Source organism: Nomascus leucogenys, chromosome 17, assembly GCF_006542625.1.
Source record: "Nomascus leucogenys isolate Asia chromosome 17, Asia_NLE_v1, whole genome shotgun sequence".
NCBI classification, from domain to species: domain Eukaryota; kingdom Metazoa; phylum Chordata; class Mammalia; order Primates; family Hylobatidae; genus Nomascus; species Nomascus leucogenys.
In genome coordinates this window covers 38,511,200-38,635,488 of record NC_044397.1, presented here as the reverse complement: position 1 = coordinate 38,635,488, position 124,289 = coordinate 38,511,200, and the positions used below count along the sequence as shown (strand labels likewise).

At 47.6% G+C, this 124,289-nt stretch overlaps 2 protein-coding genes across 6 annotated transcripts; one reads left to right on the top strand and one right to left on the bottom strand.

Moving 5' to 3' along the window:
- Nucleotides 1-7,503: 7,503 nt before the first annotated feature.
- LOC100591419 (general transcription factor II-I repeat domain-containing protein 2B) lies at nt 7,504-89,444 on the bottom strand. 4 transcript variants are annotated; one of them, XM_030797492.1, is made up of 16 exons: nt 71,306-71,512; nt 53,996-54,099; nt 49,587-49,725; nt 40,760-40,879; nt 38,448-38,631; nt 38,252-38,280; nt 35,788-35,842; nt 35,371-35,414; nt 29,548-29,625; nt 27,696-27,752; nt 25,626-25,691; nt 23,450-23,527; nt 21,586-21,669; nt 19,810-19,993; nt 18,516-18,544; nt 7,504-9,277 (listed from the first exon to the last, which is right to left on the bottom strand). In XM_030797492.1, the coding sequence occupies exons 2-16, from the start codon at nt 54,092-54,094 to the stop codon at nt 7,674-7,676; spliced, it is 2,850 nt and encodes a 949-aa protein (XP_030653352.1). In that variant the 5' UTR covers nt 54,095-54,099; nt 71,306-71,512; the 3' UTR covers nt 7,504-7,673. The 4 variants fall into 4 exon arrangements, with proteins under 4 accessions (XP_030653352.1, XP_030653353.1, XP_030653351.1 ...); XM_030797493.1 differs by lacking the exon at nt 71,306-71,512 and adding an exon at nt 89,350-89,444 and having other exon boundaries at nt 7,536-9,277; XM_030797491.1 differs by lacking the exon at nt 71,306-71,512 and adding an exon at nt 69,062-70,242 and having other exon boundaries at nt 7,536-9,277.
- Nucleotides 89,373-123,075, top strand: RCC1L (RCC1 like). Of its 2 annotated transcripts, XM_030797495.1 has the most exons (11): nt 89,373-89,843; nt 92,591-92,720; nt 96,784-96,912; nt 98,871-98,937; nt 100,205-100,256; nt 102,263-102,347; nt 104,833-105,014; nt 107,993-108,080; nt 109,512-109,685; nt 112,690-112,775; nt 122,144-123,075. In XM_030797495.1, exons 1-11 carry the CDS (start codon nt 89,511-89,513, stop codon nt 122,219-122,221), a joined length of 1,404 nt encoding a protein of 467 aa, XP_030653355.1. In that variant the 5' UTR covers nt 89,373-89,510; the 3' UTR covers nt 122,222-123,075. The 2 variants fall into 2 exon arrangements, with proteins under 2 accessions (XP_030653355.1, XP_030653356.1); XM_030797496.1 differs by lacking the exon at nt 109,512-109,685.
- Nucleotides 123,076-124,289: the final 1,214 nt, after the last annotated feature.

Genomic DNA, 124,289 nt, shown 5'->3' with positions numbered 1-124,289 from the left:
TGAGCTCAGGAGTTCGAGACCAGCCTGGCCAACATGGTGAAACCCTGAATCTACCAAAAATACAAAAATTAGCTGGGCGTGGTGGCACACGCCCATAATCCCAGCTACTGGGGAGGCTGAGGCATGAGAATCGCTTGAACCCGGGAGGCAGAGGTTGCAGTGAGCCGAGATGGTGCCACTGCACTCCAGCCTGGACTACAGAGCAAGACTCTATCTCAAAAAAAAAAAAAAAAAGTAACTTAGGTACAGGGTGTCCTCTGTTATTCAGAGACCGTGCCCTGGTTATGAGGTTGTACCAGAAAGCAAATATTCACTATGCACACAACCTCACTGCTCACCCTAGCATTGCTGCCAGCCTGTAGCCTGAAAGCTTTTGCTTTGAGAGCAGGTCTTTCCCCAAAATGCAGACACGAAGGTGCAAAGTGAAGCTGCCAGTCTTGCAAAAGATGTAACTTGTCACGAAGGCCACGAGTGGCAGGGAGAGCTGTCCCACATATGCGGAAGTGGCTATGTGAGGATGGGGGAGGCGGGTCCCTTAGAGATAAGGGACAATCATAAGGGGAGATATAAGAGAAAATCATAAGGGGAAGAGATGCTTGTCAAAAGAATAGGCTGACCATCGAAGGACTGACAGAAGCTTTCGGAAAACCACTGGATGGCTGGGCACAGTGGCTCAGGCCTGTAATCCCAGCACTTTGGGAGGCTGATGTGGGTGAATCACTTGAGGTCAGGAGTTCGAGACCAGCCTGGCCAACATGGTGAAACCCCATCTCTACAGAAAATATAAAAATTAGCCAGGCGTGGTGGCACAAGCCTAGAATCCCAGCTACTTGGGAGGCTAAGGCAGGAGAATGGCTTGAACCAGGGAGTCAGAGGCTGCAGTGAGTCGAGATTGTTCCACTGCACTCCAGCCTGGGTGACAGTGCAAGACTCCTTCTAAAAAAAAAAAAGAAAAAAAAGAAAACCACTGCAGCTCTAAACTAGTTCTGCATTTTTGCAGACCCTGGTTTGCTGGAAAAGCCCAGCACCAAAGGCTGTCATACAAAGCTGTGGGAAATTGAATCACCAACGCTCACCCCTTCTGCTTGTTCAGTTGCAGTTATAACCCTTTTATTAAATACAGTATAAAATACCACGCCTCTAATCCCAGTGCTTTGGGAGGCCAAGGTGGGAGGATTGCTTGGGACCAGGAGTTCAAGACCAGCCTAGGCCACACAGTGAGACCTGTCTAGACAAACATTTTAAAAAATTAGACAGGTGAGGTAGTGTGCACCTGTAGTCCCAGGCTGGGTGGGAGGATCGCTTGAGCCCAGGAGTTTGAGGCTGCAGTAAGCTGTGATCGTGCCACTGTACTTCAGCCTGGGTGACAGAGCAAGACCCTGTCTCTAAAAAAAAAACAAATTAAAGGCCAGGCTCAATGTTTCACACCTGTAATCCCAGCACTTTGGGAGGCCGAGGCGGGAGGATGACTTGAGGCCAGGAGTTCGAGACCAGCTTGGCCAACATGGCGAAACCCTGTCTCTACTAAAAATACAACAACAAAAAAATTAGCCGGGTGTGGTGGTACACGTCTGTAATCCCAGGTACTCAGGAGGCTGAGGCGGAAGAATCTCTTGAACCCGGGAGGCAGAGGTTACAGTGAGCCAAGATCGCGCCACCGCACTCCAGCCTGGGCGACAGAGCATGACTCTGTCTCAAAAATAAATAAATAGGCCGGGTGCGGTGGCTCACGCTTGTAATCCCAGCACTTTGGGAGGCCGAGGCGGGCGGATCACGAGGTCAGGAGATCGAGACCACGGTGAAACCCCGTCTCTACTAAAAATACAAAAAAATTAGCCAGGCGTGGTGGCGGGTGCCTGTAGTCCCAGCTACTCGGAGAGGCTGAGGCAGGAGAATGACGTGAACCCGGCAGGCGGAGCTTGCAGTGAGCCGAGATTGTGCCACTGCACTCCAGCCTGGGCGACAGAGCGAGACTCCATCTCAAAGAATAAATAAATAAATAAATAAATAAAAATAAAAAATATACATACATATAAAAAAGAAGAGAAAATACTTATTTTCATGATTGTTTCATTTTTTTTCCAAGCTGAGGTCCTGACCAAATGTTTCCCAGTGGTTTTTGTATATTTCCGATCCCCTCAAAGTGGCCTTGCAGGTGCTGGGGAGGAGGGCTCTCGGTGGGTAGGTGATTGGGAAGCCACGCCCACAGGGAAGGGAGAAAAAAACTAAAGTTGCCTGCTCTAAGGGCTGCACCTCTGTTTAGCCAACAATTTTCTTGAGGCCAGTCATAGTGCTGGGCTCATTCCATCATCTGCAGTTCTGAGATCAACACTGTCTGGTAGGTGTTTTATGGATGAGGAAACCAAAACTCATAAAATTAATTACGTGGTTTGCTTATGAAATAATGCAAGAAAGTGACAGTGCTGGGAGGTGGAACCAGGTTTTTCTTTTCTTCTTTTTTTTTTTTTTTTTTGACGGAGTTTTGCTCTTGTCACCCAGGTGGAGTACAATGGAGCGACCTCAGCTCACTGCAACCACTGCCTCCCGGGTTCAAGCGATTCTCCTGCCTCAGCCTCCAGGACAGCTGGGATTACAGGTGCCCACCACCCTGCCTGGCTAATTTTTTCTATTTTTAGTAGAGATGGGGTTTCACCATGTTGGCCAGACTGGTCTCGAACTCCTGACCTCAGGTGATCTGCCTGCCTTGGCCTTCCAAAGTGGTCGAATTACAGGCATGAGCCACTGCGGCTGGCCCAGGCTTTTCTTTTTGATTCTAAAGGCCTTCTAGATCCAGTACTTTATCCTGACCCTGCAGAGCTCAGGATCTGTGGTTCAGGCCTGTGGCTCAGAGGAGGGAATGTGGCACACAGGTACGTGCCAGGCCAAGTGTGAGGGGGTCTGGCTTCCAGGGCCCTCTATAGACCCTTGGGGTCCCAGGGCCTGTGTTGGAGGAGAGATTGGCTCTTTCCTCTGCCCATCCTGGGATGAGAAGTCGGGGACTTGGGATAGATGCAGTGCAACACATGCCCCTGAAAACTGACAAAGATCCACCAAATCCAGCTCCTACTCCTAGGCTGGGCCCCTGCCCATCTCCCTGGACCACACGACTCTCAAGGGCTGTCGTTTGCAGACACCCCATTGCCCTACTAAAAACCTCTCCTGGCCAGGCTCGGTGGCTCACGCCTGTAATCCCAGCCCTTTGGGAGGCTGAGTTGGGTGGATCACCTGAGGTCAGGAGTTCCAGACCAGCCTGGCCAACATGCTGAAATCCTGTCTCTACTAAAAATACAAAAATTAGCTGGGTGTGGTGGGGGGCGCCGGTAATCCCAGCTACTCGGGTGGCTGAGGCAGGAGAATTGCTTGAACTCGGGAGGCAGAGGTTACAGTGAGCTGAGATCGTGCCACTGCACTCCAGCCTGGGCAACCGAGAAAGACTCCGTCTCAAAAAAAAAAACAAACGAAAAAACTTTCCCAGCCATTCAGTCATTCTTACAGTCTCAGCTCAGTCCCATGAGTGACAGTGCATATCAGTGGCCATCATATCTCAAGCCATCCTGGTCCCAACACACATTCCTGGGGCCTTGGGAATTGATTCAAAGCAGAAAGCTTCATGAATGGTCCGGCCAACAGAAGGCAGCCTAGGCTGAGCCCTACCGTCCCCTCCCTATCATCTGATTGGTGGACCATCAGGGAGCCACACACACGACAGATGATGAGGGCAGAGGCTGCATGACAGATACCTGCTAGGTCTCCGTGTCAGGCACAGTGGCTGCTTAGTAATGAAGCACATGGGCCGGGTGTCGTGGCTCACGCCTGTAATCCCAGCACTTTGGGAGGCCGAGGCGGGCGGATCACTTGAGGTCAGGGGTTCAAGACCAGCCTGGCCAACATGGTGAAACCCCGTCTCTACTAAAAAATACAAAAGTTAGTTGGGCGTGGTGGTGCATGCCTGTAGTCCCAGCTACTCAGGAGCCTGAGGCACGAGAATCACTAGAACCTGAGAGGCGGAGGTTGCACTGGGCCGAGATCACACCACTGCACTCCAGCCTGGGCGACAGAGCGACACTCCATCTCAAAAACAAAAAGTGAAGCACATGGACTTTGGAGTCACATGGACCCTGGTTTGAATCCTGACAACTCCTATAATGGCTGTGTGACCTGGAGCGAGCCACTTAGCCACTCCGAGCTTCAGCTTCCTGTCTATGAAAGAGGGGGCTGCTCTGGTCCTGCTGCACAGCCACACCTCTGATATGTGGTGTCAACAAGTGCTCACTTCCATCAAGACCTGGACTTCCCTTCAACTCCCATTATAAACCAGCCCATCTGGGATTCCTTCTCCAAAAGAGCGCTGAGCTTGCCAGACCCAGCTGTACCTGAAGTCAACGACAGGAACCGCCTGGAGGGGGGTCATTTCCCTATGTCTAAGGATAGGCACCTGGGCTCCAACTGGGCTCCTGGCATGGGGGTTGCTCTCTCCCTCCTGCACGCCCTGTCATTTTTATCAAAGTCCTTTTCTCCATTGCTTCCTGAGTGGGTCATTAGGTGGAGATCCACAGCCTTCCTCCATCCTGGTCACATGAATTCCCCTGATCTGGAAAGTATTCACAATTTTGTGTCACTAATTCCAGTGACTAATAGAGATTACACACACACACACACACACACACACGCGTGCCTTCAAATGACAACCTGCCAGGAGAAAAATGCTATTAAGGGGAAGATATCACTTTGGGAAGCCGAGGCTGGTAGATTGCTTGAGCCCGGAAGTTTGAGACTAGCCTGGGCAACAAAGGGAGACGCCGTCTCTACAAAAAAAAACGGAAACAAAAAAACCCCACAAAAATTAGCTGGGCATGGTAGCATGCACCTGTAGTCCCAGCTACTTGGAAGGCTGAGGTGGGAGGATCACTTGAACCCAGGAAGCAGAGGTTGCAGTGAGCCAAGGTCGCACCACTGCACTCCAGCCTGGGCGACAGAGCAAGACCATTTCCTTGTTTCCAAAAATAAAAAGCGAAACGATATTATTGGGTCAACAGAGAAAACTAGAGTATGAACAGTAAACTGGATAAAATAATTGCAACAATGTTCAATTTACTGAAGTTGGTAAAGGAAACGTGATTGTGTAAGAGAATATCCCTGTTCTCAGAAAATACTCACTGAAGTATTTAGGGGTAAATGATGTATGTAACTTTCCCTTGAACGGTCCAGGAAAAAAATGCACATCCATTTATACACGTATCATAGATACTCATAGACATTTGCTTATACACACTTACCATAGGCACTGATTATAGATACACATACACACATATGAGAGGGAGAGGGAGGGAAGCGGGGAGGGAGACAAAGTGATGGAATAGTGAAACAACTGTAAAATGTTAACAATTGAGAGTCTGGCTAAAGGGCATGTGAGTATTTTCCATACTATTTTTATTTTTGCAACTTTTCTTTTTTTTTTTTTTTGAGACAAAGTCTCACTCTGTCGCCCAGGCTGGAGTGCAATGGCACAATCTCGGCTCACTGCAACCTCCATCTCCTGGGTTCAAGTGATTCTCCTGCCTCAGCCTCCTGAGTAGCTGGGATTACAGGCGCATGCCACCATACCCGGCAAATTTTTGTGTTTTTAGTAGAGACAGGGTTTCGCCATGTTACCCAGGCTGGTCTCGAACTCCTGACCTCAAGTGATCCACCCACCTTGGCCTCCCAAAGTGCTGGGATTACAGGTGTGAGCCACGTGCTTGGTTGGCCACAACTTTTCTGTAACTATTCATAGTAAAAAAAAAAAAAAAAAAACCTCTAAACCTTAACTTACTTTGTCTAACTTTTATAGACAAAGCCTATGTTATTTGCTCTGGGGTTTTCCATTTTAAACCTAACCTTTCTGGCTCTGGGGTTTCCCATTTTAAACCTGACTTTTCTGGTTCCAGGTGAAGGCAGAGAGAGATAACATAGGATTATAGTATGTCAGTATGTTTTCAACTATTTCTCCAGAAACTTGGAAACATATTAGACCATGTGGGATACCATGCAGATGGGAACGGGGGATAAATGTGTGTTCATATATACTCCTCCACAAATATACATGTCTCGGGCTGGGCGCGGTGGCTCACACCTGTAATTCCAGCACTTTGGGAGGCCGAGGCGGGCAGATCACTTGAGGTCAGGAGTTTGTGACCAGCCTGGCCAACATGGTAAAACCCTATCTCTACTAAAAATACCAAAATGAGCTGGGCGTGGTGGTGGGCACCTGTAACCCCGGCTACTTGGGAGGCTGAGGCAGGGGAATCACTTGAACCCGGGAGGCAGAGGCTGCAGTGAGCCCAGATCGCCCCACTGCACTCCAGCCTGGGTAACAGAGTAAGACTCCGTCTCAAAAATAAAAAAAACCCAAAAACCAAAAAGCAAATATACACGTCTCTCTCCCTATTTCTCTGTTGACTGATTTAAACTTCAAGATGCCAACTACAGTGCCTGTCAGGGTGGCAGGCAGATAATGTGAATGAATGAAACAGGCCAGGCATAAGAAAAGTCAACTACCAATAATACAATAAAACTTTCTTGATTTTTACTGAATAGTGAGGCACACAATGTCATATAAACAAGTATGATACTGCAGATTATATTTCTGATTCAAAGTGGAAAAAAACTGAAATAAACAAATGTTTAAGAATTCATTTTGTCGCTGGGCGCGGTGGCTCACGCCTGTAATCCCAGCACTTTGGGAGGCCGAGGCGGGAGGATCACGAGGTCAGGAGATCAAGACCATCCTGGCTAACACGGTGAAACCCCGTCTCTGCTAAAAATACAAAAAATTAGCCGGGCGAGGTGGCGGGCGCTTGTAATCCCAGCTATGCGGGAGGCTGAGGCAGGAGAATGGCGTGAACCCCAGGGGGCGGAGCCTGCAGTGAGCCGAGATGGCGCCACTGCACTCCAGCCTGGGCGACAGTGAGACCCCGTCTCAAAAAAAAAAAAAGAATTCATTTTGTCGGCTGGGCACAGTGGTTCATGCCTGTAATCCCAGAACTTTGTGAGGTCGAGGCGGGCAGATCACCTGAGGTCAGGAGTTTGAGACCAGCCTGGACAACATGGTGAAACCCCGTCTCTACTAATAGAAAAATTAGCCAGGAATGGCCGGGCGTGGTGGCTCACGCCTGTAATCCCAGCATTTGGGAGGCCGAGGTGGGTGGATCATGAGGTCACGAGATCGAGACCATGGTGAAACCTCGTCTCTACTAAAAATACAAAAAATTAGCCGGGCACGGTGGCGGGCGCCTGTAGTCCCAGCTACTCAGGAGGCTGAGGCAGGATAATGGCATGAATCTGGGAGGCGGAGCTTGCAGTGAGCCAAGATTGCGCCACTGCATTACAGCCTGGGCGACAGAGCAAGACTCTGTCTCAAAAAAAAAAAAAAAAAGAAAGAAAAATTAGCCAGGAATGGTGGTGCACGCCTGTAGTCCCAGCTGCTCGGGAGACTGAGGCAGGAGAATCGTTCGAACCCAGGAACTGGAGGTTGCAGTAAGCCGAGATCGCGCCACTGCACTCCAATCTGGGCAACAGAGCAAGACTCCATCTCAAAAAAGAAAAAAAAAATCATTTTGTCATCTCCCAATCCCTTGGGACTAGAAGACACCAGCCTTTCCCACCATAGGGCCCTGCCAGGAGTTTTCTCTCCATCATGTTGCAATGTGGAGTACAGAATCCCACTGGGAATCCTTTAACTGGGAGCAGTATTTTGTTTTGCTCAGTTTCATAATGGAGAACAGCTGTTCGCAGATGTAGGTGCTCCCGAACATGGAGAGAATCTTTGCGCAATGGCGCTTGTATTTTGGGTAGCTGCCCCAGAGGTACTTGTAGAATTCTGGTATTCCCACCTTGTCGTATTTCGTCTTCAGGACCGTGTTGCATTGCAGGTCGATAACCTCCATCTGGAGCTCCTCGTGCACACTGTCGATCTTCGTGGAGAATGGGGAGCTGAACAGAGTCAGTTCGCTTTCGTAGAGTTTGAAATCAGACAGCCTTTTCTGGAATTCGGTCTTGAGTTCTGCGATTTTGGGAATGTAGTTCAGGCCATCGCTTTCATTTCTGGAAACCGATTTCAGGGTGGGAAAGTGGGCCAGATTATTCCTCGCCAAATGAGTCTCCCAGAGGCACAGTTTTGCTAGGAACGCCCGGATCAGGTCATACATCTGCGTGACGATTTGGGAGTGTCCTTGGAGAGAGATGTTCAAAGTGTTCAGATGCATCGTCATGTCAACCAAGAAGGCCAGGTCTCGGATCCAATCTATGGAGCTCAGTTGAGGCAGGGGTTTTCCTCTGGATGACATGAAGGAGTCGATTTCTTCCAACGATTCGAAAAATCTCTTTAGCACCAGCCCGCGACTGAGCCACTTAATCTCTGTGTAGTACAGGAGGCTACCATATTGGCTGTCCAGCTCATAGAGCAAGGTTGTGAACTCGCTGTGGTTCAGTCCCCGGGAGCATATCCAGTTCACGGACTTCACTACCACGTCCATGACATGGTCCATCTTTAACTTCTGAGCACAGAGTGATTCCGGATGAATTATACAACAAATGGACTTCAGTTCCGCACCCTTGCAGAACGTCGCCACCCTGGACTTCAGTTTTGTGACAAGCCCGTTATTGGCATCCACCATCGCTGGGGTGCCAGTAGAGGCCACGCTTATTAATTTCGACCAGTCGATACAGAACTTTTTCAGGCTCTTCTCAACACGCGAAAAGATCTCATTTCCAGATTTTGTACCCGTCATGGGCACCGTGTCCAGAAGTTCTTCGGACACATCGAAGTTCTCATCGACGCCACGGATGAATATGGCCAACTGGGTGGTATTATTTATATCCGTGATCTCATCGATTGCGATAGAATATGCCACAAAAGACCTGATTTTTTCACGTAATTTCTCCCATAAGTTCCCAGCCAGGTCCTCTACAGGCTGCACGGGGGATTTCTGGGTTGGACCTGGGTTTGCAAACACTTGTTTTTGCTCAGGACACTCGGTGTCCGACGAGCCTAAGAGATACTTCCTGAGCCCTTTTTTCAGCTCGTGAAGCTTCTCGTCACGCATTCTTTCCGTATATTGGTCATAGTGCTTGCTGTGGTTGGTTTGATAGTGGCGTCTTAGGTTATATTCTTTGGACACAGACATGCTTTGTTTGCATATGAGACATGTTGGAATATTCTGTACTTCCACGAAGAAATACGCTCTCTCCCACTTTTCTTGAAACACACGGCCCTCCTGGTCTATCTTTCGTTTTCCCACTTTTGACAGAGACAGGGAGACAAAGATATTTCACTTTTCTCTTATCACTACTATGAGGAAAACAACAGCAAATGCTTGATGACGCACAAGAGGGAGGAAGCGGGCGGGGCAGGGAGTGGTTAACAGGAGGGTGACCCACCCTGCAGAGAAGGAGGGCTGACCCTCAACTCCAGCAAACCATTGCCAGGACGCCAGCTGTGGCCAGATCTTCAGGTTTTCTTTAGAAAACCTGAAGACTGAATTTTTGTTGTCATTGTTGTTGAGACGGAGTTTTGCTCTGTCGCCCAGGCCGCAGTGCAGTGGCACAATCTCGGCTCACTGCAACTTCTGCCTCCTGGGTTCAAGCGATTCTTCTGCCTCAGCCTCCTGAGTAGCTGGGATGACAGGCGCCCGCCACCACGCCCAGCTAATTTTTGTATTTTTAGTAGAGATGAGATTTCACCATGTTGTCCAGGCTGGTCTCAAACTCCTGAACTCAGCTGATCCACCCACCTCAGCCTCCCAAAGTTCTGGGATTACAGGCGTGAGCCACTGCACCCAGCCAGATCTTCAGGTTTTTAAAGAAAACCTGAAGATTGACTTTTATGAAAGAGTGCCTGGTTTGTGGTGTGATAATGGCTCACTGAAGCCTGGAACTCCCTGGGCTCAGGTGATCCTCCCACTTCAGCTCCCCAGTTGCTGGGACTACAGGCATGCACCACCACACTGAGCTATTTTTTCTTTCTTTCTTTTTTTTTTTTTTTTTGTAGAGCTGCTGGAGTCTTACCATGTTGCCCAGGCTGGTCTGAAACCCCCGGGCTCAAGCTATCCACCTGCCTTGGCCTCCCAAAGTGCTAGGATTACAGGAGCCACCGTGCCCGGCCTCATCCTTATTTTTAAAAGTACATGAGCAAAACAAAAGACACCTTTAATGAGGTTCAGCACGCAGCTGTGCTTGTTATGTCCCGTTTAAACAGGAATTATTTGATAATATGTTTGCATTTTCTTTTTAGAGACAGGGTCTTGTTCTGTCACCCAGGCTGGAGTGTAGTATTGCAATTATGGCTCTTGTCAGGCCTCTGAGCCCAAGCCAAGCCATCACATCCCCTGTGACTTGCACGTATACATCCAGATGACCTGAAGTAACTGAAGATCCACAAAAGTAAAAATAGCCTTAACTGATGACATTCCACCATTGTGATTTGTTTCTGCCCCACCCTAACTGATCAATGTACTTTGTAATCTCCCCCACCCTTAAGAAGGTTCTTTGTAATTCTCCCTACCCCTGAGAATGTACTTTGCGAGATCCACCCCCTGCCCCCAAAACATTGCTCCTAACTCCACCGACTATCCCAAAACCTATAAGGACTAATGATAATCCACCACCCTTTGCTGACTCTCTTTTCAGACTCAGCCCACCTGCACCCAGGTGAAATAAACAGCCATTTTGCTCACACAAAGCCTGTTTGGTGGTCTCTTCACAGGACGCGCATGAAATTTGGTGCCATGACTCGGATCAGGGGACCTCCCTTGGGAGATCAATCCCCTGTCCTCCTGCTCTTTGCTCCATGAGAAAGATCCACCTACAACCTCAGGTCCTCAGACCGAGCAGCCCAAGAAACATCTTTTTACTCTCTTCTCCAACCTCCCTCACTATCCCTCCAACTCTTTCTCCTTTCAATCTTGGCGCCACACTGCAATCTCTCCCTTCTCTTAATTTCAATTCCTTTCCTTTTCTGGTAGAGACAAAGGAGACACGTTTTATCCATGGACCCAAAACTCCGGCGCCAGTCACGGACTGGAGAGGCAGTCTTCCCTTGGTGTTTAATCATTGCAGGGACGCCTCTCTGATTATTCACCCACGTTTCAAAGGTGTCAGACCACGCAGGGATGCCTGCCTTGGTCCTTCACCCTTAGCGGCAAGTCCCGCTTTTCTAGGGGGCAAGAACCCCCAATTGCTTATTTCCGCACCCCGACCTCTTATCTCTGCGCCCCGATCCCTTATTTCCACGGCCCAACCTCTTATATCTCTGCGCCCCAATCCCTTATTTTCGTACCCTGACCCCTCTGTGCCCCAAATCCCTTATTTCCGTGCCTCAACCCCTTCTCTGCTTTTCTGGAAGGCAGGAACCCCCCACCCCTTCTCTGTGTCTCTACTCTTTTCTCTGGGCTTGCCTCCTTCACTATGGGCAAGCTTCCACCTTCCATTCCTCCTTCTTCTCCCTTAGCCTGTGTTCTTAAGAACTTAAAACCTTTTCAACTCTCACCTGACCTAAAATCTAAGGGTCTTATTTTCTTCTGCAATGCTGCTTGACCCCAATACAAACTTGACAGTAGTTCCAAATAGCTGGAAAACGGCACTTTCAATTTTTCCATCCTACAAGATCTAAATAATCCTTGTTGTAAAATAGGCAAATGGTCTGAGGTGCCTGACGTCCAGGCATTCTTTTACACATCAGTCCCTTCCTAGTCTCATCCCAAATCTTCCTTCTTTCCCTCCTGCCTGTCCCCTCAGTCCCAACCCCAAGCATTGCTGAGTCTTTCTAATCTTCCTTTTCTACAGACCCATCTGACCTCTCCCCTCCTCTCCAGGCCAAGCTAGGTCCCAATTCTTCCTCAGCCTCTGCTCCCCCACCCTATAATCCTTTTATCACCTCCCCTCCTCACACCCGGTCTGGCTTACAGTTTCGTTCCACGACTAGCACTCCCCCACCTGCCCAGCAATTTATTCTTAAAAAGGTGGCTGGAGCTAAAGGCATAGTCAAGGTTAATGCTCCTTTTTCTTTATCCCAAACCAGATAGCGTTTAGGCTCTTTTTCAAATATAAAAATCCAGCCCAGTTCATGGCTCGTTTGGCAGCAACCCTGAGACGCTTTACAGCCCTAGACTCTAAAAGGTCAAAAGGCCGTCTTATTCTCAATATACATTTTATTACCCAATCTGCTCCCGACATTAAATAAAACTCCAGAAATTAAATTCCGGCCCTCAAACCCCACAACAGGATTTAATTAACCTCACCTTCAAAGTGTACAATAATAGAAAGAAGTTGCAATTCCTTGCCTCCACTGTGAGACAAACCCCAGCCACATCTCCAGCACACAAGAACTTCCAAACGCCTGAACCGCAGCAGCCAGGTGTTCCTCCAGAACCTCCTCCCCCAGGAGCTTGCTACAAGTGCCAGAAATCTGACCACCAGGCCAAGGAATGCCTGCAGCCCAGGATTCCTCCTAAGCTGGGTCTCATCTGTGCAGGACCCCACTGGAAATCGGACTGTTCAACTCACCTGGCAGCCACTCCCAGAGCCCCTGGAACTCCGGCCCAAGGCTCTCTGACTGACTCCTTCTCGGCTTAGCAGCTGAAGACTGACGCTGCCTGATCGCCTCGGAAGCCCCGTAGACCATCACGGACGCCGAGCTTCAGGTAACTCTCACAGTGGAGGGTAAGTCCATCCCCTTCTTAATCAATACGGAGGCTACCCACTCCACATTACCTTCTTTTCAAAGGCCTGTTTCCCTTGCCTCCATAACTGTTGTGGGTATTGACAGCCAGGCTTCTAAACCTCTTAGAACTCCCCAACTCTGGTGCCAACTTAGACAATACTCTTTTAAGCACTCCTTTTAGTTATCCCCACCTGCCTAGTTCCCTTATTAGGCCGAGACACTTTAACTAAATTATCTGCTTCCCTGACTATTCCTGGATTACAGCTACATCTCATTGCTGCCCTTCTTCCCAATCCAAAGCCTCCTTTGCGTCCTCCTCTTGTATTCCCCCACCTTAACCCACAAGTATAAGATACCTCTACTCCCTCCTTGGCGACCGATCATGCACCCCTTACCATCTCATTAAAACCTAATCACCCTTACCCCGCTCAATGCCAATATCCCATCCCACAGCATGCTTTGAAAGGATTAAAGCCTGTTATCACTCGCCTGCTACAGCATGGCCTTTTAAAGCCTATAAACTCTCCTTACAATTCCCCCATTTTACCTGTCCTAAAACCAGACAAGCCTTACAAGTTAGTTCAGGATCTATGCCTTATCAACCAAATTGTCTTGCCTATCCACCCCATGGTGCCAAACCCATATACTCTCCTATCCTCAATACCTCCCTCCACAATCCATTGTTCTGTTCTGGATCTCAAACATGCTTTCTTTACTATTCCTTTGCACCCTTCATCCCAGCCTCTCTTTGCTTTCACTTAGACTGACCCTGACACCCATTAGGCTCAGCAAATTACCTGGGCTGTACTGCCGCAAAGCTTCACAGACAGCCCCCATTACTTCAGTCAAGCCCAAATTTCATCCTCATCTGTTACCTATCTCAGCATAATTCTCATAAAAACACACGTGCTCTCCCTGCTGATCGTGTCTGATTAATCTTCCAAACCTCAATCCCTTACAAAACAACAACTTTCCTTCCTAGGCATGGTTAGTGCGGTCAGAATTCTTACGCAAGAGCCAGGACCGCACCCTGTAGCCTTTCTGTGCAAACAACTTGACCTTACTGTTTTAGCCTAGCCCTCATGTCTGCGTGCAGCGGCTGCCACTGCTTTAATACTTTTAGAGGCTCTCAAAATCACAAACTATGCTCAACTCACTCTCTACATTTCTCATAACTTCCAAAATCTATTTTCTTCCTCACACCTGATGCATATACTTTCTGCTCCCTGGCTCCTTCAGCTGTACTCACTCTTTGTTAAGTCCCACAATTACCATTGTTCCTGGCCGGGACTTCAATCTGGCCTCCCACATTATTCCTGATACTACACCTGACCCCCATGACTGTATCTCTCTGATCCACCTGACGTTCACCCCATTTCCCCATATTTCCTTCTTTCCTGTTCCTCACCCTGATCATGCTTGATTTATTGATGGCAGTTCCACCAGGCCTAATCGCCACACACCAGCGAAGGCAGGCTATGCTATAGTACAAGCCACTAGCCCACCTCTTAGAACCTCTCATTTCCTTTCCATCGTGGAAATCTATCCTCAAGGAAATAACTTCTCAGTGTTCCATCTGCTATTCTACTACTCCTCAGGGACTATTCAGGCGCCCTCCCTTCCCTACACATCAAGCTTGAGGATTTGCCCCCACCCAGGACTGGCAAATTAGCTTTACTCAACATGCCCCGAGTCAGATAACTAAAATACTTCTTAGTCTAAGTAGACGCTTTCACTAGATAAGTAGAGGCCTTTCCTACAGGGTCTGAGAAAGCCACCGCAGTCATTTCTTCCCTTCTGTCAGACATAATTCCTCAGTTTAGCCTTCCCACCTCTACACAGTCTGATAACAGACCAGCAGTGAAACCTTTATATCCCTTACAGTCCTCCGTCTTCAGGAAAAGTAGAATGGACTAAAGATCTTTTAAAAACACACCTCACCAAGCTCAGCCACCAACTTAAAAAGGACTGGACAATACTTTTACCACTTTCGCTTCTCAGAATTCAAGACTGTCCTCGGAATGCTACAAGGTACAGCCCATTTGAGCTCCTTTTTATTAGGCCCCAGGCTCATTCCAGACACCGGACCAACTTAGACTGTGCCCCCAGAAAAACTTGTCATCCCTACTATCTTCTGTCTAGTCATACTCCTATTCACCGTTCTCAACTACTCAAACATGCCCTGCTCTTGTTTACACTGCCAGTTTACACTGTTTCTCCAAGCCATCACAGCTGATATCTCCTCGTGCTATCCCCAAACTGCCACTCTTAGCTCTTGAAGTAAATAAATAATCTTTGCTGGCAGGACTATGCTGAGTCTCCTCAGGCACTCTCTATCAGATGTCCTAGGTCCTCCCAATTCTTAGACCTTTTATACCTGTTTTCCTCCTTATCTTATTCCATTTAGTTTCTCAATTCATACAAAACCGTATCCAGGCCATCACCAATAATTCTACACGACAAATGTTTCTTCTAACAACCCCACAATCTCACCCCTTACCACAAAATCTCCCTTCAGCTTAATCTCTCCCACTCTAGGTTCCCACGCCACCCCTAATCCCGCTTGAAGCAGCCCTGAGAAACATCGCCCATTCTCTCTCCATACCACCCCCCAAAAATTTTTGCCGCCCCAAGACTTCAACATTATTTTGTTTTATTTTTCTTGTTAATATAAGAAGGCAGGAATGTCAGGCCTCTGAGCCCAAGCCAAGCCATCGCATCCCCTGTGACTTGCACGTATACATCCAGATGGCCTGAAGTAACTGAAGATCCACAAAAGAAGTAAAAATAGCCTTAACTGATGACATTCCACCACTGTGATTTGTTTCTGCCCCACCCTAACTGATCAATGTACTTTGTAATCTCCCCCACCCTTAAGAAAAAAAAAAAAAAAAAAAAAAAAAGGTACTTTGTAATCTCCCCCACCCTTAAGAAGGTTCTTTGTAATTCTCCCTACCCCTGAGAATGTACTTTGTGAGATCCACCCCCTGCCCCCAAAACATTGCTCCTAACTCCACTGCTTATCCCAAAACCTGTAAGAACTAATGATAATCCACCACCCTTTGCTGACTTTCTTTTTGGACTCAGCCCACCTGCACCCAGGTGAAATAAACAGCCATTTTGCTCACACAAAGCCTGTTCGGTGGTCTCTTCACACGGATGCGCATGAAAGCTCTCTGCTGTCTCAAACTCCTGAGTTTAAGTGATCTTCCTGCTTTAGCCTGCCAAGTAGCTGGGGCTACAGGCGTGAGCCACTGTGTCCAGCTGATTTTTAAATTTTCTGTAGAGATGGGGTCTTGCTATGTTGCCCAGGCTGGTCTCGAACTTCTGGCCTCAAGCAATCCTCTTGCCTTGGCCTCCAAAAGTCCTGGGATTATAGGCGTGAGCATTTTAACATATTTTCTCATTTGATTCCCAAGAAAACTTTGAAATAACAGAGATGGGAATGAGCACAGAAAGGCATATGATTTTTACCTACTGTGAGTCTCAAATGACAAGGGTGACGGCCACAGAACCACACAAAACTCATTCATATAAGTGTGTTCGAGTGTACAGGGGCTAGTGTTTTAGATTTAAAGAACCTGGCCACCCTGCAGGTAATCAAGGTATTTCCAGAGTACACACACATAAAAGTGCACCTTAAGAAAATGTAGGCCATGTACAGCAGCTCATGCCTGTAATCCCAGCACTTTGGGAGGCTGAGGCAGGAGGATCGCTTGAAGCCAGAAGCTCAAGGCCAGCCTGGGAAACATAGTGAGACCCTGTCTCTACAAAAAAAAAATTATCTGGGCATGGCAGTGCTGTCCCAGCTACTCAGGAGGTGGAGGTGGGAGAATCACCTGAGGGCAGGAGTTCCAGGCTGCAGTGAGCTATGATCACGCCCACTGCACTCCAGCCTGGGTGACAGAGTGAGACCTTGTCTCTAAAAAACCCCAATAATGATAAAATAAATAAATAAAGCTATTATAAAAGATCAAAAAATCATTTAGCAATCAGATATGTTTGGAAATAAGAATGGAGCATTTTAATAGGATACTTTGGTTTTCATTTTTTTTTTTTTTTTTTTTTGAGACAGTCTTGCTGTCGCCAAACTGGAGTGCAGTGGCACGATCTCGGCTCACTGCAACCTCCAATTCCCTGGTTCAAGTGATTTTCCTGCCTCAGCCTCCCGAGTAGCTGGGATTACAGGCACACACCACCATGCCTGGCTAATTTTTGTATTTCTAGTAGAGACCGGATTTCACCATGTTGTACAGAAGGGTCTCCGTCTCCTAACCTCGTGATCCGCCCACCTCGGCCTCCCAAAGTGCTGGGATTACAGGCTTGAGTCACCGCGCCCAGCCTACTTTGGTTTTCAAAGGTTACATTAGGAGGTTCCCTGGTGACTCATGCTTGTGAGAACACCTCTCTGTATTCTACTTGACAGGATACTGACTCACTTGCAAGGGCTCCAGGGAAGACATTAAGAATATTTAACAGGATGGGGGCGGGTAGGGGGAGGGAGAGCATCAAGAATAGTTCATGCATGCTGGGCTTAAAACCTAGATGACGGGTTGATAGGTGCAGCAGACCACCATGGCACACCTTTACCTATGTAACAAACCTGCACATCCTGCACATGGACCCTAGAATTTAAAATAAATGTTGAAGGCGAAAAAAAAGAGAATATTTAAGAAGCAGAGTGCCTGGGCATTGCTCAATCAAAACAGATGCTGAGCCAGGTGCAGTGGCTCACGCTGGTAATCCCAGCACTTTGGGAGGCCAAGGCAGGTGGATCACTTGAGGTCACGAGTTTGAGACCAGCTTGGCCAACATGGCTAAACCCTGTCTCTACTAAAAAATACAAAAAGTAGCCGGATGTGGCGGCACGCACCTGTAATCCCAGCTAATCGGAAGGCTGAGGCAGAGAATCGCTTGAACCCGGGAGGCGGAGGTTGCGGTGAGCCAAGATCTTGCCACTGCACTCCAGCCTGGGTGACAGAGCGAGACTCTGTCTCAAAAAAAGAAAAGAAAAGAAAAGAAAAAAGAACAGATTCTAGTCTCAGCACTGGAAGGGTTCTAGGGGTCACTGCTGTGCCAGGTGGAACCCCCTTTGCTTCAGCACTGTAGGGAGGTCAAGCCAAGGTCGGAGGGTACTAGAATGGGACTGGGTGGCCAGGCAGGCACTATTTACCAACTAACACAGAGGAGATCGGTACTGTGATCCTGAGTGCAGCCATGCGGGTGGCCTCATGGGAGCCCCCACCACAAAGCACACTTGAATAGTATGCCACATCAGCCATGCGTGGTGGCTCATGCCTGTGATCCCAGCACTTTGGGAGGTGGAGGCGGGCAGGTCCCTTGAGGTCAGAAGCCCCATCTCTACTAAAAATACAAAAATTAGCCAGGTGTGGTGGCACATGCCTATAGTCCCAGCTCCTCAGGAGGCTGAGGCAGGAGAATCACTTGAACCTGGGAGGCGGAGGTTGGGGCGAGCCGAGATTGTGCCATTGCACTCCAGCCTGGGTGACAGAGCGAGACTCCGTCTCCAGAAAAAAAAAAAAAAAAAAAGAGTGTGCCACATCACACATCACACTCATGGTGTGATATAGATCACGCTCCTTCAGACTGTTGTATGAGAAAAAAATGCCTGGTTAATCAAACTCAAGTAACAGAGTTATCTAACTTTATCACATGCAGGAAAAATAAAGCATGCATCGAAGGCTGCATACTTGGGTCCCAAGCTCATGGAAGCAAAAACCCCATGGTAAGCGCCCACTGAGACACTTCCCACTGCCCAACATTGCCGGAATGTTTTTCTCACCTGTAGAATACTCACCATTACTGAGCTCAAGCCCTGGAAGCGGCCTGAAGAGAAAGACACATTGATAAATGCGACAAGCTCACATTTCCTCTTTTGCCCACTTAGTTTTGTTTTATTTTTTAATTTTTACTTATTTATTTGTTTTGTTTTTGTTTTCTTTGAGACAGAGTCTCGCTGTGTCACCCAGGCTGGAGTGCAGTGGCGTGATCTTGGCTCACCGCAACCTCTGCCTCCCGGGTTCAAGCCATTCTCCTGCCTCAGCCTCCTGAGTAGCTGGGATTACAGGTGCCCGCCACCACGCCCAGCTAATTTTTTTGTATTTTTAGTTTCACCATGTTGGCCAGGCTAGTCTTGAACTCCTGACCTCAGAAGATCTACCCACCTTGGCCTCCCAAAGTGCTGGGATTACAAGCATGAGCCACTGCGTTGAGCTTTTTGTTTCTGTTTTTGTTTTTTTTGAGACGGAGTCTCACTCCATCACCCAGGCTGGAGTGCAGTGGTGTCATCTGGGCTCACTGCAACCTCCGCATTCCAGGTTCAAGTGATTCTCCTGAGTAGCTGGGATTACAGGCATGTACCACTATACCCTGCTAATATTTATTTTTAATAGCGATAGAGTTTCACCATGTTGGCCAGGCTGGTCTCGAACTCCTGACCTCAAATGATCCACCTGCCTCAGCCTCCTAAAATGCTGGGATTACAGGCCTGAGCCACCATGCCCGGCCTATTTATTTATGTTTTGAGATGGAGTCTCATTCTGCTGCCCAGAATGCACTGGAGTGCAGTGGTGCCATCTCAGGTCACTGCAACCTCCACCTCCCAAGTCAAGTGATTCTCATGCCTCAGCCTCCTGAGTAGCTGGTATTAGAGGTGCACACCACCACACCTGGCTAATGTTTGTATTTTTAGTAGCAACGGGGTTTCACCATGTTGGCCAGGCTCGCCTCAAACTCCTGACCTCAGGCGATCTGCCCAGCCTCAGCCTCCCAAAGTGCTGGGATTACAGGCGTGAGCCACCGCGCCGGGCCCTGCTTAGTTTTATTGGACAAACTTTTGCGGAGTGTTAACTCTATGCTAGGTGCTGTGTGAGCTAAAACTGGGATGGGCTGCCCATGATCACCGAGGAAGAGGGACATGGATACATCTCAAGGAAGCAGAAGATGATGAAGTCAGTGTCAGAGGCAGCATGGCCCAGCAGTCAACTGCGGGAACAAACCCCCAGCCCAAGTCATGGGACAGACATTCCTGGGCTGCCACATGCCCACCTCGGACAAGTCAGTGTCCAGATTCCTTCTCTTGACTCACTTACCTGATGACTGTGAATTTGATAAACTCAGCTGCCTCCAAGATCCTCCTCATGGAACTGATTTCCAGGTAGCCGGGGGCCTTGAATACCACCCCCGGGGGCATGCCGTCAATCACCACACAGCCAGGGTTGAATGTGATCTTCCTGTAGGGAACTTTCACAGGGAAATCCACGCCAATTGCTTCACCTGTGACGGGATAACCAGCATAAAACCAGCTGAGTTTGGCTGGGCGCAGTGGCTTACACCTGTAATCCCAGCCCTTTGGGAGACTGAGGCGGGTGAATCACTTGAGGCCAGGAGTTCGAGACCAGCCTGGCTAACATGGTGAAACCCTGTCTCTACTAAAAATACAAAAATTAGCTGGGCGTGGTGGCGCATGCCTGTAATCCCAGCTACACGGGAGGGATCCAGGAGGCAGAAGTTGCAGTGAGCCAAGATCACCCCACTGCACTCCAGCCTGGGATACAGAGCGAGACCCTGCCTCAAAACAAAACAACACAAAACAAAACAAGTTAAAAAAAAAATAACGCAAATAAAACTAGCTTAGTTTGTTCCTTACATTTCCTAAACCAGGATTTATCTTTAATGTCAGGATTTAGAAGCATCGAATGACAATACTTATGATCAGTCATTACTGCTTTATTTTCCAGTGGTACTATGATGTGTGAATATAATTTTAAAATTTTGAAACTGGCACGGGTAGTAGGCAAACTCAGTTTCTCCATCCATTACACACGGTTATCATGGCGCCTACCTGAAAAGTTTTATGTGAGGATTAAATGATCAAACACATGTTGAGCACAAAAAATAATACCCAAGGCAAGCACTCAGTAAAACAAAGATAGCTATTATTATTATTATTGTAATTAGTCAATGCTACCATGCAAAAGCTCTTCTGTAAAAAGACATATTGACTAATTTTTATCATAGCTCTTTCACAAAAAGATCAATTTCTTTTTTTTTTTTTTTTTTTTTTTTTTCTTGAGACGGAGTCTCGCTCTGTCCCCCAGGCTGGAGTGCAGTGGCGCAATCTCGGCTCACTGCAAGCTCTGCCCCCCGGGTTCACGCCATTCTCCTGCCTCAGCCTCTCCGAGTAGCTGGGACTACAGGCGCCCGCCACCACGCCCGGCTAATTTTTTGTATTTTTAGTAGAGACGGGGTTTCACCGTGGTCTCGATCTCCTGACCTCGTGATTCGCCCACCTCGGCCTCCCAAAGTGCTGGGATTACAAGCGTGAGCCACCGCGCCCGGCCTTTTTCTTTTTTTTTTTGAGACAGGGTCTCACTCTGTTGCCCAGGCTGGAGTGCAATAGCACGATCTAAGCTCACTGCAACCTCTGCCTCCCAGTTACAAGTGATTCTCGTGCCTCAGCCTCCTGAGTAGCTGGGACTACAGGTGCGCACCACCACACCCAGCTAATTTTTTGTATTTTTAGTAGAGATGGGGTTTCACCATGTTAGCCAGGCTGGACTCAAACTGGCCTCAAGTGATCCACCCACCTTGGCCTCCCAAAGTGCTGGGATTAAAAGCGTGAACCACTGCGCCCAGCCAAATCAATTTCTTATAAGATGAAGTTTTTTTTTTTTCTTTTGTAGACCTGGGGTGTCACTTTGCTGCCCAGGCTGGTCTCAAACTCCTGGGCTCAAGTGATTCTCTAGCCTTAGCCTCCTAAAATGCTGGGATTACAGGTATGAGCCAATGCACCTGGCCAAGTATTCTTTTAAAAAGAAGTATTTTAGGGATATGAATTCTGGATATAAAAAGATATAAAAACTTACCAAATTTTCGGCTAAAGAGGTCATTAACTTGTTCTCTCAGCTGCTTAATCTTTTCAATGCTTGATACTCTTTCCTTCTCATTATCTAAAAATAATTAAACAAATAAACAAACCAAGGTTATTCATGTATTTTCTCCCAAGAAAGCTGTTGGGAGAAATGCCTGTTAGCACCGGAGAAAGTGCTTTACCTGGATTGTTATTCAGTTTACTTTTAGCAATAATTAAGCATTTTGGAAATTTGGAAATGGAAGCCATTATAGACAATAGAGAATTTTCCAAATTATAACCCTATATAAACATACTACATACTACTTTTAAGAAATATTTTCAATATCATACAAGACAAGGATGTTTACTTTCACCACCACTTTTCAGCCTTAAAATGGAAATCTTAGCCAATGAAATATGACAAGTAAAAGGAATAAGAGATACTAGGATTAGAAGGTAAGGTATATTTTTATTTTCTTTCTTTTTTTCTTTTCTTTCTTTTGCTTGTTTTTTGTTTTTTTTGGGTTTTTTTTTTTGTTTTGAGGCTGAGTTTTGCTCTTGTTGCCCAGGCTGGAGTACAATGGTATGATCTTGGCTTACTGCAAACTCCTGGGTTCAAGCAATTCACTGCACCCCTACTGGGTTCAAGCAATTCTCCTGCCTCAGCCTCCCAAGTAGCTGGGATTACAGGCACCTGCCACCACACCCAGATAATTTTTGTATTTTTAGTAGAGATGGGGTTTCACCATGTTGGCCAGGCTGGTCTCAAACTCCTGACCTCAGGTAATCCACCTGCTTCAGCCTCCCAAAGTGCTGGGATTCCAGGTGTGAGCCACCACCCCCGGTCTGTTTTTCTTTTCTTTTTGTTTTTTAGAGACAGAGTCTCACTGTGCTGTGCAGGCTGATCTCAAACTCCTGGGCTCAAGTGATCCTCCTGCCTCAGCTTCCCAAAGTGCTGAGATTACAGGCACATGCCACCATGCCTGGTCCTTTTTTTTTGTTTTTATTTTTTAGATATTTTTCAACACTTTAAAACTTTATTTACTTTTGAATAACTAAAGCAATCACATGGCTCAACATTCAAGAGGAGTAATATACAGAAACATCTCAAATGTCTCTCTCCCATCCCTATCTCAGCGGCATCCCTATCTCAGTGGTCAGTTTCCTTCCCTGGAGGAACTATGTTATTAGATTCTCTTGTATCTTTCCAGATATATTTTACATACACATATTCAGAAAAGAAGATTATTATTATTATTATTTATTTTTTTGAGACAGAGTCTCGCTCTGTCGCCCAGGCTGGAGTGCAGTGGTGTGATCTTGGCTCACTGCAAGCTCCGCCTCCCAGGTTCACGCCATTCTCCAGCCTCAGCCTCCCGAGTAGCTGGAACTACAGGTGCCTGCCACCATGCCCAGCTAATTTTTTTGTATTTTTATTAGAGATGGGGTTTCATCATGTTAGCCAGGATGGTCTCGATCTCCTGACCTCGTGATCCGCCCGTCTCAGCCTCCCAAAGTGCTGGGATTACAGGCATGAGCCACCGCGCCCGGCCAGAAGACTATTAATCATGAGCAACAAAACATTTCACTGCTGTGGCCAATTCCAATTCAACCATAGCTGGTGCTCCGTGCTGCCTGCTCTGAGATGCGTTTTCCAGGTAATGCCCGGGCTTGGCCAGGAGAAGCAAAATATCTGATTAATAATGTCTGATATGAGCAAGACGCTTGGTGCGTAGCAACTTGCAGAATATTTTATATTCCTGAACTGTCATTTCTTAGTTGTCAGGGTGAACTAAGTGAAAAACGACAGGTCCAAGACACCACCCTATGTCAAAAAATAATTAAGACAAAAGGAAAACTGTAACATTAGTCCATACCTGGAACAGTCACTTGAACGATGTTAAGATCTTCAACACCTGCTGCAGAATTTGTAACACTGGATGAATTTGTGTTTCCTTAAAACAGAAGTTGAAGTTTAGAATTTACCAAGAATAAGACCAATTCTCCTTTAAATATGTCTAAGTGCTGCTTTGATCAGAAGCCCAGACTGAATTTTTTTTTTTTTTTTTTTTGAGACAGGTTCTTACTCTGTCATCCAAGCTGGAGTGCAGTGGTGTGATCCTAGCTCACTGCATCCTCGACCTCCCATGGTCAAGTGATCCTCCCACCTCAGCCTCGTGAGTAGCTGGGACCACAGACATGCACCATCATGCCCAGCTAATTTTTTTTTTCTTTTTTTTTTTTTTTTTTTTGAGACTGAATCTATCGACCAGGCTGGAGTGCAGTGGTGCGATCTCGGCTCACCGCAACCTCTGCCTCCCAGGTTCAAATGATTCTCGTGCCTCAGCCTCCTGAGTAGCTGGGATTACAGACGCCCACCACCACGCCCAGCTAATAATTGTATTTTTTTAGTAGAGACAGAGTTTCACCAGGTTGGTCATGCTGGTTGAGAACTCCTGACCTCAAGTGATTCACCTGCCTGGGCCTCCCAAAGTGCTGGGATTACAGGCGTGAGCCAACAGGCCTGGTTCTAATTTTTGTATTTTTAGTAGAGACAGTTTCGCCATGTTGGCCAGGCTGGTCTCAAACTCCTGGCCTCAAGGGATCCACCCACCTGGGTCTCCCAAAGTGCTGGGATTACAGGTGTGAGCCACCACGCCAGCCTTAAATCACACTTTCAACTTCACTTCTTTTAGATACTTGCACTTAAACTGAGTTCACTGGCTGCAGGCCTGAGCAGTTACTTTTGATATCTGTCTGTCCACTCCAGTAGGAAAGGGGCTATGTCTGAGTGAATCGTCCTTTTCCTTTCCATTCTCCCCCCTTACGTACCCTCGACTCTTCATTATTTCCTCACGTGAACACAGCACAGTTGAGGCCCAGTTGTGGGTCAGTGCTAATGTGCAAGACTTAAAAAAAATTTTTTTTCTTAATTTTTATTTTTAGAGATGGAGTCTTGCTCTGTTGACCATGCTGGAGTGCAGGGGCATAATCACAGCTCACTGCAGCCTCGAAATCCTGGGCTCAAGCGATCCCCCCACCTCAGCCTCCCAAGTAGCTGAGACTACAGGTGCGTGCCACCATGCCTGGCTAATATTTTTGTTAGTTTGTTTTGAGGCAGGATCTCACTCCCATCACCCAGGCTGGAGTATTGTGGCACGATTACAACTCACTGCAGCCTCAACTTCCCTGGGCTCAGGTGATTGGCCCACCTCAGTCTCCCGAATAGCTGGGACTACAGGTGTGTGCCACCATGCGCTGCTAATTTTTTGTATTTTTAGTAGAGACAAAGTTTCACTATGCCCAGGCTGGTCTCAAACTCCTGGGATCAAGTGATCTGCCCACTTTAGCCTCCCAAAATGCTGGGATTACAGGCGTGAGACACCGTGGCTTGCCTAATTTTTTTTAATGTTTATTTTTTACAGAGATAAGAGTCTCACTATGTTGCCCAATCTGATCTAGAACTCCAGGGTTTAAATGATCCTCTTGCCTTGGCCTCACAAAGTGCTGGGATTATAAGCATGCACCATCATGCCTGGTTATTATTTTTCTTTTCTTTCTAATTTTTTTGCACAGCTAATTATGTTGTCTACAACACCCCAAAGCATTGGGCCTTAATGGGAATATGGGCTGCTCTATTATATATACACACATTAGAGATTTCAATCTCTTCCCCAAAACTTTTTTTTTTTTTTTTTTTTTAGATGGAATCTCGCTCTGTCACCCAGGCTGGAGTGCCGTGGTGAGATCTCGGCTCATTGCAACCTCTGCCTCCCAGGTTCAAGTGATCCTCCTGCCTCAGCCTCCCAAGTAGCTGGGAATACAGACATGCACCACCACGCCTGGCTAATTTTGTATTTTTAGTAGAGATAGGGTTTCACCATGTTGCCCAGGCTGGTCTCAAACTCCTGGGCTCAAGCAATACACCTGTCTTGGCCTCCCAAGGTGCTGGGATTACAGGCTTGAGCCACTGAGCTCTGCCATCCTCCCCACAATTAATCCTGTTAGAAAGAATGAAAACCAGACTTGGCAATGGGGTTTTGGGCAACTAACCTTCGATTTTCACCTCGGCTTCAGGGTCCTCATTTGGTTCTTCCGAAGGAAACAGCGGAGTGGAATCTTGAAAAAAAAATGTCTAAAATGACATTCATTATTAAGTATTCTCCTCATATTCCAACACATTACTGCTCCTATACCAAAAAAGTAGCTTATCCTGGCATTTTAAATACATTTCGTATATAATAAATACAAACATAATTTTAATTTTATAAGCAATAATAATAGGATAATAAACAGTAATTGGGCCGGGCACGGTGGCTCACACCTGTAATCCCAGCACTTTTGGGAGGCCGAGGTGGGCGGATCACTTGAGGCCAGGAGTTGAAGACCAGCCAGGGCAACATGGCGAAACCCCACCTCTGCTAAAAATACAAAAATTATCCAGGCGTGGTGGCACATGCCTGTAATCCCAGCTACTCAGGAGGCTGAGGCAGGAGAATTGCTTCAACCTGGGAGGTGGAGGCTGCAGTAAGCCAAGGTCACAACACACTGCACTCCAGCCTGGGTGACAGAGTGAGATTCTGTCTCAAAAAAAAAAAAAAAAAAAGAATCATTTTGGTAGTCATGTGTCGCTATCTCTCTAAGGCAGATATACAACTAAAAGTAAGATCACATTGCCTATAAATGGACAAAGATGTCCCATGCCTCTAGGTTTGGAAAGGAAATCTTTATTATTACTATTATTGAGACAGTCTCACTCTGTCGCCCAGGCTGGAGTGGAATGGTGCAATTTTGGCTCACTGCAGCCTCCGCCTCCTAGTTTCAAGCAATTCTCGTGCCTCAGCCTCCCAAGTACTGGGATTACAGGTGCCTGCCACCATGCCTGGCTAATTTTTGTATTTTTAGTAGAGACAGGGTCTCACCATGTTGGCCGGGCTGGTCTTGAACTCTTGACCTCAGGTGATCCGCCCACCTCAGCCTCCCAAAGTGCTGGGATTACAGGCGTGAGCCACCATGCCTGGCCCTTTTTTTTAATTATTAATTTTATCTTGGACATACACAAACCACCTTAGGAATTTAGGCTTTATTCATATGATGCTCAAGATTTATATATGAATGGAGGGAAATATTATCAAATTTTACTTCTAATGCAAGAATTTCCTAAAATACTATTCGACTCTGTCCAAAAGAATTCTATCATGCCATGCAACAGACAAAGCAACAAACAGCACCACTGCAAAGTTAACTTCCATATTTTGGTGCTTTAAGTAGAATCACTCACAGATCAGAAGCACAAGAAGTGATAGAGCCCTTCATGTTATATCTTAGGGCAAGAGCTCAACTCTTCATAGTTTCTGAGAAGACAGGCATGCCAGAAAGTCACCTTCCTTATTTTCCAACTTACATGTATAAAAGAGTATGTTCTCTGTAAAATACTATAAACTTTCAGCTGGGCACGGTGGCTCACGCCTGTAATCCCAGCACTTTGGGAGGCAGAGACGGACGGATCACTTGAGTCAGGAGTTCGAGACCAGCCTGGCCAACATGGTGAAACCCCATCTCTACTAAAAATACAAAAATTAGCCGGGCCTGGTGGTGCGTGCCTGTAATCGCAGCTACTCAGGAGGCTGAGGCACATGAATCACTTGAACCCAGGAGGCAGAGGTTGTAGTGAGCCGAGATCGTGCCACTGCACTCCAGCCTGGGTGACAGAGCGAGATTCTATCTCAAAAAAAAAAAAAAAAAAGTATGTTCTTTGTAAAATACTATAAACTTTTTTAATTTTTTTATTATTATTTTTTTTGAGACGGAGTCTCGCTCTGTCGCCCAGGCTGGAGTGCAGTGGCGCAATCTCGGCTCACTGCAAGCTCTGCCTCCCGGGTTCATGCCATTCTCCTGCCTCAGCCTCTCCGAGTAGCTGGGACTACAGGCACCCGCCACCATGCCTGGCTAATTTTTTGTATTTTTAGTAGAGACGGGGTTTCACCATGGTCTCGATCTCCTGACCTCGTGATTTGCCTGCCTCGGCTTCCCAAAGTGCTGGGATTACAAGCGTGAGCCACCGCACCCGGCCTATAAACTTTTTTTAAAAGAGAGAGAGAAAAAATGCTGCATGTTTCTAACCTTCCATTGGTAATTCCATTTCTATTACTTCATTGCTTGTGGAAGAAGGGTGGCTTCCTGAAAGAAAAATAAATAATATATAACAAAGGGAGAAATACAAAAATGTAAAAAGAAATCACTGAATACAATGCAAACAAGTCAATACCCACACAGGAATACACCTGAAATACTTCTACCCCTTGAAATAAAACTGGCTGCGTGCAGTGGCTCACGCCTGTAATCTCAGCACTCTGGGAGGTGGAGGCGGGCAGATCACCTGAGGTCAGGAGTTCGAGACCAGCCTGGCCAACATGGTGAGACCCCTTCTCTGCAAAAAAATACAAAAATCAGCTGGGCTTGGTGGCACACGCCTGTAATCTCAGTTATTCGTGAGGCTGAGCCAGGAGAATCACCTGAACCTGGGAGGTGAAGGTTGCAGTGAGCCATGATCACGCCACTGCATTCCAGCCTGGGCGACAGAGTGAGACTCTGTCTGAAAAAAAAAAAGCAAAAAAAAACGTAAACCAATTAATTTCTCTGAGTTTCTCACATTCTGGATTTTATTGACTATATCCTTGTGGTGATGTTTTCATATGTGCCTGTATTCCATGCATCTCCTAAAAATTGCTGGTTAGATCTAAAGGCTGGATCAGACTTAGGTCTGATTGTTTTGTTTTGTTTTGTTTTTGTTGTTGTTATCGTTTTGAGACACAGTCTCACCTCAGCACCCAGGCTGGAGTGCAGTGGTGTGATCACAGCTCACTGCAGCCTTTACCTCCCAGACTCAAGCAATCTTCCCACCTCAGCTTCCCAAGTAGCTGGGGCTACAGGCGTGTGCCACCGTGCCAGGATACTTTTTGTATTTTTTGTGGAGATGGGGGTCTCACCATGTTGCCCAGGCTGGTTTTGAACTCCTGGGCTCAAGTGATACACCCGCCTTGGTCTCCCAAAGTGCTGGGATTATAGGTATGAGACACTACACCTGGCCAGGTTTGATTTTTTGTTTTGTTTTGGAAGAATCCTTGACAAAGGTGGTGTGGTGTACCTCCTGCTGGATCCCATCAGACCAGTGACCAGTCAGTTCAGGAACTGTCAGTCAGGTCTGCCCATGATAAAGTCCCCATCAGACTTTTATAAAATGGTTTTAATGGCCACCGACAATTATTGCCAAGATGCATCACTTCATTAGGTGGTGCAAAATCATGACAGTCGTGACAATTTATGACTTCTTTTTAAAAGTCTTATGGGCCAGGTGTGGCGGCTCATGCCTATAATCCCAGCAATTTGGGAGGCCAAGGTGAGTGGATCACCTGAGGTCAGGAGTTCGAGACCAGCCTGGCCAACATGGCGAAACCCCCTCTCTACTAATAATATAAAAAATTAGCCAGGCGTGGTGGCACACACCTGTAATCCCAGCTCCTCGGGAGGCTGAGCACAGGAATCATTTGAGCCCAGGAGGCAGAGGTTGCAGTTAAGCGGAAATAGCGCCACTGCACTCCAGCTTGGGCAACAGAGTGAGATTTTGTCTCAAAAAAAAAAGAGTATGTGGATTTAGCCCAGGCATGGTGGCTTATGCCTATAATCTCAGCACTTCTGGAGGCCAAGGCTGGAGGACTACTTGAGCCCAGGAGTTAGAGACCAGCCTGGGCAACAAGGTGAGACCTCATCTCTATAAAAAACAAACAAAAGAGTACATGGATTTAGGCTAAATAGAATCGATTTTATAACTGTAGGATTATTTACTCTAAATGGCAGTATGCTAGATCCTAGGTAAATATACATGGGTGTTCACCAGTTTTTCAGACAAGTAGTAATTAAAATCTTCCATCCCAAATAACTTTTGGGGAAGAAAATTATTATCAAACAGTATTACCTTGCATATTATATTGATAGTAATTAAGATCTTCTGATTCTTTCTTGACTGAGACAGCTTCTGCTTTCAGTGCAATGCCTTGGAATGCAATGGAAATTATAAAATTGTATGTTAGGTTAAGTTTGCCGACAGAGAAATACGACTAGCTAATATAAGTTGATTAATACAGCAATGTTACAATCAGCAAAAGAACTTGTAGCTCACTCACTATGAACAAATTTGACCTCTTGATACAAAAATAGAAATACTATAAATATAAAATAATATACATATAGAAAACATACACTTGTGTATTTATGTATATTTATATAAAAATAATATCAATTGTAAAATCAATAGAAAAGGAAAGAAGGAAGGAGGGGACCGGGCGCGGTGACTCACGCCTCCAATACCAGTACTTTGGGAGGCTGAGGCAGGCAGATCACTTGAGGTCAGGAGTTTGAGACCAGCCTGGCCAACATGGTGAAACCCTGCCTCTACTAAAACTACAAAAATTAGCTCGGAGTGGTGGCAGACGCCTGTAGCCCCAGCTACACAGAAGGCTGAGGCAGGAGAATTGCTTGAACCCAGGAGGTGGAGGTTGCAGTGAGCTGAGATTGAGCCACTGCACTCCAGCCTAGTTGACAAAGAAAGACTCCATCTCTAAAAAAAAAAAAAAAGGAAGGAAGGAGAGGAGGATGAAGGAAGGCATCATGAAGCTGGGAGAGCTTAATCCAGGATGGCTAATATCCACGTGCATTTACATGAAATGCTATGAAGATTCTTCTGTCATGGAGCCTGAACTGACATGTATAAACTTTTTTTTTTTTTTTTTTTTTTTTGAGACAGAGTCTCACTCTGTTGCCCAGGCTGGAGTGCAGTGGCATGATCTCGGCTTACTGCAACATCCACCTCCCAGGTTCAAGCGACCCGCCTGCCTCAGCCTCCCAAGTGGCCCGCGCCACCATGCCTGGCTAATTTTTGTATTTTCAGTAAAGACGGGGTTTCACCACGTTGGCCAGGCTGGTTTCAAACTCCTGACCTCAGGTAATCTCTCAAAGTGCTGGGATTACAGGTCTCTCAAAGTGTTGGGATTACGGGAGTGAGCCACCATGCCCGGCCAGGCATTTATAATCTTAACTTACCCACTATAATGGAATGGATTTCAAAACCTGGAGAAGCTATATCAGTAAAACCAAACGCCTTTATCAGAGAAAGGTGTGGTTGGCTGCAAAAATTAGCTCAAGACCTCTCCCATCCCAGGATGTACATCCCTTTGCAATGTGACTCTCTCACTCTCATGCTTCTTTTTTTTTTTTTTTTTTTTTTTTTTTTGAGACGGAGTCTCGCTCTGTCGCCCAGGCTGGAGTGCAGTGGCGCAATCTCGGCTCACTGCAAGCTCCGCCTCCCGGGTTCACGCCATTCTCCTACCTCAGCCTCTCCGAGTAGCTGGGACTACAGGCGCCCGCCACCATACCCAGCTAATTTTTTTTCGTTGTATTTTCAGTAGAGACGGGGTTTCACCATGGTCTCGATCTCCTGACCTCGTGATCCGCCCGCCTTGGCCTCCCAAAGTGCTGGGATTACAGGCTTGAGCCACTGCACCCGGCCTTATTCTCTGCCTTTTAAATCTGGCCCTGGCTGTCTGACTTGCTTTGGTCAATGGGACATCAGCAGATGGGATGCAAACAGAGGCTTGAGAAGAACTTGATAATCCATGGCTGCTGCTTCTAGAACCTCATCACCATGGGAGCCAGCCTGGGGTGCCTCCAAAGGGTATGAGGCCACAAGGAGAGAGACCCTGATGTCCCAGCCGGGGCCTCAGACACACAGCCATCCCGCCCTTGCTGAGCCAGTCCAGCCAAAACACAGAAATGTAGGAATGACTAAATATTCCATTCCATTCCATTGGAGCCCTTCCCCTTCCCTTTCCAGCCCAGGCTGGAGTGCAATGGCATGATCTTGGCTCACTGCAGCCTCCACCTCCCAGGTTCAAGTGATTCTCCTGCCTCAGCCTTCCAAGTAGCTGGGACTACGGATGCGCACCACTATGCCTGGCTAATTTTTGTATGTTTAGTGGTGACAAGGTTTCACCATGTTGGCCATGCTGGTCTCCAACTCCTGACCTCAGGTGATCCGCCCGCCTCGGCCTCCCAAAGTGCTGGGATTGCAGGCGTGAGCCACCACACCCAGCCTCATTTCAGGGGTACTTTTAAATACAGCAATAGATGACTGATACTAAAATGTACATGTAATTTAACCATGAATGTTTATAATAGCAAAACAAAAAAACTGTGGCACAGCTTGGGGTTCATTGTTTAACATAATTTATAAGTTCTGAGGGGTCATCTGAAAACCTTCAACAGCTCTGTTGGTATAAGGATAGTGAAGCTAAACATTTAAAAATCTGATTTTCAGCTGGGGATGGTGGCTCAGACCTGTAATCCCAGCACTTTGGGAGGCTAAGGTGGGCAGATCATTTAAGGCCAGGAGTTCGAGACCAGCCTGAACAGCAGGGTGAAACCCCGTCTCTATTAAAAATACAAAAACCAGCCAGGCATGGTGATGGGTGCCTGTAATCCCAGCTACTCGGAAGGCTGAGGCAGGAGAATCGCTTGAACCCGGGAGGCGGAAGTTGCAGTGAGCTGAGATCGCACCACTGCACTCCAGTCTGGGTGACAGCGAGACTCTGTCTCAAGAAAAGAAAAAAATTGGCCTGGTGAGGTGGCTCATGTCTGTAATCCTAGCACTTTGAGAGGCCGAGGCGGGTGGATTGCCTGAGTTCAGGAATTTGAGACCAGCCTGGGCAATACGGTGAAACCCCGTCTCTGCTAAAATACAAAAAATTAGCCAGGTGTGACAGCGTGTGCCTATGATTCCAGCTACTCAGGAGGCTGAAAGAGGAGAATCACTTGAACCTGGGAGGCGGAGGTTGCAGTGAGCTGAGATCATGCCACTGCGCTCTAGCTGCTGAGACTCTAAAAAAAAAAAAAAGAAAGGAAGGAAGAAGGAAGGAAGGAAGGAAGGGAGGGAGGGAGGAAGGAGAGAGAGAGAGAAAGAAAGAAAAAAGAAAGAAAGAAAGAAAGAAAGAAAGAAAGAAAGAAAGAGAAAGAAAGAAGAAAAGAAATTAAAACCAGGGAGATGTTTGTTCTATGTAGCAAATGCTATACACATATCACAAGAAATAAGGACCAATTGAGGACCAGCTCGCAGGAGCCTGCCGGCAGCTGGTAGCAATCCATATCACTTTATAAAGTCTACAGTAGGAAGTTTTGTGAATAAGGAAGCATATTTTTGTTCAAATGAAACCACATCTCCAACAAAGGCATGTGGGAACCACAGATCTAGCTCAACAGCTGGTGAGGAAGGAAACTCGGCCCCTGGGGACACTGATCACTTCTCACTGTCACCCCCTTCATCTTCCCAGGTTCTTCTTTCTTTTTTCTTTTTTTCTTTTCTTTTTGAGACAGAGTCTTGCTCTGTCACCCAGGCTGGAGTGCAGTGGTGCCATCTTGGCTCACTGCAACCTCCGCCTCCTGGGTTCAAGCAACTGTCCTGCCTCAGCCTCCCAAGTAGCTGGGATTACAGGCATGCGCCACCGCGCCCGGCTCATTTTTGTATTTTTAGTAGACATGAGGTTTCACCATGTTGGCCAGGCTGGTCTCGAACTCCTGACTTCAGGTGATCTGCCCACCTTGGCCTCCCAGATTGCTAGGACTATGGGCGTGAGCCACCGTGCCTGGCCTCATCTTCCCAGTTTGTATGTGGAGCCTGTGGCTTGGGGTATTTTTTTAATTCTCTGTGACCAGGTAAGACACAGGCAGAAGATATCTGAGCTCTGAAAACATCCACGGCTAAAATTGAGTGGGCAAGAGTTTGAGGCCTGTCATGTCAGAAACGAGACTAAGATTCCACAGCTGACCTGTGCTCACAGCTGAATTGTGCTGAGCTGAAATACTGCGCCCGTTTCTTTCCATTCAACTTGTCTTGGTTTGACCTAGAACCACTGCACAGGAGAAGCACCATTTTTTGTTCAGACTCTCATCTGAAGCTGGAGATTCTGCTAAGCACCTGTTTGCATGGGAATGGAGGGGACATGTGCACCCACAGTTGTGGCAAAAAGATCCTTGGGTGTGACAAAGGAGGAGCCAGGCCAAGGAGACCTATCCGCTGTGTCCCTGGACCCTCCCAAGTAATCCAAGGAACTGTGAAGCATGAACCACATCTTCACTGTCTTAGAGACGCTGCTGTCCTTCCTTCATTTTACTCATGCTAAAGGCTCTATTTTTCTTTTTTCTAGAACTTTCTTTCCTTTTTTCTGAGACAGAGTTTCACTCTGTCGCCCAGGCTGGAGTGCAATGGCGTAGTCTCGGCTCACAGCAAACTCTGCCTCCTGGGTTCAAGCGATTCTCCTGTCTCAGCCTCCCAAGTAGCTTGGGATTACAGGCGTGCGCCACCACGCGATCCCATTGAAGAGGGCATTTTTTTCCAGTATACACTGTCATAGTAATGTACCTATATTGTAAAACACTTAGAAATGACAGAAAAGTCCAAAAAAGCAGTAATATATGTCCAAAAATAAAAACACTGCTCTATTTGTGAGTCAAGTAATAATTCCAAATTTATACTCAAAATGTTTTACTCCTTTCAAATTCAGGTTCTAATTCAACTATAAATAATATTCTGTTCACAAATATGTGTATTTAATAACATCTTAGTCCCCAGTATGTACTGAATTAGAAGGCTCCCTCTCTCTCTCTTTTTTTTTTTTTTTTTTTGAGACAACGTCTCTCTCTGTCACCCAGGCTGGAGGGCAGTTGCACCATTACAGCTCACTGCAGCCTCGACCTCCTGGGCTTAAGCGATCCTCCCACCTCAGCCTCCTGAGTAGGTGGGATCACAAGCATGCACCACCATTTTTTATATGTTTTGCAGAGATAAAGTCTCGCCATGTTGCCCAGGCTGGTCTTGAACTCCGGGGTTCAAGCAATTTGCCTGCCTCGGCCTCCCAAGGTGTTGGAGTTACAGTCATGAGCCCCTGCACCCTGCCAAGCCTTGTTTTCTAGATATTTGAGTAAAATAATGGTTCTTCTGCAAATGAGGCTCCATTGAGGTTAATTCATGCCCTGCCCTTTATTTACTTATTTGATAAAACAAAAGAAAGGTGTCAAATGATAACCTGCTAGATACTTGGTTCTTTTTTTTGTTTTTTGGGTTTTTTTGTTTTTTTTTTTACACAGAATCTCACTCTGTAGCCCAAGGTGGAGTGCAGTAGTGCGATCTTGGCTCACTGCAACCTCCACCTCCCAGGCTCAAGCAATTCTCATGCCTCAGCCTCCCAAGTAGCTGGTACTACAGGCGCACACAACCATGCCCAGCTAATTTTTTGTATTTTAGTAGAGACAGGGTTTTACCACGTTGGCCAGGATGGTCTTGAACTCCTGAGCTCAGGCGATCTGCCTGCCTCAGCCTCCCAAAGTGCTGGGATTACAGGCGTGATCCACTGTGCTCAGCCTTGTTTGTTTTTTTGAGACAGGGTCTTGTTCTGTCACCCAGGCTGGAGTGCAGTGGTGCCATCTTAGCTCACTGCAGCCTCAACCTCCCAGGTCCAAGCAATTCTCCTGCCTCAGCCTCCCTGGTAGCTGGGATTACAGGTATGCACAGCCACGCCTGGCTAATTTTTGTATTTTTAGGAGAGACGGGGTTTCACCATGTTGGCCAGGCTGGTCTTGAACTCCTGACCTCAAGTGATCCACCTGCCTCGGCCTCCCAAAGTGCTGGGATTACAGGCGTGAGCTACTACGCTTGGCCAATACTTGATTCTAAAAGCATCTTGGTACCCACCAGAATCTTCCATGGGTTCAGTTTTCACATTGATGGGGCCGCAGCTGCAAGGAGAAGGGAACCCTGGTCAGGATGGGCAGGGTGACGACCAGGCACAGCTGCCTGGACACGCTGAGCTCCAATGCCCTGGATCTCCGCAGCACCAAATCCCCCTCCTCCCCTCAATCAAATGCAACAATGCCTCCACTTTAACATTAACATTCTTAATAAGTTATTCCCAAATTAAACGTGTCTACTGAAAATAGTCTTCTAATTCCAAAGGTCCTTTTGGACAAAGAATAGGATAGAAAATAAGGAAGAGAAGAAGCACGTTAACCCTTTACACTCCACTTAAATGCTGTAAGGAGGCCTTTCTGTCATCCAGAAACGAACACTGTGCATAGTGGTGGATTTTGGTTGCTGTGATTTATCTTTTACCTTTCACTTGGTGATACTGTGGATCTCTCAGCATCTGTTACCATCCCAGGGCCACCTGTGGAGGAATAAAAAAACACACACCAGCCCCTTTTAGCACCTTGGAAAATGACTAACATCCAAAGGCATAGAAATTGACAGCAAATACACAGAAAACGGAACTCCCAGATCGAAGCCAACGTGGAAAAGTCACTGAGAGAGAAACTGACTCAAAGCAGCCCCTGTGTTCCGGGGCCATTTGTGTGGGCAGGATGGGGGTTACCGAGGAGTGTTTTGGGGCCAGAGCACGGTCATGCAGCCGAGCCTCAGCTCACCAGCTGGGCTGCCTCCAGCAACTCACTAACCTTCCCTCTGCCTCCGCTTCCTAGTGAACACGGTGGTTGTGGGAGGATTCATGAATATACGCAAAATGACTAGAACAGTGCCTGCATGTTGTAAGCACTAAGTTACAGCTGCTATGACACGAGCTCCCCCTTGATCTGTGGTTTCGCGGTCCTCGGTTTGTTCCCCAAGGTCAACCAAGGTCTGCAAAGAGTAAACGGAAAATTCCAGAAATAAACAATTCAGAAGTTTGAAATCACACGTTGTTCTGAGCAGCGTGATGAAGTGTCGTGCCGTCCCGCCTGGGACGTGACTCATCCCTTTGTCCTGCAATCCACGCTGTCTACACTACTCGCCCACTAGTCACTGAGCAGCTGGCTCTGTTATCAGACTGACAGTCCTGGGAAGGCCAGGGTGTTTGTGCTCAAGTCACCTTTATTTGACTTCATAATAGCCTCAAAGTGCAAGAGTAGTAATGAGGGCATATTGTTACAATCGTTTTATTTTATCTTTAGTTATTGCTGTTAATCTCCTACTGTGCTTGATGTATTGATTTATTTATTGAGACAGATCTTGCTCTGTTGCCTGGGCTGGAGTGCAGTGGCATGATCTCAGCTCACTGCAACGTCTGCCTCCCGGGTTTAAGCAATTCTCCCGCCTCAGCCTCCCGAGTAGCTGGGATTACAGGCACGCACCACCACGCCCGGCTAATTTTTGTATTTTTAGTAGAGACAGGGTTTCACCATGTTGGCCAGGCTGGTCTCAAACTCCCAACCTCAGGTGATCCACCTGCCTCAGCCTCCCAAAATGTTGGGATTACAGGCGTGAGCCACCACATCTGGCCTGTGCTTGATTTATAAATTAAACTTTCTCATAGGTGTGTATGGATAGGGAAAAACATAGTATATGAAGGGTTCTCTACTACCCATGGGTCCAGGCATCCACTGGGGGTCTTGGAGCATATTCCCCGAAGGATAAGGGGGGACCACTGTATTATTGTTTTCCTATGATGATGATACAAGCCAGTTGGGACAACAGTCCATGGCCACCTGCCACCCTGCCCCTCTCATTTCTCCTTTAATGTGAGTTAGAGGATGACAGGAACTCACCATCCCTCCCAAAACAGACTTTCCACTGTGTTTAGTCCCCAGCTAAGAAGAACTGAAGCATGTCATACACCCAGCAGGTGCCTTGTGAACTGTGCCACCCCCCAACCCTGCCGTCTCCTTACTCCACCTAGGCAGTCTCAGCAAGACATCCTCTTTTATTCTTATTTATTTATTTATTTTTGAGACAGAGTCTCATTTTGTTACCCAGGCTGGAGTGCGGTGGCACGATCTCGGCTCACTGCAAACTCCACATGTCAGGTTCAAGCGATTCTCCTGCCTCAGCCTCCTGAGTAACTGGGATTACAGGCACCCGCCACCATGCCTGGCTAACTTTGGTATTTTTAGTAGGGATGGGGTTTCACCATGTTGACCAGGCTGGTCTCGAACTCCTGACCTCAAGCGATCTGCCCACCTCTGCCTCCCAAAGTGCTGGGATTACAGGTGTGAGCCACTGCGTCCGGCCTAAATTTTTTTTTTAATAGCTACAAATGTATTTTTCTTTTTTTAAATTTTCTTTATTTCTTCTTAAAAAAAAGGGGGGCAGGATACATGTGCAGAACATGCAGGTTTGTTACCTAGGCACATGTGTGCCATGGTGGCTTGCCGCACCTATTGACCCGTCCTCTAAGTTCCCTCCCCTCACCCAAATTCAAGTTTTGTTGTTTTTTTTTTTGGGGGGACGGAGTCTTGCTCAGTTACCCAGGCTGGAGTGCAGTGGCACGATCTCCACTCACTGCAAGCTCCACCTCCCGGGTTCACACCATTCTCCTGCCTCAGCCTCCCGAGTAGCTGGGACTACAGGCGCCTGCCACCATGCCCGGCTAATTTTTTTTTGTATTTTTAGTAGAGACTGGGTTTCACCATGTTAGCCAGGATGGTTTCGATCTCCTGACCCCGTGATCCGCCCGCCTCGGCCTCCCAAAGTGCTGGGATTACAGGTGTGAGCCATTGCGCCCGGCCCCCAATTCAAGTTTTAATGAAGAAGAAGTAGTTCAGCAGCTCAGAAGAGCCACCAAACCTGAGAAGCTGTCACTTACCCAGCTGACTCTCTGGTCCTAGGAAGGGTCTGCAAGAAAAGCAACACGGTTACACAGCACGGACAAATGAAAAAAGCATGACACATCTGAACAGTCCGCTCTGAAACGCAACAGGCGGAATGCACGAGTGAATTAAAATTAGGCTATCAGTTTCATCTTTAAATTAACTGAGGGGGTGGGGGGCAGAGTGTGTCACCTATTTATGATGAATGAAATCCCTGCTTTGTTCTCCAAAATCCATTTCAGGGTTGCAAGGTCGTAATTCTCAGGGTGTTGAAAGGCAACGCCTTCCGGAAGCCCCTGCACTACCACAGCCGACTGGTCTCGCAGCATCTTCTCATAGGGAACAGGCACCATCACCGTCGTCCCTAAGGCTTTACCTATAAGAAGACGCAAACGTCTTTAGAAGGTGTGAACCTAATGTTCTACCAGTTTTTTTTTTTTTTTTTTTTTTTTGGAGAGACGGAGTCTTGCTTAGCCACCCAGGCTGGAGTGCAATGGTGAGATCTCGGCTCGCTGCAACCTCCGCCTCCCGGGTTCAAACAATTCTCCTGCCTCAGCCTCCCGAGTAGCTGGGACTACAGGCACACACCGCCATGCCCAGCTAATTTCTTTTGTATTTTAGTAGAGATGAGGTTTCACCATGTTGCCCAGATTGGTCTCGAACTGCTGAGCTCAGGCAATCCACCCACCTTAGCCTGCCAAAGTGCAAGGATAACAGGCGTGAGCCACCAAGCCCAGCCTAGTTTTTTTGTTTGTTTGTTTTTAATTAAGAGACGGGGTTTTGACTGGGCTCACTGCAACCTCTGCCTCCTGGGTTCAAGCAATTCTCCTGCCTCTGCCTCCTGAGTAGCTGGGATTACTGCCACCATGCCCAACTAATTTTTGTATTTTTAGTAGAGACGGAGTTTCACTATGTTGGCCAGGCTGGTCTCGAACTCTTGATCTCAGGTGATCCACCCACCTCAGCCTCCCAAGTAGCTGGTGTGAGTCACCGTGCCCGGCCTGTTATCTAGCTTTTTAAAACACTGCAAAGGATTTTTGAAAATTATTTTTATTTTATTTTGTAGAGGCAGGGTCTTACTATGTTGCTCAGTCTGGTCTCAAACTCCTGGGCTCAAATGATCCTCCCACCTTAGCCTCCCAAGTAGCTGGGATTACAGGCTCAAGCCACCACATCCAGTGTATTTTTTTTTTTTTTTTTTTTTTTTGAACAGAGTCTTGCTCTGTCCCCCAGGCTGGAGTGCAGTGGTACGATCTCGGCTCACTGCAAGCTCCGCCTCCCGGGTTCACGCCATTCTCCTGCCTCAGCCTCCCGAGTAGCTGGGACTACAGGCGCCCGCCACCATGCCCGGCTAATTTTTTTGTATTTTTAGTAGAGATGGGGTTTCACCGTGTTAGCCAGGATGGTCTCGATCTCCTGACCTCGTGATCCGCCTGCCTCAGCCTCCCAAAGTGCTGGGATTACAGGCTTGAGCCACGGCGCCTGGCGTGTATTTTTTTTTTTTTTTTTTAATTCCCACCTTCATGCCTATGGAAAGACATGGGTAGGTGGAGCGACAACTGAGGGGTGAGGGAGGTGGCTGAGCCAACATTGACTGTCTTTAGCAATACACTGGCCTTGATGTGGGGGCTCTCTAAAACGGGATCAAGGAAGAAAGAGTGATCAATACAGAAGTTTCCACAGAGCAGAAGATCCAAGATCCACATCATCTTCTATAAGAACACTTAATCTGGTAATTAAGAACTGGTGGCCAGGTGTAGTGGCTCATGCCTGTAATCCCAGCATTTTGGGAGGCCGAGGCAGGAGGATCACCTGAGGTCAGGAGTTCGAGACCAACCTGGCCAACATGGTGAAACCCCGTCTCTACTAAAAATACAAAAATTAGCTGGGCATGGTGGTGGGCACCTGTAATCCCAGCTACTCAGGAGGCTGGGGTGGGAGAATCGCTTGAACCTAGGAGGCAGAGTTTGCGGTGAGCTGAGATTGCGCCATTGCACTCCAGCCTGAGTGACAGAGCAAGACTCCCTCTCAGAAAAAAAAAAAAAAAAAAGAACTAGCTCCTCGCTTGATAAGCATATGGGTTTTGAAATGTTCAAAACATTCTAAGTAGTCATAGCAATAAGACTGTCTGTGACACTGTCCTACTCCTGGGTGAACCACTTAGAGAATTCATGCTTGGCTGGGCACGGTGGCTCAGGCCTATAATCCCAGCACTTTGGGAGGCCACGGCGAGTGGATCACAAGGTGAGGAGTTCGAGACCAGCCTGGCCAACATGGTGAAATCCTATCTCTACTAAAAATACAAAAATTAGCCAGGTGTGCTGGTGGGCGCCTGTAATCCCAGCTACGTGGGAGGCTGAGGCAGGAGAATTGCTTGAACCCAGGAGGCGGAGGCTGCAGTGAGCTGAGATCGCGCCATTGCACTCCAGCCTCAGTGGCAGAGCAAGACTCCATCTAAAAAAAAAAAAAAAAAGAATAGAATTCATGCTTAAAGTGAATGTTACCATAACAAAAGCAGAAATAGTCCTCCACTGCCTTCCTGAGTATTTCCGTTTCGCCCGAGTGGACCTGCATCCCGTTCACAGGGCAGGGAGGTTTCACCTCATGCAGCCCCTCTGCAACGCCTGCAAATGGATGATTGGCATTAGGTCAGTATCTAAGCATTTGTGCTGTACACTTCCGTACTTTGTTTCTGGTATTGAAAGAAAAAAGGGGAAAAAGTGAATAAATATAAAACAAGATCTTTTAAAGAAAAACAAGAAAAAATGGTATTTATGATAAACAGGTTAAAGAACTATAAAAAAATCAACATATAAAGAAATAGTAGTAGTTTAAGGAAATTATTATTTTTAGAGTCAGGGTTTCACTCTGCTGCCCAGGCTGGAGTGCAGTGGGATGATTGAAGTTCCCTGCAGCCTCAAATTTCTGGGCTTAAGTGATCCTCCCACCTCAGCCTCCAGAGTGGCTAGGCTTACAGGAGTGCCCCATCACACCTGGCTAACTTTTAAATTTTTTTTAGAGATGGGATCTCACTATGTTGCCCAGGCTGGCCTCTAACTCCTGGCCTCAAGTGATCCTCCCATCTCAGCCTCCCAAAGTGTTGGGATTACAGGTGTGAGGCACTGCACCCAGCCAGAAATTATCTTTATAACAGAAATTTGATTTGCTATACAGTTGAAACATGACAATAATTGTATAGGAAGACTATACCCCTGAACCCATTCAAGACCAGCCCCGGAATCAATTGCTCCTCCAAAAGTTTTAAAATTGATTGTTTTCATCAGTCTAGTCAGAAGAGAGAAACCACATAGTAATTTGAACACAGAAAGGTTTTTTTTTTTTTTTTATAAATGTAAGGGGCACAAGTATAGTTTTCTTTTTTTTTTTTTTTTTTTTTTTTGAGACAGAGTCTAGTTGTGTCACCTAGGCTGGAGTGCAGTGGCGCAATCTCAGCTCACTGCAAGCTCCGCCTCCCGGGTTCACGCCATTCTCCTGCCTCAGCCTCCTGAGTAGCTGGGACTACAGGTGCCCGCCACCGCACCCAGCTAAATTTTTTGTATTTTTTAGTAGAGACGGGGTTTCACCGTGTTAGCCAGGATGGTCTCAATCTCCTGACCTCATGATCTGCCTGCCTCAGCCTCCCAAAGTGCTGGGATTACAGGTGTGAGCCACCGCACCCCACCAAGTATAGTTTTCTTGCATGGATATACGGTGCCGTTGGTGAAGTCTGGGGTTTTAGTGTACTCATCACCCAAATAATGTACATTGTACCCATGAAGTAATTTATCATCCCTTACCCACCTCCTGCCTCCCACCCCTCTGAGTCTCCAGTGTCTGTTATTTCACACTCTATGACCGTGTTTTTGTTTGTTTGTTTTGAGACAGAGTCTCACTCTGTCACCCAGGCTGGAGTGCAGTGGCACAATCTCAGCTCACAGTAACCTCTGCCTCCCGGGTTCAGGAGATTCTTATGCCTCAGCCTCCCTAGTAACTGGGATTACAGGCACCCACCACTACACCAGGCTCATTTTTGTATTTTTAGTAGAGACAGGGTTTCACCATGTTGGCCAGGCTGGTCTGGAACTCCTGGCCTCAAGTGATCTGCCCACCTCGGCCTCCCAAAGTGTCGAGATTATAGGCGTGAGCCACCGCACCTAGCCTCACATTCTATGTCCATGTGTACCTATTATTTAGCCCCTCTTGTAAGTAAGGACATGCAGCATTTGCCTTTTTAAGTCAAATGATAGACAATAGCCCCTAATTCCATTCATGTTGCTGCAAAAGACATCATTTCATTCTTTTTTTTTTTTTTTTTTTGAGAGAGTCTTACTCTGTCATCTAAGCTGGAGTGCAGTGGCGTGATCTCAGCTCACTGCAACCTCCGCCTCCCGGGTTCAAGCAATTCTTGTGTGCCTCAGCTACCCGAGTAGCTGGCATTACAGGCACACGCCACCAGGCCCGGCTAATTTTTGTATTTTTAGTAGAGACGAGGTTTTGCCATGTTGGCCAGGCTGGTCTAGAATTCCTGATCTCAAGTAATCCATTGCCTCGGCCTCCCAAAGTGCCTGGATTATAGGCATGAGCTACTGTGTCCCGCCATTTCATTCTTTTTTATGGCTGAGTAGTATCCCATAGTGTACATGCCACATTTTCTTTATCCAGTCATCTGGTGATGGATGCTTAGCTTGATTGCACATCTTTGCTATTGTGAATAGTGCTGTGATAAACGTTCAAGGCAGCTGTCTTTTTGATAGAATGATTTCTTTTCCTTTGGGTAGATGCCAAGTAGTGGGCTTGCTGGATCGAATGGGGGTTTATGTTTAGTTCTTTGAGAAATCTCCACACTGTTTTCCATAGAGCTTGTACTAATTTACACCAACAGGTGAAGTTTCCTAGAAGAGTCGTCAACTGGTATCATGGGATTAGCTGCTAGAGGGACTGAGGACTCTAAAGAGAACATAAGCAGCAGGTTGCAAGAGCATCTGTGACTGCTGGGCTAAGGCAGGGGACCCAGGAGGGAGCAAATCCAGGAATGGGGTGGCCCCCCAGGGCCGAGATCCAGGCCTCATTAAACAGGATTTGGCCACGGCCCACTGGATAGTGGGGAAGCCTGTGGGGGTGTCCATGTGGTGGCTGGTAAGCAGGGGCCTGCTTTCTGGGGGTGCTGGCGGAAATCACTAGACAGTTGCCCTGTGGGTGCCTGCAACACTTTCTGGGCATTATAAGGAAGATGGCCTCTAGTGTGCCAGTGGAACTCTCTGGAAGCTACCTGGAGAGTGATGCCAAGAGAATTTGCTGGGAAGCCATGCTCTGGGGAACTGGTGTAACTCCCAAGGAAACCGCCTGTGGGTATGGAGCCACTGAAATTCACTGCGAAACCTCCTTCTGGAATTTTTCTTTCTTCCTTTTTCCTTTCCTTTCCTTTTTTTTTTTTGGTCTTGCTCTGTCACCCAGGCTGGAGTGCAATGGCGCGATCTTGGCTCACTGCAACCTCCACCTCCTGGGTTCAAGTGATTCTCCTGCCTCAGCCTCCTGAGTAGCTGGGATTACAGGTGCATGCCACCACGTCCAGCTCATTTTTGTATTTTTAGTACAGATGGGGTTTTGCCATGTTGGCCAGGCTGGTCTCGAACTCCTGGCCTCAGGTGATCCACCAGCCTCAGCCTACCAGAGTGCTGGAATTACAGGTGTGAGCCACCGCACCCGGCTGATCTATATCTTTTAAAAATAATAATAAAAAAGAAAAAAGGCCAATGTAAAAATGTATATATATATGTATTTTGTAGAGACAGGGTCTTGCCATGTTGCCCAGGCAGGTCTCAAACTCCTGGGCTCCAGCGATCCTCCCACCTTGGCCTCCCAAATTGCTGGGATTACATACGTGAGCCACTGCGCCTGGCTCCTTCTGGAATTTTCTGGAACTTCGATGAGACTTGCTGGGAAGCCAGGTGGAGTATCAGTGGAAGTGACTGGGAAGCTGTGTGTGGTGGGGGTGTCACTAAAACTCACTGGAATGAGTGCCACACTGGGTATCCCAAATGCTGTTGGTCATCACAGGCAGGTGAGAGCACACTGCAACCTCCGCTTCCCGGGTTCAAGCGATTCTACTGCCTCTCCCTCCCGAGTAGCTAGGATTACAGGCTCCTGCCACCACACACCTGGCTAATTTTTGTATTTTTAGTAGAGACGGGGTTTTCTCATGTTGGCCAGGCTGGTATCGAACTCCCAACATCTAGTGATCTGCCCGCCTTGGCCTCCCAAAATGCTGGGATTACAGGCGTGCCTGGCCCCAAGTGGAATTTATTCCTCTAATACAAGGATGGTTCAACATATTTAAATCAATCAATGTAATGTACCACATTGAAAGAATAAAGGACAAAAGCCACATGATCATCTCAATTGCTGCAGAAAAAGCATTGGACAAGATTGAACATCCTTTCATGATAAAAGCACTCTACCAACTACAAGTGGAAGGAAATGACCAATGTAATAAAGGCCATTTATAAAAAGTCCACGGCTAATATCACTCAACAATGAAAGACTGATAGCTAAGATAGGAAATAGCAAAGATGGGCCAGGTGTGGTGGCTCACCCCTGTAATCTCAGCACTTTGGGAGGCTGAGGCAGGCAGATCACTTGAGGTCAGGAGTTCGAGACCATGCTGGCCAATGTGGTGAAACCCCATCTCTACTAAAAAAATACAAAAATTAGCCAGGTGTGGTGGCGTGCACCTGTAATCCCAGTTACTCAGGAGGCTGAGGCACGAGAATCACTTGAACCTGGGATCTGGAGGTTGCAGTGAGCAGAGACTGTGCCACTGCACTCCAGCCTGGGCAACAGAGCGAGACTCCATCTCAAAGAAAAAAAAGAAAAAGAAATGGCAAAGATGCCCTCTCTCCCCACTTTTGTTCAACACAGTATTGGAAGTCCTAGCTAGAGCAATTAAATTAGGTAAGAAAAAAAAGGCCTCCAAATTTGAAAGAAAGAAGTAAAATTATCTCTTTTCATAGATGATACATGATTTTGTATGTAGAAAACCCTAAAAATTCCACACAAAAATCTATTCGAACTCAAACAGATTCAGCAAAGTTGCAGGATACTACATCAACACACCAAATCAATTGCATTTCTACACAGTAACAATGAACAATCTGCAAAGGAAATAAAGAAAACAATTCTATTTACAATAGCATCCAAAAGAATAAAATCCTTACGGATAGACCTAATCAAGGAAGTGAAAATCTGTATGCTAAAACAATCAAACACTGCTGAAAAAAATTAAAGAAGACAGGCTGGGCGCAGTGGCTTATGCCTACAATGTTATAATACCAGCACTTTGGGAGGCCGAGGCAGGCAGATCACTTGAGGTTAGGAGTTCAAGATCAGCCTGGGAAACATGGCGAAACCCCGTCTCGTGGCCGGGCGCGGTGGCTCACGCCTGTAATCCCAGCACTTTGGGAGGCCGAGGCGGGCGGATCACGAGGTCAGGAGATCGAGACCATCCTGGCTAACATGGTGAAACCCCGTCTCCACTAAAAATACAAAAAATTAGCCGGGCGAGGTGGCGGGCGCCTGTAGTCCCAGCTACGCAGGAGGCTGAGGCAGGAGAATGGCGTGAACTCCGGGGGGCGGAGCCTGCAGTGAGCCAAGATCGCGCCACTGCACTCCAGCCTGGGTGAAAGGGCGAGACTCCGTCTCAAAAAAAAAAAAAAAAAAAAGAAACCCCATCTCTACTAAAAATACAAAAATTAGCTGGGTGTGGTGGTGCATGCCTGTAGTCCCAGCTACTTGGGAAGCTGAGGCAGTAGAATCGCTTGAACCTGGGAGGCAGAGATTGCAGTGATCCGAGATCAAGCCACTGCACTCCAGCCTGGGCAAGAGAGCAAGACTCTGTCTCTCAAAAAAAAAAAAAAAAAAAGAAAGAAGACACAAACAAATAGAAAGACATCTCATGTTCATGGATTGGCAGACTTAATATTGCTAAGATATCTGTACTACCAAAAGCCATCTACAGAATTATTGTAATCCCCATCAAAATCTCATGGGCATTTCTTGTACAAATTAAGAAATCCACTCTAAAATTCACATGGGGCTGGGCGCAGTGGCTCACCCTGTAATCCCAGCACTTTTGGGAGGCTGAGGAGGGTGGATCACGAGGTCAGGAATTCAAGACCATCCTGGCCAACATGGTGAAACCCTATCTCCACTCAAAATACAAAAAAAAAAAAAAAAAAAATTAGCTGGGCATGGTGGCATGTGCCTGTAATCCCAGCTACTCGGGAGGCTGAGGCAGGAGAATGGCTTGAACCAGGGAGGCGGAGGTTGTGGTCAGCTGAGATCTCTCCACTGCACTCCAGCCTGGGCGATAGAGCGAGATTCTGTCTCAAAAAAAAAAAATCATATGGAACACCAAAGGACTCTGAATAACAGAAACAATCTTGAAAAAGAGCAAATTTGGAGGTCTCATACTTCGTGATTTCAAAACATAAAGTAATCAAAACAGCATGATACTGGCATAAAGACAAATAAATCTACGGAATAGAGTAGGGAGTCCAGAAATAAACCCTTGACCAAATATTTAGCATGTATGCCAGGTGCAGATCTCAGCTACTTGGGAGGCCAAGATGGGAGGATCACTTGAGCCCAGGAATTTATGACCGGTAATATAGCAAAACCCTGTCTCAAAAAAAAAAAAAAAAAAAAAAAAAAAGGCTGGGCGTGGTGGCTCACACCTGTAATCCCAGCACTTTGGGAGCCAGAGGCGGGTGGATCACCTGAGGTCAGGAGTCTAAGACCAGCCTGGACAGCATGGCGAAACTCTGTCTCTACTAAAAAATAAAAAATTAGCTGGGTGTGGTGGCGAGTGCCTGTAATCTCAGCTATTTGGGAGGCTGAGGCAGGAGAATGGCTTGAACCCAGAAGGTGGAGGTTTCAGTGAGCCAAGATCATGCCATTGCACTCCAGCCTGGCCGAAAGGGCAAAACTGTCTCAAAAAACAAAAACAAAGACGAAAAACCTGCGGCCATAAAAAAGAAAGAAATCATATCCTTTGCAGCAATGTGGAGGCAGCTGGAGGCCATTATCCTATGTAAATTAATGCAGGAACAGAAAACCGAATACCACATGTTCTCACTTGTAAGTGGGAGCCAAACCTTGGGTACACGTGGACATAAAGATGGGGATGGGAACAATAGACACTGGAGGCTCCTAGAGGAAAGAGGGAAGTGGGGGCAAGGGTTGCAAAATGAACTATGGGGTACTATGCTCACTACTGTACCCCAAACCACAGCATCACACGATATACCCATGTAACAAATCTACACATGTGCCCCCCGAATCTAAACTAAAAGTTGATGTTATTAAAAGAAAAGAAAATATAAAAAGATTATCACACCAATTTCAGAAGTTTCATGACAAGATGAATACTAGAGAAAATATTTGCAACAACGAAATTAACATGCAACTATGAATCTTAAAAAAATCTACAAGTAAATTTCAATGATTAGAAATTCAACTGGCATCTGACATTAATGAATTGAGAATACCCTTCTTGTGTATCAATTACACACTGTATTATTTAAGATGGCTTTTTTTTTTTTTTTTTTTTTTTAATAGATGGCTTCAATTTTTTAATCTGTCTTTTTTTTTTTTTTTTTTTTTTTTTTAATCTGTCTTCTTGATAGTGGGGACCTTAATTTGGGATCTGGGAAGTAAATTTGAATCAATCTATCACTCAATTCTCCCCTCTCTCATCTCTCTCTCTATCCATTCATCTAATCTATCTATATATATATATAAAATTCCTGTCTCCCTTATCTATCCATCCATCCATCTAAGCTATCTACATACATATATATATATACGTAATTCCTCTCTCTTATCTGTCATCTATCCATTTAACTAATCTGTCTACATACATATGTATATAATTCCTGTCTCTTATTTATCTACCCATCTATCTAATCTATGTGTGTATACACACACACACACACTTTATATACCCCCTGCCAATCCATAGAGACCCCTCTCTCTCTGTACACACACACACACACACACACGCCCTTATACCCTCTGACAAACCTTTCTGATTTTTATCCTTTCATGGTTACAAGGAATATTAAATTGCTATGTCAATACTTGGTAAATAACCTACAGTGTTAGAGATTACCACCATAAAAGGTGTAGCTTTTTGTCTGGTTTTGTTTTGTCTTGAGACCAGGTCTCACTCTATGGCCCAGACTGGAGTGCAGTGGTGTGATCACGGCTCATTGCAGCCTTGACCTCCTGGGCTCAAGCGATCCTCCCACCTGAGCCTCCTGAGTAGCTAAGACAACAGGCGAGTGCCACCATGCCCATTTAATTTTTTTTTTTATTTTTTAGTAGAGATGGAGTCTTGCCATGTTGCCCAGCTTGGCCTCAAAATCCTGAGCTCAAGTGATCCACCTGCCTCGGCCTCCCAAAATTTTGGAATTACAGGAGTGAGCCACCGTGCCCGGCAAAAGGTGTAGTTTTTAACACTGTAGAGTAATTCCTTGACATATGGCCACATATGCTTACTCACACTGGATGCTTGCAGCACACCCTGGCATACTGAAGGCTCTGAAATTACCATACTAAGAAAAGCAAAAAATGGCCAGGCGCAGTGGCTCACACCTGTAATTCCAGCACTTTGGGAGGTAGAGGTGGGCAGATCACTTGAGGTCAGGAGTTCAAGACCAGCCTGGCCAACAGGGTGAAACCCCATCTCTACCAAAAATATAAAAATCAGCCGGGCATGGTGGAAGGTGCCTGTAATCCCAGCTACTCAGGAGGCTGAGACAGGAGAATCGCTTGAACCTGGGAGGCGGAGGTTGCAGTGAGCCAAGATTGCACCACTGCACTCCAGTGTGGGTGACACAGTGAGACTCTGTCTCAAAAAAGAAAAAAAAAAAAGAAAAGAAAAAAGGAGTAATTGCATAATGGCTATTAACAGGCATTAATACATAACAAGCTCTGGAAAAGTTTTTCCCCTTCCTTTGGAAAGGACTAAAGTAAGAGTATTTTGTAAAATGGTGTTTATTTTAGGAATTAAAGATAATTTGTTCTATGTCCTTGAAATTTATTCTAATAAACCTGAGTACTGCTGAGGACCTAGTACAAAATAAAATGACCATTTGTCTCGGACTCTGCAGTGTTCAGCAGTGTTTATTTGGGAAGCTGAATCCAAGAAGATGTGTTAGGATCGTTTCTAGGAGAATGCTTACGATATCTTAGAAGACAATACTATGGAAGTCTTGCCTGCAATCCTTTTGAGATTGGGAATACAAAGGATAAAATTACAACAACACCTACAGTATTTTGCAAAATCTTTCTGGAAATCCGTCCTGGCATTAACAAAAGCGCATCCTCTCTCGGTTCCGACGACAAACACATCTGTTTCGTACACTGCAATGCAGGCCACTTCTGCCTTGGACTTGGCCAGTTCTTTACACTGAAACAGAAACAAAAAGCGATGTATTATCTACAAGGGCAGATCCAAGTTCACAGGGCCTAGGAGGCCTGCTTTAAGAATACAAAATTAGGTAGCAAAAGGAATATTTATTTATTTTTGAGATGGAGTCTCGCTCTGTCACCCAGGCTGGAGTGCAGTGGCACGATCTTGGCTCACTGCAAGCTCCGCCTCAAGGTTCACGCCATTCTCCCGCCTCAGCCTCCTGAGTAGCTGGGACTACAGGCCCCCGCCACCATGCCTGGCTAATTTTTGTGTGTGTGTGTGTATTTTTAGTACAGACGGGGTTTCACCGTGTTAGCCAGGATGGTATGGATCTCCTGACCTCGTGATTCACCCACCTTGGCCTCCCCAAGTGCTGGGATTACAGGCATGAGCCACCGCGCCCAGCCGGGAATATTCATTTAGAATGAGAAAAATCACCGAGAAAGGAAACCAATAGAAATTTATCAAGCAAACACCATAAACATCATAAAACCCAAAGAACATATTTTTATTGACTGCCTGACATGGATCTCCAATATGCCTTTTCCCTACATTTTTGGCTGCAGACTTTCTGGTTACCTCTTCATATATACAGGCCCTTTTTTTTTTGAGACAGTCTCACTCTGTCACCCAGGCTGGAGGGCAGTGGTGCGATTTCGGCTCATTAAAACCTCCGCCTCAGCCTCCCAAGTTAGCTGGGATTAAAGGTGCCTGCCACCACACCCAGCTAATATATTTGTATTTTTAGTAAAGACGGGGTTTCACCAAGTTGACCAGGCTGATCTCAACTCCTGACCTCAGGTGATCCACCCTCCTCGGCCTCCCAAAGTGCTGGGATTACAGCCACCGCACCCGGCCTCCTCTTCTTCATATTTTATTGGTAAGAAACACACACAGGCCGGGCGCGGTGGCTTACGCCTGTAATCCCAGCACTTTGGGAGGCTGAGGCAGGCGAATCACAAGGTCAGGAGATCGCGACCATCCTGGCTAACACAGTGAAACCCCGTCTCTACTAAAAAAATACAAAAAAATTTGCCGGGCATGGTGGCGGGCACCTGTAGTCCCAGCTGCTCGGGAGGCTGAGGCAGGAGAATGGCATGAGCCCAAGAGGCGGAGCTTGCAGTGAGCAGAGATCGAGCCACTGCACTCCAGCCTGGGCGACTAAGTGAGACTCTGTCTCAAAAAAAAAATAAATAAATAAGAAAAAAAAAGAAACACACACATAGAATTTATTGGGGTTTTTTTGAAACAAGGTCTCACTGTCACCCAGTCTGGATTGCAGTGGTGTGATCACAGGTCACTGCAGCCTCGACCTCCTCGGCTCAGGTGATCCTCCCACCTCAGCCTACCAAGTAGCTAACACTACAGGCATGCGCCACCATGCCCAGCTAATTTTTGTATGTTTAGTAGAGACGGGGTTTCACCATGTTGGCCAGGCTGGTCCTGAACTCCTGGGCTCAAGCAATCTGTCCGCCTTGGCCTCTCAAAGTGCTGGGATTATAGGCGTGAGTCCCCACGCCCAGCCGAATTTGTTTATTGTTTGTCTCCCGAGTAGGATATAAGATCTCTGTGAGGGGGACCTTCTCAGGTCTTGTGACTCCAGTTCCTAGAAGAGGGCCTTGGCTTAGAAAGTGCTTCATGGATATTTGTCAAATGAAAGGAATGTGATCAGTTCTTAAACAATGTCCCTGGGGAAGATATTTCGAGTTTTCTTCAAAGAGATCCTAATGTTTTCTTTTATTATTATTATTATTTGAGAGAGGGTCTTGTTCTGTTACCCAGGCTGAAGTACAGTGGTGCAATCCTAGCCCACTGCAGCCTTGATCTCTTAGGCTGGAGTGATCCTCTTGCCTCAGCTTCTGCAGTAGCTGGGACTATAGGCATGTGTCACCATGCCCAGCTAATTTTTAAAATTTTTTATTTTTACTTTTTTTTTTTTTTTTTTTTTTTGAGATGGAGCCTCGCCCTGTTGCCCAGGCTGGAGTGCAATGGCGTGACCTTGACTCATTGCAACCTCTGCCTCCCAGGTTCAAGAGATTCTCCTGCCTCAGCCTCCCAAGTAGCTGGGATTACAGGCATGTGCCACCACGCCTGGCTAATTTTTTGTATCTTTAACAGAGACAAGGTTTCACCAAGTTAGCCAGGCTGGTCTCGAACTCCTGGCCTCGTGATCTGCCTGCCTCGGCCTCCCAAACTCCCAAAGTGCTGGGATTACAGGCATGAGCCACTGCACCCGGCCTAAAATTTTTTTTTAGTAGACACAAGGTCTTGCTATGTTACCCAGGCTGGTCTCAAAACTCCTGAGCTCAAGTGATCCTCTGGCCTTGGCCTCACAAAGTGGTGGGATTACAGGCGTGAGCCACCCTGCCTACCCCTAATGCTTTCTTTTAAAATTAATTCTGACCGGGCGCGTTGGCTCACGCCTGTAATCCCAGCACTTTGGGAGGCCGAGGCAGGCGGATCACAAGGTCAGATCGAGACCATCCTGGCTAACACCATGAAACCCCATCTCTACTAAAAATACAAAAAATTAGCCCGGTGTGGTGACGGGCGCCTGTAGTCCCAGCTACTCAGGAGGCTGAGGCAGGAGAATGGCACGAACCCGGGAAGCGGAGCTTTCAGTGAGTAGAAATCGTGCCACTGCACTCCAGCCTGGGGGACAGAGTGAGACTCCATCTCAAAATAATAATAAAAATAATTCCAACTTTTGTGGGTTTTTTTTTTAAGAGTCAGGGTCTTGTGTTGTGCAGGCTGGCGTGCAGTGTCATGATAGCTCATGACAGCTCATGATAACTCACTGCAGACTTGAACTCCTGGGCTCGAGCAATCCTTCCACCTCAGCACCCCAACTAGCTGGAACTATAGCACCATCCCCTCCAGCTAATTTTTTAAAAATAGTCTTGTAGAGACAAGGTCTCACTATGCTGCCCAGGCTGGTCTCCAACTCCTGGCCTGAAGCCATCCTCCCACCTTGACTCCAAAACCGCTGGGATTACAGGCAGACTATGCTAATTTTGATCACTTGAATGAGGTAGTGTCTGTCAGGTTTCTGCACTGTAAAGTTACTGATTTTCCATTTTTAATCAATAAATATCTTCCGATCAGATACTTTGGAGTTATGTAAATTTCTCATCAAATTTTCACATACCAGGTAAAGTTTACCTTTTGGGTGTAAATAGATATATATAAATAGGCTATTTACTTTTTTTTTCTTGAGACAGTCTCACTCTGTTGCCCAGGCTGGAGTGCAATGGCACAATCTCAGCTCACTACAACCTCCGCCTCCCGGGTTCAAGTGATTCTCATGTCTCAGCCTCCTGAGTAGCTGGGAATACAGGCGCCCACCACCACGCCCAGCTAATGTTTGTATTTTTAGTAGAAACGGGTTTCACCATGTTGGCCAGGCTGGTCTCCAACTCCGACCTCAGGTCATCCACACGCCTTGGCCTCCCAAAGTGCTGGGATTACAGGCGTGAGCCACTGCACCTGGCCTATTTACTTTCGAATTTAGGTTTTAAAAATATTCTCAAACATGGTAACAAAGGTTACCATTCATTACATTTCAGATCTGGGAAGCTTAAGTTTATATAATTGCATCCACAATGTAATATATAAATACATAAATAATCTGACAAGCCCATTAACCTCTATAAAGGATACCCTAATATAGATGTCAGGCAGAAGGCAAACATCAAAAGTGATACTGAAGCAGCCGGACACAGTGGCTCACGCCTGTAATCCCAGCACTCTGGGAGGCCGAGGTGGGCAGATCACCTCAGAGTAAGGAGTTTCAGACCAGCCTGGCCAACATGGTGAAACCCCGTCTCTATTAAAAATACAAAAAATCAGCCGGGCATAGTGGCGGACGCCTGTAATCCCAGCTACTTGGGAGGCTGAGGCAGGAGAATTGCTTGAACCGGGAGGCAGAGGTTGCAGTGAGCCGAGATCATGCCACTGCACTCCAGCCTGGGCAGCAGAGCAAGACTCCGTCTCAAAAAACGAAACAAAACAAAAATTAGCTGGACGTGGTAACGGGTGCCTATAATCCCAGCTACTCAGGAGGCTGAGGCAGGAGAATTGCTTGAACCCAGGAGGCAGAGGTTGCCATGAGCTGAGATTGCACCACTGCACTCCAGCCTGGGCGACAGAGTGAGACTCTGTCTTAAAAAAAAAAAAGAAAAGAAAAGGGATACTGAAGTGTTTCATGATTCTGTCATTTCAACAATGATCCATCTATGGAATGTCAGACAGTGTCAGGCTGTCTCACCATGGACTCGAGGGCAGACACGAGGAATGTCACCACCATCCTGCTCTCTGAGGAGGACTCTTCTTCAACAGGCAGGGTGGACACTGCTACCTGGGCCATGATCCCTGTGCAAGAGAAGCAATAAGAAAGTGGCAAAAATTCAGAGTCTGAAACCCACATTCAGAGCTGTCAGGGTGCTCACAAAGGATCTAGTTCAAACTTTCAAGTTGAAGAAACTGAAATTTAAAGGCATTTAGTGACTTGCCCATGAGCTCCTGAATAGTAATGCTAACTTATTTTATTTTATTTTGAGACAGGGTCTTGCTCTGTCTCCCAGGCTGGAGTGCAGTGGTGCAATCACAGCTTACTGTAACGTCTGCCCCTGGATTCAATCAATCCTCCCATCTCAGCCTCCCTAGTAGCTGGGACTACAGGTGAGCACCACCACGCCTGGCTAATTTTTGTATTTTTTGTAAAGACAGGGTTTTGCTATGTTACCTAGGCTGGTCTCAAACTCCTGAGCTCAAGCAATCTGCCTTCCTTGGCCTCCCAAAGTGCTGGGATTACAGGTGTGAGTCACCACACCCAACCCGCTAACTCTCTTTCTTTTTTTTCTTTTTTTGAGACTGAGTTTCACTCTTGTTGCCCAGGCTGGTGTAATGGCGCGATCTCAGCTCACTGCAACCTCCACCTCCTGGGTTCAAGTGATTCTCCTGCCTCAGTATCCCGAGCAGCTGGGATTACAGGTGCCCACCACCACGCCCAGCAAATTTTTGTATTTTTAGTAGAGACCGAGGTTTTGCCATGTTGGCCAGGCTGGTCTCGAACTCCTGACCTGAGGCAATCCGCCTGCCTTGGCCTCCCAAAGTGCTGGGATTACAGGCGTGAGCCACCGTGCCCAGTCAACTTTCTTTTTCAACCATTGTGGAAGTCAGTGTGGCGATTCCTCAGGGATCTAGAACTAGAAATACCATTTGACCCAGCCATCCCATTACTGGGTATATACCCAAAGGACTATAAATCATGCTGCTATAAAGACACATGCACACGTATGTTTATTGTGGCACTATTCACAATAGCAAAGAGTTGGAACCAACCCAAATGTCCAACAACGATAGACTGGATTAAGAAAATGTGGCACATATACACCATGGAATACTATGCAGCCATAAAAAATGATGAGTTCATGTCCTTTGTAGGGACATGGATGAAACTGGAAAACATCATTCTCAGTAAACTATCGCAAGGACAAAAAACCAAACACCGTATGTTCTCACTCATAGGTGGGAATTGAACAATGAGAACTCATGGACACAGGAAGGGGAACATCACACTCCGGGGACTGTTGTGGGGTTGGGGGAGGGGGGAGGGACAGCATTAGGAGATATATCTAATGCTAAATGACGAGTTAATGGGTGCAGGAAATCAACATGGCACATGGATACATATGTAACAAACCTGCACATTGTGCACATGTACCCTAAAACCTAAAGTATAATAATAATAATAAAAAAACTATTTATTTATTTAGACACAGGGTCTTGCTCTGTCACTCAGGCTGGAGTGCAGTGGGGCAATCTCATCTCACTGTAGGGTCCCAAGCAGCTGGGACTACAGGCACACACCATCAAACCTGGATTTTTTTTTTCTTTTTTTTTGTAGAAACAGGGTTTTGCCATGTTGCCCATACTGGTCTGAACTCCTGGTCTCAAGTGATCCTCCTGCCTTGGCTTCCCAAAGTGCTGGGATTATAGGCATGAGCCACCATGCTCAGCCTTTTTTTCTGGGACGGAGTCTTGCTCTGTCGCCCAGGCTGGAGTGCAATGGTGCGATCTCGGCTCACTGCAACCTCTGCTTCCCAGGTTCAAGCCATTCTCCTGCCTCAGCCTCCCAAGTAGCTGGGATTACAGGTTCCCACCACCACGCCTGGTTAATTTTTGTATTTTTAGTTGAGATGGGGTTTCACCATGTTGGACCAGGCCAGTCTCGAATTGCTAACCTCAAGTGATCCACTTGCCTAGGCCTCCCAAAGTGCTGTGATCACAGGAGTGAGCCACTGCACCCAGCCTTTTTTTTTTTTTTTTTTTTGAGACGGAGTCTCACTCTGTTGCCCAGGCTGGAGTGCAGTGGCGCGATCTCCGCTCACTGCAAGCTTCACCTCTCAGGTTCACGCCATTCTCCTGCCTCAGCCTCCCGAGTAGCTGGGACTACAAGCACCCGCCACCATGCCCGGCTAATTTTTTGTATTTTTGATAGAGACGGGGTTTCACCATGTTAGCCAGGATGGTCTCGATCTCCTGACCTCGTGATCCACCCACCTTGGCCTCCCAAAGTGCTGAGATTACAGACATGAGCCGCCGCGCCCGGCCCTCACCCAGCCTTTTAAATTTATTTTTATGCTAACTTTATATATTTTCCACTAAACCTACACATGGCCTCCCCATAAAACAAACTCAGGTATTATGTGAGAGGAGCATGCTGTTTCCCAGATGAGGAGAAGAGGATTTGTACCTTATTGATCCAATGATGTTTAGTCAGATTTCAGCAAGGCTGTGACAGCTATCACACTGTTTCACTTACACATAGAAAGGATATAATGGGTTTGTGTACTAAAGATAGGAAGAGAAAATTCCTTCTTTCCCTCTTCCCTTTGGACTTCTGTCTCCTAAAAGCTCACTCTAAATTTTGCTAAGTTTTTTTTTTGTTTTTTTTTTTGCTTTTTGTTTGTTTTGTTTTTAGAGACAGGATCTCACTTCTGTCACCCAGTCTGGAGTACAGTGGCACAATCATGGCTCACTGCATCCTCCAACTCTCAGGCTCAAGTGATCCTCCTGCCTCACCCTCCCGAGTAGCTGGGACTACAGGCATGTATCACCAGGCCCAGCTAATTTTTTAACATTTTTTTTTAAAGATGGGGTCTTGCTCTATCGCCGAGGCTGATCTCAAATTCTTGGGCTTAAGCCATCCTCCTGTGTCGGCCTCCTTAAGTGCTAGGATGACAGGCGTGATGAAGTTAGCTTTAAGAAATTTCTTTGAAAAAAATTCTCTGAAATCTTAAAAACAATTTTTTGAAATGGAACATGCAAATTAAGTACCTGTTAGCTACCATCATGTCCCTCCAATATTTGGCTTAATTCTATTTCTAAGCAAAAGATAAACAGATCAACATGAGTGTGCATGTGGAAGGAAGACAGAAGATTTTTCTTTTGAGTTTCACTCGTCGCCCAGGCTGGAGTGAAGTGGTGTGATCTCTGCTCACTGCAACCTCTGCCTCCCGGGTTCAAGCAATTCTCCTGCCTCAGCCTCCCAAGTAGCTGGGATTACAGGCAGCCGCCACCACGCCCGGCTAATTTTTGTATTTTTAGTAGAGACAGGGTTTCATCATTTTGGTCAGGCTGGCCTCAAACTCCTGACCTCAGGTGATCTGCCCGCCTCAGCCTCCCAAAGTGCTGGGATTACAGGTGTGAGCCACTGAGCCCGACCAAAACTGAAGATTTAAGGGAGCTAAGTGTGGAGGTCACATGGGGTTATTTGGAAATATTCACAAAGGTCTCTTTCAGATCATGTGGTTTGATTTCTTGCCCACTTGAATGTGGTGTGGCCACATGACTTTCGTGGACTGAGGATGTCAGGGAAGTAACTTCACTTTGCCACACTCTCTATTCCTCCTCGGTGGTCACTGGGAACTTTCCACATGGAACCACCACAGCAGCCTGGGTTCCAGATTGCAGACAACGTGAAACAGACTCACAGCCAACACATAACAGACTTTTAGTGCAAGGTCTTTGCTCCTTTAATCCTCCAAAGTCTGGTGTCATTTGCAACCACAGCACACCCTAGCCAGTCTGGACAGTTACAGAAGGTTGAAAAGAAATTCTAAAAATGCAACTATCTACCAAAATTCTTTGAAGACACTCGAGGATCCCTTAGAGTTATAATCTTTCTGAGAACATTAGCTATGCTGAACCAGTAGGATGCAAATTGATGCCGTTAAAAATTTTTATAAATCTCTATATCTCTATTATTATTAAACAGAATGGTAGGGGGAAGGGAGGGATAGGGAAAGATTTGGTTGTTTGTTTGTTTGTTTGTTTTTTGAGATGGAGTATCACTCTGTCACCCAGGCTGGAGTGCAGTGGCACAATCTCAGCTCATTGCAAACTCTGCCTCCTGGGTTCAAGCGATTCTCCTGCCTCAGCCTCCCAAGTAGTTGGGATTGCAGGCGTGAGCCACCACACCTGGCTAATTTTTGTACTTTTGGTGGAGACGGGGTTACACCATGTTGGCCAGGCTGGTCTCGAACTCTTGACCTCAAGTGATCCGCCCGCCTCGGCCTCCTAAAGTGCTGGGATTACAGGTGTGAGCCACCATATCTGGTCTGTTTTTTGTTTTGTTTTGTTTGTTCGTTTGTTTGTTTCTGAGACAGCATCTTGCTCTGTCACCCAGGTTGGAGTGTTATCACAGTTCAGTGTAGCCTCGACCTTCTGGGCTCAGTTGATCCTCCCATTTCAGCCCCCCGGGTGGCTGGGACTACAGGTGCATGCCACCACACCCGGCTAATTTTTGCATTTTAGTAGAGACGGGGTTTCACTATGTTGCCCAGGCTGGTCTCCAACTCCTGGGCTCAAGCGATCTTCCTGCTTCTGCCTCCCACAGTGCTGGGATTACAGGTGTGAGCCACCGCGCCGGCCAATATTGTTTTTCATAGCAAAGACTCTGTTCTGGCAATAGAGCTGGAGTCAGAAAAAGCAGCCCAATTGCCTCTCTGCTTTTTGGCTAAGATGAAGAGTAGAAAAAGTGGCATCCAGCCATGAGACACGTAGGTCCTAGAAAGTCTTTTCTTGAGCATTCTAGATTCCACTCACCAAGCAAATGCACATCAAAGAATATGTAACGGCAAAGACGTGTTATGTTCCCATTCACCAGAACACTCCCTTAGATCATGCTCCATCCTTATTCTTTTGGAAGCTCAGAGAATTTCCATTCATAATCTTTATTTTGTCTTTAGCATCCCCAGGAGAGAAAAGGGCATAGAAGTATTCTCATTTTACAACTTAGCGAGTTGTCCAAGCAAAGCTAGAACATACACCAGGACAATTTTTGCCTAGTGCTATTTCCACTTCTTCACACCTTCAATTGCCACTGATCTATGATGTCATCACACTCAATGTGTATTAAGAAATGGCGCCGGCGGGACACGTGAGGAGCGGGCGCAGCGCTGGGCCGCGTTCGCGGGGGTCGGGTGAGGGCCAGGCGGCGGGCCCTACCGGGATCCGCCCTCCTCGAGGCGGGTCTGCCCTTCGGGGAGGGCGTGTCGGTCTTAGCTTCTTGGGGCCTGCCTGGTGTGGAGGACTGGAGAAAGATTTCTTCTCCCACTGTATTCCTTCAGCGTCCTCACTTCTGCGGGGGCCTCTTTTGCCCCCACCTGATGCAACCCGGAAAATGGACTGCGAGTGCCTTGGGGCGGAGAATGTGTCCTGCTACGTGTAAATCACCTAGAACCCTGCCAGACTCAGGGGACACAGCATCCCGCCGTTTTCCTGCCTTCCCCCGCCCGCCACGCAGTAGGCGCTCCAGTGGCTCTGGGCATCTCCCAGGCAGGCCGCGCTGTCCTGTCCTGCCCTGCCGGGGCTGGAGTGGAGCAACCCTCCGGGGCCACCCACATCTGGGTAGCTTTTCCCCACTTTTTCCACCCCAGCCGCGCACAGTCACCAGAAAACTCTTTTAGGTATCTGACCTTCATTTGAACCTTTGTTCCCTCACTTGAACTTCTTTTTCCTCATTCATGAGATTCTAAAGGAAATATATGGGATTGGGACTGGTAGAACTACGGATAATGGGATCTCCCTCGGTAGAGACAGAGCCGACCTCACAAGAATGTGCGAACTTTAGACCTTGGACCCTTTAGAAGTTTTAATTTAACTTACCCAGCCAGCACAGTAGACCCTTTTTAAAATGTGTTGCAATTAAACTGGAAGAAAGTAGATAACTTTTTTTTTTTTTTTTTGAGCAGTGAATCTATTGTTTTTTAAAGTGAAATGACTTCAGGAAATAATAGGGGAAGAAACACCAAAATTCCCCTCAATGTCCTAGAACTGTCCAGATAAAGGTAAAGACTTAGATAAACGTGGAGAATGATTGAACCAGCAGTTTTCAGTAGCCCAACTGAAATTAACCTCCTAGATAGTCCAGGCAAAAATGATCATTGTACTCTGCCAATGTAGGAAATCAGTTTTATTTCCCATCTAAGGTAAAAAGTAGATCGAGGGACCTACGTCTTTTTTTTTTTTTTTTTTGAGATGGAGTCTCGCTCTGTCGCCCAGGCTGGAGTGCAGTGGCACGATCTCCGCTCACTGCAAGCTCCGCCTCCCAGGTTCAAGCCATTCTCCTGCCTCAGCCTCCCGAGTAGCTGGGACTACAGGCACCCGCCACCATGCCCAGCTAATTTTTTGTATTTTTAGTAGAGACGGGGTTTCACCATGTTAGCCAGGATGGTCTCGATCTCCTGACCTCGTGATCCGCCCGCCTCGGCCTCCCAAAGTGCTGGGATTACAGGCATGAGCCACCACACCCAGCTGGTCCTATGTCTTTATCATAACTTTCGGGGCATGCAGCGAGCCCTGCAGGATGGAAAGCACCCTGGGGACGGCAACCCACGGGCCTTCTCTGGGCTTCCTGCTTTCTGGAAATGGGTGCATCTGGGTCACACTGGAAGTTCACTGTTCTTTGCTCCTCCCAAGGTTCCTTCCTGGACGGTCTTTAGTTGAGACTATTCATGGAGCCTTCCCTGCACCCTTCACTTGGGGACAGCTCCCTCTCTTCTCTCCTCTTCCCAGAAAGAAACTGCCATCAGGAGGTGGCATTAACAATGAATGCCAGAGGAGGCATTGGGCCAGGCGGGTGATGCCAGCTTAGGAAGCACCTGATGCACTGGTCCCCACGGGACTACACGCCAAGAGAGCCGCGGGCTGTATTCAGGCATCTTGTCTATTGGAGAAAATACTAAATCAACTGTTTGTTTATTTATTTATATATATATTTTTTGAGACAAGGTCTTACTCTGTCACCCAGGCTGGAGTACAGTGGCACGATCTGCAACCTCTGCCTCCTGGGTTCAAGCAACTCTCTTGCCTCAGCCTCCCAAGTAGCTGGGATTATAGGCACCCGCCACCGGGCCCAGCTAAGTTTTGTATTTTTTAGTAGAGACGGGGTTTCACCATGTTGGCCAGGCTGGTCTTGAACTCCTAACCTCAGGTAATCCATACGCCTCAGCCTCCCAGAGTGCTGGGACTACAGGTGTGAGCTACCACGTCTAGCCTTATTTTTTTTTTATTTTTATTTTTTTGACATGGAGTTTCGCTCTGTCACCCAGGCTGGAGTGCAGTGGCATGATCTTGGCTCACTGCAACCGCTGCTTCTGGGGTTCAAGCAATTCTCCTGCCTCAGCCTCCCGAGTAGCTGGAATTACAGGCAGCTGCCACCATGCTCAGCTAATTTTTTGTGTTTTTAGTAGAGGTGGGGGTTTCATCATGTTGGCCAGGCTGGTCTTGAACTCCCGACCTCAAGTGATCTACCTGCCTTGGCCTCCCGAAGCCCTGGGATTACAGGCATGAGCCAATGAACCTGGTCAGCTTTTTTATTTCTAAGAGTCAGAGTCTCACAATGTCACCCAGGCTGGAGTGCAGTGGCTCGATCATGGCTCACTGCAGCCTCCAACTCCTGGACTCAAGCCATCCTTCCCCCTCAGCCACACTGGGATTACAGCTGTGAGCCACTGCACCTGGCTCAATCAACTACTTCCTATGAATGTTTCTTTCACTTCTGACCTTTTTTGAATCCCCTCAACTTAAAATCCAAAGGAGTCACATATTATGTAATTCCATTCATATTAAATTTCTAGAACAGGGAAATCTATAGGAACTGAGAGTAGATTAGTGGTTATTTGGGGTTGATAGCTAAAGGGTAAAAGGTTTCAGAGTGATGAAAATGTTCAAAAATTGACTGTGATGGCCGGGCACGGTGGCTCACGCCTGTAATCCCAGCACTTTGGGACGCCAAGGTGGACGGATCACGAGGTCAAAAGATCGAGACCATGCTGGCCAACATGGTGAAACCTTGTCTCTACTAAAAATACAAAAATTAGCCGGGCATGGTGGCACACGCCTGTAGTCCCAGCTACTCGGGAGGCTGAGGCAGGAGAATCTCTTGAACCCGGGAGGCGGAGGTTGCAGTGAGCCGAGATCCCACCACTGCACTCCAGCCTGGGCAACAGGGCGAGACTCCGTCTCACAAAAAAACAAAACAAAACAAAAATTGACTGTGATGATTGTTGTGCAACTCTGTGAATATATTTTAAGAAACCACTGAACAAGGCCGGGCGCGGTGGCTCACGCCTGTAATCCCAGCACTCTGGGAGGCCGAGGCGGGCGGATCACGAGGTCAGGAGATCGAGACCATCCTGGCTAACACAGTGAAACCCCGTCTCTACTAAAAATACAAAAAAATTAGCCGGGCGACGTGGCGAGCGCCTGTAGTCCCAGCTACTCCGGAGGCTGAGGCAGGAGAATGGCGGGAACCCCCGGGGGGCGGAGCCTGCAGTGAGCCGAGACCGCGCCACTGCACTCCAGCCTGGGAGACAGCGAGACTCCGTCTCAAAAAAAAAAAAAAAAAAAGAAACCACTGAACAGTACACTGTATTTTTTTAATTTTCTTTTTTTTTTTTGAGATGGGGTCTTGCTCTGTCTCCCAGGCTGGAGTGCAGTGGCACAATCATGGTTTACTGCAACCTCTGCCTTCTGGGTTCAAGCGATTCTCCTGCCTCAGCCTCCTAAGTAGCTAGGATTACAGGCGTACACCACCACGTCCAGCTAATTTTTTGTATTTGTAGTAGAGATGGGGTTTCACCATGTTGCCCAGGCTGCTCTTGAACTCCTGACCTCAGGTGATCCACCATCCTTGGCCTCCCAAAGTGCTGGGATTATAGGTGTGAGGCACCATGCCCACCCCTATTTTTTAAATTTTTCTTTATTTTTTCTGACAGGGTATCACTCTGTCACCCAGGCTGAAGTGCAGTGACATGATCATAGTTGGAGGGCAGTGGCGCAATCACTGGGCGACAGAGTGAGACTCCGTCTCAAAAAATAAAAAAAATAAAAAATAAATAAAAAAATAATTATACTTAAATATTAAAACATTTTTGGCTGACTCTGGGCACACTGCCTATGGGTCAGCCCTGCTTCTCAAGGTGCATAAAAAAAATTTAGTGACATAAACAAGTATTTCATCTTTATAAATAAATAAATGAAACATATCCTCATCTAGTCTAGTTTACATCAGGTAAAAGAATTTTTATTTAAAAACTTTTTCCTTTATGTCAGGCTGGGCGAGGTGGCTCATGCCTATAATCCCGGCACTTTGGGAGGTCAAGGTGGATAATTTGAGGTCAAGAGTTCAAGACCAACCTGGCCAACATGGTGAAACCCCGTCTCTACTAAAAACAGAAAAACTAGCTGGGCATTGTGGCAGCTGCCTGTAATCCCAGATAATCCAGAGACTGAGGCAGGAGAGTCGCTTGAACCAGGGAGGCAGAGGTTACAGTGAGCCAAGATCGTGCCACTGCACTCCAGCTTGGGCGACAGAGCAAGACTCTGTCTCAAAATAAATAAATAAATAAATAAATAAAAGAAACATAATCCTCATCTACTCTAGTTTACATCAGGTAAAAGAATTTTCAGCCAGGCGTGGTAGCTCATGCCTGTAATCCCAGCACTTTGGGAGGCCGAGGCAGGTGGATCACCTGAGGTCAGGGGTTCAAGACCAGCCTGACCAATATGGGGAAACCTTGTCTCTACTAAAAGTACAAAAATTAGCTGGGCATGCCAGGAGTGGTGGCTCACACCTGTAATCCCAGCACTTTGGGTGACCAAGGCGGGTGGATCATGAGGTCAGGAGATTAAGACCATCCTGGCTAACACGGTGAAACCCTGTCTCTACTAAAAATACAAAGAATTAGCTGGGCACGGTGGCACGTGCCTATAGTCCCAGCTACTCAGGAGGCTGAGGCAGGAGAATCGCTTGAACCCGGGAGGCGGAGGTTGCAGTGAGCCAAGATCAAGCCACTACACTCCAGCCTGGGCAGCAAGAGCAAAACTCTGTCTGAAAAAAAAAAAAAAGAATTTTCATTTAAAACTTTTTTTTTTTAATTTCACAGGAAATGGATTGCATGATTTTTTTTTTTTTTTTTTTTTTTTTTTTGAGACGGAGTCTCGCTCTGTCGCCCAGGCTGGAGTGCAGTGGCGCAATCTCGGCTCACTGCAAGCTCCGCCTCCCGGGTTCATGCCATTCTCCTGCCTCAGCCTCTCCGAGTAGCTGGGACTACAGGCACCCGCCACCATGCCCGGCTAATTTTTTGTATTTTTTAGTAGAGATGGGGTTTCACCGTGGTCTCAATCTCCTGACCTTGTGATCCACCCGCCTCGGCCTCCCAAAATGCTGGGATTACAAGCGTGAGCCACTGCACCCAGCCAGTATAATTTTTATATAGCAAAGTTCACCCTTTCCAATGTACAGTTCTATTATTTTTATTTATTTATTTTGAGATGGAGTTTCACTCTTTTTGCCCAGGCTGGAATGCAATGGCATGATCTTAGCTCACTACTACCTCCACCTCCCTGGTTCAAGCGATTCTTCTGCCTCAGCCTCCTGAGTAGTTGGGACTACAGGTGTGCACCACCACACCCAGCTAATTTTTGTATTTTTAGTACACACAGGGTTTTGCCACGTTGGCCAGGATGGTCTCGATCTCTTGACCTCGTGATCCACCCGCCTTGGCCTCCCAAAGTGCTGGGATGCTGGGATTACAGGCGTGAGCCACCGCGCCTGGCCGATTTTTTTTTTTTTCTTTTTTGAGACAGGGTCTCACTCTGTCACCCAGGCTGGAGTGCAGTGGTGCACTCTCAGCTCACTGCAACTTCCCCATCCCGGGCTCAAGCAATCCTCGTGCCTCAGCCTCCTGAGTAGCTGGGACCACAGGCGTGTGCCATCATGCCCAACTCATTTTCCTTTTTTTTTAAATAGGAGGTTTCACCATGTTGCCCAGGCTGGTCTCGAACTCCTGACCTCAGGTGATCTGCCGCCTTGGCCTCCCAAAGTGTTGGGATTACAGGTGTCAGTCACCTGCTTGGCCCCTGTGAATTTTGACATATATAAAGTTATATAGCTACTATAAAATTAAGGTATAAAACAGTTCTGTCATCCCCAGAATATTATACAACGGTAATCCCTAAACAAGCTCTGATGTCAAAAGTCTGCTTTTTTTTTTTTTTTTTTTGAGACGGAGCCTCGCTCTGTCTCCCAGGCTGGAGTGCAGTGGCACCATCTCGGCTCACTGCAAGCTCCGCCTCCCGGGTTCACGCCATTCTCCTGCCTCAGCCTCTCCGAGTAGCTGGGACTACAGGCGCCTGCCACCACGCCCGGCTAATTTTTTTTGTATTTTTAGTAGAGACGGGGTTTCACCGTGGTCTCCATCTCCTGACCTCGTGATCCGCCCGCCTCGGCCTCCCAAAGTGCTGGGATTACAAGTGTGAGCCACTGCGCCCGGCCCAAAAGTCTGCTTTTTAACAAAAAAGAAAATAAAAATAAAAACACAAACAAAAATAGAAATTAAAAAATTGAAAAAACCAAAGAATAAAATAATAGGCAGGATGATACCAGGTGGAATTCAAAAAAAGATACTATCAGTTGACATCAACTATGCTACCAGTAATCATTTAAAAAACAAGTGTTTCATAATAATTATCATCACTTTTTTGAGGCAGGGTCTCACTCCGTCACCCAGTCTGGAATGCAGTGGCGCAATCACAGCTCACTGCAGCCTCTGCCTCCCCGGGCTTGGGTGATCTTCCCACCTCAGCCTCCTGAGTAGCTGGAATCCCAGGCATGCACCACCATGTTCAGCTAATTTTTGTATTTTTTGTAGAGAGGGGGTTTCGCCATGTTGCCCAGGCTGGTCTCAAACTCCTGACCTAAGGTGATCTGCCCCACTCAGCCTCCCAAAACGCTGGGATTACAGGCATGAGCCACCATGCCTGGCCCTTTTTGCTCTTTTAAAACTGTAGATGTAAACTCCAAAAACTTCCAAATCTCATTTTGTCTTCCCAGCAATCCTGGAGGAGTTTCTGTCCTTCTAATGTGATATTTTACTAACGAAAAGCAAATACCTAGAACAATCTCCAGCCTACAGGTCAAATCCAGACCGCAGCCTATTTTTGTAAATTAAGCTTTGTGAGAACACAGTCACATTCACTTGTTACATCTTGTCTACAGCTGCTTTCCTGCAAAGGAAGGTTTGCATGCATGTGACAAAGACCCCATGTCCCCAAAGCCAAAAATATTTACTATTGTTACAAACAAAGTTTGCCCATCACTGATCTAGAATCTGTATCTGTCCCTTACAACCTTTCATCATTTGGAATGTCATCCACTCCCTTTATGAAAACTCTGAAATCTTGAAATAGAGGACTGGTTTATTTTTAAAAACTGTTTCTAGATTTTCCTTTCCAAAGATTAATTTTTCAGGTTTTAAAGGGCTTAGTTTTTTTGTTTTGTTTTGGTTTTGAGACAGAGTCTTGCTCTGTCCTCCAGATCGAAGTGCAGTGGTATCATCACAGCTTACCACGCGCCTGGCTAATTTTGATTTTTTTTTTTTTTTTTTTTTTTTTGTAGAGACAAAGTTTCACTATGTTGCCCAAGCTGGTCTTGAACTCCTAGGCTCAAGCGATTCTCCTGCCTCAGTCTCTCAAAATACTGGAATTATAGGAATGAGACACTGCGCCCAGACCCGGGACTTGTTTTCTGTTTTGTCTTGCTTTTTTCTTTTGAGATAGGGTCTTGCTCTATCACCCAGACTGGAGTGTAGTGGCATGATCATAGCTCCCTGCAGCCTGGGACTCCCAAGCTTAAGTGATCCTCCCACCTCAGCCTCCCAAGTAGCTGGGACCACAGGCACACACTACTGTACTCAGCTAATTTTTGCATTTTTTTTTTTGTAGAGACGGAGTTTTGCCATGTTGCCCAGGCCAATCTTGAACTCCTAGACTCAAGCAATCCTCCCACCTCAGCCTCCCAAGTAGCTGGGACCACAGGCACACACCACTGTACCCAGCTAATTTTTTTTTTTTTTGTAGAGATGGAGTTTTGCCACGTTGTCCAGGCCAGTCTTGAACCCCTAGACTCAAGCAATCCTCCCACCTCAGCCTACCAAAGTGCTGAGATTACAGGCGTGAGCCACCACACCGAGCCACAAGGCTTGGTTTTAATTAATAAATTCCACCTTCTTCACAGCTCAGCCTACAAGTACAAACTCAAGAGTACATGTTTCACCATTCAACAAAAATGTAATGAGCACCTGCGATGTAAAAATGTATACTAGTGGCCAGGTGAGGTGGCTCATACCTGTAATCCCAGCACTCTGGGAGGCTGAGGCAGGTGGATCACCTGAGGTCAGGAGTTCCATATCAGCATGGCCAACATGGTGAAACCCTGGCCAACATGGAGAGACTGAGGACAGGCGTGGTGGTGGGCGCCTATAATCCCAGCTACTCGGGAGGCAGAGGTTGCAGTGCACCAAGATCGTGCCATTGCACTCCAGCCTGGGCAACAAGAACGAAACTCCATCCCCCCAAAAAAAAAAAAAAATTATCTGGGCATGGTGGCATGCACCTGTAATCCCAGCTACTCAGGAGGCTGAGGCAGGAGAATCTCTTGAACTCGGGAGGCGGAGGTTGCAGTGGGACGTGATCGTGCCACTGCACTTTAGCCTCAGTGACAGAGCAAGACTCCATCCCCTCCCTCCCAAAAAAAACGTATACTGATGGCAAGGAGTGGAGGGGAATCATAAGCAATACAGTAAAAGGAGCCAGACACCCATGAAATGGCCTCAGGGCATGTAGGAACGCAAAAGAATCCACTGGGCGGACAAGATAAATGAAGGGCCAGGACTGTCCCCCTTATCTTCGGCAGACTCATTCCAAGACCCTCAGTGGATGCCTGGAACTGCGGATAGTGCCAAACCCTAAATCTGTTATGTTCTTTTTCTTTTTTTGAGATGGAGTCTCGCTCTGTCGCCCAGGCTGGAGTGCAGTGACAGATCTTGGCTCACTGCAACCTCCGCCTCCCAGGTTCAAGTGATTTTCCTGCCTCAGACTCCCGAGTAGCTGGGGTTACAGGTGTGCACCACCATGTCTGGCTCATTTTTGTATTTTTAGTAGAGACGGGGTTTCACCATGTTAGCCAGTCCGGGCAACATAGTGGGACCAGCCCGGCAACATAATGGGACTTCGCCTCTACAAAAAAATTAAAAATTAGCCAGGTGTGGGGGTGTATGCCTGTGGTCCCAGCTACTCGGGAGGCTGAGATGGGAGGATTGCTTGAGCCCAGGAGGTCGAGGCTGCAGTGAGCTGTGATCCCACCATTTCAACAGGGCAAGACCCTGGGCAACAGGGCAAGACTCTGTCTCAAGAGAAAAAAAAAGAAGGCCTCCCGGGCGCAGTGACTCATGCCTGTAATCCCAGCACTTTGGGAGGCTGAGGTGGGTGAATCAACTGAGGTCAAGATTTCGAGACCAGCCTGGCCAACATGGTGAAACCCCGTCTCTACCAAAAACATAAAAATTAGCCAGGCGTGGTGGTGCACGCCTGTCATCCCAGCTACTCTGGAGGCTGAGGTAGAAGAATGGCTTGAATCCGGGAGGTGGAGCTTACAGTTAGCCGAGATCGCAACAGTGCACTCCAGCCTGGGCGACAGGGCAAGACTGTCTTAAAAAAAAATAAAGCAAAGGTGACAGGTATGGAATTTTCAACTTGCATCAGGTCAGCAGCATTCAATAAGTTTTGGATTTTGGAACAGTTCACATTCTGGATTTTTGGATTAGGGATGTTCAACCTGTGCATACATACCTACGATGAATTTTAATTTATAAATTAGGCACAGTAAGAAATTAACAACAATAATAAGATAGAATATCAAGTACTGTAATGTTATGTGAATGTGATCTCTCTCTCTCAATATAACTTGTTGTAACGTACTTACCCTTCTTCTTCTTGTAATGATGTGAGAATCTATGCCTGAATCTGTGTAACCATCCCTTACTCGCAGTAAATGGCTTGGTGTCAGTTTCAGAGCATCCTTTGCTGAAGTCTTGGTATAGGCTCAAGGCTTTCTGGCGCAACATGTTGCTGTCAGTGGGAACACGTTTTCTGTTCATCTCTTCCACCCACAAATGCAGTGCCTGTTCCATCTTAACTAAGCACTTATCACGCACTGTGGCCGTCACTTTAGCAGTTGGAGGTGAGACAGCAAAACTAGCACGAATTTCTTTTTCCTTCTTCACAATTTCACGGATGGAAGATTCATTCTTCCCGTAGATCTTAGCAACCTCAGCATAGGATTTTTTGTCTTTCCTGATTAAGTCGAGAACTTTCACCTTTTCACTTAGAGGAAGCACTTTACGGCTTCTCTTTGGCCTATCCAAATTGCCAGCATCACTACTCTTGTGCTTTGGGGCCATTATGACGGAAAATAAGGGTGACTTGAATACATACACTGGGACACTGTGACGGTCGATCTGATAACCCAGCCAGCTACTAAGTGACTATGGGTGTGGAGCGTCCACAGCGTGGGGACGCTGAACAAAGGGGACGATTCACTGCCCAGGCTGCACAGCGCGAGATTTCATCACAGCGTGCAATTTAAAACTTATGAATTGTTTATTTCTGGAATTTTCCATGTAGTATTTTCAGACCACGGTTGACCTCAGGTAACTGAAACAGCGGGTAACTGTACTTCCAGGTTCTGCAGCCTGAGAATGAGAGAAGGGACTGTGCAGGCTGAAGGCGTGGGGGAAGAGCCAGGGCCCTGGGGAGCAGACGTCAGGGACTAAACTGGAAGGCAGGCAGGAAGAACCGTGACCCACTCCAAACCGCCACTGAAGATTGATCCCAACTGCAAACCGGTGCCAAGCCCCGCGTCCACGGAAGTCACACAGCCTATGACGCCTTCCTCTCCAAATGGAAGCAAAGAGGAGAAAAGGCTGCTGGAGTCTTCAATTGCAGCCGTGAGCAATCTCCAACTGGCCAGTTTCCAAGCTTATATCTAGACATCTGCTTACTTCAAATTACCAGCATGAAACTAAAACATGATTTTTTTTTTTTTCCTTAAAACACAAAGCTTGGCCCAGCAATTCCAGTCCTTGGTATACACCTATGAGAATTGAAAACAAATGTCCGCACAAAAACGTGTACACCAATGTTCATAGCAGTATTATTCATAACAGCCAAAAGGTGGAAATTACCCAAATAGCCATCAATGGATGGAAAATCAAAATGCTGTGTATTCATATCGTGGATTTTTATTCAGCCATAAAGAAGGAAAGAAGCCAGACACACAAAAAACTTCTTGGGATGATTCTATCCACACGAAATGTCCAGAACAGGCAAATCCACGGAGACAAAAGTGATTGCCAGGGGCTGGGGATGGGACGGGGTGGGGACCGGGGAATGACGGCCTAATGGGGTTTGAGTTTCTTCTCCTCGGGTACTGAAAACGTTCTGCAATTAGTGGCAAAGGTTGCACAATTCTGTGCACTGAATTATTTACTCTTAAAACGTGAATTTTACAATGGATCTCAACGAAGCTGTTATTAAGAAACAAGAAAGCTTGGGCTTGAGGGGTGGAGAATACAGCCCTGCGAGCCTTTTTCCCCCTTAAACTCGAAACCAGAATTGCAACGGGAAATTCCCGGGCCTCGGCCTTTTTCCTTGGGAGTCTGGATTGGTTTTCCGCCAACAAACAGATCCCCGGAGGCCGTCGCGAGGACCATACCCACGGACAAAATCCACAACCTGGGCCTCTAGGCAACGCGTGACGTCAGGGGGTGGATCCGGGGCGCAGTTGCCTGGTAACAGCGGCGGCCCCGCCCCCTTATTTAACCAATCAAGCGCGTCGACACGCAGCGCGAGCGCCCCACGTACGACGGGAGGAGCGTGACATCACGCACACCCCAGCTCGACCAATCAGGAAGGAAAGGGATGCGCGCTCTGTGCGTACGACCATTGCCCCCGCGGCAAGGCTTCCCCGCCCCCACCCTCACACCGCTGGTCCTGCCCGCGAGGATCGGGGTTCGGGGGTGCCTCGCCTTGGGGCGCCGGGGTGTCCCGGGGGGCCACCTACCGCTGCGGCCGGGCGGCCTCCCTTCCCCAGGCCCTCAGGAGGAAGACGTTCCGAAAGGCGACCCGCCCTTAATGGCGGCGGCGGCGGCGGGGGCGGGGTACGCACCTGAGGGCGCCGGGCCGCGCCGGGCCGACCGCGGAGTCCGAGGCCTGGGCCACCAGGGAGCGGCCGATGGCCGAGGGCGGCGGCGGGGAGCCCCGCGCTGGGGACGAGCACGCTTCGGGGCGTGTGGGTGGCGGCCGAGGCCCCTGCTCGCCACTCGCCCTCCTTTTTCTCTTTCTTTCTTTCTTTCCCCCCTTTTCCCCCCTTTTTTTGTTTGCTTCCTGGAAGGCAGCCTCGACTCGTGTGTCCGCAGCGCCCCAAGTGGGAGTCTCCGTTTCCGGTGCTGTCGAATCCAATTTAGCCGCGCTGTGCATTTGCTTGGAGGCGTGCAGCCCCGTCCCGCGACGTCCAGACCCCCTCAGCCATCGCTGATTGTGGGATGGATTGCTGGCGGGGCCTTTCTCACCCCGGACACCGCCCCCAAACGTGCATGCAGTTGCTTGCTGTTATTTATTTATTTATTTTGAGACGGAGTTTGGCTCTTGTTGTCCAGGCTGGAGTGCAATGGCGCGATCTTGCTCACTGCATCCTCAGCCTCCCTGGTTCAAGTGATTCTCCTGCCTCAGCCTCCGGAGTAGCTGGGACTATAGGCGCCCGCCACCACGCCCAGCTAATTTTTTGTATTTTTTTTTAGTAGAGACGGGGTTTCACCGTGTTGGCCAGGATGGTCTCGATCTCCTGACCTCGTGATCCGCCTGCCTCGGCCTCCCAAAGTGCTGGGATTACAGGTGTGAGCCACCGCGCCCGGCCAGGTTACATTTTCATATGGTTATGACTCCCAAATATTCATCTCCAGTCCAGACCGTTCCCCTAAACTCCACATCTAATATAGCCAACTAACCGCCTGCTTTGAAATCTTCACTTGTACAGCGACTTAAGAAAAAAATTTTTTCTCTTGGAGAATGAACAGGCATCCCAAGAAGAACATGTCTCACGCTCCCCACACTTCCTCCTGCAGTCTTCTCCAGCTCAATGAGTGAAACTCCATTCCTCCACTTACTCAAGCCAGAAGCCTTGGAAGCATCTTATTCCTCCCACGCCCCACACCATTCCTTCAGACACCTCCGGCAGCTCTAACTTTGCCCTGATTCTACCACTTTCTCTCTCTTTTTTTTTTTTTTTGCTGTGTGTGTTGAGGGGAGATGGACTTGCTCTGTCACCCAGGTTGGAGTGCAGTGGTGCAATCATAGCTCACCGCAGCCTCAACCTTCTGCTCTCAAGCAGTCCTCCCACCTCAGCCTCCCTAGTAGATGGGATCACAGGCGCACATCACCTCACCCAGCAAATTTTAAAAATTATTTGGCCAGGCGCAGTGGCTCACGCTTGTAATCCCAGCACTTTGAGAGGCCAAGGTGGGCAGATCACAAGGTCAGGAGTTCAAGACCAGCCTGGCCAACGTGCTGAAACCCCATCTCTACTAAAAATACAAAAATTAGCTGGGCGTGGTGGCGGAAGTCTGTAATCCCAGCTACTCGGGAGCCTGAGGCAGGAGAATCTCTGGAACCTGGGATGCGAAGGTTGCAGTGAGCCGAGGCCACGCCACCGCACTCCAGCCTGGGCGATAGAGCGAGACTCCATCTCAAAAAAAAAAAAAAAATTATTTGTAGAGGCTGGGTGCAGTGGCTCACGCCTATATTCCTAGCACTTTGGGAGGCCAAGGCGGTCGGATTGCCTGAGCTCAGGAGTTCGAGACCAGCCTGGGCAACACGGTGAAACCCCGTCTCTACTAAAATACAAAAGAAATTAGTGATGGCATGCGCCTGTAGTCCTAGCTACTTGGGAGGCTGAGGCAGGAGAATTGCCTGAACCCAGGAGGTGGAGGTTACAGTGAGCCGATATCGCACCACTGTACTCCAGCCTGGGCGACAGAGCGAGACTCTGCCTCTCCAAAAAAAAAGAAATTATTTGTAGAGACAAGGTCTCCCTGTGTTGCCCAGGCTGGTCTCAAATTGCTGTTCTCAAGGGATCCTCCTGCCTCCTTCCTCAGCCTCCCAAACTGTTGGGATACAGGCACGAGCCACCGAGCCTGGCCTCTACCGATTTCTAATGGCCCCCACTAGCACCACACGAGTCCAAGCCAACACTGTCTCTTGCTATAGACTCCTAATTTGTCTCCCTAATTCTGCCCTTAGCCCTCTTCCATTCTTAACACAGCAACAAGAAGAATCTTGTAAAATGTAACTCATTTCACTCTTCTCAAAAATGTCAATTTCAGAGTAAAGGTCCTAATTTACCCTTCTGTCCAAGACGAAGTAACAAAGACCAGATATACCCTCGCAGCTGCAACAATAAACAAAAAAATGCATGAAACAATGTTTTTTTCAAGACACTAGACATCAGGCAACAAAAGATAGTGTTCGAGAGATGGTAAACGTGAGGTGAGCCTTGCAATTGCTTAGCTTACAGACTTGAGAGTTTATCAGGTCATCACACAGGGAAGGAGAACTAAGACCAGCTGACTTCCTTGGTTGTAACAGAGCTAAGTCCAGAAAGAACAAGGTAACTGCAGCTTATAAGGAAGGGTACCAGAGAGAGTTTTGCACAGAGAGAACCCCAGAGATCTGCAGAGGAACCCCTGGAGTATGTAGCAGAGTACATCAGCATACACGTGTGACATAATTACTTGTTTCTAGGGAAAGAACCATCTGAATGCATTGGAATAGTGCTTGACACTCAGACAGGGCCAAGAACAATGCCTGTTCAGAATTCACAGGTCATTGGGTAGAGGACTAAGCAAGGTCTTGCCTCATTGGAGGGGAAAATTAGCCTTAGATTGCACACTGCCTAATACCCACCTAACAGGGCATAACAGCAAGACTTGAATGCATCAAATGGTTCCCCAGTAACTTTATTTTTTTTCTGAGACAGAATCTCACTCTGTCTCCCAGGCTGGAGTGCAGTGGCGCAATCTCGGCTCACTGCAACCATTGTCTCCCAGGTTGAAACGATTCTCCTGCCTCAGCCTCCCTAGTAGCTGGGATTACAGGTGTGCACCACCATACCCAGCTAATTTTTTGTTTTGGAGACAGAGTCTTACACTGTTGCCCGGGCTGGAGAGCAGTGGCTCAATCTCAGTTCACTGCAACCTCTGCCTCCTGGGTTCACACGATTCTCCTGCCTCAGCCTCCCGAGTAGCTGGGATTACAGGCGCACACCACCACACCCAGCTAATTTTTTGTATTTTTAATAGAGACAGGGTTTCACTATGTTGGCTAGACTGGTCTCAAACTCCTGACCTCATGATCTGCCCGCCTTGGCCTCCCAAAGCCAGCTAATTTTTTTGCGTTTTTAGTAGAGATGAGGTTTCACCATGTTGGCCAGGCTGGTGTCAAATTCCTGACCTCGAATGATCCTTCTGCCTTGGCCTCCCAAAGTGCTGGGATTACAGGCGTGAGCCACTGTGCTCGGCGTGGTTTCCAAGTAACTTAACTGTATTCCAGAACACAGCTCAAGAAGAGTTCTGGTAATACAAATATATCCAGCTTCAAGAAAGGTAAAATTCACAGTGTCTGGTGTCCAAGCAAGGATTACTGACATACAAAGAAACAGGAACATGTGACCGGTAATGAGGAGAGTAAACAATGTAAATCAACCCAGAACTCACCCAGATATTAGTATTAGCAGAAAAGGACATTAAAACAGTTATTATAACTATTTCGAATGCTCAGAAGTTAATTAGAGACGTGGGAAATATTAAGAAGACCCAAATTGAACTTCCTTTTTTTTTTTTTTTGAGATGGAGTCTTGCTCTGTTGCCTAGGCTGGAGTGTAGTGGTGCGATCTCCACTCACTGCAAGCTCTGCCTCCTGGGTTCACGCCATTCTCCTGCCTCAGCCTTCCGAGTAGTTGGGACTACAGGCGCCCGCCACCATGCCCAGTTAATTTTTTTGTATTTTTTAGTAGAGATGGGGTTTCACCATGTTAGCCAGGATGGTCTTGATCTCCTGACCTCATGATCCACCCGCCTCGGCCTCCCAAAGTGCTGGGATTACAGGTGTGAGCCACGGCGCCCGGCCTCCAAATTGAACTTCTATAGATAAAACCTACATGAGGTTTTTTTTTCTGCAACGGAGTCTCGCTCTGTTGCCCAGGGTGGAGTGCAGTGATGCAGTCTCGGCTCACTGCATCCTCTGTCTCCCAGGCTCAAGTGATTCTCCTGCCTCAACCTCCCAAGTAGCTGGGATTACAGGTCATGCCACCACGCCCAACCAATTTTTGTATTTTTAGTAGAGATGGGATTTCACCATGTTGGCTAGACTGGTTTCGAACTCCTGACCTCAAGTGATCCTCCTGCCTCAGCCTCCCAAAGTGTTGGAGTTATAGGCGTGAGCCACTGCACCCAGCCTACAATGAGATTTTTTTCTAAAAAGTACACCGGATGGGATTAATGACAAATTAGACGATGCAGAAGAAAAGGTTAGTGAACTTGAAGGCACAGCAATAGTAACTACCACAACGAGAAAAACAGAGAAAAAAGAATTAGAAAAAAAAATCATTAATGAGCTTTGGGACAACTTCAAGTAATCTAATATACAAATAATTGAAATCTGTAAAGGAGAGGAAAGACAATTGTCCAAACATAATAAAAACTACAAACCATCCTGGCTAACACGGTGAAACCCCGTCTCTACTAAAAATACAAAAAATTAGCCAGGCGTGGTGGCGGGCGCCTGTAAGTCCCAGCTACTCCGGAGGCTGAGGCAGAATGCCATGAGCCCGGGAGGCGGAGCTTGCAGCGAGCCGAGATCGCAACACTGCACTCCAGCCTGGGCGACAGAGTGAGACTCCGTCTCAAAAAAAAAAAAAAAAAAAGAAAAACTATAAACCAGGCCAGGTGTAGTGACTCATGCCTGTAATCCCAGCACTTTAGGGGGCCGAGGCGAGCAGATCACTTGAGGTCTGGAGTTGGAGACCAGCCTGGCCAACATGGTGAAACCCCATCTCTACTAAAAATATAAAAAATAAGCCAGGCGTGGTGGCATGCGCCTGTAGTGCCAGTTACTTGGGAGACTGAGGTGGGAGAATCGCTTTGAAACCCAGGAGGTGGAGGTTGCAATGAGCCAAGATCACGCTACTGTACTCTGGCCTGGGGAACAGAGTGAGACCCTGTCTCAAAAAAAAAAAAAAAAAAAAAAAGAAAAGAGAAGAAAAGACATTAATAACAGAAAGATGCTTGACAAATCCCCAAATATTTGGAGACCAAATAACACACTTCTAAATAAGCTATGGAATAAAGAAGAAATGAAAAGGGATATTAGAAAGTCTTTTGAACTAAATGAAAATAAAAACACACACACACATCAGAATTGGTGAGATGCCACACAGAACACCTATATTAGGAAAAAGAAAATGCCTTGAATTAATAAATTCAACTACTTAAGAAACAAGAAAAACAAGAGAAAATTAAATACAAATTAAGCAGGAGAGAGGAGAGGGACTAATAAAGGTAAAATCTGAAATCAGTGAAACAGAAAACAGAAAAACAATAGAGAAAATCAATGAGCCCAAAGCTGCTTTTGTGGGATGGTGTATGAAATTGACAAACTTCTAGCTAGACTGGACAGAAAAAAAATGAAGACACAACTTACCAATATTAGGAATTAAAGAGATGAAATCACTACAGATTCTACAGACATTAAAAGGATAATAAGGGAAAACTATAAGCAAGATTATGGTATTAAATTCAACAACTTAGATGAAATGGATGTATTTCTTGAAAGACACCAATTACCAAAGCTCACTCAAGAAGAAAAGAATAACTTGAATAGCCCTATAACTATTAAAGACATTGAAATTGTAGTTTAAAACCTTTCTACAGGTCAGGCGTGGTGGTTCACGCCTGTAATCCCAGCACTTTGGGGAGGTTGAGTTGGGCAGATCACTTGAGGCCAGGAGTTTGAGGCCAAACTGGCCAACGTGGTGAGACCCCCATCTCTACAAAAAACAAAAACAAAAATTAGCTGGGCATCGTGGCAGGTGCCTGTAATCCCAGCTACTCAAAAGGCTGAGACATGAGAATTGCTTGAATCCAAAAGGTGGAGGTTGCAGTTAGCCAAGATCATGCCACTGCACTTCAGCCTGGGCAACAGAGCGAGACGCTGTCTCATAAAAAAATGTGTATGGAATCTCAAGGGATGATGAATAGCCAAAATAATTTCTAAAAGGAAAAACAAAATTGGATGATTCACAGTTCCTGATTTCAAAACTTATTACAAAGCTACTGTAATCAAAACAGTTTGGTACTGGCATAAAGACAGACATATGGAACAGAATAGAAATCCCAGATATAAACCCTCACACATATGGTCAGATGATTTTTGACAATGGTACCAAGACCATTCAATAGGGAAAGGACAGTCTTTTCAATAAATGGTGCTGGGAAAACTGGATAGCCATATGCAAAAAAATGAGGTGGCATCATTACCTTACCTTGCATGATATACAAAAATTAATCAAACTGAATGAAAGAGCTAAATGTATTAGCCAAAATTACAAAACTCTTTTTTTCCTCTTTCTTTCTTTTTTTTTTTTTTTGAGACAAGGTATTGTTCTGTCACCCAGGCTGGAATACAGTGGCACCATCATGGCTCACTGCAGCCTCAATTTCCCAGGCTCAAGTAATCCTCCCACCTCAGCCTCCTGAGTAGCTGAGACTATAGGTGTGTGCCACCATGCCCAGCTAACTTTTGTTTTTGTTTTTTGTAGAGATGAGATCTCACCATGTTGCCCACGTTGGTGTTGAACTCCTAGGCTCAAGTGATCTGCCCACCTTGGCCTCCCAAAGTGCTGGAATTACAAGCTTGAGCCACCATGCCCAGACTATAAAACTCTTAAAAGCAAATGGGGGAAAATTTTGTGACATTAGATTTGGTATAGGTATATTGAACTTCATTAAAATGGAAAAATTTTGTGCATCAAAGGACACCATCAACAGAGTCCCACAGGATGTGAGAAAATATCTGCCAATTATATATCTGATAAAGGATTAATATCCAGTATATATAAGGAACTCCTACAACTCAACAACAATAGCAGAAACAACAATACCCCCACACAACCCAATTCTAAAATGGGAAAAGTGGCTGGGCACAGTGGCTCACACCTATAATCCCAACACTTTGGGAGGACAAGGCAGGAGGGTCACCTGAGGTCAGGACTTCAAGGCCAGCCTGGCCCACATGGTGAAACTCCATCTCTATTAAAAATACAAAAATTAGCCTGGTGTGGTAGCTTGTGCCTGTAATCCCAGCTACTCAGGAGGCTGAGGCTGGAGAATCACTTGAACCCAGGAGGCGGAAGTTGCAGCAAGCTGAAATTGCACCACTGCATTCCAGCCTGGATGACAGAACGAGACTCTGTCTCAAATAAAATAAAATAAAATAAAATAAAATAAAATAAAATAAAATAAAATAAACTAGGCAAAGGGCCAGGCATGGTGGTTCACGCCTGTAATCCCCACACTTTGGGAGGCTGAGGTGAGCAGACCACTTGAGCCCAGGAGTTTGAGGCAGGTGGATCGCCCTAGCTCAGGAGTTCAAGACCAGCCTGGGCAACATGGCAAAACCCTGTTTCTATTTAAAAATACAAAATTAGCCTAGCGTGGGGGTGCGTGCCTGTAGTTCCAGCGACTCAGGAGGCTGAGGTGGGAGGATGGCCGGGAGTGGTGGCAGGAGACCAGGAGGCAGAAGTAGCAGTGAGCTGAGATTAAAAAAAAAAAAAAGGAATGAAGTTCTGCAACATCTTACAACATGAAAGGACCTTGACAGCATTATGCCACATGAAGTAATACAGACACAAAAGGACAAATGTTGCTTTGGGAGGCTGAGATGGGAGGATTGCTTGAGGCCAGGAGTTTGAGATCAGCATGGGCAACATAGAGAGATAACATCTTTATCCCCCCAAAATTTATTTATTCATTTATTTACATCTATCTATATGTCTGTCTGTCTATCTATCTATCTATATTTTTTTTTTTGAGGCAGAGTCTCGCTCTGTCGCCCAGGCTAGAGTGCAGTGGCACGATCTCAGCTCACTGCAAGCTCCGCCTCCTGGGTTCATGCCATTCTCCTGCCTCAGCCTCCCGAGTAGTTGGCACTACAGGCGCCCACCACTACGCCCGGCTAATTTTTTGTATTTTTAGTAGAGACGGGGTTTCACCATGTTAGCCAGAGTGGTCTCAATCTCCTGACCTCGTGATCCGCCTGCCTCGGCCTCCCAAAGTGCTGGGATTACAGGCATGAGCCACCACGCCTGGCCCCTATTTATTTATATTTTTGAGATGGAGTTTCGCTTTTGTTGCCCAGGCTGGAGTGCAATAACACGATCTTGGCTCACTGAGGCCTCCGCCTCCCAGGTTCAAGCAATTCTTCTGCCTCAGCCTCCCGAGTAGCTGGGATTACAGGCACCTGCCACCATGCCTGGCTAATTGTTTGTATTTTTAGTAGACACGGGGTTTCACCATGTCAGCCAGGCTGGTCTCAAACTCCTGACCTCAGGTGATCTGCTCTCCTTGGCCTCCCAAAGTGCTCGGATTACAGATGTGAGCCACAGTGCCCAGCCAAAAAAATTTATTTTTAAAGTTAACTGGGTGTAGTGGTGTGTGCCTATAGTCCTAGCTACTTGAGAGGCTGAGGTGGGAGGATCCCTTGAGCCCAGGAATTTGAGGCTGCAGTGAGCTGTGATCGTGCCACTGTACTGCCTGAGCAACAGAGCAAGACCCTGCCTCTTAAAAAAAAAAAAAGAAAAAAAGTGTTATTTTACTCATATGAAGTACTTAGAATAGGCAAATTCATAGAGACAAAAAGTAGATTAGAGGTTACCAAAAGCTGGGTAGAAGAGGAGAAAGGGAATTGTTGCTCAATGAATAGGAGAGTTTCTATTAGGAGTAAAGTTTTAGCTTGGTTTTTTTCCCCAACTGGTCTCAAACTCCTGGGATCAAGAGATCCACTCACCTCAGCCTCCCAAAGTGCTGAGATTACAGGTGTGAGTCACTGCACCTGGCCACCACTACTGTTTTTAATGAGAGCAAATGGATTGAAAACCACAAGAAAATATTTACTTTATAACTATTGTTTTCCTTTCTTTTCTTTTTTTCTGAGATGGAGTCTCACTCTGTCTTGCTCAGGCTGGAGGGCAGTGGCATGAACTCGGCTCACTGCAGCCTTCGCATCCTGGGTTCAAGCCATTCTCCTGTCTCAGCCTCCTAAGTAGCTGGGACTACAGGCATGTGCCACCACACTCAGATAGTTTTATATTTTCAGTAGAGACAGGGTTTCACCATGTTGGCCAGGCTGGTCTCAAACTCCTGACCTCAGGTGATCCACCTGCCTTGGCCTTCCAAAGTGCTGGGATTATAGGCGTGAGCCACCATGCCCGGCCACCACTACTGTTCTTAATGAGAGCAAATGGATTTAAAATGAAAATAAAATATTTGCTTTAAAACTATTGTTTCCTACAAACAATAAAAATAAAAATACTTTTAAAAGAAAAAATAAAACTATTATTTATGTTATCTTATTTAAAATATTCCTTTGTATGTTTTATAAAGTATATATTAGTATAATAGTATATGTAAATCATTTATATGTATTTTTTCATGCTTGCAAATTTTACTCATAAGAATCAGTTTGGCCAGGCACAGTGGTTCACGCCTGTAATCCTAACACTTTGGGAGGCTGAGGTGGGCGGATCACAAGGTCAGGAGTTCAAAACCAGCCTGGCCAACATAGTGAAACCCTGTCTCCACTACAAATACAAAAAATTAGCTGGGTGTGGTGGCAGGTGCCTGTAATCCCAGCTACTTGGGAGGTTGATGCAGGAGAATTGCTTGAACCTGGGAGGCGAAGGTGGCAGTGAGTGGAGATCGCTCTACTGCACTGCAGCCTGGGTGACAAGAGTGAGAGTCCATCTCAAGAAAAAAAAAAAAAGAATCAATTTAAGCTCGTTTATTTATTTTATTTTTTTTGAGACAGGGTCTCATTCTGTTGCTCAGGCTGGAGTGCAGTGGCACAATCTTGGCTCACTGCAACCGCCACATCCTGGACTCAAGCGATCCTCCCACCTCAGCCTCCCGAGTAGCTGGGACTATAGGCTAATTTTTGTATTTTTCTGTAGAGACAGGACTTTGCTATGTTGCCCAGGCTGGCCTCAAAGTCAGGGTTCAAGGTATCCACCTGCCTCGGCCTCCCAAAGTGCTGGGATTATAGGTGTGAGCCACCACGCCTGGCCAGGAATGTGTAATAAAAATAATTTGGAGACCACTGGCCTAAAAGATAGGCAGATTATGTTCTCAGGAAATGGAAATAATTTATCTACAAGCAGAGAGTTGAATCCACTGAAGTAGATGACTGAAGCCAATCATAGCATGAGTAGTACCACGTTTCTTTTTTCTTTTCTTTTCTTTTTTTCTGTCTGTCACCGGGCTGTAGTGCAGTGGTGCAATCTCGGCTCATGCAATCTCCTCCTCCCGGGTTCAAGTGATTCTCCTGCCTCAGCCTGCCGAGTAGCTGTGATTACAGGTGCGCCCCACCACACCTGGCTAATTTTTTTTGTCTTTTTAGTAGAAACGGGGTTTCACCATGTTGGCCAGGCTGGTCTCAAACTCCTGATCTCAAGTTGTCCACCCAACTCAGCCTCCCAAAGTGCCGGGATTACAGGCAGAGCCACCACGCTGGGCCAGTAGATACCACATTTCTGAATGGGAAGACTGAAGATTGTAAAATGTGATTTCTCCTAGTTAATTTCTCACAACGAGCCTAGGAATTTAATGTAATTTCAATCAAAATCCTAGTGGGATTTTTAATGTAGCTTGTCAAGATGATTTTAAAATTTATATGAAAGTAAATGTTATGAATAGCAAAGGCATTTTTGTAAAAGAATAGACAAGAACAAAGAAGACATCTGACTGAATAAAAATCAGAACATACTATAAAGTTGCAGCCATTGAAACCTCATCACATTAATATAAGAATAAAGCAGTAGAAATAAATAGTTTCCATAAAATTGACCTATGTATTTTTGGAAATTAACCATATGTTATAAATGGCATCTTGAATCTTCAGATAAAGCCCTTACTAGCCAACAAATTATTTTGGACAATCAGACATGCCTTTGGAAAAAATATTAATAAGTATGCTGCCTGGCATCATGCCATTCATAAAAGTCAACTCTAAACCTGAATATAGCCAGGCGCAGTGGCTCACGCCTGTAATCCCAGCACTTTGGGAGGCTAAGACGGGTGGATCACCTGAAGTCAGGAGTTCGAGACCAGCCTGGCCAACATGGTGAAACCCTGTCTCTGCTAAAAATACAAAACTTAGCTGGGCATGGTGCTGCACGTCTGCAGTCCCAGGTACTTGGGAGGCTGAGACATGAGAATCACTTGAACCCATGAGGCAGAGGTTGTGGTGAGCCGAGATCGGACCACTGCACTTCAGCCTGGGCACTGGGCCAGAGTGAGACTCTGTCTCAAAAAAAAAAAAAGAAAACAAAGAGAAAAAGAGACAACCCAATAGAAATGTCACCGAGCATATGAGTAGATTTGCAATTCTCAGTAGAGGAGACGTGAAACTATAAGATGTTCAACTTTTCCAGAGATTACAGAAACACAAAGTAAATAAAAAATGAGATATGTTTCAAATAGCAGATTGGCAAACATTTAAAAAACGTGGGCTGGGCACAGTGGCTTATGCCTATAATCCCAGCACTTTGGGAAGCTGAGGCAGGAGGATTGCTTGAGCCTAGGAGTTGGGAGTCCAGCCTGAGCAACATAGAGAGACCCCCGTCTCTGCAAAAAATTTAAAAAATGTCCAGGCGTGGTGGGGCGTGCCTGTAGTCCTAGCTACTTGGGAGGCTGAGGTAGGAGGATCACGAAACCTGGCAAGATTGAATCTGCAGAGGCTGCAGTGAGCTATGATGGCACCACTGTACTCCAGCCTGGTTGACAGAGTGAGACCTTGTCTGGGGAAAAAAAAAAAGTCGTGTATCAGGGGTATATGTAAAAGCAAATCCCACTCATAATATTGAAGCACAACTTATGAAAAACAAATGGAAAACATCTATTAACACTTTAAAAATTATTTTTATTTTTTGGTCATCTCTTAGAATATGTATATTAACATGTTTATTTATTATATTTTAAAAAATTTTTATTTATTTTACTTTATTTTTTGAGATGGGAGTCTTGCTATGTTGCCCAAGCTGGCCTTGAACTCCTAGGCTCAAGCAATCCTCCTGCCTGGGCTTCCCAAGTAGCTACTGGCACACACCATCACACTCGGCTGATTTTTAAAAATTTTTTTTAGGGACGGAGTTTCACTATTGCCCAGGCTGGTTTCAAACTCCTGGCCTCAAGCAATCCTCTGGCCTTGGCCTCCCAAAGTGTTGGGATTACAGATGTGAGCCATGACACCTGGCCAAAATAATGTTTTTTATATGGCAAGATGTATATGTGAGACTGTGGTTAAAGGAGCCTTTAGCCATACCCATATACAATATTTTTAAATTTATTACTATTATTTTTTGAGACGGAGTCTTGCTCTGTCGCCCAGGCTGGAATGCAGTGGCGCAATCTTGGCTCACTGCAACCTCCACCTCCCAAGTTCAAGTGATTCTCCTGCCTCAGGCTCCCAAGTAGCTGAGATTACAGGCGCCCACCACCATGCCCAGCTAATTATTGTATTTTTATTACAGACTGGGTTTCACCATGTTGGCCAGGCTGGTCTCGAACTCCTGACGTAGGGTGATCTGCCCGCCTCAGCCTCCCAAAGTGTTGGGATTACAGACATGAGCCACTGCTCCCGGCCAATTTATTATTATTTTTAAACAAGGAACTGCATGATACATTAATTGTATAATTAAAGTTAATAATAATACAAATAAAAACATGTAAGTTTAGTCTGGGCACCGTGGCTCATGCCTGTTATCCCAGCACTTTGGGAGGCCAAGGCGGGTAGATCACTTGAGGTCAAGAGTTCAAGACTACCCTGGCCAACACGGTGAAACCCCGACTCTACTAAATATACAATTAGCCGGGCATGGTGGCAGGTCCCTGTAATCCCAGCTACTTGGGAGGCTGAGGCAGGAGAATCGCTTGAATCCGGGAGGAGGAAGTTGCAGTAAGCCAAGATCCTGCCACCACACTCCAGCCTGGCAACAGAGTGAGACTCAGTCTCAAAAACAGACAAACAAACAAATGTAAGGTTAGTTAAGTTCACTCTTTCCCAGACTAGAGAATTTCAGCTACATCAAATGTCAAAATAATTAGAATGTGTACAGGAAAATGTCATCATAGGTGGCGAAGAAATTAGCTTGGCTAACATTAGCAGACATTTGGATACTCTGAGATAGCTGATAGTTTGACAGTAGTACCATCTTTTCCAAGCAAAAATTTGGACAGAAATGCAAGTATTTTCTAGCATAGAACCAGTCTACAAAACCAGCCAAGTTTTTTTCATTTTTGTTTGTTTGTTTGTTTTTGAGCCAGAATCTCTCTCTGTCGCCCAGGCTGGAGAGCAGTGGCGTGATCTCGGCTCACCGCAATCTCTGTCTCCTGAGTCCAAGCATTTCTCATGCTTCAGCCTCCTGTGTACCTAGGATTAAAGGCGCCTGCCACCACGCCCGGCTAATTTTTTAAATATTTTTAGTAGAGATAGCATTTCACCATGTTGGCCAGGCTTGTCTTGAACTCCTGACCTCAGGTGATCTACCTGCCTCGACCTCCCACAGTGCTGGGATTACAGGCGTGAGCCACTGCGCCCAGCCAGAAAAGCAAGTATTTTCTAGCATAGAAGCAGTCTACAAAACCAACCAAGTTTTGATAGCAAAATAGGAAAGCCCAGTTGTGGCTACAAATCCAGCTCTTTATTGGCCAAATAGACGTTTAGGATGTTTTAGCCTTTCTTAGGAGACAGAATTGGTGGGTAAGTATTGCCACCCTGTGGCTGCGGTTCACATTGCAGTTTGTCCTTTTGTCTTCGAAATACTAAACCAAGGCTTGTGTCCTTTGGATATCCCTTAATAGTAAAATGTTTTAGAAATTTGAGAGACTCACATAGGGTTATTAAAATATTGACAAGTAAAAAAAATTTTAAAACCTACTATGAGTTTGTAAAAGACCAGATGTTGAGCCAGGCGGGGTGGCTCACGCCTGTAATTCCAGCACTTACGGAGGCCAAGGCAGGTGGATCACCTGAGGTCAGCAGTTCAAGACCAGCCTGGCCAATATAGTGAAACCCCGTCTCTACTAAAAATACAAAAATTAGCCAGGCGTTGTGATGGGTGCCTGTAATCCTAGCTATTCAGGAGGCTGAGGTAGGAGAATCACTTAGAACCCAGGAGGCAGAGGTTGCAGTGAGCCGAGACTGTGCCATTGCACTCCAGCCTTGATGAAAGAGCCAGACTCTGTTAAAAAAAAAAAAAATCAGATGTTGAAAACCAAAAAACTAGAAAGGACATAAACTCAGATAAAAGGACAGTCCTGCTTATGAAAGGACAGTTCAAAATTTTTCTTTCCTTTTTTTTTTTTTTTTTTTGAGATAGGGTTTTGTTCTGTTACCCAGGCCAGAGTGCAGTGGTGCAAACACAGCTCACTACAGCCTCGACCTCCCAGGCTCAAGAATCCTCCCGCCTCAGTCTCCCAAGTAGTTGGGACCACAAGCGGGCTCCAAAATGCCAGGCTAATTTTTAAATTTTGTATACAGACAAGGTCTTGTTATGTTGCCCAGGCCGGTCTCGAACTCCTGGCCTCAAGCAGTCCTCCCACCTTAGCCTCCCAAAGTGCTGGGATTATAGGCATGAGCCACTCCACCCAGCTGAACTGTGTATACATTTCGTAAATATATAAATATTCCCTGTATTAACTATTAATATTAACTGTATTTATAATATTTATATAATTGTCCTTTATCAATATATGTCTCAGATTTATCAATTCAAGTGCGCCAAATTCTGTCTCTAAAAAATGAATAAATAAATGAATAAATAGGCTGGGCACGGTGGCTGACGCCTGTAATCCCAGCAGTTTAGGAGGCTGAGGCGGGTGGATCACCTGAGTTCAGGAGTTCGAGACCAGCCTGGCCAATAGGGTGGAACACTGTCTCTACTAAAAATACAAAACAAAATTAGCCAGGTGTGGTGGTGGGCACCTGTAATTCCAGCTACTCAGGAAGCTGAGGCAGGAGAATCACTTGAGCCGGGAGGTGGAGGCTGCAGTGAGCTGAGGTCACGCCATTGCACTACAGCCTGGGCAACAAAAGTGAAACTCCATCTTAAAAACATAAAAATAAAGAAATAAATAAATACAGCAGAGACGGAGATAAGGTGTTTTTTTGTTTGTTTGTTTGTTTGTTTTTGAGACAGAGTCTCGCTCTGTCGCCCAGGCTGGAGTGCAGTGGCACGATCTAGGCTCATTGCAAGCTCCGCCTCCTGGGTTCACGACATTCTCCTGCCTCAGCCTCTCCGAGTAGCTGGGACTACAGGCGCCTGCCACCACGCCTGGCTAATTTTTTTTTTGTATTTTTAGTAGAGACGGGGTTTCACCGTGGTCTCCATCTCCTGACCTCGTGATCCGCCCGCCTCGGCCTCCCAAAGTGCTGGGATTACAAGCGTGAGCCACCGCACCCAGCTGGTTTTTTTTTTGAGATGGAGTCTTGTTCTGTCACCCAGGCTGGAGTGCAGTGGCACGATCTTGGCTCACTGCAACCTCCGCCTCCCGGGTTCACGCAATTTTCCTGGCTTAGCCTCTGGAGTAGCTGGGATTACAGGCACACACCACCACACCCAGCTAATTTTTTGCGTATTTTTAGTAGAGACGGGGTTTCACTATGTTGGCCAGACTGGTCTCAAACTTCTGACCCCATGATCCGCCCGCCTCGGCCTCCCAAAGTGCTGGGATTACAGGCATGAGTCACCGCGCCCGGCTGGAGATAAGGTGCTTGTAACAGATACTTAATGTGGGTGGTGTCGGGAGTGAGACAGTGGGAGAGTTCATGAGTAATGCTTTCCTTCACGCAGAGGCAAACTGTTTTGGTCCTCTTTTCTGTTAGGGATTGAAAAGAACCCACTCACCAGATCAGTGTCCTGTATCATGTTTCAGAGGGTGCGTTGATCTCTTCTGGTAAAACAGATGCCATGGCTGGGCGCGGTGGCCCAGGCATGTAATCCCAGCACTTTGGGAGGTGGAGGTGGGCAGATCACCTGAGGTCAGGAGTTGGAGACCAGTCATGGCCAACATGGTGAAACTCCGTCTCTACTAAAAATACAAAAAATTAACCGGGTGTGGTTGTGCACACCTGTAATCCCAACTACTTGGGAGGCTGAGGCAGGAGAATTGCTTGAACCCAGGAGGTGGAGGTTGCAGTGAGTTGAGATCGCGCCACCGCACTCAAGCCTGGGTGATAGAGTGAAACTCTGTCTGAAAAAACAAACAAACAAACAAACAAAAAAACAGACGGCACGCTTGACACAGCAGCTATGAGTTGGACCATGCACTTGCCTAAATGTATGGTGGGGTCCCCTGTCCCCTACCACAATCCATCTTTTTTTTTTTTTTTTGAGATGGAGCCTCGCTCTGTCACCAGGCTGGAGTGCAATGGTGCGATCTCGGCTTACTGCAACCTCCGCCTCCTGGGTTTAAGCAATTCTCCTGCCTCAGCCTCCCGAGTAGCTGGGACTACAGGTGTGTGCCACCACACCCAGCTAATTTTTGTATTTTCAGTAGAGACAGGGTTTCACTATGTTGGCCAAGATGGTCTCCATCTCTTGACCTCGTGATGTGCCTGCCTCGGCCTCCCAAAGTGCTGGGATTACAGGTGTGAGCCACTGTGCCTGGCCAATCCATCAGTTTTTTTAGGAGCCAAACAGGTGAACTCAATGGGGAGCTACCCATTGGATAGGAATCAGCACCCCTCTGAATCCTTCACATCTTTGAAGGTGGCACTAGCGTCTACAATTCCATGTGGCAAACAGCATGTGTTCTGATTGAATACTGGCTGGGTCAAGACAGGGTAAGGGGACCGATGTGAACAGCTAAGTTTATCTATCCCAAATGTGTCCTTGGATGCCAGGGAACTTACTACCAGGTGGGTCCATAGACACATTTATTTTTACTTTTATATTTACATTTAATTTAATTTTTTTTTTTTTTCAGAGACGGGGTCTCACTCCGCTGTCCTGGCTGGAGTGCAGTGGTGCAATCGTGGCTCACTGCAGCCTCAAACTCCTGGGCTTAAGCCATCCACCTGCCTCAGTCTCCCAAGTAGCTGGCACCACAGGTGCACACCATCATGCCGAGCTAATTTTTACATTTTTTTTTTGTAGAGAAAGGGTCCCACTATGTTGCTCAGGCTGATCTTGAACTCTCAAGTGATTCTCCCACCTTTGTCTTCCAAAGTGCTGGAAGACTGGGTCCGCCGCAGGGAATAGATTTCATAGCCCGGCAGACTGGTGGTTTCAGTGCCTTCATGAATTTTACTCCCTGTAGTAAGAGGCTTTCCATGAGCAGTCTTGTGGTCACCACATTTTATCAGTGGATTTTCCCCAGTCACCTTCCATAAAACAGGCCTGCACAGGCCGGGGGCGGTGGCTCATGCCAGTAATCCCAGCACTTTGGGAGGCCGAGGTGGGTGGATCACTGGAGGTCAGGAGTTCAAGACCAGCCTGGCCAACATCGTGAAACCCCGTCTCTACTAAAAATACAAAAATTAGCCGGGCGTGGTGGCGTACGCCTGTGGTCCCAGCTATTCGGGAGGCTGAGACACGACAGTCTCTTGAACCCGGGAGGGGGAGGTTGCAGTGAGCTGTCTGTCTCAAGGTGAGTAATAGGTTTGAGGGGACTTGGGCAGGGGATGCGAAGGCAGCAGGGAACCGCTCACTCCAGCTCGCTGTCGCTGGAGGACGGCCTGGGGCGGCGTGGGAGCAGACCGGAGAGGGGACGGCTGCAGCAAGGCCAGGTGGGAAATGTCGAGGGGCAATAGCAAGGGAGCAAAACAGGACACGGAGTTTTGCTAAGGGACAAGAATCCTAATCCCGCCCCTAACCCCGCCCCTCACCTCACCATCACCACGCCCCGCCTCCCTGAGCCTTGGGTGGCCGTCAGCGCCTTTGCCTTCAACCCGGAGTAAAGGTGGCCGCAACCTCTTCCGCCGAGGCGTGGTGTTAAGGGTCACGCAAGATGGCGGCGCCCAGAGGCTGCTGAGGCGTGGAACGGAGGATGGCGCTGGTGGCGCTGGTGGCTGGGGCTCGGCTGGCGCGGCGGCGGCTGAGCGGGCCGGGGCCGGGGCCGGTGCGAGGGCACTGGACGGCGGCCGGGCGCTCGCGGAGCCGGCGCGAAGCGGCAGAAGCCGAGGCGGAGGTGCCTGTGTTCCAGTACGTGGGCGAGCGCGCTGCCCGCGCCGATCGCGTCTTCGTGTGGGGCTTCAGCTTCTCGGGGGCGCTAGGCGTGCCCTCCTTTGTGGTGCCCAGCTCCGGGCCCGGGCCCCGCGCCGGCGCCCGGCCGCGCCGCAGGATCCAGCCCGTGCCCTATCGCCTGGAGCTGGACCAAAAGGTGCGGGCCGCGGCTTCCTCCCTCTCTCTCTTCCGCACTCCCGGTCTCCCTCGACCTGTTCGGTTCTCTTCAAGAAGTTGGCTCCTCTGGGTGGCCAGACTTCCGGGATGACGACCCTCGAGCTGGCTGCAAGCCCAGGAGGGGAAGGCGTTAGGGGTGGCCATCAATATTTATTGGGTGGCAGTGCTAGATGTTGTGCCGGGTTGTGTCATTCGCTTAGCACCCAGTGAGTCGACAGTTGTTTTCCCCAATTACAGGAGAGGAAGGGGAGGCCCCAAGGCCCCACCGCTGCTAGCTGTTTATATGCGGTGGGATTCTCACTCAGCCCAGCGTGACTGCAGGAGTTCTGATGTTAGGAAAGCAAAATTCAAAAATCCATTGAAAATGTATACCAGCTGAGGTGTTTCAATGAACAACTCAGAAAGGGGATTTTTTTTTTTAAATTTATTTATTAGAGACAGGGTCTCGCTCTGTTGCTCAGGCTGGAGTGCAGTCGTGTCATCATAGCTCACTGCAGCCTCGACCTCCTGGGCTCAAGAGATCGTCCTGCCACCTCGCCCAGGAAATTTTTGTGTTTTTAGTAGAGATGGGGTTTCGCCATGTTGGCTAGACTGGGCTTGAACTGAAGTCAAGCGATCCGCGCGCCTTGGCCACCCAAAGTGCTGGGATTACAGGCGTGAGCCACTGTGCCCGGCTGAAAGGATTGATTTTAAAATCAAACCATCTTTGATCTGTATCCAACCCCACTGGAAGCCCCGTCTTCTCATCGGGACAGTGAAGGGAGGATTGAAGAGAGTGTAGTTAAAACACCCAACAAAGACCTTGGGGTTGTCACTGTGTTAAATTCACAGTAGCTGTAGTACTGAGTTTTCCTTTTCATGGTAATAGCCTGAGAACGTAACGGTGTAGTGTCAGTGAAAAGCATGCAGTCAAGTTACTCAACCTTTAGGAGCCACACTTTCTCATCTGCCTTATACTACTGCTAACAGCAATAAGAAATAGAAAATACAATTAAAAAAGCAATAACAAAAACTAAACAACAACAAAAAAAAACATAAAATGTAGGCCACGTGCGGTAGCTCATGCCTGTAATTTCAGCACTTTGGGAGGCCAGGGCAGGAGGATCATTTGAGCCCAAGAGTTTGAGACCAGCCTGGGTAACATAGTGAGAACTCATCTCTCTCTCTCTCTCTCTCTCTCTCTCTCTCTATATATATATATGTATATATATATGTGTGTATATATGTGTGTATATATATGTGTATATATATATGTGTATATATATGTGTGTATATATATGTGTGTATATATATGTGTATATATATGTATATATACGTATATATATATATATACACACATATATATGTATATATGTATGTATAAATTTAAAATACAAAATAGAGTACAAAATAGTTTTTTTTTTTTTTTTTTTATCTGGTTCTGTTGCCCAGGCTGGAGTGCAGTGGCATGATCATGGGTCACTGCAGCCTCGACCTCCTGGGTTCAAGTGAGCCTCCTGCTTCAGCCTCCCATGTAGCTGGGACCATAGACATACACTACTATGCCTAGCTTAAATTTTGATTTTTTCATAAAGACAGGTTGTCACTTTGTTGCCCAGGCTTAAAATATAGCTCTTACCTTGAGATAGGTACTATTCCCTAGAAGGGCTTTAGCTATATTAACTGGTTTAGTCTTCATAACAGTGCAGTGAGAGAGATGGTACTATTATCATCTTTACTTTTTAGAGAACGAGAAACAGATATAAAGTAATCTATCTCAGGTCACACAGTTGGTAAGGATGGAGCCAGGATTCAAACTAAGGAGATCTGTCAACTTACCTGCCACGTTAAGAGATGGTGGTGTTTTTTTGTTTTGTTTTGAGACAGAGTCTTATTCTTGTCACCCAGGCTGGAGTGCAGTGGCGCCATCTTGGCTCACTGCAACCTCCGTCTCCCAGGTTCAAGCACTTCTCCTGCCTCAGCCTCCCGAGTAGCTGAGATTACAGGCACATGCCACCATGCCTAGCTAATTTTTGTATTTTTAATAGAGATGGGGTTTCACCATGTTGGCCAAAGTGGGTCTCGAACTCCTGACCTCAAGTGATCTGCCTGCCTCAGCCTCCCAAAGTGCTGGGATTACAGGTGTGAGCCACTGTACTCGGCTGCTAGATAGTGTCTTGGTCTTGGTGAATGGGGATGGTAATACCTAGTGGTAAGCTGGCATTTACCACTATATTTATGGTCTATGTGTAAATCACCCTTCATAGAGTGATTATAAAGATTAAATGAGATAATACTTATCAAACATATAGTAAATGCTCAATAAATGCTAGTTGCTGTCTTAATAATATGTGTTCTTGGGCCAGGCACTGTGGCTGATGCATGTAGTCCCAACATCTTGGGAAGCCAAGGCGGACAGATCACTTGAGGCAAGGAGTTAGAGATCAGCTGGGCCAACATGGTGAAACTCTGTCTCTACTAAAAATACCGAGGTTAGCCAGATGTGGTGCGCATACCTGTAGTCTCAGCTACTCGGGAGGCTTGAACCTGGGAGATGGAGATTGCAGTGAGCCGAAATCACACCACTGCATTCCAGCCTGGGCAGCAGAGTGAGACTGTCTCAAAAACAAACAAACAAAAACCCCGAAAATAGTATATGTTCTTGGATTTGATAAATAACCTGTCATTTATTACTGAACAATCTTGACATTGCAAATCAGTTCATGCTTTGTGGGAAATGCTTTTCAGATTTCGTCTGCTGCTTGTGGCTATGGATTCACACTGCTGTCCTCTAAGACCGTGGATGTTACGAAAGTCTGGGGGATGGGACTCAACAAAGATTCTCAGCTTGGATTTCACAGGAGCCGGAAAGATAAAAGTGAGCATCCCTACCTTGTCTCCTCTCTGCCGGGATTGATCTGAGAAAGCTCTTTTTTTTTTATTTTTTATTTTTTGAGACAGAGTCTCGCTGTTGCCAGGCTAGAGTGTAGTGGCGAGATCCTGGCTCGCTGCAACCTCCACCTCCCGGGTTCAAGTGATTCTCCTGCCTCAGCCTCCTGAGTAGCTGGGATTACAGGCACACGCCACCATGCCTGGCTAATTTTTGCATTTTTAGTAGAGTTGGGGTTTCACTATGTTCACCAGGCTGGTCTCGAACTCCTGAGCTCAGATGATCCACCCTTCTCAGCCTCCCAAAGTGCTGTGATTACAGGCGTGAGCCACAGCGCCCAGCCCTCCCTTTGGTGTTCAAGAACATGGTTACATAAACCAAACCATAGCGAAGAAATAGACGAAAACTTAAAGGGATGTTGTTTGAAACCAACATCCTTTGGGCTAGATTATTTTTTAGCCTCTTTGGTAACAATGTTGAACCATCAGGCAATGGGCAAGTACCTGGCATTTGCAGATAAGTAAAGATGTTCTTTTGTGGCCTAAAAGAGATGACCTTTTTTCTTAGCTTGGAGACAGACAGCCTGAAGTACTCTGCAGTGTCTAGAATATGTTTTGGGGGGAAAAGGCAGTTAAATCGTTAACATGGAGGCTTTATTCCAAATGTTTGAGCCTTGGATGTAAAAATGTTAGAAATAACTTATAATGGTATTTTAAAAAGTAGACATTAGCCTGGCTGGGCGTGGTGCCTCACACCTGTAATCCCAGCACTTTGGGAAGCCGAGGAGGGCAGATCACTTGAGGCCAGGAGTTCGAGACCAGCCTGGCCAACATGGTGAAACCCCATCTCTACTAAAAATATAAAAAATTAGCCGGGTATGGTGGCACACACCTGTATAGTCCCAGCTACTTTGGAGGCTGAGGCACAAGAATCTCTTGAACCCGGGAGGTGGAGGTTGCAGTGAGTCGAGATCATGCCACTACACTCCAGCCTGGGTGACAGAATGAGACTGTCCTAAACAAACAAACAAACAGAAAAGTAGACATTAGCTAAAAATTACTATGAGAACAGTAAGAAATATTTCCTTGGCCAGGCACAGGGGCTCACACCTGTAATCCCAGCACTTTGGGAGGCCAAGGTGGGAGGGATTGCTTGAGGCCTGGAGTTCCAGACCACCCTGGGCAACATAGTGAGACTCTGTCTCTAAAAAAAAAAAAAAGAAAAGAAAAAATTAGCTGAGCATGATGGCATGCACCTATAATCCTAGTTACTCCAGAGGCTGAAGTAGGAGGATTGCTTGAGCCCAGGAGTTTGAGGCTGCAGTGCGCGGTGATTGCACCACTGCACTCCAGCCTGGGCAACGGAGCAAGACCATGTCTCTTAAAAAAAAGAAAAAAAGAGTTCCTAAAATAGAGAGGAAATGCCAGGCACGGTGGCTCACACCTGTAATCCCAGCACTTTGGGAGGCCGAGGCGGGCGGATCACGAGGTCAGAAGTTCGAGACTAGCCTGACCAACATGGTGAAACCCCATCTCTGCTAAAAATGCAAAAACTAGCTGGACATGGAGGCGCGCGCCTGTAACCCCAGCTACTCGGGAGGCTGGAGCAGGAGAATCACTTGAACCCAGGAGGCAGAGGTTGCAGTGAGCCAAGATTGCGCCACTGCACTCCAGCCTGGGCGACAGGGCAAGACTCCTTCTCAAAAAAAAAATAAATAAATAAATAAAATGAAATAGGAAATTACACACTGGACAAATACATACTGGACAAACCTTTCATTTTTGTTTTTTCCTGTTCACTTGTTCACAGACAAATACATTTTTACATACATAGCATATATTTTGTTTTCTTTCTTTTTTCATTTATTTTATATCAGATGTCTTTTTTTTTTGTTTGAGATGGAGTCTTGCTGTCGCCCAGGCTGGAGTGCAGTGGCATGATCTCGGCTCGCTGCAACCTCCATCTCCTGGGTTCAGGTGATTCTCCTGCCTTGGCCTCCTGAGTAGCTGGTACTACAGGTGCCCGCCATCACACCTGGCTAACTTGGGGATTTTAGCAGAGACAGAGGTTTCACCATGTTGGCCAGGTTGGTGTTGAACTCCTGACCTCAAGTGATCCGCCTGCCTTGGCCTCCCCGAGTGCTGGGATTACAGATGTGAGCCACCATGCCCGACCTATATATCAGATGTCTTTTATAAGTCAGTTTTGAAGTCTTTATTAGCTGTAAGATGTTACATTACCTTTTTTTTTTTTTTTGAGTCAGAGTTTCGCTGTTGCTGTCCAGGCTGGAGTGCAATGGCATGATCTTGGCTCACTGCAGCCTCCTCCTCCTGGGTTTAAGCAATTCGCTTGCCTCAGCTTTCCGAGTAGCTGGGATTACAGGCATGGGCCACCATGCCTGGCTAATATTGTGTATTTAGTAGAGATGGGGTTTCTCCACGTTGGTCAGGCTAGTCTCAAGCTCCCGACCTCAGGTGATCCACCTGCCTCGGCCTCCCAAAGTGGTGGGATTACAGGCGTGAGCCACTGTGCCCAGCCTGCATTACATTTTTTATACCTTTTATTCAGAGCAATTTTAGACGTACAGAAGTGTACAGAGTAGTATGATGTGGCATCACCAGCTTCAGGCATCATCAACTCATGCCAGTCTTGTTTTTTTCATTTTTCCCACCTTCCCCCTCAATAAATTTGAAGCAAATTCCAACAGTTTAATTTTTTTGGGGGGTGGGGGGAAACAGGGTCTTGCCCTGTCACCCATGTTAGAGTGCAGTGTCATGATCACTGCTCACTGCAGCCTTAACCTCCGTGGCCCAAGTGATTCTCCCACCTCAGCCTCCCAAGTAGCTGGGACCACAGGCATGCACCATTATGCTCGGCTGATTTTTGTATTTTTGTATTTTTTTTGAAACGGTGTCTCACTCTGTCTCCCAGAAGGCTGGAGTGCAGTGGTGCAATCTTGGCTCACTGGCAACCTCTGCCTCCTGGGTTTAAGCGATTCTCCTGCCTCAGCCTCCTGAGTAGCTGGGACTACAGGCGTCCACCATCACGTCTGGCTAATTTTGTACTTTTAGTAGAGACAAGGGTGTCACCATGTTGGCCAGATGGGTATCGAACTCCTGACCTCAAGTGATCCACCTGCTTTGGCCTTCCGAAGCGCTGGGATTACAGGCATGAGCCACTGTGCCCGGCCAAGATTTCTTTTTTTTTTTTTTTTTTTTTTTTTTTTTTGAGACGGAGTCTCGCTCTGTCGCCCAGGCTGGAGTGCAGTGGCGCAATCTCGGCTCACTGCAAGCTCTGCCTCCCGGGTTCACGCCATTCTCCTGTCTCAGCCTCTCCGAGTAGCTGGGATTACAGGCGCCCACCACCACGCCCGGCTAATTTTTTGTATTTTTAGTAGAGACGGGGTTTCACCGTGGTTTCGATCTCCTGACCTCGTGATCCGCCCGCCTCGGCCTCCCAAAGTGCTGGGATTACAAGCGTGAGCCACCGCGCCCGGCCGAAGATTTCTTTAATAAGAAGACCAAGTATGCTTTTTTTTTTCCAGACGAAGTCTCGCTCTTGTCCCCCAGGCTGAAGTGCAATGGTGTGATCTCAGCTCACTGCAGCCTCCGCCTCCCAGGTTCAAGCAATTCTCCTGCCTCAGCCTCCTGATTAGCTGGGATTACAGGCGCCTGCCACCACGCCCGGCTAATTTTTGTATTTTAAATACAGACGGGGTTTCACCATTTTGGCAAGGCTGGTCTCGAACTCCTGACCTCAGGTGATCCGCCCACTTTGGCCTCCCAAAGTGCTGGGATTACAGGCGTGAGCCACTGCGCCTGGCCAGAAGACCAAGTATGCTTTTCTGGAACCCGCATCGTGTAATAGAGGCAGCCCATGCCATGGGCTGGGAGTTGGGCTTCTGGTCCTCGCTCTGTCCCTAACTTACCTGCCTTGATGAGTCTTTCCTACCTCCGACTCTCTTTTTTCCAGTGCAGTAGTGTGGAGTTGGACAGTATGATTTCCAGTGGTAGAAATGCATGCCTCAATCAGTGTCCTGTGTCTTTTCCAGCGAGGGGCTACGAGTATGTGTTGGAGCCCTCACCTGTCTCCCTGCCTCTGGACAGACCTCAGGAGACACGGGTGCTGCAGGTCTCCTGCGGCCGAGCTCACTCTCTTGTGTTGACTGACAGGGAAGGAGGTGAGTTGACCTATTGGAGGGTGATGGAAGAGTGCAGGGACCATTTCACTGTGAACTGGAGCCTCAGCCTCAGATCAGGCCTGAGTGGCTTGTTCGATTGAGCCACATCTAATGAGTGAAACGTGGCATTTCCTGAGCAGATCAGTGGGATTGCTCAAGATGGCTGGACAAACCTTGTTGATTCTTTTTTATTTATTTTTATTTTTATTTTTTTTGAGACCGAGTCTCGCTTTGTCGCCCAGGCTGGAGTGCAGTGGCGTAATCTTGGCTCACTGCAAGCACCGCCTCCCGGGTTCACGCCATTCTTCTGCCTCAGCCTCCCGAGTGGGACTACAGGTGCCTGCCACCACACCCAGCTAATTTTTTGTATTTTTAGTAGAGACGGGGTTTCACTGTGTTAGCCAGGATGGTCTCAATCTCCTGACCTCGTGATCCGCCCACCTTGGCCTCCCAAAGTGCTGGGATTACAGGCATGAGCCACCACATCTGGCCACCTTGTTGATTCTTATGTGCTCTGCTCTCTGGTTCTTGGAAAATCACATGTATTTATAAATGTAACTACACACAAGGCAGCCTGATCCATTTGTTATGAAGTCACTGAGCTGGGAGGTGTGTGTAGAAGTGGCTTTTTCTTTTTTTCTTCTTTTTTTTTTTTTTTTTTTTTGAGACAGAGTCTCACTGTGTTGTCCAGGCTGGAGTGCAGTGGTGTGATTTTGGCTCACTGCAACCTCTGCCTCCCAGGTTCAAGCAATTCTCCGGCCTCAGCCTCCCGAGTAGCTGGGATTACAGGTGCCCACCACCATGCCTGGCTAATTTTTGTATTTTTTGTAGAGATGGGGTTTCTCCACATTGGCCAGGCTGGTCTTGAACACCTGACCTCAGGTGATCCGCCCGTCTCGGCCTCCCAAAGTGCTGGGATTACAGACGTGACCCACTGTGCCCGGCCAGAAGTGGCTTTTTCTACTGGTATTGAAAGAAGCCTGTTTGCTAACACATCTTCTAAGTGGTTGGGGGCTTTCAGAGTCCGGGCCCCTGAGTAACACGGCCCCTTTTTAGAAAAGGGGTTTTTCCAGGGAGAGGTCAATGTGATCACATTTTTCACATTCATTTTCTTTTTTTTTTTTTTTTATCTGAGACGGAGTCTTGCTCTGTCACCTAGGCTGGAGTGCAGTGGCACGATCTCAGCTCACTGCAGCCTCTATCTCCCGGGTTCAGGTGATTCTCCTGCCTCAGTTTCCCGGTAGCTGGGACTACAGGCACCCACCACTGTGCTTGGCTAATTTTTGTATTTTTAGTAGAGACAGGGTTTTACCATGTTGGCCAGTCTGGCCTTGAACTCCTGACCTCAAGTGATCCACCTGCCTTGGCCTCCCAAAAAGCTCAGATTACAGTCATGAGCCACTGTGCCTAGCCTCAAATTTCATTTTCTGGCTGAGTGTGCTCTGTAGGAGAAGGCGGAGGTGGCATTTAGGAGCTCTTTCTTTTTTCTTTTTTTAATTAAAAAGTAAACTTTAATGTCGAAAATGCAAACTTGGGGAAGACAGAAAAGATCACACACAAGGGTGTCACCTCACAGTTGGAAGGTTGCACAGCGGCTGGGCAGAGGCGCTCCTGACTTCCTAGACAGGGCAGAGGCGCCGCATTTAGGAGCTCTTTCTAGAGGGGATTGGTGTTAAGGGCAGCCGGGTGACAGGTGTGGGGAGTCCGGTTCTAGCCTCAGAAGGTGGAATTCCCAAGAAGTGGATCTAGGGCCAGGAGGGGAAGGCGGGTCTAGATCCCTCCATGCCCCATGGGAGTTTCTGCAGAGCCTGAGAAAGTTGGAGAAGGAAACCCAGGGGCAGTTGGGGGGTGGGGGTGAGCTAACCAGGATGGGACCACCAGCGAGACCCCTTCCAGTCCTCACATTCTAGGATCCCACAAACCTGCAAAACTGATTTAATCGGTGGTGTTATTTTTAGTCTTCAGCATGGGAAACAATTCTTATGGGCAATGTGGAAGAAAGGTGGTCGAAAATGAAATTTACAGGTGAGTTCCCAAAAGGCCTACCCTTCCTCTTGTTGAGTTAAATGTCAAAACGTTTCTACGGAGATGACTGTGGTAAACCCGTGGGGCTCTCAGAGGCATGCCTGAGAGAGGGCCGTGAGAACTCAACAGAAAGCTGGGGGAGTGCTATCTGTTTCAGATTGAGCGCCATGCGTTAGCTTGGTGGGAGAGGAGGGGGCATGAGCATTGATTGGTTTTAACGTGTAAAACCTCTGGATAAATTTTTTATTTTTATTTTTTTGAGATGGAGTCTTGCTCTGTCGCCAGGCCAGAGTGCAATGGCGCAATCTTGGTTCACTGCAACCTCCGCCTCCCAGGTTCAAGCAAGTCCTGTGCCTCAGCCTCCTGAGTAGCTGGGACTATAGGCACGCGCCGGCACGCGCCAGCACGCCCGGCTAATTTTTGTAGTTTTAGTAGAGATGGGGTTTCACCATATTGGCCAGAATGGTTTCCATCTCTTGACCTCATCATCTGCCTGCCTTGGTCTCCCAAAGTGCTGGGATTACAGGCATGAGCCGCCACGCCCCGCCCTCTTATGATGAATTTTTACAAATTAAGTTTTTATTTTACCAAATTGATTTTTAAACATTCCCCTTTATTCATTTTATTTTTATTTCATTTTTTTCATTTTAGTTTTATTTATTCATTTTTTGTTTGTTTGTTTGAGACGGAGTCTCACTGTGTCATGCAGGCTGGAGTGTAGTGGTGAGATCTAGGCTCACTGCAACCTCCGCCTCCCGGGTTCAAGCGATTCTCATGTCTCAGCCTACCGAGTCGCTGGGATTACAGGCGTCTGCTGCCACACCTGGATAATTTTTTGTATTTTTAGTAGAGAGGGGGTTTTGTCATGTTGGCCAGGCTGGTTTCAAACTCCTGACCTCAAGAGATCTGCCCGCCTCGGCCTCTAAAAGTGCTGGAATTACAGGCGTGACCCGCCGCGCCCGGCCAGTTCTTTTCATTTTAGTGTTTAAAAACACTTCACTCTAGTTCCTTGCATGATGTTGGAGGGCCTTAACACCACTCTCAACTTTGGCCATGTGTTAAAATCACCTAGGATTTTGTTTGGCTTTACTTTCATGCCCAGGCCTGACTCGACCTCAAATTTGACCTTGAGAGTTACCCTAACAGTTACTGTGTGTGCAGAGGGGACGGACCATCAGTTGGGGTGGTTGGGGTGACAGGGAAAGGGCTGCACAGTGCTTGTCATGACTGCATCCCTTGCTTCTTCCCAATTTGTTCCTGGCTGTAGTGAAAGTCACAGAGTCCACAGAATGCAGGACTTCGATGGCCAAGTGGTCCAGGTAAGAGAGATGGGCCGAGAGCTGCTTGTTCTGTTCCTGGGGTGCTTTTGAAAAGTTGAGATTTGGGTAGGGTGATGGCAAATTTGTTAGGGGGATTTTCTGAATTATTTTAGTAAAAATTATAGCCTACTTACTATAGGCCAGGATTTATGCTAGATTCTAGGGATACAAAGTTTAATAAGATTTTGGGGCCGGGCATGGTGGCTCATACCTGTAATCCCCGCACTTTGGGAGGCTGAGACAGGTGGATCACCTGAAGTCAGGAGTTCCAGATCACCCTGGCCAACATGGTGAAACCCCGTCTTTACTAAAAATACGAAAATTAGCCAGTGTGGTGGCATATGCCTGTAATCCCAGCTACTCAGGAGGCTGAGGCACAGGAATTGCTTGAACCTGGGAGGTGGAGGCTGCAATGAGCTGAGAGATTGCACCACTGCACTCCAGCCTGAACAACAGAGCAAGACTCTGTCTCAAAAAAAAAAAAAAAGATTTCTGGGGATGACACTCTAGTGAGTGAACAAGTTAAAAAGCTAACTGAGGCCAGATGTGGTGGCTCACACCTGTAACCTCAGCCTCTGGGGAGGCTGAGGCAAAAGTATCACAGCACTTGCTGTATTCATGCATATATGCATTTAAATATTTATTATAGGTACTTACCATGAGCCAGGCACTGTTCTGGGGATGAGAATAAAATGGAGAGCAAAATACCGCTGGCCTAGAATACCACAGCACTAATTATACTGTGATATGGCTGGCTTTTTGGTTATATTTGGAAGTTTTTTAGAGACAGGGTCTCTATTGCCTAGGCTGGAATGCAGTGGCACGATCATAGCTCTCTGCAGGCTTGAACTCTTGGACTCAAGTGATCTTCTTGCCTCAGTCCCCGGAGTAGCTGGGTCTACAGGCGTGCATCACCATCCTCGGCTAATTACTTTATTTTAAAGAGACAGATTCTCACTGTGTTGGCCAGGCTGGTCTCAAACTCTTGGCCTCAAGCTGTCCTTCCACCTTGGCTGCCCAAACTGTTGGGATTACGGGTGTAAGCCACCATGCCAGGCCTCCTTCACCTATTAGACTGAGTTACTTTGTGCAAGTTACCAGACATCTCTAAGATTCTTTTTTTTTTTTTTTTTTTTTTTTTTAGTGCAGTGTCACAATCTCATCTCAGAGCAACCTCCGCCTCCTGGGTTCAAGCGATTCTCGTGCCTCAGACTCCCGAGTTGCTGGGATTACAGGCACGTGCCACCACACCTGGCTAATTTTTGTATTTTTAGTAGAGATGGGGTTTCACCATGTTGGCCAGGCTGGTCTTGAACTCCTGACCTCAAGTGATCTGCCTGCCTTGGCCTCCCAAAGTGCTGGGATTATAGGAGTGAGTCACTGTGCCCAGCTGAGATTCAGTTTCTTACTAGGTGGTTTTGGTTATTGACTTAGCACAGTGCCTGGTGTAAAAATTATTCAATAGATGGTGCTTTTCATTGGGCAGTTAGAAAAATGAGTCTGGAACTGAGGAGAGTTGTTGAGACCGGAGATCACAGTGCAGAGGCCACAGTTAAGCATTGGGAATGGCTGCCATCTCCCAGGGTAGCATGAGGAGTGAGGAGAGAGGAGGGCAGGAGACAGACCCTGGAGAGAGATCCCAACAGCAAAGGGTCTGAAGTAGAGGCTGAGTGCGTGAGCAAGGCTGGAAGTTGTGAAAGTAGAAGAGAGGGCTGGGAGGAGAGGGGTTATGGAGGAGGGGTGGTTCTTTGGAGATGGCGTGGGATGGACGGCAGAGCTCTTGGATTTCCCCCTTTGGAGATCTGCATTTTACTTTAACAAGAGCAGTTTCAATGCAGTGGGAGACTGGTGGATTGAGAAGGAGTAAGATGAGCTTGGAGCAGTCTGCCTGGACCATGCTCCAGGTGCCCAGGAGCTGCAGGCGATGGCGCTGGTCCTTCTTTGGATGAGGACACCAGGGTTCTAAGTATTTCTTCTCATCCCCCTTACCTCTGTTTGTCTGCTAGGTCGCCTGTGGTCAGGATCATAGTCTGTTCCTGACGGATAAAGGAGAAGTCTATTCTTGTGGATGGGGCGCTGATGGGCAAACAGGTAGAGTTCTTTTCATGCACTGGGGTCGTGAAAGTTCTCAGCCCGTGACATGTGGAGCTGTGAGCTGTAGGGCATTTATGGGCTAGAACCCTTCTTCCTTAATTCAGCTTTTACCTCTTATCACTTTCTGAGGAACAGTATTCTTGGCTCCATCGCCCAAGCTGGAGTGCAGTGGCACGATCACATCTCACTGCAGTCTCAAACTCCCAGGCTCAGGTGATCCTCCCACCATGGTCTCCAGAGTAGCTGGGACAACAGGCGTGAGCCACCAAGCCCAGCTAATTTTTTGTAGCAACAGGGTTTCGCCATGTTGCCCAGGCTGGTCTTGAACTCCTGACCTTAAGCAGTCTGCCTGCTGTGGCCTCTTGGTGGGCTGGGATTCCAGGCGGGAGCCACTGTGCCCTCCTGTAATACTATTTTTTTGCATCCCTTCCATTCCCCTCAGCCCTGGCTCCCATAGAAATGAACTGAGAGAAGGCTGGGTGCAGTGGCTCACACCTGTAATCCCAGCACTTTGAGAGGCCAAGGTGGGTGGATCACTTGAGGTCAGGAGTTTGAGACCAGCCTGGCCACCATGGTGAAACCCCGTCTCTACTAAAAATGCAAAAATTAGCTGGGTGTGGTGGCGCCGGCTGTAATCCCAGCTACTAGGGAGGCTGAGGCAGGAAAATCACTTGAACCCGGGAGGTAGAGGTTGCAGTGAGCCAAGATCACGCCATTGCACTCCAGCCTGGACAACAGAGCAAGACTCCGTCTCAAAAACAAACAAACAAGCACAAACAGCAGAGAAAAGGACAGACAGGACCTGCCCAAAGGCAAATGTCATTATTGGCACTTGCCATGGGGGTAACCCCTGGGCAGCAGCCCAAGGCAGAGCACTGAGCTGTAGACTCTTGCCTTCAACCAGGGTCATCAAAGGGGCCTGTTCCTCAGCAGGTGAATGGATCAACCGTGGCGCATCCAGACAATGTAATGTTTGTTATTTAGCACTAAAAAGCAATAAGCTGCCAAGCTATGGAAAGGCATGGAAGAAACTTAAATGCATGACACTGATTAAAAGAAGCCTATCTGAAAAGGCTACATATTATAGGATTCTAGCTATATGGCATTCTGAAAAAGACAAACTATGGAGACAGTAAAAAGATCTGGGCCGGGCACGGTGGCTCACACCTCTAATCCCAGCGCTTTGGGAGGCCTAAGCAGGTGGATCACGAGGTCAGGAGATCGAGACCATCCTGGATGACACGGTGAAACCCCGTCTCTACTAAAAAATACAAAAAAAAGTTAGCTGGGCATGGTGGCAGGTGCCTGTAGTCCCAGCTACTTGGGAGGCTGAGGCGGGAGAATGGCGTGAACCCACTGCGCCCGGCCTTTCTGCTTACTGTTAACCATGCCATTTTAAGTTCCCTGTTTTTTGGGAGTGGTGTTGGGGATGGCATGGGCTCTTAGAGATTTTCTTTATTTTTAGCAAGACCACTAGTGCATTAGAAAATGCTTGTTGTGATCAGGCAGGTGGCTCACACCTGTAATCTAAGCACTTTGGGAGGCTGAGGCAGGAGGATTGCTTGAGCTGAGGAGTTCAATACCAGCCTGGGCAACATAGTGAGATGCTGTCTCTATTTCAATTTAAAAAAAATTTTAGACCAAGTGCAGTGGCTCACGCCTATAATCCCAGCACTTTGGGAAGCTGAGGCGGGTGGATCACCTGAGGTCAGGGGTTTGAGGCTAGCCTCGCCAACATGACGAAACCACATCTCTATGAAAAATACAAAAATTAGCCAGGTCTGGTGGTGCGTGCCTGTAATCTCAGCTACTTGGGAGGCTTTGGCACAAGAATTAAAGAATTGCTTGAACCTAGGAGGTGGAGATTGCAGTGAGCCGAGATCGTGCCACTGCACTGCAGCCAGAACAACAGAGTGAGACTCCATCTCAAAACAAAAACAAAAACAAAAAAAAAGTTGTATAAGCATGCAAATAAGCAGATCAGGGTTTCTTTTCTTTCTTTCCTTCCTTCCTTCCTTCCTTCCTTCCTTCCTTCCTTCCTTCCTTCCTTCCTTCCTTCCCTCTTTCCTTTCTTTTCTTTCTTTCTTTCTTGTCTCACTCTTGCCAAGGCTGGAGTGCAGTGGTGTGATCTCGGCTTAACTGGAACCTCAGCCTCCCAGGTTCAAGCGATTCTTGTGCCTCAGCCTCCTGAGTAGCTGAGATTACAGGCATGTACCATTATGCCCTGATAATTTTTGTAATTTTTTTTTTTTTGGTAGAGACAGGGTTTTGCCATGTTGACCAGGCTGATCTCAAACTCCTGACCTCAAGTGATCTGCCTGTCTCAGCCTCTCAAAGTGTTGGGACAGCGCCTAGCCCCAGATTAGGATTTCTGAGCTGATACTTGTTAAGTGCTTAAAACTGCACTTGGTATATAGTAAGTCTGTGTATGTGTTTGTTAAAAGAGCGAATAATTAAAAATCCGTATTTTCCACTGTGTTAGGTCTGGGTCACTACAATGTCACCAGCTCGCCCACCAAGCTAGGTGGAGACCTGGCGGGAGTGAACATTATCCAAGTTGCCACCTACGGTGATTGCTGCCTGGCCGTGTCCGCCGACGGAGGACTCTTTGGTTGGGGAAACTCGGAGTACCTGCAGCTGGCCTCTGTCACTGACTCCACACAGGTATGCAGTCACCGACGATGTGGTGCTGGGAGGTTTGGAAACTAAGTGTTAAGGAGCTGGGTGTGGTGGCTCACACCTGTAATCCCAGCACTTTGGAAGGCCGAGATGGGCAGATCAATTGAGGTCAGGAGTTCAAGACCAGCCTGGGCAACATGGCAAAACCCCATCTCTACCAAAAAAATACAAAAATTAGCCAGGTATGGTGGTGCATGCCTGTAATCCCAGGTACTGGGGAGGCTGAGGCATGAGAATTGAATCGCTTGCAGATTGCAGTGAGCCGACATCGTGCCACCACATTCCAGCCTGGGTGACAGAGCAAGACTCTGCCTCAAAAAAAAAAAAAAAGAGCAAATAGGCTGGGCCCAGTGGCTCCCAGCACTTTGGGAGGCCAAGGCGGGTGGATCACCTGAGGTCAGGAGTTCAAGACCAGCCTGGCCAACATGGTGAAACCCCGTCTCTACTAAAAAAAAAAATGCAAAAATTCGCTGGGCGTGGTGGCGGGCACCTGTAATCCCATGTACTCGGGAGGCTGAGGCAGGAGAATCACTTGAACCTGGGAGGTGGAGGTTGCAGTGAGCCGAGATTGCACCATTGTACTCCAGCCTGGGGGATGAGAGCGAGACTTTATCTCAAAAAAAAAAAAAAAGAGCAAGTAAAGGAATAAAGAATGACTATTTCATAGGCAGGGCAGCCACCACACACTTTTAAGTGACCAGATCTCAGGAGGACCAAAAAGGGTGATGTTAAACCATGAGAAACCACCCCCATGATCCAGTCACCTCCCACCAGGCCTCACCTCCAGCACTGGGGTTTACATTTCAGCGTGAGATTTGGGTGCGGACAGAGATCTAAACCATATCAATCGTATAACTAATCTCTTTCTTCCCATCACTCATGTTCCACAATTACCAACCAATGGCCAATTCAAAAAATAGAGATATGATTCACATACCATAATTCACCATTTTAAAGTTTACAATTTAGTGGATTTTAGTATTAACATATTCACAAGGCTATGCAACTGTTACTACTATCTAATTTCAGAACATTTTAGTCACTCCTCCAAAAAACCCCATACTGCTAATGGCTAGTTTTTTGTTTATTTGTTTGTTGGCTTTGGTTTTTTTTTTTTTTTTTTTTGACATAAGGTGTCACTTTGTTGTCCAGGCTGGAGTGCTATCATAGCTCGCTGCAGCCTCGAACTCCTGGCTCAAGCAATCTTCCCGCCTCAACCTCCCTAGTAACTTGGACTATAGGTGCACACCATCATGCCCAGCTAATTTTTAAAAAAATTTTGTTATAAAACAGTTAGCCAGGCATGGTGGTGTGCACCTGTAGTCCCAGCTGCTGGGGAGGCTGAGGCAGGAGAATGACGTGAACCTGGGAGGCAGAGCTTGCAGTGAGCCGAGATTGTGCCACTGCACTCCAGCCTGGGCGACAGAGCGAGACTCTGTCTCAAAAAATAAAAAAAATTTTTGTTGTAGAGACAGGGTCTCGCTTTTTTGCCCAGCCTGCTTTCAAACTCCTGTGCTCAAGCGATCTTCCCACCTCAGCCTCCCAAACTGCTGGGATTATAGGCACGACCACTGCTGTACCTGGCTGGTGCGGTGCTGCAGTTTGAGGCTGCAGTGTGTTGTGATCATACTTGTGAATAGCTGGTGCACTCCAGCCTCGGCAACATAGTGAGATCCCATCTCTAATAAATAAACATATTACATTCCTTAATATAATCAAATTTCTGACAACATGCAGCAGGGTTTTTTTGAGATGGAGTCTCGCTCTGTCGCCCAGGCTGGAGTGCAGTGGCGTGATCTTGGCTCACTACAAGCTCCACCTCCCAGGTTCATGCCATTCTCCTGCCTCAGCCTCCCAAGTAGCTGGGACTACAAGCACCCGCCACTGCGCCCGGCTAATTTTTTGTATTTTTAGTAGAGACGAGGTTTCACCGTGTTAGCCAGGATGGTCTCCATCTCCTGACCTAGTGATCTGCCCACCTTGGCTTCCTAAAATGCTGGGATTACAGGCGTGAGCCACCACACCCGGCCCAGCAGGGTTTTAAATATATATTAATAGATAGAGAAATCTGCACAAAGGGAAAGTAAAGGTCAGCTAATAAGATTTTAAAAAGCCTCCTCTGTGGTCTGGTACAGTAGCTAGAAGTGGTTGTAAATTTGGCTATGAGCTTCCTAGTAGGCAAAGCAAAGAAGAAACATGTTCATTTAAATGATTCATTGTTTCCATAAGATAAACAGCAGATAAGGTGTTGGGGAGAAGTACGGCTCTCCCTGATACCAAGGCCTGAAAGAAATGTCACCCGTGGCCTTCCTGTGGGGGACAGATCCAGTGGCATGCCATTGTTATCTATTGCCACATAACAAATGGCCCCAATACTTAGTGGATTAAAACAATACACTTTATTTATTTATTTGTTTTGAGATAGGATCTTGCTCTGTCACCCAGGATGGAGTGCAGTGGTGTGAACACGGCTCACTGTAACCTCCACCTCCTGGGTACAAGCGATTCTCCTGGGTCAGCCCCCCGAGTAGCTGGGACTACAGGCACTTGCCACCATGCCCAGCTAATTTTTGTATTTTCAGTAGAGACAGGGTTTCACCGTGTTGGCCAAGTTGGTCTTAAACTCCTGACCTCAAGTGATCCGCCTGCCTCCGCCTCCCAAACTGCTAGGATTATAGGCGTGAGCCACCACACCTGGCCACAAATGTCATTTTATGTTAATTTTGGTTGACATCTGCCTCTTCCACTAGACTAGAAAGAACCCTCTGAGGGTGGAAACTGAGTCTCTTTTGCTTCCCATTCTACCCTAGCACCTAGTATGATGCTTGGCATGCAATGTTCAGGAAGTATCTGTGGAGTGAATGAATGAACTGGGACTCAGCTACTCTGTACCTATGACCAGAGCACTTCCCGGTCCTTACTGACTTGCTTTCCTAACAGTGTGGCTCTTTTCTTTGGTTTAGGTGAATGTGCCCCGGTGCTTACACTTCTCAGGAGTGGGGAAGGTGCGACAGGCTGCGTGTGGTGGCACGGGCTGTGCAGTGTTAAATGGTGAGACCTTCTTTCCGGTGGCTCACTGGGAAGCTGTAGGTAGATTGCATAGGGAGTGGTCAGTGTCCATTGGATTTGCAGGCTGTAGATCTTAGCCTTAGGAGGGTAACATGGCTGGGCACGGTGGCTGACATCTGTAATCCCAGCACTTCGGGGAACTGATGCAGGAGGATCGCTTAAGGCCAGGAGTTCCAGACCAGCCTGGGCAACATAACGAGACCCCATCTCTACCAAAAAATGGAGAAATTAGCTGGAAGCCTGGGTGTGGTGGCTCACACCGTAATCTCAGCACTTTGGGAGGCCAAGGTGGGCGGGAGTTCAAGACCAGCCTGGCCAACATGGTGAAACCCTGTCTCTAATAAAAATAGAAAAATTAGCCAGACATGGTGGTGCATGCTTGTAATCCTAGCTACTTGGAAGGCTAAGGTGGGAGGATCGCTTGAACCCAGGAGGAAGAGGTTGCAGTGAGCCGAGATCGCGCCACTGCACTCCAGCCTGGGTGACAGAGCGAGACTCTGTCTCAATAGAAAAAGAAAAAATGAAAAATTAGCTGGGCATGGTGGTGCACGCCTGTAGTCCCAGCTACTCAGGAGGCTGAGGCAGAAAGGTCCTTTGAGCCTAGGAGTTCGAGCTGCAGTGAGCTATGATCATGCCACTGCACTGGGTGACAGAGCGAGACCCTGTTTCAAAAAAGGAAGGGACTATGGCCATGAGAAGATGGCATTGGATTGAGCTCAGTCATTACAGGGTGTGAATGAAGTTCTTAACAAAAAGTGAATAGCCTGCGATTTATCTGTAGACACATGGCCGCAGAGCTGAGTCATCCTAGAGCAAACCTCTGGAGTGGAGAGTGAACTACTTAATTCCCCTCCCTTAGCCTGGGCCAGAGAGACTCCAGCTCTGCCTTCTCCCGCCAAAAAATCAAAGGCAGATGGGAGAACAGCCTTCAGCTTTGGATAACGTTGAAATGTCTGGCACCACTGATGAATATTAAACTTTCTATAACCAAAACATCATTTCTAAGAGTTTTAAGAATCTGGCCAGACATTGTTGATGTGTTTGGCCTTCTGATCAGTGTGAAACACAGAGCTGTCATTAGGGGGAGAAAACATCCTCCAATTCTCTGGTATTCGTATGGGTTTTCTGGCTGATTTATGCACTCGTCCCCTCCAGGTTACTAACCCTCAAGATGTGGGAAGTTTGTGTTCTGAGCCAGGAGAGCTGGCGAGACAGACTCCCCCAGCAAGAATTTAAGCAGGGGAGAGAGAATTATTCTAAATCTCTGTCTGCATATTCTTGCCAAGCAAGGAGGAAAAAAAAAAAAACAAACCTTGTGGATGTCTTAAACCTTGGTGGTGTAGTTTGAGTTTCTGGTGAGGGAGGGTTCTTACTTGGATGGACTTACTGACCCTTGTTTTTACTGTAATGTAGGAGAAGGACATGTTTTTGTCTGGGGCTATGGAATTCTTGGGAAAGGTCCAAACCTAGTGGAAAGTGCCGTCCCTGAAATGATTCCACCCACTCTCTTTGGCTTGACGAGGTTCAACCCAGAAATCCAGGTTTCCCGCATCCGATGTGGACTCAGCCACTTTGCTGCACTGACCAGTAAGTTACTAAGCCCGACGGCCCCGGTGTGAGCCCGGCAGAGGTTCTCTCTCCAGTTCAACCCCAGACTGCAGGCAGCTCTCAGGTTCCACCCATCCAACAGAACGGCGCCTTTGTACTGATAACTCAAGCGAGGGCTAAGCCAGAAGTGGTTTGCCTCGAGGTTCTATAATGTGTCTTGTTTTCCCCCACTGGAGTTTTAATTTTGGTTTGTTTGGTTTGTGGGTAGGCTAACGTGAACATGCATTTTCTCAAGAGAGCACCCATCGGTGGTAGGAAGGGGTGGTGCCGGAGGAAACCAGCAGAGGCTTGGCGGATCCACGGGTGGGTGATTAGGAAGTGAATGTGTGGGGCTTAATCCCATTCCCCAGCTGAGCCCAGACCCTGACCTGACCCAGGATATGGGATGGCAAAAGGCCGATTTGTCAGACTGTCCCGTGGTTTCACGGAGGTAAATCTACCGATTTCTCCAAAGTGCCGGGGCACAGAATGATGAAAGGGGAGAGTGAAATGGAGGTTTTTCCCGAAGGCCTGCCAGATTACAAAGCCACAGAATATCCACTTACGCTGCAGGGTAAGGGTAAGGAATGTGTCCTTTTCTTGGTTACATCTCTTACTCCACCACAGTTACCGTGGGTTCAATTTGCTGCTCTTTAGGTGACTCGAATAGTAAAACTGTCCTGAATTAATTTCATTCTGTGATTCCCAAGTAAATTAGTTATTTCCTTGCAATTAAAAGAATCTTTTCATCTCATGGCAAGTAATTGTTTTCTTTTTAAACATCTGGGCCGGGACTGTCAGTTGATACCATCTTTGGTGGAGTTCTCTGGCTTCATTCCCACGTGGGGCCTGTCCCAGATGCCCACCCTCTGTACTAGGGTCCTAACTGCTATTCACTTATTGTCTGAATTCCAGGCTTCAGAGGCTGTCAAACAGGCAGGCCTGGGTTGTTATGGCTGCCGGCTGGAGTTTTATCTGGCTCTAGGTTGAAGCACTGAAGTGGCAGTGGTCATGGCTAAGCCAGAGAATTCCTGGCCACTGCCCAGCCAGAGCGGCCGCTTGCATTTGCAGCTGAGTGTAGGTCTCATGAATTCTTTTTTTTCAGTTGGAGTCTCACTCTTGTTGCCCAGGCTGGAGTGCAATGGCGCGATCTTGGCTCACCACAACCTCCGCCTTCCGAGTTCAAACGATTCTCCTGCCTCAGCCTCCCGAGTAGCTGGGATTACAGGCACGCACCACCATGCCCGGCTAATTCGGTGTCATGAATTCTTAAAGCTATTTTGATTTGATAAATAAGAGTTGTATGGACTAATTTTGGGGGAAACAAATATCTACTTTCCAGAAAGTTCTTAAGGCCTAAACTATGGGCAGAGACAGGTGTTTAGAAATCTGTGTGAAGCATTTGACTAGAGCAGAGGCTTTTCTATTTGCCCTCATGCCATGTAGCCATTTCAGGTCACAGTGAAATGAAATTCCTTTCTGGATTTCTCCCCAAGACTCAACAGGCCTCCTTCTAAGGGTGAGTTACTGCCTGTTGGTAGACAGAGCGTGGCTGTCTTCCTGCCTGTGTGCCTGGCATTTACAGATAGCCATCTGGGAATTAAGAGTTGGTTGGTTTATCCTGTGGTCTGCTAGCATTTTGGGGAGCCAGGCCGAATTGTTCTGTTAAACACCTAAGGTCTAGCTGGGCGCATTGGCTCATGCTTGTAATCCCAGCACTTTGGGAGGCCAGGATGGGAGGATCCCTCAAGCCCAGGAGTTCAAGACTAGCCTGGGCAACATAGTGAGATCCCTTTTCTATAAAAAATACAGAAATTAGTTGGGTGTGGTGGTATGCGCCTGTAGTCTCAGCTACTCTGGAGGCTGAGGTGGAAGGATTGCTTGAGTTTGAGAGTTCAAGGCTGCAGTGAGCTGTGTTTGTGCCACTGTTTCGCAGCCTGGGCAACAGAGTGAGACCCTGTCTCAAAAGCAAACAAAAACACACACACAAAAACTATCTAAGGTCTGAGTGTGGAGGACAAGGGGTATGCTCAGATCGGGAGGCCAAGACAGCTTGTAATTATTCCGTACTTCATCAGCCCCAGGTCTTGTAGTCCTGGCTTTTCCATGTCACTTCCTCTGCCTCCCATGACCCAAGCCTTTTGTCTGACAGCTGGTGGTGACATGGGCCCAGGAGTGCCCCAGCTGGTGCAGACAGAGTCCCACCTGAAGGCCAGGCTAGGAGAGGCCATCTCCTGGGTTGACCTCTTAAACAGCATCTTGTACTTTTTCTTCATGACAGTTTTTACAGTTTGTAAACATATATTAAAATCGTCTGTCTGTTTCATCTCCGGCCTGTCCCCAGCTCCTGGAACAAGACCTAGACCCAGCGCAAGTAGGGTCCAGCACTTGGTCATTAGATGCCCTGTGGCTGAATGCTCCCAAGATATGGACAGTCAATCCAGGAATGACAAATTGTCCTACTTTTCACTGTCAAATCAGGAAGCCCAGGGTGTCGCCAGGATTTGTGGAGGGCAGAGTTTGGTGGCACACGATTGTGGGCGGGGCACAAGGGGTGAGCAGAGTGGGCCGTGTGCACCAGTGACCTCCAGCCCCATGCACCACCCCCAGACCCCAGCTCCATGTACCACCCCCAGCCCTGTACACCACCCCCAGACCCCAGCTCCATGCACCACCCCCAGCCCCGTGCACCACCCCCAGACCCCAGCTCCATGTACCACCCCTAGCCCCGTGCACCACCCCCTGCCCCCATCTTCATTTGAGTGCTCATCTCCCACGTGGGTGGATACAGCAGAAGTCCTGGCCGTGGACCTGTTTTCGATATGGGGACAGCATCTCAGACCCTTACTTTTGCCTTCAAAGAAAGCATGAACGCCTGGTAAAAGCTGAACAGTGGGTTCTGTAGGTATCTGGTTCTAGAAAGCCTGTTCTCATGACCCATCCTCTCCTTGGAGACTTGTTCTTCACACAGTCCCAACCAACCCCTCTTTTCCTCCCTTTGCAGACAAAGGAGAGCTGTTTGTATGGGGCAAGAACATCCGAGGGTGCCTGGGAATCGGTCGCCTGGAGGACCAGTATTTTCCATGGAGGGTAAGGCTGGCCGGGGCGATCTTGAGAATGGGTGCTAAGAGTAGAGTCACCTGACGTCACTGCAGACACCTTGCGTGCAGATGGGCCAGGACAAGGGCCACGGGACCTGCTCCCCATTCTGGGTCCTGGCTGCACTCCTGCAGCGTGGCATGCTATGTCATAGCACACTCTGTGGTGACACCCATGAGATACCCGTGGGGCATCTGCATGGTGTGATGGGCGGGGGAGTGACACCAGGCTCTCGGGGTGCAGGAGCTGGGTCAACCCATCCCGGCCCACTGACTGGGAGGTTGGAGGGAGCAGCCCACTCAAGCATCCAGTCCTATAAGAAGCCCTGTCAGAGGCCATCCTTGGGGTGGATTGGGGAAACAGAGGCACGATGGTGCAAAGGCTCTGGTAGGGTGCCATGAGGCTCCAGAGAGGGGGAGATATTTGATGAAGTCGGCACGCTAGGAGATGTTTACAGAAGCCCATGTGGGGGAATGCTTCACAATGAATTTAAAAGAAAGCAGGATGTTTAATATTTAGAAGGCCCAACCGCAGCCATGAAGTGAAAAAATAAAGTCGCTTCCTTAGGGGCGGTAGTATGCAATTAGACAAAAAGGCTCGTTCCAGAATTACAGGGGAAGAGAGGCTCATTCTAAAATTGTAGTTTACCTTAGTGTTGTTTACTAAGTCAGTTCTTTAAGGCGTTCTAAAAATGGAGGTTTTTGGGGTTTTTTGAACATGAAACATACGTTCATGGTACAAAAAAATGTATTATGGAAAATAAGTCTCCCACCACCCAGTTTTTGTTCCAGAGGCAGCCACTGGTCCTGGTTTCTTTATGTTCCTTTCCAGAGATCGTCTCTGCATAGAGACTCGTGTGCATGCGTGCATGTGTGTGTGTGTGTGTGTGTCTGTGAGTACATGCATGTGTGTGCAGTGTGCATATGTGTGTACTTTATCAGAAGGTTGGATTTTAATTTGTTTTGAAATTGTGAAAAGCGTTCTTAAAAAGGACTTGCACCTGGTATGGTGGCTCACGCCTGTAATCCCAGCACTTGGGGAGGCTGAGGCGGGCAGATCACAAGGTCAGGAGTTCGAGACCAGCCTGACCAACATGGTGAAACCCCATCTCTACTAAAAATACAAAAATTAGCCAGGCATGGTGGCGGACACCTGTAATCCCAGCTACTCAGGAGGCTGAGGCTGGAGAATCGCTTGAACCCGGGAGGCCGAGGTTGCAGTGGGCCGAGATCAGACGCCGCTGCACTCCAGCCTGGGCGACAGAGGGAGACTCTGTCTCAGAAAAAACAAAGGACTTGCAAAAGAAATGTGTACATATATATATACACACATATATATATAAATATATAATACATATATTATACATTTATATATATTAAATATATATATATATATATTTTTTTTTTCCAAGACCATTGGTGGAGGCTCTGAGAAAGCAAGTTGAAATGGAGACTTTAACTTTGTTTTTTTGTTTTTGCTTTTTATGAGACAGGGTCTCACTCTTATCGCTCAGGTTGGATTGCAGTGATGTGATCACAGCTCACTGCAGCCTTGACCTTCCTGGGCTCAGGTGATCCTCCCACCTCAGCCTCCTGAATAGCTGGGACCACAGGCATACACCACCACACCTGGCAAATTTTTTTATTTTTAGTAGAGATGGAGGTCTCACTATGTTGCCCAGGCTGGTCTCAAACTTCTGGCCTCAAGCAATCTGCCTTGGGATTATAGGCATGAGCCATCACTCCCAGCCGACTTTAGCCTTGTTGGAAAAGTGTTTGTATAATGGAGTTGTTCCCAAGGTAGTGGGGCTTGCAGGCTTTCTCCTGAGCCTAGAAACCACCGGTGTGAGGAATGGAGAGTCGGGCAGTGGACGCAGCTCAGATAATGTGAGCATCAGTCATCTACATGCCCACTTGCTTTCCTCACTGACTCCTCTCTTCTCTCACTTTGCCCTTCCTTTTGAAAAGGACTTCCTTCTGAGGGGGGAACTTGGGAAACAGTTAAAGCAGCCGGGTTTTGGGTGAAAGAACGCTGACGAGGGTCTGCCCCCCGCCCTCATTTCCTTCAAACCAGAGTGATCAGCCTGAGATTTGACTCAGGTCACATTGCCCCTGCCATAAGGGCATGTGCAAAGCGCTGGTCCCTGTGCGGGCAGGGAGTGGCCAGAGCCCGATCCCCTTGACATTCCATCTGGGTCACTTGCCCTGGCTCTCCACGCACCAAATGTCCTTCTGGTCATTTGCTTTTTATTTTTATTTTTATTTATTTATTTATTTTTTTTGAGATGGAGTCTTGCTCTGTTGCCCAGGCTTGAGTGAGGTGGCATGATATCAGCTCACTGAAACCTTCACCTTCCGGGTTCAAGTGATTCTCCTGCCTCAGCCTCCCTGGTAGCTGGGATTACAGGTGCGTGCCACAATGCCTGGCTATCATTTGCTTTTTAAACACATTTGTGCTATTGGGAAAAGAGCACCCCAGCCTGTCCCCGTGACAGCGGCATTTGGCACCAAATCATTGTCCTTCCTCTTTCACATTCAGGGAGCCCCTAAGCATTTGTGCAGAGAGTGGCCTCGACCCCTGTCCTCTTTGGATTGGGGGTGGGAGGGTCCAGTCCCTTCTGATGTCTCACTTAAAAAAAAAAAATTACAAGTGATTTTTCTTTTCTTTGTTTTGTTTGTTCTTTTAGACAGGTCTTGCTCTGTCACCCATGCTGGAGTGTGGTGACAGGATCTCGGCTCACTGCAGCCTCTGTCTCCCAGGTTCAAGTGATCCTCCCATCTCAGCCTCCCGAGTAGCTGGGATTACAGGCTCGCACAACCACACCTTGCTAATTTTTGTATTTTTTGTAGAGATGGGGTCTTGCCGTGTTGCCCAGGATTTTTTTTTTTTTTTTTGAAACAGGGTCTTGCTTTGTTGCCCAGGCTGGAATATGGTGTGATCACACCCACTGCAGCCTCAAACTCCCAGGCTCAAGCTATCCTCCTGCCTCAGCCCCCTGAGTAACTGAGATGTGGGATGGGATGACAGGCATGTGCCACCACACCCAAATATTTTTTTTTCTTTTTTTTTAAGAGATGGGGTCTTATGTGTTGATCTCAACCTCCTGGGCTCAAGTGATCCTCTTGCTTCAGCCTCCGGAATAGCTGAGATTACAGGCATGTGCCACCACACCCAGCTTATTTTATTATTTATATTTATTTGTTTTATTTATTCAAGAGATGAGGTCTTGCTACGTTGCCCAGGCTGGTCTCAAACTTCTGGCCTCAAGTGCTCTTCCCACCTTGGCCTCACAAAATGTTGGAATTACAGGGGTGAGTCACCAGCTTGGGTGATCTTTATTCTTTAAAACAACTATGTTCAAATTAATCTTCCGTAGGGGATATATTAGATCATTTAAAAAGTATTCCAGAGAAGAAGAGAAAAAAAGAGTAAAACTTTACTTGTAGCTCGTACACTGGTACCAACTAGTTATTCTTAGACTCGCAGAATTTGGCCTTTTCTGAGTATGTAGGCCCGGGAGGTGACATCTGAGCCACCTGATGCAAACCTCTGCCTCCAGAAACTTTCCAGGACATGTTTTTTTGCTACATGTTGAGACTTATTCCTCAGAGAGGTTCAGTGGTTTCCCCAGGGTCACACATCTAAGTCGGAGTCAGAGCCAGGATTTGGACTCAGTTACATCTGACTTTTAAGATGATGGTCTTTCCATGGTCACCCACCTCCCTGGGTGAGCCTGTAGCTGGTGTGGAGAGAAGGCAGCACGCAGTGGCATGGAACATTCGACCAGGTGTTGTCTGGCCTTCCAAGACCCTCCGACCTGAGGGGGAGTGCTGCAGACCTACAGCAGGCAGCGAGGGGGTGTGGAGTTGCCTTCACCCCTCATCCCCCAGGGAGCACCCTGGCTTTCCACGGACAAACATTCCAGCCTGGCTTCGGGGAGGGCAGGGCATGGGCAGCATGCTGGGCATGTGACATCCATTCTCTCTCATCCTCCAGACACCTTGAGGGTGGGGTTGCTCCCTCCACAGTGCGCACACGGGGACACCGATGTCAGGAGCGAAGGGGCTTGCCCCAGGTCTCACGGCCCCTGAGCAGGTTGGGTATAATTTGAACTTGCGACTCTGCCTGTTGACGGTGCTTCCACTCCTCCTGGGCCCCGCAGGTCAGGACTGGGGGTGTCTGGAGATACAAGCTGGGGAGCTCGCTGCCTTCCAGCCTCGCTTATGTGACTGCTTCCGTGGCCCTGGGTCTTAGGTGGTGTTTCTTTTTTTTTTTTTTTTGAGACGATGTCCTGCTCTGTCACCCAGGTTGGAGTACAGTGGCACAGTCTCGGCTCACTGCAACCTCTGCCTCCCGGGTTCAAGCGATTCTCTTGCCTCAGCCTCCCCAGTAACTGGGATTACAGGTATGTGCCACCATGCCTGGCTAATTTTTGTATTTTTAGTAGAGATGGGGTTTCACCATGTTGCCCAGGCTGGTCTCGAACTCTTCACCTGCCTCGGCCTCCCAAAATGCTGGGATTACAGGTGTGAGCCACTGCTCCTGGCCGGTGGTTCTTTTTTTTTTTTTTTTTTTAAATTATTGGCCAAGCACTATGGCTCATCTTTATAATCCCAGCACTTTGGGAGGCCAAGGCGGGCAGATCATGAGGTCAGGAGTTCGATACCAGCCTGACCAACATGGTGAAACCCCGTCTCTACTAAAAATACAAAAATTAGCCAGGCGTGGGGGTGCACGCTTATAATCCCAGCTACTCAGAAGTCTGAGCAGGAGAATCACTTGAACCTAGGAGGCCGAGGTTGCAGTGAGCTGAGATTGTGCCACTGCACTCCAGTCTGGGCAACAGAGTGAGACTTTGTCTCCAAAAAAAAAAAAAAAAATTATTTTATTTATTCATCTGTGTATGTACCCACCTAGGTGGTTCTAACAATGCAGGAGAGGAGTACAGGTTAAAAGCTGGGCACAGGCCAGGCATGGTAGCTCACGCCTATAATCCCAGCGTTTTGAGAGGCTAACACGAAAGGATTGCTTGAGGCCAGGAGTTCGAGACCAGCCTGGGCAACATAGTGAGACTCCATCTCTACAAAAAACAAATGACCCAGGTGCAGTGGCGTGTGCCTGTAATCCCAGCTCCCTGGGAGGCTGAGGCAGGAGGATCACTTGAGCCCAGGAGTTAGAAGCTGCGGTGAGCTATGATCACACCACTGCACTCCAGCCGGGGCAACAGAGCAAGACCTTGTCTCTAAACAAAAATTTAAAAATACAAAAGCGGCCAGGCGTGGTGGCTCACGCCTGTAATCCCAGAACTTTGGGAGTACCAGGCGGATGGATCACAAGGTCAGGAGTTTGAGACCAGCCCGGCCAACATGGTGAAACCCCGTCTCTACTAAAAATACAAAAATTAGCTGTGTGTCGTGGCACGTGCCTGTAATCCCAGCTACTCAGGAGGCTGAGGCAGGAGAATTGCTTGAACTCAGGAGGTGGAGGCTGCAGTGAGCCGAGATCGTGCCACTGCACTCCAGCCTGGGTGACAGAGCAAGACTCCATCTCATTGATTAAAAAAAAAAGTAGAAAAGCTGGTACCATTGAACTGCAGAGCTGAGCACTGGAGCAATCTCCCTTTCCCAGGCTCTCTTGTCCCCACGAAGGACTCACCGCTCAGGGTTCCTTCTTCCTGCACCCCCGTCTTTCACCTGGTGGGCGTTTGTTTTAGCAACTTGTAATTGTGGATAGGGATGTTCCTAAATGGATTCTGCTGAGAGAGTCACCAAGGCTAAATATGGTTCTGGCTTTTGGAGCTGTTTCCCTCAGCAGCGGAGTTGTGAGTGTAAATTGGCTTAGAAGAAAAACGCCATTTAACCTTGTCTAGGACAAAAATAAAACATGGCTGAGGGCAGTCTCCTCTTGGACTCAGTTCAGAGACCACGTGAGATTGTCCGCCAGGGGGAGCTGGAACCTTGGGGAGCCTCCCGCTGGTCCCCAGGGAGGGCTCCCAGGAGCCAGGCCCTTGCTGCCCACGCCACCCGCAGCAGAGACCATCGTGGCTTCCTTTGCTTTGGGCTTGAATGGCCAGAGCCCTGGGGGAGCAACGACCTGGGGGCTTAAGTGCAGCCAATGAGTGAGGAAGCGCACTTTCCCTGGAAAGGTAAATAAAGTGCTCCCTAATGGCTTGGGACGTTGCTAAGAGGCGGTCCGGGCCCAGTCACCGCAGAGGCAGCCTGTTGTCTTCTCCCGCCAGCCTCGCAGGCTTTCTGCATCGACGTGCCTTTGTGATTCACTGGGCCCCATTCTTGTTTGTTTAGTGATTCCTGTAATAGGTTCTTCTAAAGACATTCATTTGTTTAGGGACAGGGCTGGGGAGGACAGCATGACTTGGTTTCCAGCATCCATGTGCTATGGCCAGGAGTCCCTAATGGTCTTGTCTCCCAGCGTAGGCGCAAAGCTCCGGGGTTGGCACCTGCTGCCTCTCGGCTTTTAGGGCCAGGCCATCTGGATTAGGTGGTTTCCCTCTTAAGCTTGGTAAACTCCACAGACTGTGACAGATCCCCTTTCCAGCTGTCATACCACCTGGCTGCGTGCTGCCACCAGGGGAGGGTGGTCGAATTCGGATCTGGTCAGTAGATCAAGTGCCAGCATCCTGGCAGGGGTCTTTGGGCCAAGCCAGGCAGGGTCACTTTCTTTGCAGTCGGCACTTAAGAAAGGAAGAGAAGGCCGGGCGCGGCGGCTCACGCCTGTAATCCCAGAGCTTTGGGAGGCTGAGGCAGGCGGCTTACAAGGTCAGGAGATCGAGACCATCCCAGCCAACATGGTGAAACCCCATCTCTACGAAAAATACAAAAATTAGCTGGGCATGGTACTGCGTGCCTGTAATCCCAAGCTACTCAGGAGGCTGAGGCAGGAGAGTCGCTTGAACCAGGGAGTCAGAGGTTGCAGTGAACCGAGATCACGCCACTGCACTCCAGCCTGGCGACAGAGCGAGACTCCGTCTCAAAAAAAAAAAAAAAAAGAAAGGAAGAGATGCATATCTGCTCTTTTGCATAAAGAACCTCGGAGGGCCAGGCCCGGGGATCACACCTGGAATCCCAGCACTTCGGGAGGCTGAGGCTGAGACAGGAGAATCACTTGAGCCCAGGAGTTCGAGACCAGCCTGGGCAACATGGCAAGACCCTGTCTCTACAAAAAATACAAAAATAAGCTGAGCATAGTGGTGCACACCAGTAGTCCTAGCTACTTGGGAGGGTGAGGTGGGAGGATAGCTTGAGCCCAGGAGTTCGACATTGCAGTGTGAGCTATGATTGCGTCTCTGTACTCCAGCCTCGGCAACATAGTGAGACCCCGGTCTGTACAAACAAACAAAATTAGCCAGGCATGGTGGCATGTGCCTGTAGTCACAGCTACTTGGGAGGCTAAGGCAGGAGAATCACTTGAGCCTGGGAGGTTAAGCCTGCAGTGATTGCACCACTAGACTCCAGCCTGGGCAACAAAATGAGACCCTGCCTCTTTTTTGTTTCTGAGCCAGAGTCTTGCTCTGTTATTCTCAGGCTGGAGTGCAATGGCGTGATCTCGGCTCACTGCAACCTCTGTCTCCTGAGTTCAAGCAATTTTCCTACTTCAGCCTCCTGAGTAGCTGGGATTACAGGCACCTGCCACCACACCCAGCTAATTTTTGCATTTTTAGTAGAGACAGGGTTTCACCATGTTGTCCAGGCTGGTCTCAAACTCCTACCTGCCGTGGCCTCCCAAAGTGCTGGGATTACAGGCGTGAGCCACCGCGCCTGGCCTAGACCCTGTCTCTTAAAACAAAAACAAAACAAACCTCTGGAAAGTTAATAAGAAATCAGTTAAAAGTAGTTTTCAGAGGCAGATGGGGACTGGGGCAGCTGGTGATAGGGGTGGTAATGAAAAACTTTTTTTTTTTTTTGAGACAGAGTCTTGCTCTGTCGCCCAGGCTGGAGTGCAGTGGTGCGATCTCAGCTCACTGCAACCTCCACCTCCCGGGTTCAAGTGATTCTCCTGCCCCAGCCTCCCAAGTAGCTGGGGTTATAGGCGTGCGCCACCACACCCAGCTAATTTTTGTATTTTTAGTAGAGATAGGGTTTCACCGTGTTGGCCAGGCTGGTCTTGAACTCCTGACCTCAAGTGGAGTCCGCCTTGGCCTCCCAAAGTGCTGGGATTAGAGGTGTGAGCCACTGCGCCCGGAATAAACGTCATTTAATAGCTTTTTCTTCTTTTTCACTGAATGTCCTTTTATCTGGCAGCTATGTAAATGCACTGCCTAGTCATAATAAACAAGAAAGAGAAAGCAGAGTGCCCCTTTCCTGGATAGCTGGATTGACCATGGTCCTGGGCACACCTGGAGTTGTTGAGGGTGTCCGTTTCCATGGCGAGGCTATAGAACAGTGGGCGCCCTTCAAACAGGCTAGAGCCTCCATGTCTCAGCGAGGCCATCTTCTTGCTCCCTTGAGGCTTGGGCTGTCCTCTGATGCCATGTTGTCAGCCCAGACAGGCAGTGTGATCAGGGCTCCTGTCAAGGGTCTTTGAGACACAGCCACTGCCCCTGCTTGGTGGTCGTGACTTGGGACGCAGCCTGCCTGTGACTGGAGCTGGGGGTGACGGGTAAGATGAGTGGAGATTCTGGGCCAGTGGGACCTGGTTCCCAGACTGGACCTGCAAGGCAAGAGAAAGGGTTTCTGGAGCTTGTTTTTGAGGTGGAGTCTCGCTCTGTCACCCAGGCTGGAGTGCAGTGGTGCAATCTTGGCTCACTGCAGCCTCCACCTCCTGGGTTCAAGCAGTTCTCCCACCTCAGCCTCCCGAGTAGCTGGGATTACAGGCGCCCGCCACCACGCCTGGCTGGTCTCGAATTTCTGACCTCATGTGATCCGCCTGCCTTGGCCTCCCAAAGTGCTGGGATTACGGGCGTGAGCTACAGCCCCCGGCCCCTGGAGCTTCTTAGTGAGCCATAGCAGTGGGTGCCAGGAGAAATCTCTGAACACCTGGCCTGGGGGCATGGAGCCTGGTGGTGTTAGGGTCAGAGGGGAGCAGCCCCTGTAGGGCGTGCAGGTTCCAGGGATGCACGCAGGCCCGTGTTCCTGCCCAGCGTGGCCACTCAGGCTGATGTGAATGGTGATGGCTGCCGTTGACTGGAGGGAGTTGGGATGGCCTTGTCCTCATGACCACACGCAGTTGTCCTGATGGACCTGCTGGGGAGGCCCCTAAGTGCCCCCATTCCCAGAGGGTAGGGAGCCGAGGCTCAGAGAAGCTGTCTCCTACCGAGAGGCAGGGCCGGGTTGGCCAACACCAGTGCCTGTCTCCTCCGGGTGCGCCACCCCACCCATGGTATGCTGGATCTTATTTTTCAGGTGACGATGCCTGGGGAGCCCGTGGACGTGGCATGTGGCGTGGACCACATGGTGACCCTAGCCAAGTCATTCATCTAAACCTCCCTCACCTGCTTGGGCGGCCCCATCCCGGGAACCACTGGCACTCCTTGGCAGAGGCCAGCGCGTGGCCAGCCCCCCGGGGTTCTTGGATAGTGGTGGCGGAGGACGCTGCGTGCAGTGTGACGCTGTGTCCTGAATCCCTTAGCGGGTACCTACCAGGAGGATCGGGGCAAGGTCCCTCTCCAGCTGCAGGTGAGGCCTGTGGACTCAGCACGGGACGGCAGCCTTTGGTGGGCCGCTGTGGCCCGCGCGTCTCTGCTCTCCAAGTAACATGCGACGGTGTCTGGTGTCACATCTGGCCTGAGAAGCCTGTCTTAGGAAAGCTTAGCTTGAACACAGTGCTCGGGAGGTTTCTCCTCTGTCTGTCATGGCAGTCTCTTGGTTTGTGTCTGGCCAAGGCCATGCATGTGCCTCGGACCGAGCCCCACCTTAGGCGAGGGAGTCAGGCTGGCCTTGGCCCTCGGTTTTCATCCAAGCCACCCTGCTCATGGCCCTTCCTGGCCGCCTGCCACACCGCAAGCTCGCTGGGGGGACACTAGAAGCACCGTGGCCTGAGATTCCATCTGGAGCTGTCCGTGGGCGCCAGCCCCAGCCTCCCACCACGCTCACTGCCTGGCTTGGAAAAGTTAAGAAGCCCCTCAGGCAGAGAATCGAGGCCAAGTTCCTGTGGGCCGAGGGCCCCGAGCACATCCGCCAAGGCTCCGCTGCAGTGCCAGGCGGAGGAGGGAGATCCAGAATTGTGAACAACGTTTGATTTAGTAGCGTGACCTGCCTTTCCCTTTAAAAACATCTTTTACAAATCTGTCTTGGAATAAAGTCTATTTTCTGCCTTTTGGTTTTTAAAATCTGAAGAGGTCTTCTTAAATCTTACTTGATCATTTAGAGTTTTGCTTTTATAAACAAGCCTTTTGATACAGAGGCAGAAGCCAGTGAAAAATACTTTTATAGAGATGAGGTCTTTCTATTTTATTTTTTTTTTTAGAGAGACAAGGTCTTGCTATGTTGCTTAGGCTCCAACCCCTGGCCTCAAGCCAAGCCATCCTCCTGCCTAGGCCTCCCAGAGTGCTAGGATTATAGGTGTGAGCTACTGTGCTCAACTGAAAAATAGTTTAGAAGACAGTCCTACTTGACAAATATTTTCTTTTTTATTTTTTGTTTTTTTGAGACAGAGTCTGGCTTTGTTGCCCAGGCTGGAGTACAGTGACGTGATCTCAGCTTACTGCAACTCCGCCCCTGGGTTCAAATGATTCTCCTGCCTCAGCCTCCCCAGTAGCTGGGACTACAAGTGTGCGTCACCACACCCAGCTAATTTGTTTTCTGTGTTTTTAGTAGAGATGGGGTTTCGCCATGTTGGCCAGGCTGGTCTCAAACTCCTGACCTCAGTTGATGTGGCTGCCTTGGTCCCCCAAAGTGCTGGGATTACAGGTGTGAGCCACCGCACCCAGCCATACTTGACAAATATTTTCTGAACAGATTCTACTCCCACAGTTCAGTTGGGAGAAAATACTTAGTACTCATGTCACAGGCTGGACTCCCACGCCCTGTCTGCCTTTACCCCGTTCCTTTAATGCGTTCACAACAGATACTTGTCATGTGCCCCGTCGGTGCCCAGTACTGTCCTCATGCTGGGGCGTGTGGTGACAAAAATCCCCGCACCGTGAAGCTCACATTCTAGGTAGAGAAACGGGAAAAACGAGAGGCAGCATGTGAAATGGCTCTGTGGGCCGTGGAGAGAAAGCAGGAGGAGGGGATGGGATCTCGGGAGGGCTGCCCTTTATTTATTTATTTATGAGACGGAGTCTCACTCTGTCGCCCAGGCTGGAGTGCAGTGGCGCGATCTCGGCTCACTGCTACCTCCGCCTCCCGGTTCAAGCAATTCTCCTATCTCAGCCTCCCGAGTAGCTGGGATTACAGGCGCCCGCCACCACACCCGGTTAATTTTTGTATTTTTAGTAGAGACGGGGTTTTGCCATGTTGGCCAGTCTGTTCTCGAACTCCTGACCTTAGGTGATCTGCTCACCTTGGCCTCCCAAAGTGCTGGGATTACAGGCGTGAGCCACCGCGC

Coding starts and splice junctions, on each gene's coding strand:
- LOC100591419 (XM_030797491.1), bottom strand. CDS start 69,539: ATGGCCCCAAAGCACAAGAGTAGTGATGCTGGCAATTTGGATAGGCCA. Junction 35,843..38,251: donor AGGACCAGAGAGTCAGCTGG/GTAAGTGACAGC, acceptor ATTCCTCCACAG/GTGGCCCTGGGATGGTAACA. Junction 27,753..29,547: donor CTATCAATATAATATGCAAG/GTAATACTGTTT, acceptor TTTTTCTTTCAG/GAAGCCACCCTTCTTCCACA.
- RCC1L (XM_030797495.1), top strand. CDS start 89,511: ATGGCGCTGGTGGCGCTGGTGGCTGGGGCTCGGCTGGCGCGGCGGCGG. Junction 102,348..104,832: donor GGGCGCTGATGGGCAAACAG/GTAGAGTTCTTT, acceptor CCACTGTGTTAG/GTCTGGGTCACTACAATGTC. Junction 112,776..122,143: donor ACCAGTATTTTCCATGGAGG/GTAAGGCTGGCC, acceptor CTTATTTTTCAG/GTGACGATGCCTGGGGAGCC.